The sequence below is a fragment of the Strix uralensis genome, unplaced genomic scaffold, assembly GCF_047716275.1.
Source record: "Strix uralensis isolate ZFMK-TIS-50842 unplaced genomic scaffold, bStrUra1 scaffold_133, whole genome shotgun sequence".
NCBI lineage: Eukaryota > Metazoa > Chordata > Aves > Strigiformes > Strigidae > Strix > Strix uralensis.
Genome location: NW_027436772.1, coordinates 59,891 through 204,069, shown reverse-complemented (window position 1 = coordinate 204,069; position 144,179 = coordinate 59,891). Strand labels below are relative to the sequence as shown.

General features: G+C 44.0%; 1 protein-coding gene, 1 long non-coding RNA gene and 1 pseudogene across 3 annotated transcripts; 1 reads left to right on the top strand and 2 right to left on the bottom strand.

The window, feature by feature from the left end:
• Positions 1-47,471: 47,471 nt before the first annotated feature.
• Positions 47,472-75,147, bottom strand: LOC141938552 (kinesin-like protein KIF20B; annotated as a pseudogene).
• A 1,889-nt stretch (positions 75,148-77,036) lies between these two features.
• LOC141938553 (uncharacterized) lies at positions 77,037-85,274 on the top strand. The gene is made up of 4 exons (XR_012627326.1): positions 77,037-77,149; positions 80,809-80,985; positions 84,835-84,929; positions 85,184-85,274. It is a non-coding gene; the product is annotated as an uncharacterized LOC141938553 (long non-coding RNA).
• Positions 85,275-87,171: 1,897 nt separating this feature from the next.
• LOC141938551 (syncytin-2-like) lies at positions 87,172-94,278 on the bottom strand. Of its 2 annotated transcripts, none has more exons than XM_074857428.1 (2): positions 93,836-94,278; positions 87,172-88,696 (listed from the first exon to the last, which is right to left on the bottom strand). In XM_074857428.1, the coding sequence occupies exon 2, from the start codon at positions 88,694-88,696 to the stop codon at positions 87,554-87,556; it is 1,143 nt and encodes a 380-aa protein (XP_074713529.1). In that variant the 5' UTR covers positions 93,836-94,278; the 3' UTR covers positions 87,172-87,553. The 2 variants fall into 2 exon arrangements, with proteins under 2 accessions (XP_074713529.1, XP_074713528.1); XM_074857427.1 differs by lacking the exon at positions 93,836-94,278 and adding an exon at positions 91,511-91,899.
• Between the last annotated feature and the right edge of the window lie 49,901 nt (positions 94,279-144,179).

The following is a 144,179-nucleotide window of genomic DNA, read 5'->3' as shown; positions in this document are numbered from 1 at the left end:
TCTATGGGGGCAATGTCACAGTGGGCAGCAGGTCAGTGGTGCCCATGTCACTATGGGGGCCATGTCACAGTGGGTAGCAGGTCAGTGGTGGCCAGGTCACTGTGGGGCTATGTCACAGTGGCCAGCGGATCAGTGGTGGCCATGTCACTGTGGGGGCCATGTCACTGTGGGGACCATTTCACAGTGGGCAGCAGGTCAGTTGTGGCCATGTCACTATGGGTCCATGTCACAGTGTGCAGCAGGTCAGTGGTGACCATGTCACACTGAGCAACAGGCCACTGGTTGCCATGTCACTGTGGGGGCTATGTCACATGGGCACCAGGTCAGTGGTGGTATGTCACTGTGGGGCCCATGTCACAGTGGGCAGCAGGTCAGAGGTGGCCATGTCACTGTGGTGGCCAGTCACAGTGGGCAGCAGGTCAGTGGTGGCCATGTCACTGTGGTGGCCAGTCACAGTGGGCAGCAGTTTAGTGGTGGACATGTCACTATGGGGGCATGTCACAGTGGGCAGCGGGTCAGTTGTGGCCATGTCACTATGGGGGCCATGTCACAGTGGGCAGCAGGTCAGTGGTGGCCATGTCACTATGGGGGCCATGTCACAGTGGGCAGCAGGTCAGTAGTGGCCACGTCACTGTGGGGCCATGTCACAGTGTGCAGCAGGTCAGTGATGGCCATGTCACAGTGAGCAACAGGCCACTGATTGCCATGTCACTGTGGGGGCTATGTCACAGTGGGCAGCAGGTCAGTGGTGTCCATGTCACTGTGAGGTCATGTCACAGTGTGCAACAGGTCAGTGGTGGCCATGTCACAGTGAGAAACAGGCCACTGGTTGCCATGTCACTGTGGGGGCTATGTCACAGTGGGCAGCAGGTCAGTTGTGGCCAAGTCTCTTTGGGGGCCATGTCACAGTGGGTAGCAGGTCAGTGGTGGCCATGTCACTATGGGGGCTATGTCACATTGGGCAGCAGGTCAGTGGTGTCCATGTCACTGTGAGGTCATGTCACAGTGTGCAACAGGTCAGTGGTGGCCATGTCACAGTGAGAAACAGGCCACTGGTTGCCATGTCACTGTGGCGTCTATGTCACAGTGGGCAGCGGGTCAGTGTTGGCCATGTCACTATGGGGGCCATGTCATAGTGGGCAGCAGGTCAGTGATGGCCATGTCACAGTGAGTAAGAGGCCACTGGTTGCCATGTCACAGTGGGGGCTATGTCACAGTGGGGAGAAAGTCAGTGCTGGCCATGTCACTATGGGGGCCATATCACAGTGGGCAGCAGGTCAGTGGTGGCCATGTCACTATCGGGGCTATGTCACATTGGGCAGCAGGTCAGTGGTGGCCATGACACTGTGAGGTCATGTCACAGTGTGCAGCAGGTCAGTGGTGGCCATGTCACAGTGAGAAACAGGCCATTGGTTGCCATGTCACTGTGGGGCTATGTCACAGTGGGCAGCAGGTCAGTGATGGCCATGTCACTGTGGGGGCTATGTCACAGTGGGCAGCAGATCAGTGGTGGCCATGTTCCTGTGCGGCCATGTCACAGTGAGCAGTAGGTCAGTTGTGGCCATGTCACTATGGGGGCTATGTCACAGTGGGCAGCAGGTCAGTGGTGGCCATGTCACTGTGGTGGCCAGTCACAGTGGGCAGCAGGTCAGTGGTGCCTATGTCACTGTGGTGGCCAGTCACAGTGTGCAGCAGGTCAGTGGTGGCCATGTCACTGTGGTGGCCAGTCACAGAGGGCAGCAGGTCACTGGTGGCCATGTCACTGTGGGGGCATGTCACAGTGGGCAGCGGATCAGTGGTGGCCATGTCACTGTGGGGCCATGTTACAGGGGGCAGCAGGACAGTGGTGGCCATGTCACTGTGGGGGCCATGTCACAGTGGGCTGCGTGTCAGTTGTTGGCATGTCACTTCAGGTCATGCCACAGTGTGCAGCATGCCAGTGGTGGCCATGTCACAGTGAGCAACAGGCCACTGGTTGCCATGTCACTGTGCGGCTATGTCACAGTGGGCAGCGGATTACTGGTGGCCATGTCACTGTGGGGGCCATGTCACAGTGGGCGGCAGGTCAGTAGTGGCCGTGTCACTGTGGGGGCCATGTCACAGTGTGCAGCAGGTCAGTGGTGGCAATGTCACTGTGGGGCCATGTCACAGTGGTCAGCGGGTCAGTGGTGCCCATGTCACTGTGAGTTCATGTCACAGTGGGCAGCAGGTCATTGGTGACCATTTCACAATCAGCAACAGTCCACTGGTGGCCATGTCACTGTGGTGGCCAGTCACAGTGTGTAGCAGGTCAGTGGTGGCCACCTCACTGTGGGGCCATGTGACAGTTGGCAGCATGTCAGTAGTAATCATGTTACTGTATGGGACATGTCACAGTGGGGAGCAGGTCAGTGGTGGCCATGTCACTATGGGGGCCATGTCACAGTGGGAAGCAGGTCAGTGGTGGCCATGTCACTGTGGGGGCCATGTCACAGTGGGCAGCAGGTCAGTGGTAGCCATGTCACTGTGGGGGCCATGTCACAGTGGTCAGCGGGTCAGTGGTGGCCATGTCACTGTGGGGGCCATGTCACAGTGGGCAGCAGGTCAGTTGTGGCCATGTCACAATCAGCAACCATCCACTGGTGGCCATGTCACTGAGGTAGGCAGTCACAGTGGGCAGCAGGTCAGTGGTGGCCACGTCACTGTGGGGCCATGTGACAGTGGGCAGCATGCCAGTAGTGGTCATGTTACTGTATGGGACATGTCTCAATTGGGAGCAGGTCAGTGGTGGCCATGTCAGTATGGGGGCCATGTCACAGTGGTCAGCGGGTCAGTGGTGGCCATGTCACTGTGGGGGCCATGTCACAGTGGGCAGCAGGTCAGTTGTGGCCAAGTCTCTATGGGGGCCATGTCATAGTGGGCAGCAGGTCAGTGGTGCGCATATCACTAAGGGGGGCCATGTCACAGTGGGTAGCAGGTCAGTGGTGGCCAGGTCACTGTGGGGCTATGTCACAGTGGTCAGCGGATCAGTGGTGGCCATGTCACTGTGGGCACCATGTCACAGTGGGCAGCAGGTCAGTTGTGGCCATGTCACTGTAGGTGATATATCACAGTGGGCAGCGGGTCAGTGGTGGCCATGTCACTGTAGGTGATATATCACAGTGGGCAGCGGGTCAGTGGTGGCCATGTCACTGTGTGTCATATATCACAGTGGGCAGCGGGTCAGTGGTGGCCATGTCACTGTGGCTCATATAGCACAGTGGGCAGCGGGTCAGTGGTGGCCATGTCACAGTGAGCAACAGGCCACTGGTTGCCATGTCACTGTGGGGGCTATGTCACAGTGGGCAGCAGGTCAGTTGTGGCCATGTCACTATGGGGGCCATGTCACCGTGGGCAGCATGTCAGTTGTTGCCATGTCACAGTGGGGGACATGTCACAGTGGTCAGCGTGTCAGTGGTGGCCATGTCACTGTGGGGGCCATGTCACAGCGGGCAGCAAGTCAGTGGTGGCCATGTCACAGTGAGCAACAGGCCACTGGTTGCCATGTCACTGTGGGGGCTATGTCACAGTGGGCAGCAGGTCAGTTGTGGCCATGTCACTATGGGGGCCATGTCACAGTGGGAAGCAAGTCAGTGCTGGCCATGTCACTATGAGGGCCATGTCACAGTGGGCAGAAGGTCATAGGTGGCGATTTCACTATGAGGGCTATGTCACAGTGGGTAGCAGGCCAGAGGTGGCCATGTCACTATGGGGGCTATGTCACAGTGGGCAGTGCGTCAGTGGTGGCCATGTTACTTGGGGCCATGTCACAGTGAGCAGCATGTCAGTGGTGGCCACGTCACTGTTGGGCCATGTCACAGTGGGCAGCAGGTCAGTGGTGGCATGTCACTGTGGGACCATGTCACAGTGGGCAGCATGTCAGTTGTGGCCATGTCACGGTGAGGTCATGTCACAGTGTGCAGCAGGTCAATGGTGGGCATGTCACAGTGAGCAACAGGCCACTGGTTGCCATGTCACTGTGGGGGCTATGTCACATTGGGCAGCAGGTCAGTTGTGGCCATGTCACTATGGGGGCCATGTCACCGTGGGCAGCAGGTCAGTGGAGGCCATGTCAATGTGGGGGCCATGTCAGAGTGGTCAGCGGGTCAGTGGTGGCCATGTCACTGTGGGGGCCATGTCACAGTGGTCAGCTGGTCAGTGGTGGCCATGTCACTGTGGGGGCCATGTCACAGTTGTCAGCGTGTCAGTGGTGGACATGTCACTGTGAGGTCATGTCACAGTGGGCCGCAGATCAGTTGTGGCCATGTCACATTGGGCAGCAGGCCACTGATGGTCATGTCACTGTGGGGCCATGTCACAGTGGGCAGCACGTCAGTGGTTGCCCTGTCACTGTGGGGGCCATGTCACAGTCGGCAGCAGGTCAGTGGTGGCCATGTCACTGTGCGGCCATGTCACAGTGAGCAGCAGGTAAGTTGTGGCCATGTCACTTTTGGGGCTATGTCACAGTGGGCAGCAGGTCACTGGTGGTATGTCACTGTGGGTCCCATGTCACAGTGGGCAGAAGGTCAGTGGTGGCCATGTCACTGTGGGGGCCATGTCACATTGGGCAGTAGGTCAGCAGTGGCCACGTCACTGTGGGGCCATGTCACAGAGGGCAGCATATCAGTGGTGATCATGTTACTGTTTGGGACATGTCACAGTGGGGAGCGAGTCACTGGTGGCCATGTCACTGTGGGTGCTACATCACAGTTGGCAGCGGTTCAGAGATGGCCATGTCACTGTGGGGGCTATGTCACAGTGGGCAGCAGCTCACTTGTGGCCATGTCACTATGGGGGCTATGTCACATTGGACAGCAGGTCAGTGGTGGCCATGTCACTGTGGGGGCCATGTCACAGTGGTCAGCGGGTCAGTGGTGGCCATGTCACGGTGAGGTCATGTCACATTGGGCAGCAGATCAGTGGTGGCCATGTCACTGTGGGGGCTATGTCACAGTGGATAGCAAATCAGTGGTGGCTATGTCACTGTTGGGCCATGTCACAGTGCGCAGCAGGTTAGTGGTGGCCATGTCACTGTGGGGGCCATGTCACAGTGGGCAGCGTGTCAGTGGTGGCCATGTCACTTCAGGTCATGTCACAGTGGGCAGCAGGTCAGTTGTGGCCACGTCACAGTGAGCAACAGGCCACTGGTTGCCATGTCACTGTGGGGGCTATGTCACAGTGGGCAGCAGGTCAGTGGTGGCATGTCACTGTGCGGCCATGTCACAGTGGGCAGCAGGTCAGTGGAGGCCATGTCACTGTTGGGACCATGTCACAGTGGGCATCAGGTCAGTGTTGGCCATGTCACTGTGGGGCCATGTCACAGTGGGCATCAGGTCAGTGATGGCCATGTCACTGTGCGGCTATGTCACAGTGGTCAGTGGGTCAGTGGTGGCCATGTCACTATGGGTGCCATGTCACAGTGGGCAGCAGGTCAGTGGTGGCCACGTCACTGTCGGGACATGACACAGTGGGCAGCGGGTCAGTGGTGGCCATGTCATTGTGGGTGATATATCACAGTGGGCAGCGGGTCAGTGGTGGCCATGTCACTGTGGGTGCTACATCACAGTGTGCAGCAGGTCAGTGATGGCCATGTCACACTGAGCAACAGGCCACTGGTGGCCATGTCACTGTGGGGGGTATATCACAGTGGGCAGCAGGTCAGTGGTGGCATGTCACTGTGGGGGGTATATCACAGTGGGCAGCAGGTCAGTGGTGGCATGTCACTGTGGGGCCATGTCACAGTGTGTAGCAGGTCAGAGGTGGCCATGTCACTGTGCGGCTATGTCACAGTGGGCAGCGCGTCAGTGGTGATCATGTTATTGTTTGGGACATGTCACAGTGGGCAGCGAGTCAGTGGTGGCCATGTCACTTGGGGCCATGTCACAGTGAGCAGCAGGTCAGTTGTGGCCATGTCACAGTGGGGGACATGTCACAGTGGTCAGCGTGTCAGTGGTGGCCATGTCACTGTGGGGGCCATGTCACATCGGGCAGCAGGTCAGTGGTGGCCATGTCACTGTGGGAGCCATGTCACAGTGGGCAGCGTGTCAGTTGTGGCCATGTCACTGTGAGGTCATGTCACAGTGTGCGGCAGGTCAGTGGTGGCCACGTCACAGTGAGTAACAGGCCTCTGGTTGCCATGTCACTGTGGGACTATGTCACAGTTGGCAGCAGGTCAGTGGTGGCCATGTCACAGTGAGCAATAGGCCACTGGTTGCCATGTCACTGTGGGGGCTATGTCACAGTGGGCAGCAGGTCGGTGGTAGTCAGGTCACTATGGGGCCATGTCACAGTGGGCAGCAGGTCATAGGTGGCCATGTCACTATGAGGGCTATGTCACAGTGGTAGCAGGTCAGTGGTGGCCATGTCACTATGGGGGCTATGTCACAGTGGGCAGCGGATAAGTGGTGGCCATGTCACTGTGGGGCCATGTCACAGTGAGCAGCAGGTCAGTTGTGGCCATGTCACTGTGGGGGCTATGTCACAGTGGGCAGCAGGTCAGTTGTGGCCATGCCTCTGTGGGGGCCATGTCACAGTGGGGAGCAGGTCAGTGGTGGCCATGTCACTATGGCGGCTATGTCACAGTGGGCAGCAGGTCAGTGGTGGCCATGTCACTGTGTGGGATATGTCACAGTGGGCAGCAGGTCAGTGGTGGCCATGTCTCTGTGGGGGACATGTCACAGTGGGTATCAGGTCAGTGGTAGCCATGTCACTGTGGGGGCCATGTCACAGTGGGCAGCAGGTCAGTGGTGGCCATGTCACTGTGGGGCCATATCACAGTGGGCAGCATGTCAGTGGTGATCATGTTACTCTATGGGACATGTCACAGTGGCGAGCAGGTCAGTGGTGGCCATGTCACTGTGAGGTCATTTCACAGTGTGCAGCAGGTCAGTGGCGGCCATGTCACTATGGGGGCCATGTCACAGTGGGCAGCGTGTCAGTTGTGGCCATGTCAATGTTGTGATAGACATTAAACTGTTTGTTCTTCAAATTCCATAGAAGATACTGGGAGCTCGTGACATGTTATTCCATAAACTATTTAGGCCTAAGCTTAATCTTAACTATTACACTGTGTAACGACTAACAGACTGTAAGTGCTTATCTAAGTTGAAATGCTGAAGCAAGGACTCCTACTAGGCAAAAGACTGAAAAGAGGGAGAAAGGGGAGAAGGACAAAGGGGAGAACAAGAAGAAAAAAAAAGAGGGGTAGTGCTTATATTCTGTAAGATATAAACAAAAGCTTTGTGAGCCACTCTCAGGAAAGCAGGAAATACGAGGAGCTGGTGACGTGAGGAAGACCCGGATGGAGCGACCCCCTAGCTGCAAAGTGCGCAGACGCAGGGTACACCTCTCAGAGAGACCCGATAACGGAAGGCGGAGGATATAAAAAAGACGGACCCTCGGGGAGTGATTGCGCGCCGTTGGTGGAGCAGGGACTCCCCGGCCGCCCAGCGCTGTTTTGCTTATTGCCGCTTGCTAAATAAACAATTTAAATTTAATTAGTCCTAACTTGCATCATTTTGGCACGATAGTCTATAACAAAATTGGTGCCGTGACTCGGATAGAGGCAATCTGGTGGGAAGTCCCATACGGGGAGGCGCGCCCACTGAGTTCAGCGGCCCCGGCTGAGTGCTATCACATCACGCCCTCTACCGACGAACTCCAAAACTCGGCAACAAGCAAAAAAATACCGGTAACCCCGTAATCTTTGTGCACGAAGCCCCGGACGAAGACGCAGGGTTGGGTGAGTATAGGCCGGTTACCGTTCGGTTGGGGTTGAGTTTCCCGGAGCGTGGTGTGTGAGACGCCCAGCAGGGCGAAGCGAGTGCTGACCCCTCGGTAGTGCAGTTCCCATATCCCGCGAGGGACTGGGTCATGAAAAGGGGGAAGCGAATTGTGTGAGTGTGTGAAGGCGCTCCGGAAGATGGGACAGAAGAAGAGCAAGCTTTCTGATCCCATGGGTGATTTGGGACCCGAGGTGAGGTACCCCCAAATACCACCAGATAGCCCTTTAGGCTTGATGTTAAACCATTGGGAAGATTACCCCTCTAGGCGGGGTAAGGACAAAGCAAAAATTATTTATTATTGTATGGAAGTTTGGGGAGGGAAACAAATCAGAGGCGACCATCTCTATTGGCCTGGTTTTGGGTCCTTTGAAGAATGGGTCTGCCAAGCCCTAAACATTTATGTCAACTCAAGGGAACCCTTTAATTTAGAGGAGAGTGAATATGCACAGGTATGGATAGCATCAGATACCCGAATAAATCTATATCCTCTAAAGGAAAAAGTTAAGAAAAAGAAGGTACGTGATGAGGACGAACCTCCCACCTCTCCTCCTCCTTACATACCTCCACCCCCACCTCCGGCGCCTTCACCTCCTCCAACTGCGCCGGAGGACCCAGAGAATTCAGACTCTCCACCTGAATCCCCGAAAGAACCAAGACGAATAACCCGTAGTCAAACTAGAATGGGGGGGGGGTGACAGTAGCTTGTACCCCCTAAGGGAGGTTGCGATGGGAGGACCCGAGCCTGGCATGGGATATGTGACTGTCCCTCTTAATTCAGGGGACGTCAGAGAATTTAAAAAAGAGATGGGGAATCTATTGGAGGATCCTTTAGGTGTGGCAGAGCGGGTGGATCAGTTTTTAGGACCAAACATCTATACCTGGGATGAAATACAAGCCATAATGGCTATACTATTCACTGTTGAAGAAAGGGATATGATCAGGAGAGCAGGAATGAGAATTTGGGATCAACAGCATCAGCAAGGTCCGGCAGCAGATGTAAAATGGCCTCTAAATCGACCTAATTGGAATAATCAAAATGAAATCAATAGAGGTCATATGCAAGACCTGAGGACGATTGTAATCCAGGGTATAAGAGAATCAGTCCCTAGAGGACAAAATATAAACAAAGCTTTTAGTGAACATCAGAAAAAAGATGAAACCCCTACCAAGTGGTTAGAGAGACTGAGAAAAAATCTTCAGCTTTACTCAGGACTGGACCCTAATACCCCAGTGGGACAGGCATTGTTAAAGACACAATTTGTGGCAAAAGCATGGATAGATATTAGAAAGAAGATAGAAAAAATAGAAGATTGGCAGGATCGGGGGTTGGATGAATTACTGAGGGAAGCACAGAAAGTCTATGTCCGAAGGGAGGACGAGACTCAAAAGAAACATACCAGAATGATGGTAGCTGCGATAAGGGAAGGACAGAGAGTGAACAGTGCTGGGAGAAAACAAGAAGGTCAAAGAACAGGCTATAGATCAAAGGAACCGGAGAGAGAGAGAGAAAAAGGGGGTATTGTCTGCTTTTATTGCGGAAGAAAAGGTCACACAAAGAAGAGCTGCAGAAGGAGAATGATGGATGAGAGAATGTTTAAAGAAGATTAGGGGTGTCAGGGGCTCTATTTGCTGGGGACCCGAGAACGAACTGAGCCCTTGATAAAGTTAAAAGTAGGTCCTCAGCAACAGGAGGTAGAATTTTTAGTAGATTCAGGAGCGGAGAGATCTACTGTTCAATCATTGCCCCAAGGATGTAAGATTTCATCAGAAAAAGTACAAGTAGTCGGGGCAAAAGGAGAACCATTCGGAGTACCGGTAATTAAAGATGTACTCCTTGAAACAGATTCTAAAGTGGGGGTGGGATCCTTATTGTTAGTACCTGAGGCAGATTATAACCTACTGGGGAGGGATCTAATGATTGAATTAGGAATTAGTTTGGAAGTAACAGAACACAAACTTGAAATCAAAATATGCCCCTTACGGGTTGAAGATGAGGCTAAAATCAACCCTGAAGTATGGTACACTCCAGATACGGTGGGAAAACTGAATGTTGAACCTTTTATGGTAACCATCCGGGATCCTGAGGTACCGGTGAGGATTAAGCAATATCCCATACCTCTGGAGGGAAGGCAAGGATTAAAACCAGAAATTCAGAGATTAATAAAGCAGGGATTATTGGAACCCTGCATGTCCCCTTTTAATACTCCCATTTTACCTGTCAAGAAGGCAGATGGGGGGTATAGATTAGTCCATGACCTAAGGGAAATTAACAAAAGGACTGTAACTAGATTCCCTGTAGTAGCTAACCCACACACTCTCTTAAGTCAATTAGGCCCGAATGACCGGTGGTACAGTGTAATAGACTTGAAGGACGCTTTCTGGGCCTGTCCCTTAAAAGAGGAATGCAGAAACTATTTTGCTTTTGAGTGGGAGGACCCAGATACCCACAGGAAAACTCAACTCCGGTGGACAGTCCTACCCCAAGGTTTCACTGAATCCCCAAACCTGTTTGGGCAAGCCTTAGAACAAATTTTACAGGATTACCAGATAGGAGATACCCTTACCCTAGTCCAGTATGTAGATGATCTTTTAATAGCAGGGGAGGATGAGGAAAGGGTTCGGGAAGAAAGTATCAAATTGTTAAACTTCCTGAGCTTAAAGGAATTGAAGGTGTCAAAATCCAAATTGCAATTTGTTGAAAAGGAAGTTAAATACTTAGGGCATCGATTAAGTCAAGGAACTAAGAAATTAGATCCAGAAAGAGTTAAAGGGATACTTTCCCTACCAAGTCCAAAAACTGAAAAACAAGTCCGACAACTATTAGGGCTATTTGGATATTGTAAGCAGTGGATCAAAGGGTATAGTGGAAAGGTGAAGTTTTTATACACCAAAATAACTAAAAATGGATTATTAAAATGGACTCAGGAAGATGATCAACGGTTAAAAGAATTAAAAACTGAATTGGTAAATGCTCCTGTTCTGAGCTTGCCCGACCTAAAAAGACCATTTTTCTTATTTGTCAACACAGAGGAAGGAACTGCATTTGGAGTATTAGCCCAAGAATGGGCAGGAAAAAAGAAATCAGTAGCATATATCTCAAAATTACTGGACCCCGTAAGTCGGGGATGGCCTACATGCCTACAAGTTGTGGTGGCAGCTGCTTTGTTAGTTGAGGAAGCGCATAAAATAACTTTTGGTAGTGAATTAAGGGTACTATCACCCCATAATATTAGAGGTGTGTTACAGCAAAAAGCAGAAAAATGGATAACCGATGCTAGACTGGTAAAATATGAGGCAATCCTCATTACATCCCCCTACCTGACCCTTGAAACAACATCGTTACAAAATCCAGCCCAATTTTTGTATGGAGAACCTAGTCAAGATCTTTTTCATGATTGCCTCCGTAACATCGAGGAGCAGACTAAGATAAGACCAGATTTGGAAGAAGAGGAATTGGGGAAAGGAGAAAAATTATTTGTAGATGGATCCTCTCGAGTGGTAGAAGGAAAAAGAAAATCAGGGTATTCCATAATTGATGGAAAAACTTTTAAGGTAATAGAATCAGGACCCTTGAATCCCAGCTGGTCAGCACAGGCATGTGAATTATATGCAGTATTAAAGGCTTTACAATTACTAAATGGAAAAGTGGGAACTATATACACTGATTCTAGATATGCCTTTGGAGTAGTACATACCTTTGGGAAAATATGGGAAGAAAGAGGTTTAATCAATTCTCGGGGGAAGAGCCTAGTACATCAGGAGTTAATATCACAAATTTTGCAAGCTATGCGAGGGCCCAGTGAAATTGCGGTAGTACACCTAAAGGGACACCAGAGGGGGCTAAATCCTTTAGTACGGGGGAATAACCTTGCTGATCAAGAGGCAAAGAGAGCAGCGCTATTAGCACTGCACTTGGATGATCCGATAGAGGACAGAAAGCGGTGTGTTAATTGTGGAGATAATTACCTCCCCTGTTATGGTTGCTGGAAAGAATACGGAGTAGATGGCATAGAATGTGTATGTGAAAGACCAGGGTTTAAGTGGTGCTTTTTTCATGGAAAATCCTATGAACTTTTAAGTTTTACTGTTCAAGAACAAGCAAAATTAAATCAAATGGGGATTCAACAGAAAGCTAATGGAAAATGGGAACTCCCGGACGGCCGAGAAGTTCTCCCAAAACCCATAGCTACCAAAATAATGCAACAATTCCATAAAAACACTCATTGGGGAACTCAGGCATTAGTGGATCAATTTGCAACTAAATACATGTGCATTGGGATATATGATATAGCCAAACGAGTGATAGGAGAATGTCTCGTTTGTCAAAAAGTAAATAAACATCAAATAAGAAAACGAATATATGGGGGGCGAGAATTGGCTCATAGACCTTTTGCAAGAATACAAATAGACTTTACTGAATTACCAAAGGTGGGGAGGTATAAATACTTATTAGTAATTATAGATCATTTAACTCAATTCGTAGAAGCCTTTTCCACAGCCCGAGCCACAGCTCACACAGTAACAAGGATACTACTTGAAGAAATTATACCTCGGTATGGAGCAATAGAAACAATAGATTCAGATAGGGGTCCACACTTTGTATCCAGAGTAGCCAAAGAGACTTTGGCTGCACTGGGTACACAGTGGCAGTACCACACTCCGTGGCACCCGCAGAGCTCAGGGAAAGTTGAACGTATGAACGGAGAAATAAAAAAACAACTTACCAAACTAATGTTAGAAACTAAAATGTCATGGGTAAAGTGTCTCCCTTTAGCATTGTTAAATATCAGAACTCAGCCCCGAACTGATGTAGGCATTTCTCCCTTTGAAATGCTATATGGGATGCCCTATGATTTAGAAATACCACCGGATCACCCCCAACTTGAAGAATTAAAGATAAAATCCTACCTGATACAGCTAATGGCAAGGAGAAAACAACTACAGACCCAGGGGATGGTAGTACAAAGGCCTCCATTGGATGTGGCCATGCATCAAATCCAACCAGGAGATAAAGTACTAATCAAATCATGGAAAGAATCTTCTTTGAGCCCCCGTTGGGAAGGACCCTATGTTGCTCTTATCACTACAGAAACTGCTGTTCGGACTGCTGAGAAGGGGTGGACACACGCAAGCCGAGTAAAGGGACCTATACAGGATCCAGCCTGGAAAGTGACCAGCCCTCCTGAGGATCTACGAGTCACCCTTCGGAAAACCTGAAAGAGCTCTCTACACATTGTGAGAAAAGAACCTACGAAGGACTCGATGAGTGAGACCCTAATATTTTGTCCAATTGAAACTTGTATTTGTTTTTCTTTTATATGCATAAAGTGTAATGTATGTAAAGAAGGCTGGGGGATTCATAATGCACATGGAATAAATCTCCGGTCTAGTTGTAATTAGTGTTATTAACGAGAACAGAGATTAACTAATCAGGCCCTAAAAATTGGAGTAAAAACAGGAAAATAATTGAAGATTCTAAAATTTGACAGAAAATATTTACTAAAAGGATAAATCTTGAAAGAGAGTGCACTCACCCTAATTGGCCTACTGAATAACACCCTCAGAACCTAAGGGTGATCTGTAGAAAGCACATCTCCTGGGTCCCCTATCGTGAACCCGAGGTCAAAGATAAAAACTGGGAAACCTATGTGTCCCGGGAATAGAGGCAAACGTACCCCTGAAGAATACGGCTGCTGCCAAGAAGATGGAACACCCTGCTGCTCTAAGCAACAGAGTAGGCAGAGGAGGCAGAGACGTACCAAAGTGGGGAAAACTTTACTGCCCTACTCTGAAGAAAAAAAGGCCTCTGAGGGAAAAGGGTCAGACGAGAGTGCCAGACACCCTCATACAAAAGAGACTAAGAAAAAATATGCTAATCAATAGAATCCCGCCAGTCTTCTATTGGAGCTATTGGATAGTCTGGCTAGGTGTATTAGCCACAATGAATACACTACCAGGATGGGCTAGAACGACTAACCAATCCCACCAACCTTTTGAACATACCCTAACTAATCAAATTATATGGCCTTGGACAGATGCTTATTATGGACATACAGGAAGTATGGATGCAGATTTGTATGGGACAGAGTTAGCAACTGCCATACTAAGCAATAACCTAACACTCCAAACACATAAATGGGAGAATTCATCCCATACCTGGACAGCTAAAAAAGGAGATGAGATACAGATAGGCTGCAGAGTATTCAATGTAAATGTGATAATAAGTCGGCACCCTTTAATTCAAACCGTCCGTCAGCCCCCTTTTACTCAAATCGTTATCAGAGACAAAACGGAATCTAAAATAGCTCAAACCCATTGTGAGTCAGAGGTCTGTTGGTATGCATTTACTGCAACCCAACCGGTGCCCATAATTTGTTTGGGAGGAACCAGGTCAAGAGATCAAGCTATATCTTTCCGATTTCCATTGAATATACAGGAGAAAATTACAACAACCACAACCCACGCTTCCAAAGAGACTACTCGGACTACTCATACTGTTCCAACACAACCAACAGTCGTGCTTAGCCCAAGAATTTTTGAAATTGGACCATATGCAATTAGGAATACAGGTCAACAACAAATGCTGTTTAACCCGGCGTGGTCTCTCAAACAAGTTAAATTGCTGATGCAAAATAATGTTTCAAATATTCAGCCAGCCTGTTCACCTTTCCTAAAGACTTCTTACGAGGGATGGACAACCTGGCTGCAAAAACAAATTCCTCACGCAAAAAGAACGCAGAGAGACTTAACCGGTGCTTTGGGAACAGGATTGGGAGTTTTAAATAGTATTGATTCGGAGGTGATAATGAACAAATTGGCTACCTCAATTAGTGATTTAACTAATATACAAAGGCCTTTGCAATCTTCCTTATTGGCTTTGGGGGCTAACCAGTGGTTGTTGTCAAATGTATTACCAAAAGGGGAAAAGGTAAATATAAAGGATCATGAATTGATTACAGATGCACTCAGTGTGCTCCAAAATAACCTCTCTTTAGCTCTCAGCTGCATCCAGGCTCAAATATGGATGCAGTCGATAGCTGCCTCAATTATAAGAGAAGGTGAAGAAGGTATTCTTCCTACTGAAATTCGGAGAATAATTTGGAACAGTGCTACTAATTTTGAAAAGGAACTCCAATCCTGGTGGAACCTGGTAAACTTTACCTATGATCCCATCACAAACACAGCTACTACCTTTATACTCACTATTTACAATGCCACCATATACCAAATTTATCCTATCATTGCATTAGGGCTGAATCACAACGGGACCATACTCTATCCTTTTGAGCATAGAGCATGGGCCCGAAAGGTAAACGAAAAATGGCAAACTGTCAATCTAGAGTCCTGCATTGTACGGGAACAACAAGGATTCATTTGTGAAGGCAATGCAATTGAGGCACAAGATATTTGTCTAGATACTGAACAAAATATTTGTCACTTTGAGGTCCATCCCAATGAAAATCCTAAAACAGTACTTATATATATTGGCAAAGGTTGTGTATGTTTGAGGACGGTTTGTGAATTCTTAACCGTAGACAAGATCATAGTAGAAACAAAAAAATTATTCAAATCTCTGTGTTTGCAATTTCACAAAGATAATTGGATGTGACTTTTCCTATTTAGCCCCGGTCGTGTCTTATGAATTCCTGCAATCCAATTATACATTAATACATAATTTACAACCTACACCCATTGGAATGAATCTCACTTTGGTTAGGCAGTTACTTCAACATAAAGACTTAATTAGAATTTTAGAGAAAATTAGAGAAAACGGACAGAAAACCTTAATAACTGTTCATCACAATGTGGAAGAAATACACCGAGTCTTGGAAAGAGCAAAAAAGAATGCAGAACATAACTGGTGGGACACCCTTTTTGGATGGTCACCTACTGCTACAGGCATCTTGAACAAGTTGTGTCACCCCATTGTGGTTCTCTTGATATTAATCTTAATCAGTTTGACTTTGTCAATAATATTATATGTCATAACTTGGAGAATGATGCAACGGGTAACATATCTGATATCTGTCACCCGTCCAATACTCATTAAAGCCAAAAACGACCAATTAGATGATGACTTTAGATTGAAAAAAACTCTCCTATTAAGTCAACAAGAATTGCAACGATTTGATGAACAAAATGATAAAAAGAAAAAGGGGGGATTGTGATAGACAGTAAACTGTTTGTTCTTCAAATTCCATAGAAGATACTGGGAGCTCGTGACATGTTATTCCATAAACTATGTAGGCCTAAGCTTAATCTTAACTATTACACTGTGTAACGACTAACAGACTGTAAGTGCTTATCTAAGTTGAAATGCTGAAGCAAGGACTCCTACTAGGCAAAAGACTGAAAAGAGGGAGAAAGGGGAGAAGGACAAAGGGGAGAACAAGAAGAAAAAAAAAGAGGGGTAGTGCTTATATTCTGTAAGATATAAACAAAAGCTTTGTGAGCCACTCTCAGGAAAGCAGGAAATACGAGGAGCTGGTGACGTGAGGAAGACCCGGATGGAGCGACCCCCTAGCTGCAAAGTGCGCAGACGCAGGGTACACCTCTCAGAGAGACCCGATAACGGAAGGCGGAGGATATAAAAAAGACGGACCCTCGGGGAGTGATTGCGCGCCGTTGGTGGAGCAGGGACTCCCCGGCCGCCCAGCGCTGTTTTGCTTATTGCCGCTTGCTAAATAAACAATTTAAATTTAATTAGTCCTAACTTGCATCATTTTGGCACGATAGTCTATAACAAATGTGACGTCATGTCACACTGTGCAGCAGGTCAGTGGTGGCCATGTCACAGTGAGCAACAGGTCACTGGTAGCCATGTCACTGTGGGGCCAATGTCACAGTGGGCAGCAGGTCAGTGGTGGCCATGTCACTGTGGGGGCCATGTCACAGTGGGCAGCGGGTCAGTGGTGGCCATGTCACTTGGGGCCATATCACAGTGAGCAGCAGGTCAGTTGTGGCCATGTCACTGTGGGGCCTATGTCACAGTGGATAGCAGGTCAGTGCTGGCCATGTCACTGTTGGGCCATGTCAAAGTGCGCAGCAGGTTAGTGGTGGCCATGTCACTGTGGGGGCCATGTCACAGTGGGCAGCGTGTCACTGGTGGCCATGTCACTTCTGGTCATGTCACAGTGTGCACCAGGTCAGTGGTGGCCACGTCACAGTGAGCAACAGGCCACTGGTTGCCATGTCACTGTGGGGGCTATGTCACAGTGGGCAGCAGGTCAGTGGTGGCCATGTCACTGTGGGGACATGACACAGTGGGCAGCGGGTCAGTGGTGATCATGTTACTGTTTGGGACATGTCACAGTGGTCAGCAGGTCAGTGGTGGCCATGTCACTGTGGGTGATATATCACAGTGGGCAGCAGGTCAGTGGTGGTCATGTCACTGTGGTGGCCAGTAACAGTGGGCAGCAGGTCAGTAGTGGCCACGTCACTGTGGGGCCATGTCACACTGGGGAGCATGTCAGTGGTGATCATGTTACTCTATGGGACATATCACAGTGGGGAGCAGGTCAGTGGTGGCCATGTCACTGTGAGGTCATGTCACAGTGTGCAGCAGGTCAGTGGTGGCCATGTCATAGTGAGCAACAGGCCACTGGTTGCCATGTCACTGTGGGGGCTATGTCACAGTGGGCAGCAGGTCAGTGGAGGCCATGTTACTGTGGGGCCCATGTCACAGTGGGCAGCAGGTCAGTTGTGGCCATGTCACGGTGGGGGCCATGTCACAGTGGGTAGCAGGTCAGTGGTGGCCATGTCACTATGGGGGCCATGTCACAGTGGGCAGCAGGTCAGTGCTGGCCATATCACTGTGGCGGTCATGTCACAGCGGGCAGCGCGTCAATGGTGACCATGTCACTGTGGGTGCTAGGTCACAGTGGGCAGCAGGTGTAGTGGTGGTCATGTCACTGTGGAGGCCATGTCACAGAGGGCATCATGTCAGTGGTGGCCATGTGTAAGAGTCGGTCAGAAGATCAGCATTGTCTCAACGTTGTTATCTGGGACATGGACATTGAGGGACCCGACAACGACCTTTTTGGAACACAGTTGTCGATCTCTGGAGTGGAATGTGGTGCAAAGTCTCCTGAATGCAGAACTGTGTGGCACAGCCAGTGTTGTGCTGTTCTCCTGAGCACTGACCCGTGTGGTGCAGGCAGTGCCATGCTGTTCTTTGGTGCCTGAGCCGTGTAATACAAAGAGTGTTGTGCTATTGTTCGGTACCTGGGCCTAGCCGGAGCTGTTAGAGTTAATTGCACAGCCCTTGTCAAAAAAGATGGATCGCGACTGTTGCCATAACATCGATGAAGAAATCATGAACCTTAGACTAACTTTGTTTCATTATAATACCAAAACACAACACCTGGTTGAAGGTTACCCACCTCCAAGACTGACCACGCCTCAGACACTCCTCCCCGTGCATGCGTGGTAGCCTCACTCAAGAAGGGCGGAGACCCCTGAGGCAGAGGTGGAGCAAGGTGTGTTCCTGAGCATAAAAGATGACTTCTGGACAACGAAAATGAGAAGCTTCCCCACCAAGGACCACGACGATCGACGACGCAGCCTCAGCTGGACCCGGGACCGTTAGGACGTCGTGAGATCAGCGGTGGTAGCTATAACCTCTCTCTCCCCTCTCTCTAACCTTAACTTTACTTTTCTCCTTTCTTTCACCCATCTCAAACTATCACGTGCCGCTTCACAGGCAACACAATAAAGTTTCACTGTTTGATTACTGCTATCCCCTTTGGTGTTGGTCACCTTAATTTTGCACTTTCGAGATCGTAGCAAACGAACCATCACGAGTCCAACGAGTGGACCGTGGCAGATGGTGGATGGTGGAGGGTGGATTGTGGAATGGTTGATGGTGAATGTTGGATTGTAGGACCGTGGATGGTGGATGGTTGGAGGGTGGATGGTGGATGGTGGGAAGGTGGATGGGGGATGTGGTGTCGTTGGAAGGAGGATGGTGATCTATTGTGAGATGGTGTATGTTCAATGGTGGATGTTGGGAAGTTGGATGGTGGATGCTGGATTTTGAGACGGTGGATGGTGGATGGTGTAAAGGTGGTTGGAGGATGGTGGATGGTTGATTGTGGGAAGGTGGATGGTGGATAGTCTGAAGGTTGTTGGTGGGTGGTGGATGGTGGATTGTGGTATGCTGGATGGTGGATGTTGGAAGCTGGATGTTCAATTGTGGATTGCGTGATGGCAGATGGTGGATTGTGGGAAGGTGGATGGTAGGAGGTTGGGTGGTGGATGGTGGATTGTGGGATGGTTGAGGTTGGGAAGGTGGATGGTGGATGTTGGACTGTGGTATGGTTGATTGTGGGAAGATGAATGGTGGATGTTGGATCGTAGGATGGTTGATGGTGGATTGTGGATGGTGAATGGTGGAAGGTGGGATGTTGCATGGTAGATTGTGGATTTTGGGATGGTGGATGGTGTGAAAGTTGTTGGTGGATGGTGGATTGTGAGAATGTGGATGGTGGATGGTGGATGTTCGATTCAGGGAAAAAGGATGGTGGATTGTGGATGGTGTATTTTGGGATGGGAAATGGTGGAAGGTGTGAAGGTGGTTGGATGATGGTAGATGGTGAATTGTGGGAAGGTGGATGATAAATTGTGGATTGTGGGATGGTGGATGGTTGGATGGTGGGTGGTGGATGGAAGAAAGTGGGATGGTGGATTGTGAATAATGAGCAGGTTGATGACTGACTGTGGATGGTGGGCAGTGGGATGGTGGATGGTGTGAAGGTGTTTGGAGGATGGGGGGTGGTGGAAGTTGGAAGGAGGATGGTTGATGGTGTATGGTGGGAACGTGGATGGTTGCCGATGCGGAAGTCTCGGACACAACTTAGATGACCAATTTGATCAAGCTGATGTCACTTTATTAAAGGCTACACAGCAATTTATACTCTATCACAAGCTTCACGCGCCGCTATCTTATTGCTAATAGGCTAAAGCTACTTGTTCACGCGCCCTTTTGCCCCCTATGATTGGTCCCAGTGTGGCGTCCACGCACTGCTCTCCCCCCAGGTAGACCCCCTGTTTTCGACATTCCAACATCTTTATCTCTTGGGCAGGAATGTAGTTTCTCAGGCCATCTCGGCCTTGTTTATGTCCTTGAACACAGCTGCAGCTTGCTGTTACAGTGAGGCCCCTTGGTCTGGATCGCTCACAACATGTCCGTTGTTCTCCAGCGATGCCACAAATCCCCCTTTTTGTTTTTGAGCAATCCAGACCCCTCTGTGGTCCTGTGCTAAAAACATTGCACCGACAGTCCTCTGCAAGCCCCTTTGCAGAAGGCCTATAAGGCAAGGCAGCATTAAGAGCACAGTCACTACAATCAAAAGGACTACTCCGACAGTTTTGACTCATGTTATCAATCAACCAGATAATCCCCAACCTTTAAACATCCTTGTCAGCCAGTCCAAGCCATCATCTTCTGTTAAGCGTTTGAGTCCATCCTTCAATTGCTGAATGCTTTTAAAAATAGATTCTGAATGATCAGATAGATTCATACAGCACATTCCTTCAAATTCAGCACAACCATGTCCTTGCACTAGAAGCAAAAGTCAATCGCAGCTCTATTTTATAACGTAGCATGTCTGACACTATCAGCATCAGTTAAAAGACCACTTAAAGCCAAAGAAGTAGCATTAGTTTGTTTGCTAAGCCAAAACTGCAGTGGATTCGGCCATGTATCCACAGGTATTTCTACCAAGCACGTAGAGAACGGATTTTCAGGGCTTCCGGTGGCGTTTGGTTGTGAGACCACCCATCCTTCACCCTGAGACAGGTTCCAACACAGGCCAAACACCAAGCAGGAACCCAGCGAGAGCTGGCATCTGTGAAAACACAAACATAACCCTCGCTCCAAGTTAATATCTCATTCGGTTTCTGTTTCATCTTTCTTAACCCTTTTTCCAGGGTCGCACCCATCGACTCGGAACCCATCTAGTGCCAGTATCGGTAATAACGCAGGCATAGCCTTGACCCGTCATTTTTAGTTCCACAGGTCCTTTCCACTCTCCTATAGTAACATCTTTGTACTGAGCAAAAGCACCATCTCCACACCGGCTTATATCAGATTTCAGATCCATGCTATGTATTACTACTGGTGGTTCCTCCCTATCACCTGTGAGCCGTAAGTACTTTAACACATACACCGCTTTTGCAAATGGTTCTGCAGCAGCCAAGACCTCTCCCCCATTTTGTTTTTGCAAAAGCACTTTTAAAGTTTGATGCGCTCTCTCCACTATGGCTTGCCCCGTGGGGGAATGTGGTATACCTGTGATGTGACGTATACCCCAGAGTTGACAAAAAAGAGCAAATTTTTGAGAGGTATAGGCTGGTCCGTTATCAGTTTCACGGATCAATTGAACTAATTTCCCATATTCTCTGGCGCATTCTGCCCTACCACGATGGTAACTTCTCACAGCTTAGTACTTTTTCACAGTTCAGTGTTGCAGCTGTCCGCTGGTTTTGCCTGCTACCTTGACACATCTCAGCAGTTTCTTATCTATCTTCCAAGGCCTGTTCTTCATCAACCCTAGCTATTGCTTAGAGGCTGTGTAAGGCTGACAGGCCAATGCCTCCCACAACTCCCCTTTCTTTGTTTTGCAGCAGCACCTGCAAGACTTATTTCGAGACTTTATCAATTAAGGGTTAGGCAAACTTCAAAAAAAACCAGCATACTTAAAACAGCTTCACAGAATGCTAGAGACAATACAGCAGTTACAGTTATTAGGTAAAAAAGAGTAGGCTAATTTCAGTACCCATAACTAAGGGATATGACTAAATACTACAAAAATAAACAGTAAGGAAAATACGAAATAACACGCTTGCTTAATGGGGTGCTAACATTCAGATCCGCAATTGCTGGGGAACCCTGGATGCATCGAGAATTTAGAGTGCCCTTCCTCACAAACCAGAAATCCTACGCGATGCGTCCATCTGTAGGTGAGGCATCCAAAGTCGCTGCAAGCAGGTCCAGCCTCATATATCCAAATCAACAGGCCAAAATAACTGGCAATTTTCTTTGAGCGGAAATATCTGATTTCATCCTCCTGTTGGGTTCCACCCAGAGCCTGGCCACCACTCAAGGGGGAAAACCAAGGGAGTTTCTAATAAGGTTAAACACTTAAGTTCCTAATTCTTAATATTGCTAAAGAAAGAAAGTCAAATACACACATTCTTACAGCATTTCATCCTTATTAATAGCTACATTCTGTCTAAGCTACATCTTTCACTAGTGACTAGTAAGCCTATAAATTTCATCAAGGAGTTGCAATTACTGTTAGCATTTTCTCTTAAAAGAGTTGGCAACTGCAGTGTGATTAAGGACAGAGATAGTGTATTTTGTCCTATTGCAGCAGCAAGCATTACCCATACATTCTGCTTAAATGATCAGTTGAAGAGACCACAAACTGTCAACACAGGGGCATCCACAGCACACACAGCTGGCTCCTGAGTGTCCACCAAAAGCTGCCTCTCACACCTCAGGTGTAGTTGCACACAGCTTGCTGGTAACCACCGGGACTGTAACCTGTGAAAACACAAGCATAACCTCTTCCCCAGGTTATTAAAGGATATGGTCCTTCCCAGTTACATTTTCCAGGACTTGAGCCTTGCCCTGGATTTCTTGTTGATCTGATATCTGTGATGAGAAGTGCTGCAATATTGACGGCACCTATTTTAACGATCCAAATGCAGCAAAGGGAGTGATGTCAGATTGCCATAATTCTGAGGAGTGAGTCCCCGAGGGTTGACACCACTAGCTGTTGAAGAGAAGGAGTCCTTCTGGCATTCAGGGCAAGTCGCAATGATGTCTTCAGCCTGATGCCTTGATAAAGAAAACTGGTTTTGTATTGCCCTGGCATTTTGGTGGAAAAATTGCATGTGAAAGCCGTGCTTACCGTGTTTCTGAGATGGCATTAGCTGCACGGTGGAGATCTTGTTTTTGCTTTCTCTGTAAGTACTCTGGGTGATGTCAGTGAAGGATCTCTTCTCAAAATATAAAGCAAGCTATGCACATCATCATTAGTTAGGCCCAACAACAGCTGTATCCAATTTATGGCTCCCAACAGTTTTTGTAAATCATTTAAAGTCTTAACATCAGTTTTAAGTTTAACCTGTTGCAGGACAATGGTCTGTCCACAAATTCTCCACCCCAGGTACTGTCACGGTGATGATATCTGTACCTTTTCAGGCACTATTTGCAACCCCACTTGAGATACTGAGTCTTTGGTTAAAGCAAGAGCCTTTTCCATGATCTCCTGTGTTTCTGCTGCTATAAGGATGTCACCCATATAATGATATATAACAGCCTGGGAGACCTGCATTGTGGCAGTATTCTTTATGCCTTATGGTAAAACAACCCAGTGGTACCGTGTTGCAGGTTCACTGACATTAATACTGGGAACAAAAAAGGGAAATTTAGATGCATCATCCAGATGCAAGGGAATGGAGAAAAAATCAATCTTTCAGATCATTTATTACAAGATGCCAGTTTAGGGGAATCAATGTGTTGGAGATCATGTAAAAGTCACCATTTACCACTTTTCTTTAAAATAACAAACACCAGGGGGTTCCAAGGACTGGTGGTAGGTACGATATGTCCTGCACTTAACTGTTCATGAATTAAATCATTCAGGTGGAACAACTTTTCCATTGGCAAGGGCCACTGACTCACCCACACAGATGATTCTGTTTTCCAGGTTAGTTTCAGGGTGGGTTTAGGGGTGGGTTGTGCTGCAGTGGCCCTTAAGACAAATTTCATGCAATTTGAGTTCCCCATGGAGCCATACAGTCACGACCCCATGATGTAATAGGTGTTTCCAATATAAATGGATGAATATTTGCTACCCAGTTTTCTGGGCCCCTTACATGGATGAGATCTCTGCTTTGAAACGTTACAACATGACCACCAACCCCGAAAAGCACTCGAGTTACCCGAGCCAACGGCCAATCTGCTCGCAGATATTACAGTCACATCCGCACCAGAATATAAAATGCCTGTCAGTGCAACAGATTCTTCTGCTTTAGTGAGGTTACATTTTATCAGAGGTCGACTTTGTCTTCCTGTCTGAGCTGAAAATACTTCGGGAGTACTTGCTGATCCAAATCCTGAGTCACCCCAGCCTCTCGGCATACTATTAGGAGGAGCTGTAGTAAAATAACAAGCTGAGTAATTTTTGACCCTTTTGTTACTGAACATGCGTCTATGACCTCTGGTAAAACGAACAACCCCTGTAAGGTTGTTGATGATTTTTATGACAATACCCTTCTCAGATAGATGGTACAAAGGTGCACTCTCCCCACAGAGTATGCACCTGAATTCAAGACAACAATTAATACAGAATTACTGCCTCCTGCTAGAGGAGTTATTTCAGCTATGACACTTCAAACACTGAGCCCAAACAAACAGGCAGCACCGATGACCCAGCGGGTACTATGGCACTCTGTCAAAGAAGTCTGCAGTCCGCAGCTGCCGCTGGGCTGCATCTCGCACACGCAAAGCAATCACACAAAGAGGCCTCTTACACTTATTACTCACACAACATAAAATGATAAACGCTGCAAACATCAAAACACTGTTAAGAATATATAAAGCCATTGCTTATTGATTATGTGGGGTGCTGCATGCCAGTGTCAGCAGCTTCTGTAAAAACTGCTGCTTTTGGCGGGGGGGGGGGGGGGGCGGGGGCGAGAGCGAGAGCGCAGTGCCGGTCTCGGCCACAGGCGGTTAAGACTGAAGACTCTTTCAGCCCTCCCATCAGCACCATCATAAGTAATGATAGTGATAAAACTAAGAAAGTCCCAAGCCCCCCAAGCATCATCATGTAACTCAGGATTAACATCAATAGCGGCATGTAGTCAGGCAATAAATTTTGGATAGGGCTCCGTGGGCCCCTGTCTTATTCCTGTAAATGCTGGTGCTGCTTTTTCATTGTTTTTAAGGCCAATTCTTCGGTTAACGGTAATGCTTCTGGTTGAAATCCGACTTCCCAGTTGGAGCTAGCAAAAGGGCCTGCACCTGTAAGCGTTTGAGCTTGCACCTCATATAGAGGATCTCCTTGCTGATGGGGTGTGGCTGCAGCAGCGTCACAGGCCACTTGCCAACGTTGGAAAAATTGCAATTGTTGGGAAGCTGTTAGTAAGATTTGTACAATCATGCGCACATCAAACGGAGTTAATAAATGTGCTGTAAAGATATGCGGAATTACTGAATTTGTATATGGTGATTTCAACCCATATTGTGTTACAGCTAATTTTGCCTCCTTAATCACTTTCCAGTCTAAGGCTTCCCACTCCTTGCCTTGTGGGGTTACTGTTACCGGGAACGTCATTGGGCCAAGTTCGTTAAACTGCCCCTCTATTACAGAATCCCGAATAACTCCCAGCCATCGGCTTGCTGGATTATCATTACCACTCGCGCGTTCCAGTGCCCCCGCTCCCATTTGAGCCAGTGGCCCCCCTCCCATGTGGGCCGACGATGGCAGCGACCCGATAGCCACCATTTCCCTCTGACCATCCCCCCCCCCACCCGTGTCACGGAGGAAGGGGTTAATAGGAAGAGGGGGAGGTGGCGGTGCTGTAGGGGTGGGCTGAGCCGCTTGCTGCATTCGGATTTCAAATTGCTCTAATTTTCTCGTGAGTTCTTGCAAGTGCTGATCTTGTAAATCATAACGAGATTGTTTCTGCACCGGGGTATCGGGGGCGAGGGCGGGGGCAGGGCTGGGTCAGCGCCGTCCTCTGGCGAGGTGGCGGCGGCGGCGGGGGGGTCGGGCGGGGGGCGGCAGGAGAGGGGCGGGGCCGTGCGCTCCGGTGATTGATCTTTTGGGCTTGAGGGGAGGGGGAGTCGATCTGGAGTAAATCTGTTGATTTTTGCTCTTGATTTTCCTGCCGCACGGGTGCTGCGCGTGAAGCGTCCCCGTCCCTCCTTTTAGGAGCCGCCTTGGGGAACAGGGATCCCACAAACGTCCCAGCAGTGACGGAATCCTGAGAGCCAGCGCGTTCTGCCTCTGCTGACCGGGCAGTGAAAGCAGAGGCGGGGGTCTGCAGTTCCGCTTTCAGTTCTTTCAGAGTGTCTAAGACCAATCTCCACACAGTGGAGAGTTTCCTACTGTCTTTAGAGCCTGAGCTAATGTCATCCCACAGCGCCGCAATGATCTTTTTCCAAGTAGCAGGTTCAAAGGCTGCGGTCACTGAGGGGATTAGTCCGCGCTGCCGAGCCCACAACAGCACCCTCCTCAGGTTCCCCTGATAAGATAATCCTCTCTTAGAGAGTATATGTTGGAGGAGCTTAACCACTGCTGCTTCTTCTTTACCCAGCGTGGACCCCATCTCCTCCCCAGCCGCTCACCTGATCAGGGCGAGATTCCCGACGATTGCGCGCGCGTCTTCCCAGGTGCCGGGGCAGCACCTGCTACGGCTGCTTCCGCCCCCTCCGGACCGTCTTCTCTTGCTCGGGCGAGCACCAACGGGAGGATCCCGATTCCCCAGGGCTTGAGTCCCGCGTATCTTCAATGAGGCTCCCTCGGGTCCCTGTTCGGGCGCCAGTTGCTGACGCGGAAGTCTCGGACACAACTTAGATGACCAATTTGATCAAGCTGATGTCACTTTATTAAAGGCTACACAGCAATTTATACTCTATCACAAGCTTCACGCGCCGCTATCTTATTGCTAATAGGCTAAAGCTACATGTTCACGTGCCTTTCTGCCCTCTATGATTGGTCCCAGTGTGGTGTCCACGCGCTGCTCTCCCCCCAGGTAGACCCTCTGTTTTCCACATTCCAACATCTTTATCTCTTGGGCAGGAATGTAGTTTCTCAGGCCGTCTCGGCCTTGTTTTTGTCCTTGAACACAGCTGCAGCTTGCTGTTACAGTGAGGCCCCTTGGTCTGGACCACTCACAACATGTCCGTTGTTCTCCAGCAATGCCACAGTCCCCCAGGCTGCTATATATCATTATATGGATGACATCCTTATAGCAGCAGAAACACAGGAGATCATGGAAAAGGCTCTTGCTTTAACCAAAGACTCAGTATCTCAAGTGGGGTTGCAAATAGCGCCTGAAAAGGTACAGATATCATCACTGTGGCTGTACCTGGGGTGGAGAATTTGTGAACAGACCATTGTCCTGCAACAGGTTAAACTTAAAACTGATGTTAAGACTTTAAATGATTTACAAAAACTGTTGGGAGCCATAAATTGGATACAGCTGTTGTTGGGCCTAACTAATGATGATGTGCATAGCTTGTTTTATATTTTGCGAGGAGATCCTTCACTGACATCACTCAGAGTACTTACAGAATCCAAGATTCATCTAGGTTGGAAAGGACCTTGAAGATCATCTAGTCCAACCGTTAACCTAGCACTGACAGATCCCAACTACACCATATCCCTAAGTGCTATGTCGACCCGCCTCTTGAACACCTCCAGGGATGGGGACTCCACCACCTCCCTGGGCAGCCCATTCCAACGCCTAACTACCCGTTCTGTAAATACTTCCTAATATCTAGTCTAAACCTTCCCTGGTGCAACTTGAGGCCATTACCTCTTGTCCTATCACTTATTACTTGGTTAAAGAGACTCATCCCCAGCTCTCTGCACCCTCCTTTCAGGTAGTTGTAGAGGGCGATGAGGTCTCCCCTCAGCCTCCTCTTCTCCAAACTAAACAACCCCAGTTCCCTCAGCCGCTTCTCGTACGACATGTGCTCCAGACCCTTCACCAGCTTCGTTGCCCTTCTCTGGACATACTCGAATAATTCAATGTCCTTTTTGTAGTGAGGGGCCCAAAACTGAACACAGTAATCGAGGTGCGGCCTTACCAGTGCCAAGTACAGGGGCAAGATCACTTCCCTGGCCCTGCTGGCCACGCTATTTCTGATACAAGCCAGGATACCATTGGCCTTCTTGGCCACCTGGGCACACTGCTGGCTCATGTTTATCCGGCTGTCAATCAACACCCCCAGGTCCCTCTCTGACTGGCAGCTCTCCAGCCACTCCTCCCCAAGCCTGTAGCGTTGCTGGGGGTTGTTGTGACCCAAGTGCAGCACCCGGCATTTGGCCTTATTGAAGCTCATAGAGTTGGCCTTAGCCCATCGCTCCAGCCTGTCCAGATCTCTCTGCAGAGCCTCTCTACCCTTGAGCAGATCAACACTCCCACCCAACTTGGTGTCATCTGCAAACTTACTGAGGGTGCACTCGATCCCCTCGTCTAGATCACCAATAAAGTTCTTAAACAGTAGTGGCCCCAAAACCGAGCCCTGCGGGGCACCACTCGTGACCAGCCGCCAAGTGGATTTAACTCCATGTACCACAACTCTTTGGGCCCGGCCATCCAGCCAGTTTTTTACCCAGCAAAATGTGTGCCCATCCAAGCCGTGAGCATCCAGTTTTGCCAGGAGAATGCTGTGGGAAACGGTGTCAAAGGCCTTACTGAAGTCAGGTAAACTACATCCACAGCCTTTCCCTCATCCAATAAGCAGGTCTCCCTGTCGTAGAAGGAGATCAGGTTTGTCAAGCAGGACCTGCCTTTCATAAACCCATGCTGACTGGGCCTGATCATCTGGTTGTCCCGCACGTGTTGTGTGATGGTACTCTGGATGAGGTGCTCCATCAGCTTCCCGGGCACTGAAGTCAAGCTGACAGGCCTGTAATTTCCCGGATCATCCTTCTAACCCTTCTTATATATGGGTGTCACATGGGAATGGTGTATGGTGGGAAGTTGGATGGTGGATGGTGGGGAGATGGATGGTGGATTGTGTGATGGTGATTGTTGGATGGTGGATGTAAGAATGTGGGATGGTGTGTGGTGGAAGAGTGATGGTTGATGGTGGGATGGTGGATGTTGGGAAGGTGGATGGTGGAAAGTGGGATCGTGGACGGTGTATGGTGGATGTTGTATTGCGGGATGGTGCATGGTGGATGGTGGGTTGTGGGAAGTTCATTGTCGATGGTGGATGGTGTATTGTGGGATGGTGGATGGGGGATTCTGGATGGTGGATGGTGGGAAGGTGGTGGGAGGGTGGATGGTTGGAAAGAAGAATTTGAATGGTGGATGGTGTATTGTGGGATGGTTGACGGTGGGAAAATGGATGGTTGATGCTGGATTGCGGGATGGTTGATGGTGGATTGTGGATAGAGGATGGTTGATGGTGAGATGTTGGATGGTAGATTGTGGGATGGTGGATGGTGTATGCTTGATGATTGATGGTAGATGGTGGATGGTGGATGTTGTATGGAGAATTGCGGGATGGTGGATTGTGGATGTTGGTAGGTTGATGATGGATGGTGGACTGGGCGATGGTGTATGGTGGAGGGTGGGAAAAAGATGGTGCATGGCCATGGTTGGATTGTGGTATTGTAGATGGTGGATTGTGGGATGGTGAAAGTTGGATGGTTGGAAGGTGGATGGTGCATTTTGGGATAGTGGATGGTGCACGGTGAACGGTGGGAAGGTGGATGATGGATGGTGGACTGTGGGATGGTGGACGATGTATGGTGCATGGTGTATGTTGTATTGTGTTTTGGGTAGAAGGAGGACGGTGTATGGTGAATTGTGGGATGGTGAATGGTGGAATGTGAATGTTAGACTGTGGAATGGTGGGTGGTGGGTGGGTGACAGTGGATGGTGGGAAGGTGGCTGGTCGATCTTGTATTGTGTGATGGTGGATGGTGTATTGTGGGATATTGGGTCGTGGATGGTCAGAAGGTAAATGGTGGATGGTGGGTTGGTGTAAGATGTATGGTGGAAGCTGTATTGCGTGATGGTGCATGGTGGATGGTGGGTGGTGGGAAGTTGCATTGTAGATGGTGGATGATGTAATGTGGGAAGGTGGATGGTGGGTGGTAGACAGTATTGTGGGATGGTTGATGGTGGGAAGTTGGATGGTGGATGTTGGATTCTAGTATGGTTGTTGGTGGGAAGATGGATGGTGGGTGTTGGATGGTGGGATGGAGGATCGTGCATGGTGTATAGTGGATGGTGTATGGTTTATGGTGCATGGTGGATATTGGATGGTGGGAAGGTGGATGGTGGGTTGTGGATGGTGGGTGGTGCATTGTGGATGGCTGATGGTGTGTCGCTGTTGAGACGGACACGACAAACACCAAATTGTGCAAAATGGCTACTTTATTGTTCTAACAAGCTTTTTTATAACTTTATTAAGAGTATGTATCCATATATGATTGGTTTAATTAGAGACTAACAGTTCATGATTGGATGACCTCTTCTCTGTTGCACCCTCAATAACCTTCCTTTCCTTGCGGTCAGGCAGTTCCGGTCTGGTAGTTCCTTACTCTTGTTTACTCAGCTCTTCTTGGGACTTTCAAGCCTCTTAAGGGTACACGTTTATCTGCTCAAGGTCAATATCAAACTTACATTCTGATCCCTCGGACCAGCCGAGGTCTCGCAAAGGTATTTTTTTTTTAAAAAGTGCTTCTGTGATGTAATAGCATATTATAAAATATTTGGTACAGGTGAAAGCTCTGTTAACGTCTCTTGTTCCAAGTTGTTCACTCTCACCCCTTCTGTGACTTTGCCTCTAATGTCACATGATCAATAACTTGAAGATTCCTTGAATGGAAATATTTGCTCAAGTAATTTGCAGATTGCAGTTAATCGGAGTCAGCTTCAATGGGCTCACCGACCATTTCAAGCTATAGTGTTTCATTTTTGCAATCTGACCCCGAGGCATTCTGCTGTCTACTGGAAGCATTTGCCCAGGTCTCATTAATACTGGAAGGAGATAACGGTTTTTATCTGATTGGATTCCTTTTTTCTAGGTACTTTTGCCTCCCGTGTTAATATTTTTTTGTCCTTTCCAATGCTATCCTAAAACCCAAACCAAAATAAGTAATACGGGATAGAAGTAATGTACACATTTCCCTGTGGAGTAAGACATTGCATGCATCTCCTTAGAGTAAGTCAAATAATACTTTTAAAACTAGTTTCTGCCAAACTTCAAACAATGTTATCTTGTAAATGTTATGTGTGGAACAGGTTAGCAAATTGTAAGAACAATCATTTCAAATGCATCTACTTCTATAACTTCCTTGTTTAGGTACTTGTGTAGTAGCTGTCTTGCCTGGGAGTCACGAATGCTGCGTTCCTCTTGAGATTGGCCCTAACCTCCTCATCCAATAAGCAGGTCTCCCTGTCGTAGAAGGAGATCAGGTTTGTCAAGCAGGACCTGCCTTTCATAAACCCATGCTGACTGGGCCTGATCATCTGGTTGTCCCGCACGTGTTGTGTGATGGTACTCTGGATGAGGTGCTCCATCAGCTTCCCGGGCACTGAAGTCAAGCTGACAGGCCTGTAATTTCCCGGATCATCCTTCTAACCCTTCTTATATATGGGTGTCACATGGGAATGGTGTATGGTGGGAAGTTGGATGGTGGATGGTGGGGAGATGGATGGTGGATTGTGTGATGGTGATTGTTGGATGGTGGATGTAAGAATGTGGGATGGTGTGTGGTGGAAGAGTGATGGTTGATGGTGGGATGGTGGATGTTGGGAAGGTGGATGGTGGAAAGTGGGATCGTGGACGGTGTATGGTGGATGTTGTATTGCGGGATGGTGCATGGTGGATGGTGGGTTGTGGGAAGTTCATTGTCAATGGTGGATGGTGTATTGTGGGATGGTGGATGGGGGATTCTGGATGGTGGATGGTGGGAAGGTGGGAAGGAAGCACAAGTTATTTGAAACTATGAAATATTGTATTTGATACGGGGAGCTATCAATCAGTAATTTCAGAGATGTCAAATGGCTGAAGATATTTCTATTACTTCCACACATTTGAATCAATAAAGAAATCCTACACGCAACAATCAAGTAATTCAGCATTCTTCCAATCCTGCGCTTATGTTGCAGATGTTTTTTGGTGAAATAAGAGCTATAAGGCCATTTGATGATTTAATAAGCAACCACGTGCAGATGCATCTGGCTAACACCAAGAAGTTAAACTTCCACAGCTGAAGTTTTTAATAAGGTAATTAAATATAAATACATATTTTATGTGGGTTTTTTCACCAATCATTTTCTCCAGAACACAAACCTGGATATCACAAGTCTACAAGCAAGGAAAAAGCTTATTTGTGCAGCAACAAATACTGTAATTCTGTCTTCTTCAGAAAATATAACCGTTCATTCTATTGCCAGCTGCTTTTAAGGCAATTCACTCCTGTCAAACACTCTCAAGTACTCACTCATGTCAGCTTCCTCCCATACTTCTATCCTTTGAGCAACTGAATCCATAGGAGATTGCATGGGGACATATTGCCAGCCAAGAACCTTTCAGCTGGCTCATCTGACTACACCCGAAGTTTGAAAGGTCACTCAGGGGAAGATTAGTCTTTGGGGTTTTGCACAGAGCCTGTGCAATCATTTTTGGTGCTGCTTTGAGGCAATAACACATGTCAGAGCAGAAGTACTATTTAAGGGTTATTGACCACAGATGACAAGAAAAGAACATCTAAATCTACCCTGGTCCGTCATGCACACAGGAGCATAGGTGGATAGTTTTCTCCATATGCAGTCAGAATTATCCACTTGACATGGGGTCTCCAAGACGAAGTATACCTGCTCGTAAGGTATGATACCTTCAGGAGATCTAAAATAGACATGCTGTTTAAGGTACTGAGTTATTTCATCTACACATGCTGCCTCTCCTTTATCCACTTCATTTATTTAGCCAGAACTTTCTATTCTTTCTAATCTGACATGAAACAGCACTGAAGCATCACATTAGCAATTAGTCTATGATTCAAAGGGACTCCTTGTTAAAAGCAAATCACACTTTAAACAGTTGAAAACGAAGTGAAAGAGGTGCAAGCTCATTTTACCCAAATCTAATTATTTAATGAATTGAAAAAGCTGATCTTTCAGTTAAACTCCCAAAAACTGTCTTTGTCCCCAGACAAGAGTTTCAGAACTCATTTTTCAGCAGCAATCAGTGAGCACATGGAGGCTTCAAGTGCCCAGCAGGGAAGGTACAATTTGCCATTATGTTCTGAAATAAGCCAAAACTTGCTTCTCAGAATAATCCTTATTCTCATAGATAATTCAAAGATAAAACAATGTTATAGCACCTACATGAAATGCACCCCTATAGCAGAATACTGCTTTTGTTTAGTGTCAACATCTCTAGGCAGAAAAAAAAAAAAAGAGTCCAACTTTATCCATCAATACAAAGACCTATAAATATTGAATCCAGGAACTCTGGAAACAAACTCTCCCTTAATGAATCTGATCTCATCCTTTTTCTCAAGCCTAGGAGGACCTCTAGTTCTGCCCAATGAATTTTACAACGGAAGTACCTTTTGTCTTTGTTAAAAGAGAGTATATAAACTCCTGTGAAACGTTCATGTGCAGCAATGGATGAACAGGTTACAGTAGGCATCAGTGTATATAAACCAACACTTCGTCTCAGAATCCTGACCCAAGAAACAAAACCCTGTCCCAGGGCTATATATTCTAATCGCTTGTGTGCACGGGTAGTGTCAAGTGAATTTAGTCCAGCAGGGTCCCGTTCTGCACTTTTTATGCAGCTTGGCTAAACAGGCTGCAAAGTGCGTTAATTTAAAACAAAGCAAAACATTTCCACCCCCCTGCACCTCCCAGATAAAATTCCTGGTGTGGAGACCGGCTATCTCAAGCAGTGCCTCGGCGCCATGTCCTGGGGATTTTGCTGTCGTACGTGAGACATGGTAACCGACTGCAGAGACCCAAGTAAGCATGTTTTACTAAAAATATTTTCTTTTTCCTCTCTCACAGCCCTAATCAAGTTTCATTAACGTTCAAGTACTTACATTATCTTATCTATGGAAAGCTATTACTGAAAAATCACCCCAAAAATATTCCACTCCCTTGTCTCACTCTCAACTCCAGAAACAGTTCCCCTCACTTTATGAGCTGTCTGATCAAATGGTGCCACTGTTCCTCCTTGTTTTCTCAAAGAGAAAAGTTTGACCTATATGAAGTAGTGTCCTCATATTTTCCTTCCAGAAAACTTCATTATGTGTGTAATTGGAGTGCCATGAGCATGGCAAAAGAGAAAGTGTTCACCCCAAACAAGCTGAAGTTGAGTAAGGAATAGTCTTTTCAAAATGAGGCTTAACCACTGGAAAAGTTGGAGCAGCTTGACACTAGTATAGGCTATTTTCTAAGAATTATCCCCAGCGTGACGTGCTCAAAAGGAACTCTTCAAAGACAGCGGTGTTGCTGTACCAGGCACTTTGCAGGATTCAGGTGTTACATACTACAGAAGACTTTCCTTCCTTGTGTGGGAAAACAAAACACCAAAGAAGTGAGGCCAAGTCTTAAGAGACTGTTATTAAAGTTATAAGGTTATAAGCTTATTCTGTTGGGAAACAGAAACTTTAAGTATCAAAAGTTTTCAGTGCATAGAAGAGATTGATACTGAACGAGGTTGTCCTATTGCAGATAGTTTCAGGAACTAGATTTACCCAAATGGGGGTGGGGGGCGGGGAGAGCAAACCAGTGGAAGTCACTGTTGGTACCCCAGGAGACTTTCCTTTGTGGGATTTGAGTTCTCTCAGCACACCAGCAGTGCATGACCAAAATCCATACACAGAAGCTTGTATTCCCCTCGTCAGCCAACGCTGCAGAGATACACGCATCACACAACACTGCTGGAGTACAACCTTCCTGCGGCCAAGGGAGTTCTGAAGAGAACAAGAAAAGTTTCAGTATTACCATGTGAAAACATAGACCAAATTTCCATGAAATGGTGCTTGCCTTTGGTCTTTGCTAGGTAAAGAATTGAGCTCTCCTCCATTAATAGACTAACACTAATTCTCTGTGCTCTGCAAGCTGATTGATGAATCTTACACTAAGGTAAGACTAAATTAAAGAGTAGGCCTATTCATGCTCAGCTTTTAATCAGTTACAGCACTTATGAGAAAAAGTCAGAAGGCAAAAGGCAAATGATGTCCTAAAACACCTTTTTGCTTCGCTGTCCAGAGGAGCTGAAAGAATGACAATACCCAGCCAGTCTCAGTATTGACCAGGAAAAAAATTATTTCCCATTACTGCCAAAGAACTGAAAGTGACACCTTTATATGTGACAGTACCAAAAAAACCTGCTTGCTTGAATTCTTTTTTTTCCTTCCTATCACACCTGTGCTCTTCCTGCTCAGGAAATAATTGATAATCCTGACATAGACAAAGGTGGTACACAAAGTCTGACCCATTTTCTAGGCTTCCAACACACAGGCTCAAACTCCAAGAGCTGTAGGAAGTACAGAAATCACCATCCCTTGACCAAAGCAAAGGGAGCATGCTTTATTTCTGTATATATTCAAAATCAGTAACCATGGAGTTTGATAACCAAGTCTCCACCTGTGAAGGAAGTTAATTCAGTGCAATTCTTGCAAAGGCTACCTTAGGGACAGAAAAACAGGGTAAGGGAAACAGACAACATTTTTGTACATGTGTATATAGCTACTCTAATGCCCAGATTATATTGAAAACACCCATTCAAATGACTTCCAGAAAAAACAGGTTGTCATACAGCCTCCAGATAGCTCAGCAACACTGATAGAATTTTAGTAAATACAAGAACTTAGAAAAACTGGCAACACAGGTGGAAATACAGGGGCATCCCCGAGTGTCACAGTGGCTTGACTAATTTGAGATTCTTCTTCCTAGTTAGTTGCAGATAACTAAACTAAAATTTACCAGAGTCATTGAAATAAACTGTTAAATGTTTTGACACTTGTTATTTACCAACAAAATCAGAAAGAAGCACAAGTTATTTGAAACTATGAAATACTGTATTTGATACGGGGAGCTATCAACCAGTAATTTCAGAGATGTCAAATGGCTGAAGATATTTCTATTACTTCCACACATTTGAATCAATAAAGAAATCCTACACGCAACAATCAAGTAATTCAGCATTCTTCCAATCCTGCGCTTATGTTGCAGATGTTTTTTGGTGAAATAAGAGCTATAAGGCCATTTGATGATTTAATAAGCAATCAAACTGCCATTCAAGACAACACGATGACATATGAATTTCACTGCAGGCAAGTGTCAGGTTATACACAATGGAAGGAACAATCCAGCTAAACAGGCACATGCTGATGGGTTCTAAAATTAACTGAAACTGTTCAGAGAAAGCAACAAGGGTCAAGATGAACAGCTGACTGAGAACATCTGCTAAAAATGGAGAAAACCAGACAAAATGTTAAGAGAAAGACAAAGAATAACTATTCCAAGTACTGTCCTATTGTTTAAGACTGTTATATGACTTCACCTTGTATATTTACTGTCTCCAGCTACGAGACTTCTGTAAAATGAGCAACTAGCACCTACATGAGGCAAGAATCTTCACTGCTGTGCTCTTCTATAGCCCTGAAAGATCAATCCAGGTATCTGGACATGGATAGCAGAAAATGGAAGATCTCAGGAAGGACAAAGGGGCTCAAAGTATAAAATCCTGCCTGTAAAGAGATACTGCATTTATTTTTATTTAGAATTATCTGATCATCACCTGAATTTTACATCTTTCTTTTACAGAACGAAAAGAGGGAAGAAAGAAGATGTCAAGAGCAAGCTTGACAAGGAAATCTAAGTTCTCATTCACACAGACAGATGAAGACAAAAAGTTGAAGCAATGGAAGAACTGAATGATTGGTGGATCAGGCTCACTTTGTCACTTTCAAGTTAGAAAGAATAAAATATCAATCTTTCTTTGTTGAAGAGTATAGGGGTACAACTCCATTTTACAGCCATGAAACTAGAGAAAAGACAGTATGAGAATCTGATCTTACAAGTCAGGATCTACAGAACTGAACTATGCATTATCCTTATGAAAAGACATTTCATGCTCAGACAATCTACTGGATAACAGCAGAGAAAACCATGTCAGAATTTGTTGCCACTGAACTGACTCACAGCACATTTAAGTTACAGTCACATAAAGAGGAAAGGAAAACTACTTCTACTAAAGAAATACTAATGACCATTTTTACGTTGATTTGCATTTTTAAAGGTATCACATTTGTTAAAACAAAACTGCAACAGGTATTCAAAGTCCCTTTTTTTCCTCTCAAGAAAAACAACTTTAATCTCATGTTCAAGTCAATCTGATTCTTTTTGTCTTCAATCAAACAAAAGACAACAGAGAGCAGCAGTCCAAGAAAACAAACAGAAAACCCCACTTATAACTTAAATCATGGAATCATTTCAAAAGGACAGTAAAGTTGCAGCTGTACTATCAAAAATAAGCAGCACTTATCTGGCTGTATGAGCAAACTATCACTGCCTCTACAGACCAACTGGTTGTTGCTGATGAACCAGTATGGCTTGGAAGGAGGGAACAAAAAAAAAAATAAATCTCAGACTCAATGTTGACAGAGAATTTCTGAAAAATTTTTGTGGTCAAGACAATACCAAACCTCAAAATGCAATCCTGTAGACAAGATATTCTTCCTGTGGTGCTATACACGTGCAAAACAGACTGATAAGGAGTTCTTTAAACAAAGGCATCATAGAATCATATAGATGATGGGTGACAGACCAAAATGCAGTAATAATCAAAATAATCCAATAGTCCACGTAAAAACAGTGTTGTATGGTTGGCATTAATTCAAGAAAATAAAAATAAGAAAGCTGCATGAGCAACAAGTTAGAGTACCTGATCACTTACTGGGATTGTCTTGTTCCATCCATGCCAACAGCAGGTCCTTGTCAATGTAATTTCAGCTCTTTCTGAAAGGTGATCAGGACTGTTCCTCAAACAGTGCAAAATCCTACGAAATACAGTCACTGCCCGTGACTTAGGTAAATGCTACATTGGTGAAACCAAAAGGGTTTTAAATGTTTACTCAGTCACTGATTATAAGCTGAAACCTTACTACATATAGCTGTTCTAGTTGAGCAGAACTGGATGGTTGGAATAAAACGTCAAATGTCTGAGAGTGGGTCACTTTAATAGCAGATTATAATTATCTATGGATATTATAATCCCCAAAGAAATAATATTGTGCTTATAAATTCCTTTAGAAGAGTAAATAAAAGACAGTTAAACCACACCAGTGATAAAAAGCATATTTCTCCACATAGTGCCAATTCCTTTTTTTGTCACTTCACAGAATTTATTGCATACTCATATTTTTTTCATTAAAAGTTATGGTTGGTATATTGGCCAGCTGAAAAAAACAACTTAAACCATTCCACACAGGCATAGTTCTTACTGCACAATGGATAAATTATGAACACTTCCAGAGACACCATTCCTAAAAAAAAAATATTCAGACACAAACTTCTTGAACAGTATTTCAACTTTAATGGAATCAGAACAGTAACCCATCAGAACAATTCTATACATCTCTATAAACACTTTGGAGCATGACTAAGTACCTATTACTTCCTATATACAATCACCTGAAACAATACACTGTAAATATGCCTTAACTAAGAAAATACAAACATGCTTCTGCAAGATTATTTAGCTCTTTTTGAGCGTAGCTGTCGCTTGATGATTAGCTGATCGCTTTCCTTCTCTTTTTTTCTATAAAGACCTGAAAAAGATGATATTTCAAGAGTTACTCAGCATTTCTTCAGTGACGAATGACATGTACTTCTAGACCCATGTAACCAACAACATGTTTTTTCCCAGAAGCTGTTTTCAGAATGAATTTTGCCTATTATCTTCTAGTCAGAGGTCTCCAGAACAGAGACACCATTTTAGTGCATCATAATAAGCAAAAAATACTGGGAACATATGAAATCCCTTTTTTTGCTGAAACAAATATCAAAGTCCAAAGAAAACAGTGATCTGAAAGCAGCTCTCACTTCTTATCTCTAATACTCATTTTGTGAAACAAGAAGCGTTCAGAAAACATATTTTTAGCTTAAATTTCTTTAGCTTTCTGACTTTCCCAGGATTCAGTCTTTAACTTTTTCTTCCACTTCCAAGCTCCTTAGCTTCTTTTGCCCTGCCTTCCTGTCATTTCCTTCAGCCTCCTGTGGACAGCATTTTGGTTACTGCTGCATCTATTCATACAGTTTACAGAAAAGTCAACAGAATAACTCAGTATGGGCAAATGCTCACCAGAGCGAATGAAAAAGGACTGAACAGAATGAAGAGATGTACTTCTAACAGCCAGAGCACGCTCAGCACTTTAGTTACTGACAAAACCATAAAGCTGGATTTCAGAAACAGTCCATCAAGCCCTGGCCTATAAGACTCTCTATAGGCTGGTTTAGACAGGGCAACGCAATTTAAGCACACGCAGAAGACTACTGAAACTGTGCTTTGAAAAGCATGGGTGTATCCAAATCCTAAAGTAACCCTAATAGCAGCTGGGCAGAAAAGGAATCGGAAATTACCTCAGATGCTCACTTGCCCTGCAAAGTTAATCGTACATGCAGACCTTTCTCTTCAGTGTTTCAATCATGCTATTCCAAATCTATGGATTCCTTAATGGTCTCTATTTCTGTTATCCCTTCATGCTACTCTTAAATGAACACCAACTACTGGAAAAACAAATTAAGACTCAACTGCTGTACTAGAGGAAAAAGTAACACTCCACATACCACAGCTAAGGTATCTAAGACTCCAAATGTGAAGATATCGCCATGACTGCTATATAGGTGATACAACAAGTCAGCAGTCACACACAGAGAAGATAAGCGAGAAAACAGAGAAAATTAAAGTAACACATCAGGAAGAAAAGACCAAAAGAAATAAGTCAGTACTTTCAAACCTCTTCTGCAACTTGACTCAATCAGGTTTGTTCTGTCCCCCCAATATCTTATTTTAAGCCCAGATTACAGAAATAGATTACAGCGGACAGAACACTAACCCGTAATCACTTACCGAAGAATCAGGGATATCTAGAGGGCAAGAACTGTCCGTTGAACACAGCTTTCTCTTAGATCGTTTTGGCTTGAGCTCCTTTCCTTTGACATTTTCTGGTTCTGCAGACTTGGGAGAGCTTATTGTTGCCATCAGCTTCTTTGCTACAAGAAAAAATTTATTGTAAATCAATGTCTTATTGGTTTTATGAGCCTCAAAATTAATGAATAAAGGTTTAATGAATAAAGGTTTATTAAAATCAGTTTAAAAATGAAACAGATGTAGTCTGAAATTTAAACATAAAAATTCAGAAGTGGTATGTATTTGACTACCACAGTCTTCTATATCCTGAAACAGTTTTCTATAGCTTCAAATGCAAAAGCTTAAAGGACACATTTAAATAGCACCAAAAAAATCAATTGGGATTCAGATTTCACTGGATGTTAAATACAACAGGAATTGAAAACCAGGCTTAACTTCTTTGTACTGACAGAAGCACAAGGTTGAGTCAATTTTCTCTATGTACTTGTATAGTTTTATCAAACTAGTACCAGCTCTATGAAGAGATGAGTGTGTGCATCTTATGAGCTAGAAGGAAAGAAGAGATCCCAATCAATACTAAGTTATGCAAAGGAGGGAAAAAATACAGGACATGGTAATAAAGGTTACAAATTAGACCTCATTTGCTCAAATAAAGTATTTCCAGGGTGAAATTTTGATTACTCTGAATTTGGCTTCCATTGATAATGACATGTTGTCCTCATGGAACCACTCTGACAAATGTGAAAAATGTTAGAAATCCCACTATCTTAACTGTGCATCGTGAATAATGACTAACCTTGTTTTAACCAGCCAAATAGTAGTGTCTTTTAGAATTTAACACTGGTGATTCTTTGTGCCCTCTGCTAATTTTAATCTTTTTTTTAAAAAAAAACCCAGTAACTCAGAAATCATGTCTTACTGTAGGAAAGAATAAAAATATATTCTTCAATGGAAGGTCCTAGCAGTTAATTTTCCCAAGGCTATACTTAAACTTGAAATCCATTAACTGCTTCAGAGCTAGTTTATTGAACTCTTCCACATATTTTCTGGAGATACTGGCTTTCAGATTCTGTAGAACTAATCTTCCTCTCCTACATACATACTTCAAAAAACATTAATACAATTTCCACAGAAACAAAACAGGAAGTGGGGGGGAGATTGCTTATAGAACAAGGTCAGATCTGGGTTTGAATTCAACTCTTGATTTTTTTAGATCAACAGGTCAAGTTTCTGAAATTGCCTTTAACTGTTTTACTGTAAGCAAGAACAAAGTAACTCAGACATTTTGAGCTTATCATTGCTTTTATGATAAATTTATATGCACATAGTCCACACTGCATCCTTTCGCTCTACCTGGCTTACCTTTCACACTTAACCTAAACTTTAGAACCATGTGGTCCTTGTAATCCAGTCGGCCTCTTCTACTCTGCAAGATTCAGCAGAGCAGGCCCCAGCTCAGACTCCATTGTTTCATAAATGAAAGAACAACTGGATGCAGCAGACGTGGCCTTTAACAGCACATACATTAACAGATTACAGTAGAAAAAAGCTATTCTACAATACCCAGATAACATGGAATAAGCCTTATTTATTCTGTACAAACCTTTAGAGTGAAAAATAACAGGAGAACTTTGGAAAAAATCTCCAACTTTTTGTAGTGTTCCATCTTTCTTTTTAGCTGACTTTTTACGTGAAGTAGATTCTTGCTTTCTTAAGGGGTATTCTTTTCTTTTCTTCTGTGTAGAAGACATCTGTACAGAAATACACAGTCATTGTTTAAGTCAAAAAGTTGACTTATCTTCAAGTTTAATTCCATTTTGTTTGGCTTCAATGTTATTTTCAAGCTGACATTTTGAGCTTTGCTACCGAAACCTCTGCTCATTAATGATACTGCCGCAGCAAGCAATGTAGACAACCTTATTTTATACCCAAAAGAAAAAAAATTGTCAGTTTCACAGAATACATCTAAGGGCATGAGTAATATAGGAAACAAATAGTTTCTTTTAAAAAAGTAGATTCAAAGTTTTAGAGTATTTCATTAGACTAGCTGTTCTAGTTATAAAACAGAAGAAAACTGATGGTGAAAATAAATCTACTGTCCACCCTTTGAGCCTGCCCAGGTTACTACTAAGGCCTAAAATCATATTTTTATAGTTGTCATGCATATAGATGACACAAACCTTAGTTTTACTTCAAAAGGAATTGCCTATAACATGACATATGCTAAGAGTATGCTCAAACTAGTCTTCATAACTACTCAGCATGCAACATCCTTCCCTGGGAATCCCTGTACGCTGCAGCCAGTACACGTTCTGGGCAAATACAGACTGACTCTCCTTGGTTAGCTTAGAAAGTTTAGTAGGAAGACAACGTACGTGTTTAAGAATCCTATTAAAATACATAGATAAGGATTAAGATACTGCTGCATAAGAATGTTTGCTCCTTTCACAAGTCCACCTTTACAGAAAAGGTGGACTTATGAAAGGAGAAACTAACTTCAAAATTGAACAAAACCAAACTATTTTCTTGTTGCTTGTAGAAGGTGAATTAGTCATAGCAGGTTTTGCATTTTCTTGTTCTCACTTTTCACAAAATCCTAAGAAAATAAACATGACAAATTTTAACTAGGATTCTTCCGGAAAGAATAATGATTACCTATATTACAGAAGCAGCCACTATTTAAATGCTATGACTAACAGTAGGGAGGCATTGACTACTGCTGGATAGAGGTAACTATTCAAACGTGAAATAAACACTAAACAAACTTGTGGAAGGGAACTAGAAATGCCTGTAGTCAAACCATTCTGACATTTACTATTTTCTTCTCTCTGTTATTTCCTATACTTTTGACTTTAAGAGATTTGACAAGCCAACACCCAAATTGAAATTAATAAATCTAAGTGTAAATTTGGATTTATGGTGACAAGTATATAAAAAACAGGTTGGTAGCACAGTGCCATTGTTAAGCTGTCTTTTAATGACATCTTCTATCTTGTGAAGTGGTGCTGAGAGATTTCAGATAACCGACAGCCATACCAACTGATAACAGCATCAGAAAATGGAAAGAGGATTTTGTTCTTTAATTAGAAGGGAGCCTCTGAAAAAGATTTGGTTTTGTTTGTTTCTAAAACACCAGGGAGTTTGTTTCATTTTTAAAAAAATTTGACATGAGCAGTATGTGGTTATTTTAGCACTACAGGTTTCCCCTCAGTTTTAGTTTTCACAATGCTTTTCAGTTTTAGGAAATTTAAAAAAACAAACTGTGTCTTCAGTAGACTTGTAACAGTTAAAGTTACTGAATCATTTTATAATCTGTTTGGCATATGTAACATGAAGATAAATATTTAAATATTTAAATATGGGTACAGAAGGCCCCATATGCAGACCGGACCCGCTTCATAGGGAAGTCTGCTGCCTCCCTGGGGGCCGCGTCAATGACCTCAAGGCAAAACTCCCCACTCTAGTGAGACCCAAGGACTACTACCCTCTCCTGGTTTTTCAGGTAGGTAGTGACGACATTACTAGGAGAAGTCCTAAAGCAATGAAGAGAGATTTCAGGTCCTTGGGGAAAGTGATTAAGGGGTCGGGGGCACAAATTGTGTTCTCCTCCATCCCTTCAGTTGGAGGGATGGATGAAGAAGAACACAGGAGAACTCAACAGATGAGCTTGTGGCTCCAAGACTGGTGTTACAGTCAGGGCTTTGGATTTTTCAATCATGGGTTGGTATACAGGGCGCCAGACCTTTTGGCATTAGATGGAATGCACCTGTCCCAGAGGGGGAAGAGGATCATGGGACAGGAGTTAGCTGGGCTCATTGACAGAGCTTTAAACTAGATTTGAAGGGGGAAGGGGGAAAACATCAGCCCATCTGAAGTACATGTATACCAATGCACACAGTATGGGTAACAAACAGGAGGAGCTTGAAGCCATGATGAAACAGGAAAATTATGATGTTGTGGCTATTACAGAAACATGGTGGGATGTCTCCCATGACTGGAGTGCGCCTGTTGATGGCTACAAGCTCTTTAGAAGGGACAGACAAGGAAGGAGAGGTGGTGGGGTGGCGCTGTATGTTAGGGACTGTTATGATTGCCTTGAGCACAAGTGTAGCGAAGACAGGGTAGAGTGTCTTTGCGTTAGAATCAGGGGGAAGGCCAACAGGGCAGATGTTGTAGTAGGAGTCTACTAGAGGCCACCCACCCAGGACAGAGAGGTGGATGAAATATTCTATAAGTATTTAGAAGAAATCTCATGATCGCTTGCCCTTGTTCTTGTGGGAGACTTCAACTTCCCAGACATCTGCTGGAAGTACAGTACAGCAGAGCGAGACAGTCCCGGAGATTCCTGGAATGTGTGGGAGACAACTTCCTGACGCAACTGGTGAGAGAACCAACCAGAGAAGGTGCCCTGCTGGATCTCCTCTTTGTGAACAGAGAAGGACTGGTGGACAATGTGGCAGCTGGAGGCCAACTAGGGCACAGTGATCATGAAATAATAGAGTTCTCTATTCTTAGAGAGGCCAGGAGAGGGCTAAGCAGAACTGACATCCTGGACTTCAAAAGGGCTGACTTTGTATTGATTAGGCACCTGCTTGAAAGGATCCCTTGGGAGACAATCCTGAACAGTATAGGGGTCCAGGAAGGCTGGGCACTCTTTAAGAAGGAAGTGTTAATGGCTCAGGAACAGGCAGTCCCCAGGTGCTGTAAGAGAAGCCAGCGACAGAGAAGACCAACCTGGCTGAACAGGGAGCTTTGGCTGCAACTCAGGGAGAAAAGGAAAGTTTACAGCCTTTGGATGAAGGGACTAGCCACTCACAGTGATTACAAAGACACAGTGAGGCTATGCAGGGCAGAAATCAGGAGGTCTAAAGCCCAGCTGGAAATTACCCTGGCTTCAGCAATCAAGGATAACAAGAAATGTTTCTATAAGTATGTCAACAGCAAAAGAAAGACCAGGGAGAGTCTCCATCCCCTGCTGGATGCGGGGGGAAACATGGTAACAAGTGATGAGGAGAAGGCTGAGGTCCTTAATGCCTTCTTTGCCTCAGTCTTTAATAACAAGACTAGTTGGACTGAGGGAATCCAGCCTCCTCAGCCAGAGGACAGAGACTGGGAGAACGACCCCCCTGCAATCCAGGAGACAGTCAGTGACCTACTGCATCACATAGACACACACAAGTCTATGGGACCTGATGGGATACACCCGAGGGTGCTGAAGGAGCTGGCTGGGGTGCTCGCCAAGCCACTTTCCATCATTATCAGCAGTCCTGGCTGACCGGGGAGGTCCCGACAGATTGGAAACTGGCCAATGTGACGCCCATCTATAAGAAGAGTCGGAAGGATGATCCAGGAAATTACAGGCCTGTCAGCTTGACTTCAGTGCCCGGGAAGCTGATGGAGCACCTCATCCAGAGTACCATCACACAACACATGCAGGACAACCAGATGATCAGGCCCAGTCAGCATGGGTTTATGAAAGGCAGGTCCTGCTTGACAAACCTGATCTCCTTCTATGACAGGGTTGACCTGCTTATTGGATGAGGGAAAGGCTGTGGATGTAGTTTACCTCGACTTGAGTAGGGTCTTTGACACCGTTTCCCACAGCATTCTCCTGGCGAAATTGGCTGCTCGAGGCTTGGATGGTCGCACATGCTTTGCTGGGTAAAAAACTGGCTGGATGGCCAGGCCCAAAGAGTTGTGGTGCATGGAGTTAAATCCACTTGGTGGCTGGTCACGAGTGGTGTCCCCCAGGGCTCGGTTTTGGGGCCACTACTGTTTAAGATCTTTATTGATGATCTAGACGAGGGGATCGAGTGCACCCTCAGTAAGTTTGCAGATGACACCAAGTTGGGTGGGAGTGTTGATCTGCTCAAGGGTAGGGAGGCTCTGCAGAGAGATCTGGACAGGCTGGAGCGATGGGCTAAGGCCAACTGTATGAGCTTCAATAAGGCCAAATGCCGGGTGCTGCACTTGGGTCACAACAACCCCCAGCAACGCTACAGGCTTGGGGAGGAGTGGCTGGAGAGCTGCCAGTCAGAGAGGGACCTGGGGGTGTTGATTGACAGCCGGATAAACATGAGCCAGCAGTGTGCCCAGGTGGCCAAGAAGGCCAATGGTATCCTGGCTTGTATCAGAAATAGCGTGGCCAGCAGGGCCAGGGAAGTGATCTTGCCCCTGTACTTGGCACTGGTAAGGCCGCACCTCGATTACTGTGTTCAGTTTTGGGCCCCTCACTACAAAAAGGACATTGAATTATTCGAGTATGTCCAGAGAAGGGCAACGAAGCTGGTGAAGGGTCTGGAGCACATGTCGTACGAGAAGCGGCTGAGGGAACTGGGGTTGTTTAGTTTGGAGAAGAGGAGGCTGAGGGGAGACCTCATCGCCCTCTACAACTACCTGAAAGGAGGGTGCAGAGAGCTGGGGATGAGTCTCTTTAACCAAGTAATGAGCGATAAGACAAGAGGTAATGGCCTCAAGTTGCACCAGGGAAGGTTTAGACTGGATATTAGGAAGTATTTCTTTCCAGAACGGGTTGTTGGGCATTGGAATGGGCTGCCCAGGGAAGTGGTGGAGTCCCCATCCCTGGAGGTGTTTAAGAGTAGGTTCGACATAGCGCTGGGGGATACGGTGTAGTTGGAAACTGCCAGTGCTAGGTTAACGGTTGGACTAGATGATCTTCAAGGTCCTTTCCAACCTAGATGATTCTGTGATTTAAGAGTAACATTCAGGTGAATAAAACAGCAATAAGATACTTCTAAAATTAGTTCCATGTTATTGAAAAATTACTTAGCTAAATGTTATCCCATCAGGATATGAACATCTACGCTATGAAAGGATTTATAAATGGATTGGTAAAACAGTCTTCTCAAAACATGGATAACTATGTTAGATGAAATATATTCATCTGTAGATAAGGTTCAGTACTTTTCCAGTGCCTTCAGAAGGATGGTTATTTTTACACTTACTTTTCCAGCAGCCTAAGAGAATACTCCTCTCAAAGAAAATTGGTTCAAGACATAGGAAGTTTAAATCAAATCTGGACATTATTCCAGAATGAAGCGTTCAATTCCAGATGAATTAACTTACACAACTTTTAACAGTTACTTTTGCAATCCAAGTTTAACAAAATGAGTTTATTGAAGTACTGTTGAACACTAATCACTGAAGTGACCGTTTCTCTTAACTATTTTACTAAGAGATTAAAAAAACATCACTTGAGAACACTTGAATGAGAATGCTAGAAAACCATCAGACACTTCACTCTCCAGCTGAGACAAACTCAGAGTGATCACTTGCCACTTATGCAAATGACCCACAGGTCATCTCCCTATACTCACCTGTCAGCTTCAGAAGTCCTTAGAAGTACAGAGATTCATAAGCCCCACAAGTAGGATTACAAGTAAGTACCACCACAATGAGGTATTAGGGTTTCATAGTCTTTGTGTCTTAGAAATAGCTCTGTTCATGCTAATGTTGATAAAAGTCAGAGGAAAGAAATGTGCGGTTCAAGTAGGAGCAGTGAAGATTTTTACCACCCTGAACTGCTGTGAAGCCTTAGTCTCGCACATAAACACCACAGCACACTAAGAACGCTGGCACATATAACCTAGCACAACTGAAGGAATTAAAGAGGAATTAAGTTCTACAGAAAACAGGGAGGTTCAGGTGCTCGTGCAATTAGTTCTGTATATTCCCTTTAAATACAAAAAGATCAAAGAAAACACAGACTGGACAAAAAGTCAAAGGAAGTGGTCTTGAAACTCTGAAATGCAATGATTAAGCCCAGAGGCTTAACTTTTAATTGCCTATTAGAAGAGGTTATAGTTGATACCAATGATTGCTTAAACCAAAAGAAGCAGTTCTATTGAACTGGTCTCTAATCCTGCAGATCACAGCTACAGACAGAAGCAAATAGTAAGAGCAAGGAGAGAGAAATGTAAAAGGTGAAGAGGAAGTACATATCAGGGACAAGCGTCCAGAGTCTGGATAAATTGAAATCTATGACTTTATTCAACATAGGCCAGAGATCCACACCTTGGCAGGAGGTGGGGGGTGGGGGGGAAAGAGGTTTAAATATTCTCTGTATATATCCTTAGGATCTCAGTGAGAATCAAAAGGATAGGATTTTAACAAATGATCAGAGTAATAAATTGAAAGACTACACAACACATTTTGTCAGTTGGTCTAGGTCATACCTCATCCCTCTCTTCACTTGTCCTTTTCTTTCTTGGCTTGAGCACTTTAACTGTAGCTGGTAAGGTGCTGCCCTGGTGTTTCACCTCCATCTTATCGGGTTCCAGAGGTGTGAACTGAATTTCCATCTCTGGTTTTGGGAACCAACTAGTATTTCCACTTTCTGTGGACACTTCTGAAGAGTCAAGGACAATTTCTGAATGCTCCTGCAAATACATGGAAATTTTAAGAACACAAGTTTTAAAATAACTGAGTTAAAAAACCCATAATACACATCTTTCCCCAATGGATTGCAAAGTAAGCATTCCATTTCCCAGCTTTCACTTTCAGAACACTTCTAATTGAAGGAATCTACTTCAACCATAGCAGAGTTTAACCCTTACTTTCTAAAACTTTTTTGTTACATTTTAAAAAGTTAACGTTTCTATCTACAGTGACAGAACTTGAACTCAGCCTGATACTTTGTTTCCAAGTCATTTTGCTCAAGGGCAGAGGCAGTCACAGTTTTCACAAGTAGCAGTAGTAGAATGGACATGACTTTCATCTTAACTCTGCTGCTCCTTAGGAGCTAGGCAGTGATAGCAGCTTTTGAGAGAAAAGTATAACCTTTCTCTAGCCTATCTTTAAGGAATTTTCCCTTCCCCTTCTACACCAGAGAAGTTGTGTAAGTAACAAGGTCCAACTAGCAAGCTACAAGCCAAATTCAACCTATGAGAGGCTTCTACATCACTACCTGTTCTCTGGAGGAAGAGCAGGCATTAAGGCAGCCCGCAGCCCACAAGCTGAAAACCTTGTCTTGTACCTGCTTACAGCCAAACTGCAAGAACTGCACAGTGAGGGTGGGATGGAAAAATCAGTTTGACAATTCTTCTTCCTCAGCAGCACTTACCTTCCACCATCCACCCAACCTGTTTTTCTTAGCAAAACCAGCAAGTGAGAGCTGTGGTCCTCCCAGCTCCTGCATCTCTGTGGCAGCAGTTCAGCTGCTGGCTAGCATACAGGAATGGATTCAGCAGCTGTTTGAATGAAACCTGAAAGACAGGCTGCTGGGGTGGTTGGTGCTTAGAAACTGCAGGTGGCTGCTACTACTGCTGCTGGTGGGGTCCCAAACAGAGCAGCTGCTGTGGCTTCTCGAAGGGCACTCTCCTCCTCTCAAAAAGGAAAGTGATCAAAGCTCATGGAAAGCCCAGAGATAGTCACATTCTGCAACAGGCTCTGCTGGGATTCTGAGTAAGAATACAAGCACCACTGCATTCCCAAGAATGGAGTCGGCTAATAGAAACATTTTTCTTTATAACTGCTATTTCATGAGAGTTAGCCATCAAAAAGTTACACAGGAATGGCTAGTGTCATTAGCTAACACAGCTACACACAGGAATCCTGTAGTGGAAGAAAGCAAATCCAATTTGCCCTGCTACTGCTCATCCATTTAAAAGGGTTTATATATTTGTTTCAAGTGACTTATCTAATAATCAGCCACTTCATAAGCATTGGTGAGAGGTAGGATTTCAAGAGCATGCAGCTGAAGTCAGATATAGCTATTCACATGATTATGTTATACATCTTTTATTTCTACCAAAAGCCACTAAAATGAGGTGATCTGATCACCAAGAAAGGTATTTGCAGAATAAAACTTTAGAATTATTCAGACAACAGGATACATTTTCTTCCCTATTCTGCATTTAGCAAAACCCATACAACTGCATAAAATTTTTAAATTTCAGTTTTGTACCAACCTCACTTAATGAAGAGGCACTGCCAGGACATTGAGATAATGAATAATTCCCTTTAACTGCGTCATATCTAACTGAAATACTTGACAAAGTATAGGATTAGTCCTGCTTTGTTTTTCTATAAACTGTAAATATTTAGAACGAGAAGAGATTATGCTAAACTGTAAACCTCAAAATATTTTGATTTTTCTAAAGCTACAATATAAAAGCTCAAGTGCAGACAGCTAATGAACACCTGGGCTGAGAGACAACACAAGTTTAAGGCAGTAACCTCTACTCATGATGCCATCATGAGATGTGCCCTGCTGGGTCTCACCAACAGTCCGTCTAGTTCAATATTCTGCCCCCAGAGTGGCAAAGGGAGATGCTATTTAAGGATAAGATAGTGATCCTGGTCACCTTGTCATCTGTCCTCTCCATACTCTCCCAGCATTCTTAGCTGTGCATTACAATTGTCAGAGTCTACACCACTGTCTAACCCTCAGAGTATCCATTTAAAAATATATTGATGGATTTCTACTACAAAATTTTTCTAATCCCTGCTGACAGTAACTGTTTCCACCACCTCCAGAAAATTACTAGCTGCTTCATATAGGAATATGTTATTTTAGCTGTCTTAAAATTATTTCCTATTAGTTTCACGAAGTGCTGCCCAGTTCTTGCAGGATTTTAACAAGGACAGTTCTGCCTTCTGTTTACCCACCGCAACCATGATTTTGTAAACCTCAGCCCCACAACCCTCTGGTGGCCTTAACCTCTCCTAATCACAGTGCCAGCTTCTTAGCCTCTCCTCACAAGGCAGGAGACACACATCGTCTTGATCACCTTAGATTTTCTTCTTTATCTCCACTATATCTTTCCTGAGAATTATTTGACTTCCCCCCAAAACTCTACCCCATTCACTTCACACCATAACAGTTTATCACATGATAATCCTGGTAGTAGCCTCTCCTTATTCATAACATCAAGTACTGTGGCTACTGGCTTGAGGTAAATACTTCAGCACCAACTGTTCACAACAATTCTTCTCTGTAACTAATTTTATAGCAAAAATAACTAACTTTATGGTGCTCTCTTAGCTGCCATTACAAAGCTGTATAAAGCAATAACCATTCTGAGAGCTCCTCTCTACTCCCTCATACATCACAAGCTTTATCTATACGGCACCAGCTGAATTGATGAAGTAGCAAGAAACTGGCCAGTCTTATTTGGCAGTAGACAGGAGAGAGATGAAGAGATGCATTTCATCATTCAGTCCAGTTCTGCCACAAGAGGAGAATCGCATCTTCTAGCAGCCAGGGGAGGGTCTGCTAGGAAATCCATGTTCAGCTCTCTTCATTACTAGTTAGCAATGGAGTCACGGAGCATTAATTCAGTTTGGGAGGAAAACTACCTCACTGAATACTGCTCACGTAGCACACAGGGATTTGGTCATAATCAGAAGGCTCAGTACAGGTGCAAGCCTTTCAATTTTTGTTCAGGAAATATGCAAAGTCGATCTTTTCTTTGTGTAAACTTCAAATATTGTTTTGTTTTTAAGTAAGATGCAAGATACCGTTCTGTTCTTGTGAACCCCATACGGGCTGGCAGCTCTAATTACAGAACCATCTCTACTACCACACTATAGGTGGTATCAGGAAAGTTGTCTGAGCTGAAATCCCCTTAGCACTGACATAACCAAACAGAGGTGACATCACAAATATTATGTCTTCAAATCTCTAGAATCTGGATTAGTTAACTAGTTTTTCCCTCAGGTACAGAAGTTTTATAGTGTATAGAGAGGTGGTATTCTCTTAACTAAAGTACTTCTTTTTCTGAGAGGGAACTTGAAAGAGGGAGAGAGAAGAATAAACAAGAACTCAGAATTAATGATATAGTTAAAGTACGAAGAACTACAGAAAGTAACTTCTGGGAGATTCCCCACATTGCTGAAATATATACTGAGAAAACAACAAAAAAAAGATGTTACTAACAACATATCATTAGTACATACTTTCTATAAATATAACAAACATACCTCTTTGTTTACAGACTGATCTATTTTATCTTGTCCTTCAGGTAAAGGTACTTCTGCCAAAGACTGAAGACTTTTATGGTTAACGCCTTGTTTCAATTCCTTTATAAAGTCATCTTTCTCAGTCAGCTGTTTTCTTAGTTCTTCTGTATCAGTTCCCTCATCCTAATAAACATAGCAAAAATTGCCACAAATTGCAGGATTGGCAAAAGAAATTAACATGTGCATGAGCATCATTACAATTACTCAGTAGCATCAGTTTTAGAATTGCAGGCTCAAACAGCCAGCTGTCCAACAAAAAGCCAACAACTTCATGTATGAGTGGCCTCTACTTAAAGCCAAGAAAGGTCATACAACAGCCTGGGAAGATGCAATGCAAAATTTTTATTTTAATCTACTTATGTAGGGTTATAAATTTCACCTCCCATTGTTTGTGAAGTTCTTGGTTCTGTGCAAAAGGCAGCTGATGTGATAGTTGTTTCAGATTTCCAGTCTAATCAAATTGCAATCAAATGATCAAATAGACTTGAGTGTTTATTTGAACTACTAAGTTTTTTGAAACTTCAGTTACTGTTACAAATTCAGTTTCAGAAAAGCATAAAGCTTTTTTTTTTTTGTATTAGCTGCAAACAATTTCAATATGTTTGGAATAGAGCCAAAACATAGTGTTTTGCAGAGTTAGTGAATAACAAAAGAAAAATCACAAAAACAACTAAAAAAAAAATCCCACAGAAACAACAGAAAGAATGAGAGAGGACCTTTCCTGAATCATTTACTGCAGCTTCTTTCAGTTCTGCTATTTCTTTATCTTTTTGTATGGTGATAGAAGCCAAAGTCTTGAGCTGTACTTCCAAAGCTTCTATTAATTTATTTCTTTCTTCACGCCACTTTTGAAGATTGTTGTCCTTTTCTACCAGCTGTGCAGCAAGTCTTTCCTGAATGGGGGAAAAAATAGGTTAGAATTGAACACCACTTCTACAAACCATCTGAACTGTTCTGACAGCTTAGTTTGGCATAGTCAGTACTATTTTATGGCCTCAGTAGACTTGAGAGCCTATGTAGATCTTAAAAAGCTCACACAGAACTAGTTTCACTACAAATATACAAAAGCAAACCATGCTTCAAATGAGAAAAAACTGTATCTATATTTATACTGTTTGTGAAGAGAATTTTTGTCAAGAACCACCACTCCTGCTTGCCCACTTACTGATTTTATTACTGGAAAGTCTCAGGCAAGCAAAGTCACAGACAAAGTGAAAGTAGTCCCAAGCTCCTAACATCCCCCTGTACTGATTGCAGGTCCAGAAGGTCATTGCTAACTACTTCTAGATGCAAGTACAGTTTTAGATTGCACAGATTCATACAATAATTTCATATGCTTAAGAAATTACAACCTTGATACAGCCCAGTGACCAGGCAAGGTATCCACCTTGTTATTAACTATCAGTCACCCTACTTTGAAAGTGGTATGGGAGCAAAACCACTAGCATTTTGACCAAGTATTTTTACTGGAAAGATCTGGAAAGAGGCTTTTTTTGTCAACTACTGCTTGCTTCTTCTCTTCCTTCTAAAGCCTCATAGGCTTCTCCCCCCCCCCCCCCCCCCTTTTTTTTTTTCAGAAAAGCCAAGCAACAAATCTTGTTTTTCAAAGTATGTTTTCTTAGCTTCATTAAGTAGCAATTCATTTAAGCATAGGTTACTTATTGGTGTTTTACACACAAGATGAAGTTTGAAGAAGGTGGTGGTGGTGACAGGATAGAAAGGAACAGGCACACTAACTTCCATTACGTATCACGCTTTTTCATTTTGTGACACTCCTATTCTTCCCTTTCACATTGAGATGATCTCATGTAGGCTTTGTCATGTGATAAATGAGGGGACTTTGACAAAGGCCAGCTCCCCTCAAGCACCCACACTGTTAACACTTGACACGAGATCTGCTCTGTACTAACGACTTACGCTAGAGGACTCTGACGAGACCTCCAGTCACTTACAATTTCTGCTTGCTGCTCTACATAACGTTCTCTGTCATCCGCAAATTTTCTCATTTCTCTGTTGTGATGGCTCTCAGCTTCTTTCACTTCACTCATGAGTCTCATTTTTTCCTCCAGCCAATTCTTTTTATCAGTTTGATACTTTGTCTCACTTTCCTATTTTAGTGGAACCAGAAATAAAGCCATAGGCAGAGATTAAGCAACAAAAAAAAGAAGTCTTAAAATCCAGATTACCATTAAACTCATTAATTTCAAAAAGATAACAGAAATACTAGCACAGTTTTACTCCAGCATATTCCCAAGTGCAAGTATTATATTCTCATTTGTTCCTTTCCAGTTAAAAAAATTGTTCAGCAGTTCTCAGAACTTATTATTCGGACTGGCACATCTTCAGGGAACAGACTTTTTTCCCTCTAAAAAATGCTCTGGGTAGGTCACAAACACTATTAAAGTTACACCAAAGGTAATGGCAAAAAGACCCTTTTTACTTACAAATTCCCAATCTTTTATACTTGCAGAACATGTTAAAAAACCTACTTCAAGACTGAAAGGCAAAAAATGCAGCAAAATTTGAATGGTAAACAGAGAGAGTGTGTAACTAAGAATGTCGCTTCAATCACAGCAACTTTGCCTCCTTCTCTGCCACAATCAAACCTCTTGTCAGACATTCTCCCACATAGGACCTGAAAAGCTGCTTGAGAAAAAAGTCTACTTTCTAATCCAAGGAGAATTAAGAGGTAAATCCTTAGTCTAACAGGAAGGACTTACAGGTCACACAGCAAGCACAAGATCTTTAAACAGTCTGATTTATTTGCCCAAGCAACTGACGGGAAAAAGGCTTGAAACAATCCAACTCTTGACATCTGTTCAAGACAATTTTAAGAGGAGCCCAGCTAGAGAAGCACCGTCCATGGTAGCATAACATAGTGAAGGGTGCACTCCATTATGGAGCATCAGTGATGCTGTATATTACAAAGACACCACATCCAGACTTTGCTGCACTGATGCACGGCAGTTTTTAGAGGAGGTTTCCTTTACCAGAACTTGCCACATTGTGCCCTAGTTCTTGAAGATAGCAACACAAAAAAAATTTAGACTCCTAAATGAAAGTTATGGCTTTAAACCTAAGTATGAATTACATCACCATGTTTTACCTTCAGTTCTTTTCGCAGCTTTATTAATTCCTCATTTTCATCTATGTTTTTTTCTGTGGTTTTGCTCATCTTTTGCTGCCAGTCACTATTGCTCTGGTTATCCAGCTCTCTATATCTCTGCTTCCATGCTTCCAGTTCTAGTCAGCACACAAAATGAGGTTATATAACATAGTCTTAAATGCATATTTGACCACATTCACATCCTTCTACTAAAGTTACTTGGATTTATCAGCCATGACCACAGAGGGACAACAGAAGCCTTTAACTGTTAGAAGTTTGTTATGTACTATATAAAATTAATGCCTAAATAACACTCAGCAAATCAAAACAGAGATTTAAAGCAGCTATCACAATACATCCAAAACAATTTTGTCTCCTTGCTCCCTTTCCATGGAGAGATTACCCCAAACTAATCTGTTGGTCTCTTCTAATTTGGTTTCAATCACTTGATCTTGTTTAATATGAGTCTGTTCTTGTTCTTCTAATGTCATCCGCATATCTTCAATTATTTTTTCCTTTGCACACAGATCTGAAAATATATTTACAGATGAGCCCCCATCCTAGTTCCCACCATTCTCTCCCAAAGTGCCTTCATCACAAGTAATTTCCCCCATTTCCTGAGATCTAAAGCTCTATTAGAAAGAAATAGAGTATCTCTACTAAACTTTCCAAATCCAAAATTCTGAAGTGATTCTCATCAACTTGATTTAGGTGAGCATTTCATTGTTAATGTCAGACTAAGGCTTGTATTATACGAAAACCTAACTATTGTTCCACTGCTAAATGTTTATCAAACCTGCAAAAACTGTTATTGTGCTAGTTCATGTTTCAGGGTTTGACTTTTTCCACAATAGGCTTACTTTCAGAGCAACGTTTTCTTCCCACTTTCAATAGAGTCTCCTCACAATCCCTGAATTGGCTGCTTTCAATCAGTTCATTAGAGTTCTTTTCTGCCAATTTTCTTTTAATGGTAGTTACAGTGTTGTCCTGTGTTAAAATAAGATAAATTACTTTGAAGTTTTACAAAGTGAGCACTTAATAGGCTTAGTAATCTTTTAGATGCAAATATTTTTACAAATCTATCTGGGTAACCTGTATATGGGTTGTCAGAAGAACAAGTCAGTTACAGATCAGTTGCTTAAACAAAAAGCAGGTACACCTTCAGACAGTAATAAGCACAATGCTTTGCACTGTACAGAAAGTAGAGCAAGAGACTAGGAAACTACGAAATGCAAAAGGAGTTTACCACCTGAAGTATCCAGTGTCAAAAGAGTTGAGGAAATCCATGATTTGCTCAAAGGGCCAATGGTCAGCTCTACAAGTTCATCACTTTCTTGTCATAGTTGGTAGAGCTGGGAGTCTTAACCACCTTCAGCAAAGCCACAGATCATTTTTATCATGAAAGATCTGATGCAATTTGAAAGCCTAGTCAGTTCTGTCATACATACTTTAGACTATGTATTTGACCAAGAATAAAGTTTCTTTACTCACAAGATGACACAAGTGGCAAGCCATGCCGGTTGCCAAGGACCAATCACTCATCTAAGTAATTCATTAAAAAAAATAATGATCTATAGAACAGACTTGAGGTTTGTTGTCACATTTTAAGTTTCATCCCACACAGTCTCATAGAAACACTGGACAGAGCTAGAGCCTGTCTCTTGGAAGGAGCAGTGATAGGAAGCAGTCATCACAACTGTTACCACTCTGAGCATTAATACTATTGAAAAGCTAAGTTGCTCAGAGGCAGAGAGGGAATAGAAGATTAAGTATGGTCAAAGCTTTAAGTTCACAGTGGAAGAGAAAAATGGATCAGAGCGCTGCCTAAGTTTAACTTAAAATGTTCTCAGAACTACATTTCAGGTTACAGGGCATCAGGCTCAAAAAAACACCTAACCGCATGTTTTGATTTTTTTTTTTTTAACCTGTGTACATGTAGCCAAGCCAGCCTTTTGGCATTCAGCAGCCAGCAGCAGACTAGCCAGCTGCAAATTTTATTGATCGCATCAAAAGCAGAGATACCCTGGCCATCCACTCTTAGATCAAACTCTGCTCAATACATTCATATTATTGCTCTGCCTTAGAAAGTTTGTGTGCATCATGGTAGTAGGTGGGACACACTGATTTTTGTTGCCAATTTACACAACCACTGTCCTTCTCACACTAACTTCTAACTTCAATTAAATTTGAGCTTTTGCTGCAGCAAAACCTCCTTTCCTTCCTCTTCCATTCAGGCAAAAATAAAAAAGACAGTGACATAATCCCTCTCTTCCCACAGCTGGAGTCCTCCCAGTTTGAGTGTTGTTTTTTTCTTTAGAGTGGCTCTTCATAGTCTCATCGACAGTCCTCCAATAGTAACTCCAGATCACTGCTTCCAGAAATCCTATTTTCCACACACACCTCTGCACACATTTTGCCGTAACTTCAGTTGTAATGCCAACTTCGCCTGCTACCATTTCAAGAAAGTAGCAATTACTTACAGAAAAATTCAATTTTCCAAAATAGTCAAGTCCGTTATAAGCACAGATTTAATTTTTTTGTAAACAGAAAATTGAGATGTCTAAGACTTACATAGTCTTTTATGGTTTCTTCTAAACAGGATATCAAATCTTGCAGTCTCGTGATAGCATCATCTTTTTGCTCTGCGATGTCCATTAGTTCTTGAATCCTTTTATTCTGCGTATTCATTTTCTTAGAAAAGAAAGTAGTTCAGTCAATGCTAAATTCTTGAACTATACAATGCATTTAGAAGCAAGATCAGTTAAGCTAAGCTTGATATAAAAAAAGCTAGAAACATACTACAATAGCATTTTAAGCTACTGAAATTTTGTACTAAAGCAAGTAATTTTGCACAAGTTTTTTTTGAGAAAGTTACCTCAGTTGCTTCTTTAAGCTGCTCAGCAGCCTCATCCGATTTAATCATCTGCATTTCAAAGTCTGTAACAGGAAGAGAAGCCTGCATCAAATAAGTGGCTATTACATGGTTTACTCAGTAATCCATTTTTCCAGATCTTCTGGTACTTCAGTAGCTTTTGAATAGACTCATTTATTTTTGTGTTGGCTTCTACTTACAGGACACATTTCAAAAGTTCAGGTTTTTTTGAACAGAATTGGGCCCTGTAACCCGTATAAAATATAGATCATGTCAAGAGACTTCTGCTGAAATCATATTATGAGGTATTGATACTTTTATCTATGAATGTTCCACAGAATACCTGAAAACACTGCATCAGCAAAATGTGAAGTGCTGGGATCACAATATAACCATGAAATCAAGAATAAATAATGTTGACATGTTACCCCCACAATTCAGAAGTCTTCAACTGACAGTTCTAAGTTTTGTCTTAAAAATGAAATAATCAAGGCCTGTGGAATTGTTCAACCCAAACATACACAAAACAATTGATTACCACCTATAGAGGTAACATACGATTTGGTTCCAAAATCCTGCTCAACTGGATTATTTCTATTTTACAGTGTCATTTCTTTTTTCTTTCACATCACACACACACCCAGCTCACCTTTGGTTTTCTGTGTCAGCTGTTCTTCAATTTTGATTAGTTCATTGGTTTTCTCTGTCAGCTTTTCTTTGGTCTGAGTTAGTTCAGTGCTAGTTTTTCCCAGTTGCTTTTCAAGCCAACCTATAGCTTCCTGTGGGTCCTCCAGAGACACAATGTATCTGTATGTTTCTTCCGCCTGCTTTTTGGTATCAACGACATCATTCTGCAGAGAATCAATAACATCCTCAAGATCAATGTAGGTGCCTGGCCCTATGCCATGTTCTCCATCCTGAAAGATAATTTATATCCATTTAGAAGTAGCAAATAGTTACACAATATCCATTATTTCTACTGAAAATTTCAAAGAACGTTATGTACTCAAACATCTAAGTACAGTTAATTCTGACTTCAAAGCCATCTTGTAGGTTCACAGGCAATTTGATTGCCAGTTTCTCTCTACCTTCACACAGAATTCTCCAGCATCAAGTAACAGCTACTTTATTTTTAAAGCATTTAACGGCCCACCATCACATTCCCTTTTATACCACCACAAAAGCATCCCCTCCAAATTTAATATAAAAGCTAGCATTTTTACCCGATGAGAACACTGAATGAACACAGCAAGCAAACAGTTTTAGAAGGAATACATCTGAAATTTTCAAATATCAGTAAAAGTTTGTGAGGTCAAATAAGTTTGTGGTAACTTATCAAATTAAGCTGTACTTAAAACACTGACTTTCTTTCCTCCTTGTTTTTTTAAAAACAAAGGGTTCGAAACTCACAAGAACCAGCCTCAACTTCAGAGTTTAGTTATGCTTAAGTGTATATACAATTCTCATTGCTTCAGTTGTAGCCACAATAGCCTTAAGAGGAAAGAAGTCTCTGGGACCACTCCAGTACCATCCATATATGGGGTCTTAGAAGTCAGCTTCAAATACCTTAAACAGGCACTCAATGCAACAGTTTATAGCATAATTGCAGCTTTTCCCCCAGTTTCTTTGTACACAGTAATTCTCACTTTGTGTTGCAGAAATGCAGAAAACCCCAGATTCCTAAATGCATATCCGAGGCACAGCAACTACTCCTATTGAACATGATAAATATATCTTGCTGAGGATACAGTTAGGCAGCATGCAATTCCTTGAAACCATTCTTCTAATTCTTGAGACGTACCATCACCATAACAGGTAGTTAGTGAAAGGGATGTTATCAGGGGCATAATACCAGAGGTCCAGCTTGTTCACTGCGACGCTTATCCTTTAGTTCATTTTCTTCATCCATGTCTTCAAGATCACCATTTACAAGTTCCTTGAAGATTTCCAGGCGTCTGTCAGAATCTTCTTGAAGCCGTTCTCGTTCATAAGAAAGGAACTCACTATAGTAGGAAAAATAAGTCAGATAAAAGCTAGCTAGTATGAGCTGCTACAAAGTTATTAGTACAGCTGCCTATAAACAAAGATGTTTTTTTCTTTATTTTGGCACAATAAAACAATACACAAAATGGTGTTGCTACACCAGAGTACGCACACTCCTGAAGAATGAGGGGGAGACATATATACACAGATATGGCTAACACTTGACTACAAGCATTTTTTCTAAGCTTCTTGAGCCAGAATACCCATCTGAAGTATCACTAAGACTGCAGTAACCAAAGAATTTGCAAGTGTCACTCTTTCTACAGACATCCTATCAAAGCTCTTCTGTTAGGGAGAGCTCTACAGGAACACTGCTGACAGATTACACACACACACACACACACCCTATGTGCCCCAAATCAAAGCCTTTCCTACACAGTATTTTTCCTGAACTCATAGTCCAAACAGAAACTGATCTATTAACAGAGGCAGTAAGTCTAGCAGAAGAGTGTGGTCTCTTATAGCCAAGAGACAGATTTAAGAAATAAATGAATGGAATTTAATTTTTTTTAATCATTAACTTTAAAAACCACTTAAAGCTAACTTACTTGAAATATATTTCCTGCTCAGCAAAATATTGGGCAAATTCCTGCATCACCTCTTCACGAATCTTTAGTTCCAGCAGTAACTTATTCTTCTTTTCAGCAATAAGTTTGTTCTTCAACTCTTCTATGAGATTCAGCAGCATCTAGAATTACCATTAGTATTAAGTTTTTCATAACGACATGGTTTCCCATAAGTGAGATTTTTCTCATTCCTCAAACACTACAACACCACTTTACCCTTCCACCTGACAAAATTTCTTCCAGTTCTTTTATTAGCTTATTCATAAACAGGAAGATTTATGAGTAGATCAGAAGATCTCTTTGGTACTAACACAGCAGTTTATAAGTTTGCACAGAGCAGGCATTTGTAAAGAACATCCATTTTATTACAAGAATTCTTGAAGTTGTCTTAAACAGGCTTAAGCTCCACAGGATTTGGCTCTTGTTTTCCAGGTGCTCATTTTTGGGACAATATTAATGAAACCTCCACAAAACAGTTTCTAGTCCTCAGTTCCCTCCTCATCTTCCCTAGAAGTGACTAAATTTGCTGTTCCTTAAGGAACAGTTTTCAGCATTTTCTTGTACACAGAATACAGAGAAACAGTCTTCTGTATTGCTAAAAGCAGGTAATACTTGCTGTGCATTGACCACAGGCTACCAAAAGGAGAGAAAGCCAAATCTGCAATTCTTACTGCTTGGTCTATATTCAGACACATTATAGAGTTTTCCCACAACAGGCATCATCACATCATGAGTAATCCCACTTTTAGTTCTTAATGCTGGATTTAGATAAAATAAGGGTGATCAGAAAAAAAGGTGAGAGGGGGGAAAACCAGAATAATACCTTGCTTCAAGACTCCATGCTACGCTAATTCTTAACATACCCCTGGCACATACCATGTACTCTTTTTTTCCCATAATAACTTTATTATCTTCATGTTTCTGCACTGCTTCTTCTCCTGACATATGCTGTTCCTCCATCTCATTATCATCTTCAATCACATCTTCTAAGCTCCTGTCCCATAGGACAGTAACTCTTTTCCTTGAAATTGGCATTTTAATGTGACTAAGTAGTGATGATGTTGTTGATTTCTGGTCAAATGACTGATCTTGGACAAAAACAGATGTGTCCATAGCTAAAACCTACCCAGAAAACAAAGAATAAAGTCTTCAGTATTTTTTAATCCTCTACTGGCACTTCCAAGATATACCCGCTGCACTTCCCTATAGGTCTCCTGAGCACAGTACTCCCCCAGTCTATCGTCTGTTCAGAGTCACTACTTCAACTGGTTTCCAGCTAGAGTATAAAGGAGTCACTTTAGAGTCTAACCCTTCTTTTGATTGCAGGAACACCAAGTTTCACTAGCTTGACAACGTACAAGAGGGTTGCCACCTCATGCACCTTCAGATTTCTGTATTTCCTATACTTTGAGTTTCTAGTTGCATTACACAAATGCCATCCAACAAATTCTGTTTGTTTTAGTGTTGTACTTAACCCATTTAGATGAGCCCACATTCTAATGGCCTGGATCTCTTGTCCTTTGAACATATTTAACTGTCAACAGAAGTTTTCCATGGTTTCCATTAAGGCTGCAGCACTGATCCCCAATACTTTTGTCTTCCAACTCCACCAGGGTTCTATCCCTGCACTTACTCCTACTCATTCTGCTTAACCTCCACCTTCCCACTGAAGCTCCTGAGGACATAAAGACAACCTTTCAAATTCTCTTTGGTGCTCAACCTACATACCTCAGGTGAGCAATATTCCACATTAAGATAGCAGTAGTATATGGGGCAGCTAGACTTGCTACTAGGTGAGAGCATGCTATGACTACAGAAGAAAAATTCACCCAGATCTCATGGAATTTCTTCCAAATATAGCAAGTGTCTTGTCAGGCTGGATATTTTATGGGAATTACGGATTTTTAATAGGAAATATATGTCCCAACAAAGCCTTTTTAAAAGCTTTACAAGGAAATAAAGCCTGACTAGGAGCAATCAGAAAATACGATTGCAACATGAGACAGAAAAACCCAGTCACTAAATTCATATTCTTAGGAGTGAGGGAACCTGCTCTTTAAAGGCAAATCAGAAGTACTGATCAAGATAAACTGCAACACACTTACTTTTTGTGCAATGGCCGAGAACTTTAACACATGGAGTGTTTCATCATACGTTGAAACACATTGGCTTATGTTTACTATCATGTATACACTCCCCTTTCCACTGAAGAATCCTTGAAGGAAATGAGTTAGTTTACTTTCCCGAAAGGGTATGTGCTGCTGCGACCTTTAAAGACAAAAGAACAGATGACCAGATGTTTAATAATTTCCAGTCAGTGTAAAAGCTACCCAGCATGAAGACTTAAAAATATTTATTAAAGTAGTAGTCATTAAATAAATTAAAATTGTTTTGGACTAGATGCAGCTGTTTGTAGAGAGACCATGTGGCTGTTGTGACTGTGGCTTTAGCCATTATCTTAGATAGGCTATAGCAATATAACCAATGGGAGCACTTAAACTGAAAGTGTTCAACGTTTAGCCTTGGGCAGGTCACACAGCCTCATGCTACACCAAACTATACCCCAACCTCTCTCTTCCCTTCCACATTAATGAAGAGAACATATCTAGTTCTAGGCATGCAGTATCCAACATCATCAGAGATCTCTCTCACTCAGTATCCGGCCTCTGAGAATGGACAAGAGCAAGTGCCTAGGCAAGAAAATGAGCATACACCAAACACATGGAGATACTTTTCAGAACTTTCTTCCTAATCTCCCAGCAGTTTGGCACTTCCTAAAAAAAAAAAAAAAATCACAATTTGTGCCCTTGAATTTAACAGCTGGGGATGTAGTTTTTGATGCTTATAGGAAATTTTATGAGAATTCCTAAAACATGACTGAACGCACACTTGCCACCAAATAGGTTGCCTGCATTTTGGACACATAACAGCTATTCAGTTACATGGACAGTGCTACAGAACTCAGGAAGGCAGCGACACTCCTACCAGAGTACATAGACAGCTCATAAATAGCTTTGCTGCAGGACTGGTAGTCCAAAATAATTTTAAGAAAGTTTCTATTTCCTATTCAACTTGCAAAGGGCATGTATTAACACTTTAACAATATAGAAGAAATGCTCTGAAGCATGATCTCTTAAAATTCCAAGTTATTGGGATCAGAAGAAGTCATTCTGAATACATTAACAGCCCTCTAAGCAGCCGCTAGTTTTAATGCATCCTTCCTATCTGGAAAGAACAGAAAAATAAGACAGACTGTAAATTCACAGAACATAATCAGGAACACACGCTAGCAAAGCTTCTTCATCTTAAGGTGTTACAGACTTTGAACAGGCTGTCAGGAAGAGTGCTACGGGGTAAGTGAATTTGGCAAAGCACATCCATCAGCAGACTGGGTTCATTTAACTTCTGGGACAGAAATAGAGCTGCAAATGAGAACATGTGGAGAAAGCAGTTCCTGGACAGTTATATCCAGCTGTGACTATATATTGTACTGTTTTTTAGACAACTAGCTTCTTGTATTATTTCACTCTTATTTAGATCCCCAAGGTAGGGCATAAATAGCAGGAAGGCTTTCTTTTGTCTGCATATGGTTAGCTGGATCAGGAGGAGAGTGTTAAAAGTTATGTCAGTATTTATTAAAAAACAGACAAATTTTGTCAAATGGTGCACAGTTATGATAGCACAGCAATGTTCTGCTGATGAAAAAATGTTACACTAGAAGTATTAGACAGTTGAGTTAGTTCGTAAGGAGTAATAAAAGGCTAAAAATTTGACACTTACTATGACACTGGTGAAAAGGGGGGTTTAAACTTATTCCAAAGTTTGATTTTTTGATAAACCAAGCTCAGAGGAGTAAAGTTAAATTGCTAAAATATACAATAGCATGCTTAAAGGAGATTAGAATTGATGATTTAAAGAGCAGAACAAGGCAAGTTTAAGATGACTTTGGTAGATCAACAAGTCTATACATCATTTCCACCAAAAACTTAGTATTAGCATTGCATATTTTAAACATTGTAGGTAATACCTAAAAGCCACAACCAGTTTGCAATTCGTACAAGGACTTACTTTGACTGTTGAGAATTCTTGAGTGCGTTAATACACTTGCCTAGAATCAGAAGAGAGGTGTTTATATTTCCACTCTCTTTCAATCTATGACCTTCATTGTGGGTCTTGGCATATCTTTCTCAACCAGCAAGATCACACAGTGACAATCTGAAAACAGATAAGGAAAACTCCCTTTATTTACCTTAGAACATGCACAAATTATTCACTTTTTAAAATGATCACTGTTTTTAGAGGAAGAATTTCTTGATCTTCATCTGCACAAACACTTCCATTCTTTTCAGTGTTGCTTTCCCAATCAAATTTTACATTACCTCCTGACAAATCTTTTCCCAACACACTTCTTATTTCCCCTCCCCCCCACCACCATCCTCTTCCTTTTGAGGACTTAGACGAGTTCAGGTATATAGCAGGCTAACAGAAACTTGTGCTGAACAGAGGGGACAAGATATAGAACAGCACTGCAACCTGATGGCTGGAGATAGAGGGCCAAGTACTGCATGATTGTAGAAAGTGGGGAAAAGGAGTGGGAAGTGGGTAGAAAGTGCATGAGCTTCTACCAGGAAGCACTGGGTATATAGTCAGTACCAGTACACCAACACAGAAGATAACTGACAACTTCATCACAAAAGAAGAGAGGGTCTCTGCTCTGAACTTACTCATTGACTCGGGTGACTTGTGGGGCTCCTGAATCTTCAATTTTTAGTATCTTAACTGTGAACATGCTGTGACTAAAAGGAAAAGTTTAAATCAGCAGAGAAGATAAAGTAGACTAATACCTTCAAAATATTTTTAGCCTCCACAACATCTGTTCAAAACACTGTTGAATCTGTCAACTTGTCTCAGCATATACTCTATCAGATACAAACTTTTAAAGAGATGCTGGTGTAGCCTTTATTTTGCTTTTTCCTCAGACATTTAGATGGAATAAAGCTAAGTGCTTTTGCTTGAAGGACAGTATTTGATAAATCTGTTAGCTTTTGTACAGGTTCATCTTACTGACGGATTGAATCCTTTTGACTAAAAACATTGGGTCACACAGTGCTAAAGGATGCCAAACCTAGATATCTAGACCCTGTTAAAGCCTCTTCCCCTCCTAAAAGCCACAATCCATATTTTAGTTCCCCCTTCCTCCCAGACACCATCCTATGCCCAGTGCTATTCAAAAAGTTTCTCACCTTCTGCTGGCGAAAGTATTTAGCTTCGTGCTTGCGATACTCTGGTGTTTCAACCCCAGTTTTAGAAGTCTAAAAGCTTCTTTAGAATCAGAAATCTGAACCCACTGCAGACCTTTAGGAAGAACAAACACAGTAATCTTGTAAATATCATTATCAAAAAGAAAGAAGGGATTAGGGGATAACGTATGCACACCAAGAATAATACGTTTATTTGAGACAAAAACATTTTACTAAGCATGCTTCAGACAGAAATTATGTGACGACAAAATCAAGATTCTTCCTTCCATGGGAAAGGAAGGGCACATATCTCTCATCATTTCATCCTATTAGCACACAGAAATATGCTCCATCCAAATTAAGTGAGCAACCTTAGCCTCCACTCTGAAAAGCCAAAGCACAGGGTCTAATATGAGCATGAACGCCCTATGTTCATACTCATCAAGGCAGAATTCTACCTGGACAGCTTCTCTGGTTTAGCCTACGATTTTGAGGGTGCGGGGGGAAAATCACCTAGACATCTTTCAGGGCCATCAAGTTAAAAAAAAAAAAAAAAAAAAAAAAGAAAATCAGTGAAGAATTTTGTCTGCAATATGATGACTGTATATCACCTTGGTATGGGCTAGAGTAAATACCTACAACCCTACTAATGGAACTTAGAATATGAACATTATGGCCTCTGTTAAACTAGAGGTCACCAAAATTGTACTAGCAAAAATACCAGCTGTGAGGAAGAAAAATAAGAAAATCATCAGCTGGTTTTCCTCTAGAACATCAGGAACAGCCTTATACCTCCAAATGTTATAAAAAGAGATTATGCTGAAGCATAGCTCAAAGCAGACTATTTCCTACTTCACACCTCTTCTAGTCTTTGAAGAAATGAAGGAGTTGGGTTTATCATCTGATTCAGCTTTTTGAATTATAATTTGGCATATAAAAGATAAAAGGAGCAGGCCAAACACCTCCAAAAAAGCCTTTAATCTAGAATTGGTGTCTTGATTTTCCAAAGAACCTATAAATCAAATAGGATTTGAAACCTGTTATTTCCATGGCCAGAAACAAACACTGAACTGTTAGAGTTCTGCTAACCCCCCGCCTCCCCCAACCCACAACAAATCACATCACAGGCTTCATTAGAGTACTGTAAAATGTAATTTGCAGTCAGACTGAACTTTCTCACATATTCTCTGAAAATACTAACAAAATAGAACTGTTGAGCCAATTATAACTATAGGTAAGAATTTGGAGTCTTTTTTAAGAAAATGGAAAAAATCAAAACACTAAAAAATTTGTCAATTGTTCTCAATATTTCTCCCATTTCAGAGAAATATCAAGTCAGTGGAGTGCACGCAGGCTTTTAAGAGTTACAGTTAACAACAGAGAGAAAACACTATTAAAGGTACAGATACTTCTGTGTATGTAGATTGTTGCCTTTCATACCCAAGGCAGACATTTCTAGTGCCACAGTGAATACAGTTAGGAGTTTTCTAATCTAGAAATAAATATTATTACAGGAAGACTGACTTCTCAAATTACACGTTTGGCAATTTGCAATGTATTCTAATCACCTTTTACATAAGAACATCCCTTGATGTCTTGAGCAAGGCGTAGTGTTTTTCTTTTCTTGTCATTTGACATAGGAATCAGTAGATCATAAAAACATTCATTGTAAATCTCACAAAATGAAACCCAAAGAGAAAATTTCACGTGATTTTTCGCAGTTGTGCTAGATTGTTCTGAGCCTTTTAAGAGTTCTTCCAAATCTGTCAAGTACAAAATATTACAAGTCAGTATAGACCTTGTAAAATAAACTTTATTCAAAAAATTAGTAAGTGAAGACTGATATTACAGCAGCCTTCTAAAAAGCACTTACCCCAGACAAAAATCCCTTGAAACTTTTCTCCCCTTTCTTAAATATCTGGAAGTCACATGCTTACCCTACATATCTGCCAGACACCTCATCTACCACTTCCTTTCCCACTTGCAAATTCTATCAAAAACATGCAGCTTTGTTAGAATTATTCAAGTCTCTTCAATGTCTTTAAAAGAATCAAACTGACAAGTACATATCATTCTAACATTTTAAAGCAAACCTAGTATTTAGGTAGTTTTTAAATGCTAGAATTAGGTTTATCTAATTACATACAGGGTCAGGATACCACTAGAGACCATAGCATAAGTAGTACTATTTTTCCTTGCCATAGTTTCATCTCATTTAATGTCTGTTCAGGTAAACTTCTAACCATTTTATCCTTGTGTTTTCTGGCCAGATAAATTGATCACTATCCAATTCACAGGCATATAAAAATGCCAAGCAGTCATTTTATTATTAACATAGGCCAGAAGTCAGTTGTTGACTTTAAGAAAGCTTCTTTGCCTGCTTTAATTGCAATTCTTTAATATAAAACATACCCTTACAACCAACTGGTGCTTTGCTGTTAGTGCTATCTTGATGGTCTACCTACAAAAGAGAACAGAGGCTTTAAGATACATCGTTGACAGTAGATCACCAGTTCCTTTTGTAACAGCTCCTACTAGACAGTAATACAGTGTAGTTGCAATATGCCAATACAAAGATCCTGACTAGGCATCATGTCTAGTTCAATGCACCTGTTCACTCCTATTGAAAGGATTGTTCTTACCTTAATACTCATCCCTGACACTTCCCTTACATCAGGCCCTATCACAGTACAGAGCACTTCAGCTCCCTGAGCCAGAGGAAAACTAGCCACAGAAAAATAGAGGGGTGGGACCCCACAGAGAAACAGGGTGATTTAACAGGATGATTTGCGGAACTCCAGTTGCAGTTTACACATTATTCTTAACCTGGTGAATCTAGAGAGTCTGGAAATTTTTTAGTATTGGTATTTTGCTAATTCAGGATTCCGTATCTTACAGCTTCCTAGGTCAACTCTCAGAAATAGAGGTAAATGTAGAACACTTGTTCACTTAAGAAATTAAGTGAACAACTTACTACTACATGATACAGGCTGTATCACAGTTGAAATAAAGCCCAGGTTTTAGAAAGAGAAGGAAAACTTCCTTCTGCTGAATTCTTAAAAAAAAAAAAAACAAAAAAAAACCAAAGTAAAACAAATCCCTACAGATAGAGGTTAATACACACACACTCCATTCCCACTCTTAGTTTTGGTTGTTTGGTTTTTTTAGGCACAGAACTGCAAAGAAGTGCAACTCGTCTACCAAAACCAGTATGCTTAAGAGAAGAAACATGGATTAAAAAACAGGTGTGATTTGGGTTGGGTTTTTTTAATGTTTTGTCAAGAGCATATGTCATATAAAGCTGGGATTCCATAAAGCAATTCCTGAAATAGTTAAATACGTGTGTAATCAAAACTTTCAGGTTTAAGCTTTACACATATAAAACACCCACCCAAACCTCTCTCTGTTGAAGTAGGTGCAAACTTTGAAAACTGTTGTTATAAGAACAGCTTAGAGATTTAGTGGCAAAACTACAGGGGACACATACATGATCGTTTTTTCTGAAGCCCTTAAAGACTGCTAGAGCTAGATAGAACATACGCCTGTGCTTTTGAAGTGAAGTCTTGAAGAACTCTGCTGCCACCTGCCTTCCACACTGGAGAATTCTAGTTAAGTAACTCGGATAAAAATCAAGGTAACAGATAGATTCCATCCCACAACAGCCACACCACTGTATTATAACCCAGCATACCACTAGGCAGATAATTCTTTTCACTAAAAATAAAAAATGCACTGCAATCCATTTCTAGTTCCAATTCCTAGCATATGCTCAGTTTTCTTACATTATTGCATTCATTTCAGAGTTAAAGACACCAGGAAAAAGGTATGCTTATACAAAATACAAATCCCCACAACTGTAATTGGACTAAACAGCTTTAGAGTTCCAAGCAATTCATGAAACTGAAGTGTATTTCTGGACTACTCAATAGTGAACTGTTTAAGAATAAAGTCCAGCAGAAACCTGTTTGAATTCAAATCTTTAGAAATCCAACAGCTTTATAGCTCTGCTGTTCCAAAAAACCCTTTGCTTCCTTTGAGGTTATTGGCATAGACTGGAAGAGGGGAACAACCTCAAAATCATTCATTTCTTTCAAGTATCCTGGAAGAGAGTAAATTGTTTAAAGGAGCAGACCTACTAGCATCCCCGCAGATGGCGAGACTATTTGCATTCCATCCTTATTAAGCACCAGTAACCCCAGAGGATAAATTATCAGATGCTCAAACTATAGAAAAAAACCTTAGTGTTTACATTGTATAAAGTATTCAGCCACAAGGCAGAAATTCACAGAACAGGGTTCATCAGCAATATTGCTCACTTTGCTGCTCATCTGAAGAGCTACCTGACAGCAAAGACACGTCCATACTTAAATACAGAGAGTTGCTTCCCATTGAAAAATGAACATGGTAACATTGAGCTATCTAAAGATGCACGTACTCGTCAGTACAGAAAGAAGTGCTCCTCTACCTCTTTTGTTAGGCGAAGTATTGAATTTTTAATAGCAGTTTCTTCTTTCACTTGGTCTCTAGTCAGCCTTATATAATCTCTGCACCGATGGGGTTTGAAATCCATTGCTGTGTATAGCCTCCCTTGAATACTTTTAAACAACATATCCATAGTCCTTGGCAGAATACCGATGTCATCTTCTGTCCCTGAAAGCAACATACCAAAGAAAGACCCTAATTATTACTGTGAACAAGATATACAAATAAACAAAGACAGAAAGATAAGCAACTCTAATCTCAAGGCATACATGATGGATTTGGAGGCCACTTACAGCACGAAGCAGTGGGTTTTTTATTCTCAAGGTAATAGCAATGTCATTAGTGTTCTGAAAGGTATTTGGCTTTCAGCAACAGCTCATGCTCTACCCCTTAGACAGTAAGGGGCAGAACATAAAAACTGATGGGGTGTTCTGCATAAACTTAGCCTTAAGGAAAAAAAACAAAAAACAAACCAACCACAACCAACGCACATTCAATAGAGATTTGCAGTTTTTCAATTGCATTTCATAGGCTGCCTTCACTCTCTCTCTCAAGGAAGTAATCTGCAAATACAACTGATGACTCCTCTCTCAGCTGCAGTCCTGTACTAATTCCACAGACCCTACCAAAAAAGTTCTAGAAGCCTTGTGAAGACTCACTCCTTTCCCTGTCCCAGACCCTTTCCTACCAAAGCATCCTACTTTTGCACATGAAAGGCAAAAAGGAGTCAGATAAAAGCCTCAGTGAACACTTGATCTTTCTGAATCCAGATGCAAGTTTAAAAAGGGTTCACTTAACTTTGATTTCTAAACCAGAGAGGAGAGGAAAGAGGGGAGAATGGAAGAGAAACAACTATCCTGTCTCAGACTGACAGCATTATCTTCCAGCCTCTGATAACTCCTACCGCTCCTGAGACAGATGGGCTTTCACCAGTTACAGCACTAGCTGTGTTGCCCAAGTCAGAACCTATGTAAAATCTAGCTGGCACTCAAACACCAAGCTAGGAACCAAATAACATACTAAAGTACTGTTGGATTACATTTGTTTCTCCTCATCTACTCGTAATTTTTTGTTTCTCGTAATGCCACTTGTAATTCAACCTCACATGAACAAAGTAGCAGTCACTGGCAAACAACAAACAGTCCTAAAAAACTGTTGCATCTTTCACTTAAGTCCCTTGCCATTGACTGAATACAGACTGCCATGTACTGCCACAAAGGAAAGGCTATATTGACAATACTGGGAATAACAGAAGAGGAAATCATGGCACCCCGTAGGCAACATTCTGCCCTGACAGTTCTTATCACAAGTTGATAGTTAAGTCCTAGAAAAATATAATAGCATGAAAAAGTCTGCAGAGTCTGAAAAGACATGAATCAAAAAGTCTTGAAAACCCACACAATATAGCCCAAACTAGCCAAGCATGCGGGACTGTACACTTTAGGAATTTTGGGGGGTTGTTATTTACCTATTATTTATTAGGACAGAGCATGCCATCATTGCCCCAGATTAATGATAACTGAAAATACTGGCAGTAGTCTTTAGTTATAATCTACCTAACAGAAGATCACTTAGAAGACAATGTCACTTCAATAAAGATCAATTTCATATGGCATAAGACATATTGTCCTTCTACTACTTCTGTGTATAAAATAAGCATTATAGAATCTAGAACTGCCATTTTATTACAGGAGAAATTGTTTCCATCTAAATCAAGCCACCTTATTTGTTAAAATGTTTTGAAAAATAATTAAAGAATGACATCTTCCAACCAGAAAGGATATTGAGCTTTAACAGTACAGAAACAGTACATCAGGAGACAAGGTCTCCTAGGATATTATTGATAAACTCAGAAACTCGAGACAAGACAGAAATACTTGGAAGTACTCAAATATGTTTCAAACCATTTATGCTCTGCCTGTAATAATTGAAACGGACTCAAATACTATTCCTTATTTGGAGACAATGCATATAAGATGCATATGACCTTTATAATAATGATTAAGAAAATATGAGTCTGGACTTACACACTTTTCACATTCTGATATACAGAACACATATTTTCTTAACTCCCCCCTCCACCCTCTAGATACTTGGAGGAAAAAAGAAGTCACGTACACCTGGTTGAAATTATTACAGCCTTACAAAGCAATACCACTGTATGTCTACGTAAACTCTGGCAGTGACTGTCAGTTGGCAGTTTAGTGATATTGGTTATGGAAGGAGACTTTCAAAGGCTATTTATTATTATTATTATTCAAGAGAAGCCAATGTACAGGGCCTACAGCTTAAATAAAGGAAAGAGTTATAATATTTCTGCTAGAAGTAATCCTCTCAAAAAAAAAAAAAAAAAAAGGAATTTCATTCAAGAACACATTTCTACTTATACCTTGGAATGTGTAGGTTTTCCCAGCATTTGTAACGCCATATGTAAAAATAAGACGATTATATCCATCTAAGAAGTCTTGCACTGGTTGCTTCATGGTGCCTTCAAAAAATTCTTCTTGAGTTGTTTCAGGGGCAAACACCTGAGCATTACCAAGAAACATCTTTATTTTGTTTCAGCAATCATTAGAGACTTTTAAAGAATCCTTTAAATTCTGTATGTTTATAATCTTAAAGACTATTGACAGTTTAAAAATCTAGTTGGATTGCTATTTAATAATATAAAGTTAAACAAATTTTTCCAGGAAAAGATTAAAAATTTTTAAAGACAATTCATTTACTTGTGAAAAAGTGAACTTCTGTCCAACAGTTTTTTCACTCAGTCGACTCAAAGAATATTGGGGTGGCTTCAGTATGACACTTGTTGAATCTTCAATCGAAACACAGCTCTATTAAAAGGAACCAGAAACAATGCAGGCATGAAAAGTGTATGAAAAGCTCAGCTTAGAGGAAAAAACAAACCAAAAACCCCAAGCATACATTTAAGGTATTTTCAAGTTATATAAATGTCACACCTGCAATTCATTTTCTCTCTCCAACGATGTAAATGGCCTAATACGCAGGCAAACTTGTATGTGTCCCTTAGGCTCCAAAACGTTCCTCTTAAATAAAAAAAAAATAAGGAAGTTAGAAATTTGACTAGCTTCTTTGTTGGATAGCTAGCATCTTAAGGCAGTTTTATTTTCACCAGGCTACTTTGAACAGACTTATTTGATGACAAGAGAAGCAAAAGTAATTCACTACATCAGTTTTCACAAGTGCTTAGGCCTCTGCAGAAGTTCGCTGTGATAACTTAAGAGTTCATAATCTTGCAGCATATATATATACACACACACACGACACTAAGGCAATGAGAAATCAAGAATGAAACCCACAAAAACATTCTATGATTAAGCTGCTCCAAGACTGATGCGCCCAATAAGGTATCAATGCAGTGCCACACAACTTAGTCTAATCCTATCTATCTCCTCCAAATTAAAAACATACTAAAGATGCTTTTCATCTTCTCTGTAAAATTCTGATTATTCGTATTGATGAAAAGACTAAGCTTATTAAAAAATATCCAAACAATGCAAACGTTAAAGCTTTCTTACCTGGCTTGTGTCCGAGTCTGAAGAAACCAAAGAAAAATCACCAGAGAGATCTGTTTTAAGGTCTTCCACACTTACTGGCCCTGTTCTTTGAAGTGGCTCAGCACTAGCAATATAGGATGGTCTGAAAAATTCCTCTTTATCCAAATTTGGTTCCATCCTGCGAGATAAAATAAAATCCTTCTTTTGTTTTCTGATCACATAACATAGAGCTTCTGAAGTCTCTTATATAAGACAAGCCAATTTGAAACTGATAGCTGCAGTTTCTTTAAGGAGAAAGCTTTCTTTATCCTATTCAAAATTTACACAGCAAGTTTCTGATAGCTGGGGAGAGGGTCTGCAATGGAGTTCACATCACGATGAAACAAGACCAGCCATTCTTCTTTCAATGCAAAGCAACTGTTTACGAGGGAAAAAGCCTTACACATATACCACAACCTTGCTAAAACCCATGTTTGACAAGGAAGATAGAATTAAAAAATAAAAACACCAAACAATCATATTGTTCCACATCCGTTTCTCCATCATCCCATTATTGTGTCCATTTAGAATAAAAGTTCATTGCAAGAGTAACCCAGACTTCATGGTTATCTCTGCAGGACCTGATAAATAATTGGTATTATAAATATAACACAATGTAGCTTAATGCATGACAGAGTTCAGAAAAATTCTGAAGACTAGCATATAGTTTTAGCTATTAAGGGGACACTAGAAAATTAGACCTCATGCCAGAGGGCAAGTTACAGAATTGCTTTTTAGTAACTTTTTCAGTCATTTTATAGATCAGCAATTCATCTATTAATCCAAAATTTAATGATTTTTGTGCATCTCAGAATCTGGGCAGTGAAAATTTGCTATAGAAAATGAAAGTAAATTGATTCAGCGTTGATAGTAGACAGGTAGATTTCAAAATAATCTTTAAAAAGTGCATTTTATTTCAAAATATTAGCGTATTTTGTCTGCCCTTCACTCTCCAGTTGCTTTTTCCTGTGATGTTACAGACGTGGCTTGGCAGCTTTTGTTATGAATTAAGTTTAACTCATTGGGCTCACAGACTATGACAGCAACTCACTGGGCTCATAGACTATGGCAGCAAGCATTCCAGCAATTAGACATCTACCACATGGTCTCCTACAGTTTTGAAGCTTTGGACATGATGAGTCAATAGTCTAATACTACATTCCCATGTCTATGCTACAGCCACGTATATATATTTTATCTCTAAATACTAATGGAGAACACACAGCATTCATTAAAACAGTGGACAGACCAGGGCTGGTTCAGAAAAGGTGTTGCCTATTAAGCAGTCGTAATATTTTTGTTCCGCCCAGCAAAAAACCTGAAATATGCCAGCACTTTGGTGTCAAAACATTTAACAGTTCAGCCTGACTATCTAGCTTGTAAAAGGCAGATACAAGGCTTCATGAAGCCAGACAAACTTCACCAAGAGGCAAATGAGGTAAAGCTATACATAAACTAAGCAGCAATGTTTAGTTTAATCTACAGTTCTTATTTTGTCAGACAACTATATGAAAACCAGGAAAAACTTGGCCTGAAATACTGACAAAGCTTGAACAAACACCAAGTTGGGAATAAGCTACTACTGGAAAGAAACATACCTGTGCTGTCCCGATCTAGAAGTCTTCCTCATCAGCTACACAAAGTCACAGGGCAAAACTCTTACCAGACCTTGACAGGAAACATAGTTGTTAGGTAACTGACAGTTTAGTTGTTTTAAATATAAGCTTATTTTAAAGTGTGATTTGTCGAGATTATGCTCTCACTCTGTGCTTTTTTACCTAAGGGGCAAAATACAAACATTAAGCTATGTATGTAAAGCTGGAATTCAAAGCATTCATATGAGCCCAGCATTCAGATAAGTCAGGTTGAACCACTAATAGCATGTAAAACACAAGATGCAAACTGTCCATCTGTCTGCACATTGTGTCATACAGCACTGTAATTACCTTAGATGTTCTGGGGTAAACAGGTATACTGCCCGGCTGTAGCCTCTAAAATGTACTTGTATACTGGGATACGTTATTGTAATTCTGCTTATCGTGACAACAGAGTTTAGAGCTGCAGACACCTTAAGAGAAGGGTATCCAGAATGGCACACAAAGCAAAACCTGGTCACGGTACACACACAACCTGTAGCACTGTCAGACAGCACAAGGGTTGAAAAGGCTCCAAACCTCACAGCTGGCAGCTTATAAAGAAACATAACGCATCCGTACTTACACTTTAAAAAATTTAAAAGAAAAGTTTTCCTCCGCAATTACCAATCTCTCACTGCAAGGCTTCGCAGTGTTGTCCCGTTCTTACGGGACACTGTCGCATGGCCTGGTCATAGCCCTGGACGCTACCCGTGACTTGCACGCCCCTCAGCAGTACCTAAAAGTTTTCACACACACATCCCCCGCTCCACAAGTTTTCACCCACCGTAGTGCCAGGGGAGAAGCGAGGGGAAGACCCCCCAGCACCGCTTCCCAGCTCCGCGACCCCGAGGTCGAAACCGCGGCCTCCTTCCCTCCTCTAGCGAGCGGCCGGCAGCCCGACAGCCCCACAACCCCTTACCGGAGAGCGCACGGCAGGCTGAGCGAGCCCAGCCACCGACCTCCGCCAGGCGAGAGCCGCTCGGCTCTGCCGAGCGGCCCTAGCAACCGTTGCGACTCACCAACAAAACTAAGGCACGGCCGCGATTCTTTTCAAATCTGACCAATGGCAGAGCTCGGCGCCGTCACGCGACCGCCGGCGAGGGAGGGCGGACGTTGCCGCGGCGAAAGGCTCGGCGGGAAATGTAGTCTGGGGGGGGCACGCGGCGGGGCCGGGCCGGGCCGGGCCGGGCAGCCCGGCTGGCGGTGCGGGGGGGAGGTTTCCTCTGAGGCGGCGGCTGGGCTTCGCAGTGGGGGCGCGCTGCGCTGCGAGGGGTGTTCTCTGAGGCTTCTGTGTTGCAGGCACCCAGAGTATGGAAATGTACGGATTTAGGTAACAAAAATCACCATAAGTTTCTCTTTAGACTCAGACAGGAATTCTTTGAACTTTAATAAAGAATGTCTGCCTGTTTTAAATTGAAATAAAAGGAAAAGTAACTTGAAAGTAGTCAATAACTACCAAAACCAAACGTTTGTCTTTCATTTGAAGAAAATGCCAGCTAGTGCAAGCAATTCTGTAAAAGAATAATTCTACACAGATCCTGTATCAGCTGCTTTGATGAGGTTGTCTTTAAGATTATATCCCATCTTTCGTTAAACAGAGGTTGTGTCGTATCAGTAAAAGATGTGTGCTTGATTTCAGTTCAGATGCAGACCATGTTGCAAGAGTCGGTGTGTTTTAACAGCAGAAAGTGATGCGATTTTGGATTTGAAATTGCTTGCCAAACAAAACCGAAAAGCTCTTGTAGACATTCTTTAAGACTTAGGCTAACTTTTTTAAAAGTATTTTAGTTTCTATCCTGAACAGAACAGTGAATTCAAACTACTGAACTAACCTAATGCCAAACCACCTTTTTCATACCAGGAAGGGACTGAGAATGGTTCTCAAATAAAGGGGAAAATTAGCTCCTGCGAGCAAACCTGAAAGTTGTTCTCTTCTACTTGTTGAAAAGGAAAACTGAAGATCTTCTCGGAATATTTTTCAAGGTATATTCCTAAAAATGTTGGGTGCTGTTTTCTGCAGAACTTGGGGCATAACAAAGCTCATAGTACAAGCAGTATTTTGGTTTTGTTTGAATATTAGATTTCTGAAACTGATTTTAAAATACTGCACATGCTGCGTAATTTAAACTAGTATCTCAAAGGACTACCATCAACATACTAAAAGAGCAAAACACAATCTAACATGTGCTCCTAGCCTCACACAAACCATGATAAAGAAAACATTACATCAGCATAACCAACCCAGCCTGTTTTGGAGTGGGAGATGATGAAACTCTATCTATGTAAATAACCTATATGGCTTTTCACCAATATATTCTCCTTAAAGTAGTTTATGCAAGGACAGCCAGTTGCAACAAAAATATCTGCTGCCAAAAGTGTTAACTCATTAGCTCCTGAAATTTGATTATGTTTCTTTTTAAGTCCTCTATAACTTGTGGAGCAAGGTTGCCACTCTGCAAGGGGAAAAGATTTTTTTTATGAATTACTTGTTACAGCTCTCATCATTACCCTTAGAAACTTATGCTCCTTATATTTGGGACAGGATTGAAAAGTTGTGGATAGTCTCCTCATCAGAGTGATGAGATGATGCCCTCTGAGACAGCGTATCTCGGGTAGCTTTTACACTGCTGTCAGAAGAAATTAGAGACACAGTCAACACTTCTGGGACTTGGCCCAGCATCCTTCAGCACATCTGAGCAGCAGCCAAACCAGAACTGGCTTCAGCGTCTTTGTACTCAACTCATCTTCCCCGGGGAACTGACAAAGCACTTCAGTTTCCCCTCAGCACTCCTGGTTCTGCTGCGCTTCCCTGTGCCCTGACAGCGCTGCCTTCCCATCCTGGTTGGAGGAGAGTCCTTCTTCTGCAGGGCTTGTTTGGAGCTGACTGGCAGGAAAGCTCCCGTTCCTTGTCACAGAGGTGCCTTGGAGGAAAATGGTGTGCTGCGTTACCTTCTTGGTAGTCTGCCATATCAGCCCCTTTTCACCTGTCTTTCAGGGCAGTGCGTGTCATTGATCTTGTGATTTGCACAGTCCTGTGGGTGCATTTCACACTGCCTTTAATTTGAACCTATATAGTGGTACCCTCGTTGGCCCAGTGCCATCAATTGCCTTCAGGTGACATTATTTCTAAGTCATATACAGCTGATTTTGTGAACTCATGACTTTGCAGGCTGTTGATTTGTGCATTCTTCTTTACTGATATAGGTATATTTTCCTTTATGTCTTTTAAGCAATAAGCTGCTTCTTCAGTGTCACATTTCCCAGTTCATCCAATATATTTTTTCCACAGCTGACTTTCAATTCTTCAACTATTTGCTTGTTTCCTGCTCAAGATTAGCTTTAAAGGCACAAACTTAAGAGAAAAATGACTTGAGTTTGTCCGTGTAATTGTTGTGCATCAGCGTGCATACGTTCAAGCCTTCCCTTGAACCGAGGGGCGCAGAGGCAGTCACTGGCAAGCAGACGATATTCACGTTGCGGTCCGGTGTCAGTCGGCCAGCACAGCGTCTCTTCCTTCAAAGGGACCTGAACTTACGTCAAATTAACGACGGGAGACAAGGTGACGGGGCCCGGAGCGCGAGGCCCGCCGTAACGTCCAGCCGTAGCACCTCGGCCCCACCGTCAAGGCCCCACCGGCCCCACTGGCCCGGCAGCGCTGGCGGAAGCCGCCTCGGCGCGAAGCGAGGCCACAGACCACCCGCCGCCGCCCCGACCCCGCCGGGCCCTCGCACCCAGCCCCGGCAGAAGGCGCCCGGCCTGGGGGCTGCCGCGGGCGCTCCCCAGCTCGGGAGGCGTCACCCCGGGGGCAGGTGACGGCGTCGAGGCCCAGGAGATCCGAGCGGGGCTGGGCGTCCCCGGCCGGGAGCAGGCGGGGTCCAGCCCTGCAGGGTGGGGGGCGGCTGGCTGGAGCCCCACGGCGGTGTGGGGCCGGAGCCGCAGCCGTCCCCGGCGGTATCTGTAGTCGGGGCCCTTTCCCCAGGGGCAGGGGCTTTCTGCCAGCCGCCGGCCTCCAAATGCTGCGGCTGTTTCGTGGGTAATTTGGTTAACTGAGTAATTGCGGGAGTTCGGGCAGGGTGGGAGGAAGGAGTTGGCGGATGGTCATGAGGCCGCTCCCTTGAGGTGCTCTGGAAGCATAAAATACAGTCTGGAAAATGAATCCCAGACCCACCGGCAAAGAGGGGGCTTGAGCAGCACATGGCAGTGTGAAATAGCCAGCTGGGGGCCTGGGGAGGAAGGAGGGGATCGCTGATGGGCTGCTGGAGGCAAGCCATAGCACCTGGTGCTGGACTCGGGCCTTGACACTTGGCCTCTGGCGGCTTCCCAGCGCCAGGGCTGGCTGCTGTGGCAAGTAAGGTGTTGGGGTTGCCTGTTGCCCTGTGGTCGTTTAAAGTCATTCACTGAGAAGAGAAGAGACAGGGAGCTCACAGCTGGAGGCATGGTTGTGTTAAGGCATGTTTAGGTACTGCTGCATGTGTGCTTTTCATAGATGCATTGAGGCCACCTGGTCCCATGACAGGGTTTTGTGTTATAAAAATGTGCTACATGTGCTCAGCATATAATTTTCAAATCTTCATAGCTTCATTTGAAAGCATGTACATGGCAAACATAGTATTACTCCTTGAGCAGGAGCTGTATTGTTTTGTATTGTATAGAAGAACTATATTTACTAAGATGTATGTTGTTCAATTTGAATAACTCAAGACTTAGTCCTTGGAAAGAGTGCAACTGAGACAAAAAAGCTATTGCTGTTTCTCCCTCCACCCTGGTTATTCATTCTACCCTTTGATTTATTGCATAATTCTCTGATGAGCTAAAGAGATCATTTCAGCTTTAACCAACCTTTTAATCTTGTAATTAAACCAAATAGTTTCAAAATCGATTATTCTCTGCAATACGGTAATATAAATGATTACTGTTTTGAAGGTCAGATCTAGCATTTTGAAATCAGAAACTTCTATCTCTCATCAACAGGCTTAAAAATGTACCTGAAAACATAATTGTGTGTCTTGGATCATTACGCTTACCAAGTGTATGAGTGTACTTAGGTTCTCAGGTCACTTTAATTCGAACAGCTCTTAAAGAAGCGTGTGTAACCAAGTGCCTCACAGTAATAGTGTTCTATACTGGCTCTAGCAACTAAAATAAGTGAATGGCTTGGATATTTTGAGGAATTAGTAATGCAGTTTTTTTCAGTATTAGTGTGCTGTATATTTTTTACATACATACATCCATCCATCCATCCATCCATCCATCCATCCATCCATCCATCCATTTAAATCTTTTGTTACTATGATTAGGAAGCTTTTCAAGGCAGGATCATTAGGGCCTTCCATTAGTGCAGTTGTACTCATGTTTGCCTAATACAGTGCATTCTTAACCTCACAGGAGCTTTTTAACATCATCACAGCATAAATGATGATAAAGTATGTTTCTTAAATGTTTCTGTGACATACCCTACTCATTTAAACTGCCAATCTGGAGTAAAATTTAATAGACTCTCAAGATGAATAATAATTGAGAAATATTTTGTGTATGTATGTGCGTATATATATATTTATATGTTTTACTACCAAAGGAAACTGAAGCTTTACTAACTGGAGGGGAAAAAAACCCAACTTTTATTTTTCTTCTGCGTTTTCTAGGGTCTTTCTGTAACTCTGGCACAGATGCTGTAAGACCACCAGTGATGGCTAAGTATTTTACTTCTTTATTGCTGAAAGGGGCTGAAGCATTTAGACAGGAGTTGGCTGATCAGGCCAAACAACACAGTATCACAGTAGTCAATGTAACAGCAAAAGTGGCCTCCGTTGGAGAAAATGGTAAGAACTGTTTTCACATTGTGACACAAGTATTTGTCCTGTAAATGTTTTGTCTGTTTGATTCATTTTGTTTGTCAGTGTCAATGTCTGATGCAATTTGTTGTCAAATGTCAAAACATTCAGTCTGTTTTGTCTGACTGATTCATAGTCATGTAGCAAATAGCTTAGCTATCAGGTATTTAAGATACATGTTGTGAATAGTAAAACTATTGTTTAAAAAATATACGGTCAAAGGTTTTTTTGTGAAAGTGTATTTATACAAGAAAAGATGACTGCTCTTAAATTGCGTGCTGTCTTATTTTTAAGAAAAGTCTGCATAGATGGCTTTTCCGTAGAACTGGTTGCTAAATATAGTTTCTGGGGCATTTGTGATGTGCCCCAGAAAATTAACTCCATCCCAGCCAGAGCCGGTACACTGTCTCACTTTGGGTTGTGATCATGCTGAATCATGTAAACCAGGCATTTTTGAGTTACTGGTAATCACATAACTGAAAACCTTGCCATAGAAAGCACAAGCAGAAAGAGTGACGGTTGGTATCAACTAGGTGTGTAATATTCTTCTCTCCTAGCCGACATTCTACTGATGTCTCAGGACATACTGTTAGAAATAGCTATACAGCTGGAATAATAAATCGAATCCTGTACTTAGAGAAGTCAGTATGAGCTTTGCCGCTGTTTTCACACAGCCATCTTAGTTTTCCTATGGGTTTCAAGGTTACATCCTTTGGACATAAAAATAGAGTGGTATGGTTAATGCAGAAGGACAGATACAGTACAGGAACACTGGCTACTTCAGAAAATGTTTTTTATATGTGCTGCTTATATTTCATGAAGGGTGTTTGAACTGTGTATCCAAATATTGTTTGGTTCCCTAAAATGTCCCCTTTTTTCTTTTTCTTTTTCTTTTTTTTTTTTTTAATTTCTAAACCTATGCCTATGTTCTGCAAATATTTGCATAATGTCTTTTTATCTCTAAGTCTGGGACTAGGCCTGTTTTGCACTTTTTGCCATACATGATGTTAATTATTTTTTTTTGCAGACAGTATGTTAGCTTGAAACCTCCAGGTTAAGGGCTGGGCATGAATTCCAAATCTTACTAGTAAAACTATTTCTCTCCATGTGTTGTTGATTCTTTTTCAATCATCCACAGAGCTGTGTAAATACCAACATGGGTAACCATTATTTAAAGGTAAAAATCTCAGGATTGACTTTCCTGAAATGAAACATATGTTTGAATTTTATTTCAACTGAGGTTTCAGAAGTTTTATTTCAGTTCCGGGCTGCTTATGGAAATTCTTCATGGTGTAAGAAATTCAAGCTTTAATCCTTAGGATTACTTTTTTGAGAATACTGTTTCTTCTTTTGTAGTGTTATATAAAACAGAGGCTGTAAATAGCTGTCTAATGGTCCCAGAGCCCTCAGAACAGCCCAGAAAACTTTACCAAAGGCATTCTGTTGCTCGTTACATTCTCAACTGTTGCTGTCCTCTTACTAGAAGCTTAACAAGATAAATAAATTGGAACATGAAGTCAATACATATCTAGAGTCATGCCATTCTGAAATGGGGAAACTGGCCAAGATACCAAGATATATCTAAATAAATATCAGATATTTATCTGATAGCTGAAGAAACTGAAAGATCTCCACTAAAGGGGGGTGTGTGTGTACATATATATATATATATATAGTTCTGTGTAGAAGCCAGAAGACTGGACACTTCTGTGTCTCAAAAATATAAGGTGCCTCAAAAAGATGTGGTTCAAGAGTAAGAAGCTTACTGCTCATGTAACATGGGCTAAATCCAAGGAGCAGGATATGTTACAGTGCAGCCATTACAGTATTTCAGTGTAGTATTACTCATCTTTCTGGCTCTGACACCCAAGACAGAGCTTCTTTTATCCTTGGCAAGTGTCAACTGTCTGTCTTGACCTCAGAAACTAGTGCCATTCTCTGATGTTATGTACCATTCCTCGGAATGTCATCATGGTTTTGGGCACTCAGGGCTTCTCCTTGAACTTAAGTGAAGATGTGACTGGAGTGGGATAGTCATGCCACTGACCTTCAGATGTTTTAACTTGGGCTTCCTGTAGAGCCAGTGGTGAGAAATGCTCAGAATAGTTTCAGGCCTAAGTTAAACTCTTGTTCTTTCCAGTTATGCTACATGGTACAGCTAAGCAATATAACCATAACCTGAATTGCCCCCTGGAGGAACCTTGCTTTCTAGCCGCTTAGTTTAGATGTTAAATTTAATGTCTAATATTGGGTAACACAGTTATCCTAAAGCATGATAAAAGGGCAAGGAATTAACATTTAGAAAACAAATTTCTTAACCAGTCACATCTTTAAAGGACTTGAAAATAATGGCTCTTTGACAATAACAAATGGCCCAGGGCATTTCCTGTTTTGGTCTGAGCTCATCTTCCTTTTTTTTTCTTTTGTAAGCTTATGTTTTAGTAGTATTTCAGGCTGGCCATTGCCCATCCTGTAGGAAAAACAGAAGGCAGGGAGCTTAATACACACTAGACATCTGCCCTGCATAGAATGAAGTCATACTCCTGAAAAGAAGAGCCTGTATTTGTGCCATGCGATGGGACTACAGTGTTCTTTGCAGTCCTTGAAGAGAAGCACAGTCTTCTTCCCTGAAAGTGCACCAGCAGATGAAAGATGATGAAAACTCATGAAGTCTCTGTTGCTTCTCAAAGGGTTGATTAATGAGCAGCTAGTTTTTTAAACATGTTTTTATACCATTATTTTCAGCCAAATCAGCAAGTAGATCCATGTGGCCAAACAGGTGCTGGGACAGCAGAAGAGCAGGCAGAAATGCTGGTGGGACAAAAGAGCAGGGCTGCTTCTCATCTATTAGGCAGTCTTAGATTGGCTAAATTGCTTCTGAAGTTGCATCTTTGGCAATTCTTCAGCAAGGAGTCAAATATGCAGGAGGCTGGCTGGATTGCAGCCTTTGGGCATATCCAGACTTGCAGAGTTAGAGAGAGTATTTCCAAATGTTGTTCAGCATAAAGTTCTCCATTTAATGCTGCCCTGATGTTGTCACAACATGCTGCAGCCAAGGATGAGAAGAGTTTTGAAGCAGGCCAGGCTTCCTTACTGAAAGTTTGCTCACAGCTGAAATCTGAAGAAATTGAAAGGTTTCCACTGAAATGATGAGTGTTACCAAGCACTGGCTGATCTGACCCTCTGTAGTCAGAATAAACCCCATTTTGCAAAAACTGAGCTGTAAACAGCAAAATTCTGTTGTTAGTAATTCAGTTTTGTGCATCTGAGTTTCCCTTTGCTGTTTCAACAGATTATAGGATCTGACTGCAGTTCCAGTCAGGTGCTTTTGTATAGTGTTGCCAAGTACTGTCATGTACTGCATCATGTATGGGGGTGCACTGAAGAATACACAGACATTTACAAAGCACCGTAAGATCTTTCTGGGTGAATGGCGTTATAAACCTAAGATAATTATTCCAACAATCCAAAAATTCTGTATAAAGCAGATTTTGGCATTGTGAAAAGAAACAAAACATGCAACAATTTAGGGGTAAGGGAGGAATCCTTTTATTTTAAGGATAATATTAGTATAAAGTTAGAAATGAGTAATTTTCTAACTCATTTCTAACTGGGTGACTCATGCTCTTGGCAAATTAATTATCCAAGACAAATGATTCAGAAATAGATGCTATAGTTTTATTATTTTTTTAATCAGATGGCTATTGCTGTTACAAATAAACATGAGGCTTGATTTCAGGTATAACAAATGTAGCTATACGCTGCAAATTATGCCACAGTGCTGCTTGAGTATGTGTTACACATGCCAATTTTTCTTATCTGATGTTTTGGTTTCAGTTTTAGGTGAATGCTGTAGTAGCTACTGGGTGTCTAAAGCAGCTGTGGCCACCAAGAATCTCAGCAGTGAACTTTGACAAGGGAAGTCTAATGTGGTATGTATTTCTTTCCATACAGGAACTGTGATTTATTAAAGCCTCATCACAGGAACATTCCTATGAACAAACTTTTCACCTCAGAATTCTTAATAAATTGTTTGATGAATATTATTGAGAACATTGACATGGGGATGATAGAAGATCCATGCCATCTTTGCTTGGGATGGATATATTGTATTGTTGGCTGTAACCCCCTGTCTCTGTTCTCTTTCTTTTTTTCTCCCTGCCCTGCCCCTCCTCCTTGGCTGCAGTTTGTAAGGGAATATCACAATGCAGGTCTGATCTGTTGAAACCACAGCTAATGCCCATGCCTGCCTCTGATGGGAAGAGAACACAGACCACAAGTTTGGGATTTCTAGCCTCTTTTTAGGCAAGTCTGTTGCTTATCTTCCCCTTTGCCCCCCAGTTCCCTTTGTTTCTGCCCTTCCTCTGTATCATTAATTCATATCAAAGTTCAGTGTTATTGGTTGCTGGGAACGCAGTTTCATTTGGCTATACGTACACTCTTCCCTAAAAAAAGTCAGATACTACCTCCACATTGCATGTTCATCGTGCAGTGAAAATACGGAGCATGATTTTATTGTAGTAGTTCTGAATGATTTTCAGCTGAAGTAATGAAGAGGAAAGTCAGGCACATTTTTGTGAGGGGTTCATGTTTCTCAACTATGATTCTTAAATTGGAAGTTTTGAGTTTTTAATAACATTAGAAATTATTCATGTTCATTGCAGATACCTATACATCCTTATTCTTAAAAGGTAGGATATTTGCTAGCATAGCTGAAATTATTCCTGTAGTGAGACAGGAGAATGTCTAAGGAAAACTGCATTGAGTAATAGTTTCTATTCTCTTTATTTTGTTCAGTTGTAAATATAGTAGACAACAGATGAAATAGCTATTGACGTAGAGAATAACACAAATTACGTCAAACAAGGACTTCAAACAGCGTGTTTTGAGGTCAGTAACCTGTGTGCCTAGAACTTTGGTCACACTGGTGACAGCCAGCTGACATAACTTATGTGGATGTACATGCAAAGATAAATAGGTAGCTTTTTGCTGAATTTTCCAAGCAGAACAGCAAGATGTCAGTGAAGGTGTATGTTTCTAATAGGCTCAAGGTGCTTCAACAAAGGAAGCTGTTATAGGTAAATTCTCAAATTGATGTGAGACAGGGCCAATAAAAATTCCAATTGTTTATTTAGCAAGCGGCAACAAGCAAAACAGCGCTGGGCGGCCGGGGAGTTCAACTCCACCAATGGCGCCCACTTTCGAAGTTTTTTCGTCTTGCTTATGTGTTACAAAGTGATGTATATTAATGAAACTCTCATATATATTCATAATCTATCCCCGCCTACCCCCGCTTCATATTTTAATGAGGTTTCTCTGCGCAGTAAACTTCAACAGTTCTGGGCGGTGGTCGCAGAGTCCTGAATAGTGGTCGTAGAGATGAAGTATCTCCTCTTCCTCGCCGTTGAACTTTTCACCCCAAGGTTCTGCGCAGCCTCTGTAGTTCTCTGACATGTCTCTGCTTGCCTCTTGTCTCTACATGTCTCTGTTAAAGCTCTGATAAGGACGCACCACTATATCTTCTACCTACCCCCTACACAGCCTTGATTTATTATGTTAGTTAAGCTAAGCGCTTTCTGTTAGTCGGTTAGTTTTATACAATGTAGCAATATTAGCTTTACATAGCTCAGGTGGTGATTTACTTCTCCATTGTTTTAACTGAATTTGATGAATAAATAGTTTACTATCTATCACAGAAGCCAATACTGATGAGTTAACTTGCTGAAACTGCAAGAGGTTTTTTTTGCTTGTTTGTTTGGTTTTTATACCTAAATGGATCCTGTTTTCAATAAACAGCATGAAGGAGGAGTCTTTCCAGGGCTCTGCCATATCAAATAGAAGACAGCATGTTCTGTCTGATGAAATGTAGGTTTGACTGCTAATCGGCCAACGCAAAGCACTGCTAAATTAATAGCCAATTTTGCTGAGAATACAACTTCTCAGGAACTGAAGGTGTTTCCTGAATCTGTGACTGGCTGAGAAAAATGGGAATTCCTTTTAAGAAAATCAGGATATTCTGATTTTTTCAAACAGAAGTCTTTCATATTTCCATGTCAGCACTGATCCTGCCTAGGCAAATGAGTTAAAAATCGGAGAATGACTCTGGAATACTGCAACTGAATTTTCCAGTTGGGTGTCGCAGTTGAGACGGACACGACAAACATCAGATTGTGTGAAAGCGACCAAAATGGCTGCAAAAGCCCCTTTATTGTTTTAACAAGCTTTTTTATAACCTTCTTCAAAGTAGGTGTTCATACAGGATTGGTTTACTTTAGTAACTAACAGTTCACGATTGGGTGATAGTTTCTCGCCTGAATCGTCAGGACAGTTCTTCTTATCTTAGTTCTCTAATCTTGTTTCCATGGCACTTCTCAGGACTTTCTCGCCTCTCATGGATACACTGGAATTTCTTCAAGGTTAAATTCTTCTTCAGTTAGACTAGAGGCAGACCCGCTGCCTCCCCCGACAATTCCCCCTTTTTGTATTTGTGCTAGAAATATTGCAGAAGCAGTCTTCTGCAGGGCCCTTTGCAGAAGACTGACAAGACATGGCAACATCAAAGCACAGTCACAATTACCAAGATCATGACCCCCACAGTTTTGACCAGAGATATCAACCATCCAGAAAGTCCCCATCCTTTAAACATCCTTGTAAGCCAATCCAATCCGTCCTCTTCTGTTAGACGCCTCACACCATCCTTCAGCTGCTGTATACTTTTAAAAATAGATTCTGAGTGGTCAGACAAATTCATGCAACACATTCCTTCAAAATCTTCACATCCATGTCCTTGCGCTAAAAGCAAAAAGTCAATTGCAGCCCTGTTCTGTAAAGTAGCATGTCTAACACTATCAACATCAGTTAAAAGGCCACTTAAAGCTAAAGAAGTAGCGTTAGTCTGTTTGCTAAGCCAACATCCCAACTTATTCAAAGTCGTTAAGGCATTTGCAACACCAACTCCTGGTGCCAATATGGAGGCCGTTATGATCTGGCCTGGATTCCAGAATTCAACGTTATCTCGACAAGAACTTTCAAACCGATGAACGGTCCTTGGGACTCGCTTATGTTTTCGAGTCATATTCAGAATCATTGACACATTTGGTGTTAATAACGTGAGACGTCCGAGGCTACACGGGCCTCCATTCAGTTTAGATGGGACGCCTCCCCAGGCACGATCTCCACAGATTAGAAACACACCAGGAGGTAATGCAAGAGGAACAGCAAAAGATCGTGAGATGTTAGTCGAAGTATAATTGCACCAAGCAGTTGAATTATGATAAGCAGCATTAGTTGCATTCACATTTTGCCCTCTCCGTGTGGTGTTATAGGAGTAATTAAAAAACACACAAGCATCCATTATAACAGAGCCTAGCAACTCTAGCTCTTGGGGTTCTTGCGTAACCTGTGGAAGGTGACTATATACACCATCCCAATTATCTGTACAATTTTTTGAAGAGTTGCAAAGAGAGAAAGCCTGAAGGGTTTGTGGGATTGGCCATGTGTCTACTGGCACTCCCACCAAACAGGTGGAGAATGGATTTTCCGGGTTCGCAGTAGAAAGGCACAAGGTTTCTTGATGTGTCATATTTGCCAAAGTTACCCAGATATTCTGCTTGGGTTGTGGAACTACCCATCCTTCAGCCTGATGCAGGTTCCAGCACAGGCCGAACACACCGAGCAGGAACCCAGCGAGGGCCGGCATCTGTAGAGACACAAGCATAACCCCTGCCCCAGGTTAATAATTCACATGGTCCACTCCACTGGCCAGTAATTAGATCTCTAACATGCACTTTGATGTCTTTTTGCAAATCCTGTTTTGAAAAAAGAGAAGAGAAATGCTGAAAAAGAGGAGGTAAAGAAGAATTATCCCCGTAATGGAGAAAGTTAAGAACATAAACTGCTTTATCTAAACATGCCTGTGGTGGTTCCCCAATCATTCCCCCTTTTTGTTTTTGAAGCTGCCGCTTCAACGTACTATGTGCACGCTCAACAATTGCTTGTCCTGTTGGGGAATGGGGAATTCCTGTAACATGAGTAACACCCCACAAATTAAAAAATGTTTGAACCTTCTGTGAAATGTATGCTGGGCCATTGTCCATTTTTATTTGGTGTGGTACCCCAAGCATAGAGAAAGCCTTTTGGAAGTGTCGAACTACATCTTTTCCTGTCTCCCCGTTATGTGCTGTTGCTACTACGGCATGAGAATAAGTATCAATGGAAACATGAACATACTTCTGTCGGCCAAATTCATTTATGTGAGTAACATCACTTTGCCAAATCTGTAAAGCCTGCATACCTCTGGGGTTAGTACCAAAATATACTGGTGTGTGAGTTCCTTGGCAGTCAGGGCAGGCGGCTACAATAGACCGAGCTTCCGCATGAGACAAGCCGAACTGCCGTCGTAAAGCTCGATATCCTTGGTGAAAAAATTGATGTGATAATACAGCTTGTTGCTTTATGTTAGGAACAGTATTAAGAGCCATAGCGGAAACAAGAGCATCTGCTCTGGCATTACCTTCTGTATAAAATCCTGGTAAAGTGGTATGACTACGGATGTGCATGATAAAATAAGGTTCTGTCCGTAGTTGAATACTTTTCCAGAGTTCTAAAAGTACATCAAATAATAATTGATTGTCTGACATGGTCAAAACCACTTTGTCTAGTCTAGAAACTAAGTTAGCTACATACGCTGAGTCAGTTACAATATTTACAGGAACAGAAAAAATAGAAAAAACAACAGCCATTGCACATAGCTCTACTACTTGTGGAGAACCATTTTGATATACTACTTTGTTGTTCCAGTTGTTGTTTTCATACCATACTACTGCTGCTTTACCTGTTTTTCCTGAGCCATCTGTAAAAACAGTAGGGCCGTTCACTGGTTCTGGGCGGCTTAAATTTTTTTGACCAAATGGTATTTCTCGAGCAAATTTCAGTAGCGGATGTGACGGCAGGTGATATGACACCTGTCCTTGAAAACCCGCCATGGCTGCCTGTAGTTCATAATTATTTGCCAAGCACCATTCAAAATACCAATTCTGAACAGGTAAAACAATCTTAGCTGGGTCACGCCCTGTTAGTTCTGTACATCGTTTTCTGGCTTTTATGATTACATCAGCAATAAGCTCAAACAGTCCAGGAGCAGTTTTTCGTGGTCGGAATGACAGAAACATCCATTCTAGAATGTGCAGTGGGTCATCCCACTCAGAATTCCACTGCACCAAAGCACCAAATGGTACAGTTTTGTCAATTAGTACAAAGAGTTGCACCAATTGAGACAGATCTATTCGAGAAACAAATTTCTCGTGTATAGATCGTTCCACCATGTGAATTACCTTTAATGCTTCCTCAGTTAATACTCTGGGTTCTGTTGGATCATTGGAATTTTTTAATAATTCCAATAAAGGTTGCAGTTGTGAATTGGTCAGTCCGAGATAGGGTCTAATCCAATTCAGAGATCCCATTAACTTCTGTACATCATTAAGGGTTTTAACTTCAAGGTTAAGTTTCACAGGTTGAGGCATTACCTGCCTACCTGTGACTGTTAGTCCTAAATACTTCCAGGGTTCTACTTTCTGCACCTTTTCAGGGGCGATAACTAATCCATAGTGTTGTAATGAATTTCTAGTCACATTCTCCATGTCATTCAACTGCTCCTTGTTGTTTGATGCTAACAGGATGTCATCCATGTAATGGTAACAATAACTGGTAGGGAATCTTTCCCTTACAGGTGACAAAGCTTGTGCCACAAACCATTGACAAATTGTTGGTGAATTTTTCATGCCCTGCGGCAGAACTTTCCATTGATATCTTTTTGCAGGTTCTGCATGATTGACAGAAGGCACAGAGAATGCAAATTTTTCCCTGTCTTGACAAGCTAATGGTATTGTAAAAAAACAATCCTTGAGATCCATGACAATGATTTCCCAATCTTGAGGGATCATGGCCGGTGAAGGCATGCCTGGTTGTAGAGCCCCCATCGTGGCCATGACAGCATTGATCTGCCGCAGGTCATGCAAAAATCGCCATTTTCCTGATTTCTTTTTTATCACAAACACTGGAGTATTCCAGGGGCTCTGAGAGGGTTCAATGTGTCCAGCAGCTAGCTGTTCTGCCACCAATTCTTGCAGGGCCTTTAATTTCTCCATTGGTAGGGGCCACTGATCCACCCACACAGGGTTATTCGTTAACCAAGTTAAAACAAGCGTGGGTTGCCTAACACCCTGCAGCACAGTGGCCCCCGTTAAAAATCCGTAGTAATCTTCACCCCCCACTGTGACAAGCAATCTCTCCCCCATAGATTGAGGGGAGCTGCTGTCACATATGGTTTAACGACTGCTTGTTGGCCCTCAGGATTGGTGATCAGAATTGCCGTAGCTGCTGTTCTTGCTCGTGCGGAGCCTCCCAGCCCCACTACCCCTGTGTCCACATCCTCTGTTGGCCAGGTGGATGGCCACAGATAGTTAGAAATAATAGTCACATCGGCGCCCGTATCTAGGAGCCCCGCAAGCCTTACTGTAGTCGGTGAATGTCCATGATTTGACAGCGTGCACGTCATATGTGGTCGAGATGATGAGACAGTCTGAGACCAGCACACTTGAGGGGGTCCTGTAGAACCGAAGCCTCCATCGCCTCGCAGTCGCTGTTCTGCTTTTGGGACACAACTCAAAAAAGGAACAAGTTGAGCAAGACGAGTACCTTTTGGAATCGTAACAGGTGGATAAAGGGTCGAAACTAATGCACAAATTTGACCCGTAAAGTCAGCATCAATGACTCCCACATGCACGATTAATCCGTTTAAGGTGCTACTTGATCTTCCTATAAGTAACGCACTCAGTCCTCGTCCTATGGGACCCCTCGCCTCAAGAGGGACCTTAACAATGTCTTTTGTAACTATAGTTATTGTGTCGGCAGTGGATACATCCAACCCTGCTGAGCCAGTAGTTGCGGCTGATAGCTGCTCACAGAGGGGATTTGACCTGCTGTCTGGAGGGGATTTGATGTCCTCGCGTGCCCTCTCGCACTCCTCTTGTGGTTTCCCTGTATCGGTTGCCCGTTAGCATGAAACTTGGAACGACATTGTTTCGCGAAATGTCCCGATTTCCCACATTTATTGCAATTAGTTCCTGGTGGGACAGTCATGGGCTGCTTGCCTGCCGACCTTCTGTTCGGGCAATTTACTTTCATATGACCGTCTTTACCACATCCAAAGCATTTTCCTGTATTTCGCATGTTCATGGCAGTAGCTAAAGCCGCCATTTTATGTTCCACTGTACCAACCTTTGAACATGCGGCCACCATGTCAGGAATAGAAGGATCTCCTGGTAAAGACTGTATTATCTTTTGGCAGTCCTCATTAGCATTATCCTTTGCTAGCTGTTTGCATAACATTTGTCTTAACGTTTCATCTTCTACCTGTTTCTCCAATGCAGCAGATATTTTTTCTACAAATTGCAAAAAGGGTTCTTTAGGACCTTGCCGGATAGCAATATACTTCTGTTTTGGAGCTGCCATTTCCATGGTTCGCTTTAATGCTGTAATCCCTATGTGTTGTGCCTGTTCAAGGACAATCGGAGGCCACGTAGCTTGCAGCTGAGGGTTACTAAATGGTCCCTCGCCAAGCAAGGCGTCTTCTCCGAGTCCTAACCTCGGATCGTCTTGTGGCAGTCGAGCATTATTTTGTGCAGCTGCTCGTGCCATCTGCCTCCAAGTAGATTGAAACACTTGTAATTGTACTGGCTGAAACAGCACTTGTGCGAGATGTGTAACATCATATGGACACAACAAATCTGTGCTGATTATTCGAATAAGTTGCATCACCTCAGGAGAATTGATTCCAAATTTCTGTGCTTTATTCTGCAAATCCTGCACCACCTTCCAACTGATCGGATTGTGCTCATCATGCTCATTTGTGCCTGCAACAGCTTTATAAACAGGGAATGCACCATAAGCCTCTGCTGCTATATCTACAGGCTTTGGACATGCCGGGGTTGGAGAGTATGGGCTGAGGCGTTCAACCAGATCCCAGTTGCCAGCCTCAGCAGCATACTTTCTAACTCCCTCCCAAAATCGATCAGGGGACCTTGGAATTACAGTTACTGTGGATGGAGGGAGAGTCCATGGCTGGGCTTTCTTCACCATGGGTTTATCTGTGATATGTAGAGTTTGTAAAGCCGTGGTTAAAGCTTCTTCTCCCTCACTTTCATTTTCGCTCTCGCTCTCTGGCTCTGTGTTACCCGCCCTATTTTCCTCCTCGGGGGGGGCTGATGGAATCACCCCTTCTGCTGCTGCGCCGCTAGGGGCCGCCGCTGCACCACTAGGTGGGGGGGGCTCCTCATCGCCCCGCAAAATATTTAATGGTGGAGGAGGAGGAGGTGGGCGAGGGCGCGATCTGCTTTTGCCCGTGAGGGGTTTCCTGCCTGCTATTCCTGAGGCTGAGGTATCCACTGCCTTTGTCCCTTTGCCACAGTCCTCCCCGTCATTGTCTTCAGGTCGAATGTCTGTTAGTTTCCCATCAGAGGCCTCACGCTCTATCTTCCATTCCTTTAAGGTTTCACTCAATAAGCGCCATGTGGTTGCCAACTCACATGCCTCTTTTTGTCCTTTAGAGACCTCATCCAATATTTTCAATCCTACTGCTTGCCATGCACTCACACTGAATGCAGTAACTGTTGTGGCTTCAAAGCCTTGCATCTTACTCCATAGCAAAATCTTTTTCAGGCTTTGTTCTGAGGTTTTAACCCCCTTTCTTTTTAATAGGGCTTTCCAGGTAGACAAAATTGTCTCCTCTTCCTTTGTTAATGACTGCCCCGTAATTACAGTCCCGTTCCCGGTGGCTCACCTTTTTAGGTGTCGAAGTTCAGGTCCGGACCAGGCAGATTCCCTCTGCTCTCAGCTACACCGGGCTCCGTCTCCGCGGCTCTTCCCGCCGCCGTTATACTTCTCCTTTAAATGACCACTTCGCTCTAATCACGTCGCTCTAATTTATCACGTCGCTCTAATTTATCACGTCGCTCTAATTTATCACGTCGGGGTCACCATTTGTCGCAGTTGAGACGGACACGACAAACATCAGATTGTGTGAAAGCGACCAAAATGGCTGCAAAAGCCCCTTTATTGTTTTAACAAGCTTTTTTATAACCTTCTTCAAAGTAGGTGTTCATACAGGATTGGTTTACTTTAGTAACTAACAGTTCACGATTGGGTGATAGTTTCTCGCCTGAATCGTCAGGACAGTTCTTCTTATCTTAGTTCTCTAATCTTGTTTCCATGGCACTTCTCAGGACTTTCTCGCCTCTCATGGATACACTGGAATTTCTTCAAGGTTAAATTCTTCTTCAGTTAGACTAGAGGCAGACCCGCTGCCTCCCCCGACAGTTGGGGGGCATGGATATTTTAATTTTCATTTGGGGTCAAACTGATCCAAATACGTGTTTCGGTTTGGAGGTGAGACCTGTCTGCAAGTCCTTTCTCAGCTCTCTCACTACTTTTTGTTTTAGCATTGTTGCTTTTGTTTCTTTAAATGGGAGATGAGAAGAGCAGTTATTCACACTTTATGAAGTGTCTGAAGACCTGTGGGTACAGAGCACTCCATTAGTGCAAAGTATTTAAATGTAGAACTATGTCTTCTTCCTTTTTCCTTATGCCAGTCTGTGCTGTGACTGAAATCAGTCTGCTTACAATCAAATTTAATAGGGGCAGAGAATATTTTTTTTATGTTTTAACCACAGACTTTCTCATTCAGTGAAAGTAGGGTTCCAGCCTATTTCTCTCTGCAGGAAATTCATATATATATATTTTTTTAATGTTTTAATTGATTAGGTAGTTTTTGCTACTCCTATGAAAACAGTCATGATGTGTCTATCCAGTGCTGTTTGCATTTCCTTCAAAATGTGGGAATTAATCCATGCTAAAAATTACTTGGTTTATGTGTGCGTTGTTTAGTTTATATGTTCTGGGAGGATCTAAGGACTGAAAACTGTAATAAAACATATATGGTATTTGTTATTCAAATCTCAAGGGGAAAAAGAAGTTGTAGTCAGGATGTTGTGGCCGAACAGTTTTGTAATTCTCTTACGTAAATAAGAAATAAGATATGTGTATATAGTTTCTATTGTTAAAATCAGTTGTTAGAAGGGAGCTAAAATGGCCCCCATCTCCAAGCCACTACAAAATCACTTGTGCTGAGTCATCCCCCCCTTCTGTGACGGAAACCTGAGACAAGCCCACCGAAACCTGAGAAAAGCCCGCGAAAACCTGAGAAAAGCCCGGGAAAACTTGTTTACACCTTTGCAGACCCCTCAGGGTACGCCCATCATGAATATGGATGAAGCCTACACTATAAAGGGACTCGGTTCTGCCGGGTCAGGTGTGTGTCCTGGTAGAGCAGAGACTCCCGGCACACCCAGCGCTGTTTTGCTCACTCGCCGCTTGCTAATAAAATTTTATTGATCACTAAAAATTGAGAAGTGGTTATTTCCCACTAAATTACAATTAATCAATAACAAATTTGGTGCCGTGACTCGGATCCAGATCTTTTGGTGCGAAACCCCAGATAGGGGAGGCGCCCTATCTTCGGATAGCCCCAGTCTGAGGATCTCGTGGCCAAAACGCTGGATATCCGAACCCCTTTTAATTCGAACTCGGGAGTGAGCAAAAGAATCTGCAGAACCCCTTAAATTTTGTGCACGAAGACCGATCGAAGACTCCGGGGAGGAGTAAGTATTTGCGTTTGTGCAGTTATCCGTTCGGTTGGGGTTGGTAATCCCAGAGTGCGAATGAGTGAGAGGTCTCAAAGAGATCACCCGAGTGCGGACCCTTTAGTAGTGCAGTTCTCATAGCCTGCGAAGGAGCGAGTCACGAATAAGGGAAGCGTGTGTGTGTGTGAAAGAAGGCACTCTGGAAGATGGGACAGAGGGAAAGCAAGCCCTCTGGATCCATGGGTGGGGGCAAGGAAGAATTGCCGGATATCCCACTAGGAGGTTGATAATCCCAGAGTGCGAGTGAGTGGCACTCTGGAAGATGGGACAGAGGGAAAGCAAGCCCTCTGGATCCATGGGAGGGGGCAGCTGAACTCCTCCCGCTGCTGGCTCCAGCTGGGACAGGGCTTGTTCCCGGGGCGCCACCGCCCGACTCGAGCAGCGTGCCCAAGCCGAGCCCTGGAGCAGTGTCGCGGAGCCTGGCCCAGCGTGGGGGAGGGGGGGGGCAGAGCTGCCCACTCCCCAGCCGGGAGGGCCTGTCCCGAGCACCCAGCTGCCCCGGGGTGGGGGTTGGGGCTGGAGCAGGGGGCACCGAGCGGCCCCAAATTAGCGTTTAGGCTTCTGCTCAGAGACAGGCTGCAGTAAACTGTCTCGAGGGGGCTCTGTGCTGAGAACCCCCCCCCTCCTTCTAACCCGCTCATACTTGTAACCAATGATTCTGACCCTGAATCTCCCGGACCCCCTCAGCGGGTTACCCGAAGCAAAGTTAAGGAAGGAAGATTATACCCCCTTAGAGAAATGCTTGTGCCAGGAGTGGGGGCACAAGGGGAACCGGGAACGGGGTATGTCACTGTTCCCCTCAACACTGGAGATATTTTTAAAAAAGAAATGGGGAACTTATTAGAGGACCCGCTTGGCGTAGCCAAACAGGTGGACCAGTTTCTTGGCCCAAATTTATATACCTGGGATGAATTACAATCTATCCTAGGAATTCTATTTACTATGGAGGAATGAGATATGATCAGGAGGGCAGGTATAAGACTTTGGGACCAGCAACATCAAGTGGGTCCCACAGCAGATCAGAAGTGGCTGTTGGTAAAACCCAACTGGAATAATCAAGACCCAGGCCACCAAACCCACATGGCAGATTTAAGAATGATCATAATTCAAGGAATTAGAGAGTCAGTTCCCCGAGGGCAGAATATTAATAACAGTTGTACTCGGGAGTAGATCCTGCCATCCCTGTGGGGCAGGCATTATTAAAGACTCAGTTTGTGGCTAAGTCTTGGGCAAATATTAGGAAGAAGCTAGAAAAGATAGAAGATTGGCAAGGGAGAGGAATTGCTGAGAGAAGCTCAGAAAGTTTAGGTGGATTCCTACTTGAAGTGGTGGTATTGTTCTCGTTATCAGTTTGGATACCCAGATAATGATCTATTTAAATGTTGTTTCACCTCTTCATAACTCGTTTATTATTCAGTATACCTTTGCCTGCTTGACTTGGTGATCAGAAGGTGACAGCTTAGAACTTTCTATCCTCTTGGTATTTTAAGGACTGTAGACAAGGATCAAAAGATACTGTGATAGATACAAGCCCTTGGCTAGCTTCAGCAGCTTTTTTTTTTTTTTCTTAACAGTGATGAATCAATTTAAATAAGAAAATCGGAGTAAAACATTATCAGAGTGAAAGCAATAGTCCAAGAGGGGAAAAAGTGAGCAGATCTGCAGCTTAATCTGGCTGCCTGTTCTTCAAGCAGGCAGCTCTCTTACATCATTGGCAGGAGTTGGAAAAAAAAAAAAAAAAGAATCAGGGTTCTAGCATACAGGCAGGTATATGGGCTGGGGAGCCAAGTTCAAGCTAATTTGCCCCCAGACCACATTCTTTTGGAGCTGCTAATCTGGTTTGTACTTCTTAGCCAAAAGACGGGGAACTGACATAATTGTAGCACACTGACTAGACAGCTCATAAATGTTGTGTCTTTTCCAAAGAAGGAGGATGCTGCTGTGCCCTTTGCAGACTTTCTCCTCACAGGCCATGGCCTAGAGCTTACCAGTTTTGTAATTTGTGATGTGCTATGTAAACACCGCGCAGCGCGAGTGTGGTATAGCTGCCCAGATGCTTTATTTGATTGCATCTGGAAGTACATGGGCAACAGTCTTGGTAGATTTAAACTGCCCTTGCTCTAAATGTCTAGACCCAGGAGTAGGAGTTTCAGGTTGAGAGGAGGCAATGCAGAGTGTGTAACAACTCAAACATGCAGCAAACTACATTATTTTAGCCTGAAAACTGTTCTGTGCATTCCCCAGTACCTGCATGTAATAAAGCTGTGCAGAACATGGATGTTTTATGTGATGATTACCTGGAGACTATGGTTTCTTTGGGATCAGAGATTTTCATTCATTGAATGGTTCTGCCTGCTTTAATATGAAGGAAGTGGAATGTTTTTATTGCAAAAGGAAGGGGCATGTGAAGAAGGTTTGCTGGAGGAGAATCCAAGATGAGAAAATGTTTTCTGAAGACTAGTGGGGTCAGGGGCTCTATGTGCTGGGAACCCAAAGAACAAAGAGCCCTTGATAAAACTTAAAGTGGGTCCTCAGCGACAAGAGGTAGAGTTCCTTGTGGACTCAGGAGCCGAAAGATCTACCATTCAGGCTCTGCCTCCAGGCTGTAAAGTATCATCAGAAAAAATCAGTGTAATAGGGGCTAAAGGTGAACCGTTTGAGGCCCCGGTTCTTCATGATGTGATTGTTGAATCAAAATGCAAATATGTGATTGGAACATTTTTATTATTACCAGAAGCAGATTATAATTTACTTGGACGGGATCTGATTATAGAATTGGGAATTAATCTGGAAGTAGAAGAAAGAGAACTCAAAGTCAGATTATGCCCCCTCACAGTGGCGGATGAAGAAAAGATTAACCCAGAAGTATGGTATACCCCAGAGACAGTGGGTAGATTGGATATCACCCCCTTTGAAGTCACCATTAGAAACCCAGAGATCCCGACTAGAATCAAACAGTATCACTTGCCACAAGAAGGCAGGAGAGGCTTAAAGCCTGAAATAGAGAGACTCCTTAATCAGGGGCTATTAGAACCTTGTATGTCACCTTTTAATACTCCAATATTGCCCGTTAAGAAGGCAGATGGGAGTTATAGATTAGTGCATGACTTAAGAGAAATCAACAAAAGAACTGTAACCAGATTTCCTGTAGTGGTGAACCCCCATACTTTACTTAGTCAATTGAATCCTGAAAATCAGTGGTATAGCGTAATAGACTTGAAAGATGCTTTTTGGGCATGTCCTCTAGAAGAGGAGTGTAGAAATTATTTTGCTTTTGAATGGGAAGACCCAGATACCTTTAGGAAACAACAGCTGAGGTGGACAGTTTTGCCTCAGGGTTTTACTGAGTCCCCTAACCTCTTTGGACAAGCCCTCGAACACATCTTAAAAGATTATAACTTGGGGGAAGGTGTTACTTTAGTACAATATGTAGATGACCTTCTGTTAGCAGGAGGCAACCCAGAGATGGTACGAAAGGAAAGCATTAAGTTGTTAAATTTCTTAAGCCTCCAAGGATTAAAAGTATCCAAATCTAAATTGCAATTTGTAGAAGAAGAGGTGAAGTATTTAGGTCACTGGATTAGTAAAGGGAGCAAGAAATTAGACCCAGAGAGGGTAAATGGAATTCTTTCTCTCCAGGCTCCCAAAAACAAACGACAGGTTAGGCAGCTCCTTGGACTACTGGGGTACTGTAGACAATGGATTGAAAATTATAGTACAAAAGTTAAATTTTTATACCAGAAATTAACAAAAGACAGGTTGCTTAAATGGATCCCAGACGATGAGGAAAAATTAGAAAAATTAAAAACTGACTAAGTCAACGCTCCAGTATTGAGTTTACCAGATATAAGAAGGCCCTTTTATTTATTTGCCAATACTGAAGACGGCATGGCATTTGGGTTATTAACCCAAGAATGGGCTGGGAAAAGGAATCAGGTTATGCAATTATTAGTGGAACCACCCTAGAGGTAGTAGAATCAGGACCACTGAGTCCTAGCTGGTCAGTTCAAGCTTGTGAACTATATGCAGTACTAAGAGCGTTACAGATTTTAAAAGGATTTCCATACTAAAACTCACTGGGGAGTACAAGCATTGGTAGACCAGTTTGCTATTAAATACATGTGCATAGGAATTTATAATGTTGCTAAGGGAATAATAAAAAGCTGTTTAACTTGCCAGAAAATTAATAAGTACCAATTAAGAGAAAAGATTCAAGGGGGACGGGATTTGGCATACAGACCATTTGGAAGAATTCAAATCGATTTTACAGAACTACCAAAAGTAGGACGGTACAAATACCTCCTAGTATTGGTAGATCATCTCACTCATTATGTGGAGGCCTTTCCCACTGCTCGAGCTACAGCAAGTAATTGATTCGGACAGGGGTCCCCACTTTGTGTCTAAAGTAATCAAAGAGACATTGACTTCCCTGGGGACCAAGTGGGAATTCCACACTCCCTGGCATCCACAAAGCTCAGGAAAGAATGAATGGAGAAATCAAGAAACAACTTACCAAATTAATGTCAGAAGTTTACCCCTAGCACTTCTGAATATCTGGACCCAGCCCCGAACTGATACTGGAATATCCCCGTTTGAAATGCTATATGGTATGCCCTATGATACGGAATTTCCCACTGATCACCCAGTATTGGAAAAAGACAATTTGCAACCATACTTAATAAACCTCATGAATAGGAGAAAAGAACTACGCAAAAAAGGGATGGTAGTACAGAGACCTCCATTAGAAATTTGTATGCACTCCATAAGACCTGGAGACAAGGTGTTAATAAAAACTTGGAAAGAATCCTCTCTTACCCCTCGTTGGGAGGGACCGTTTCTTGTTATACTCACAACAGAGACTGCTGTCCGGACTGCTGAAAAGGGATGGACTCATGCTACCAGAGTGAAAGGACCCTTAACGCCTGATCACTGGGAAGTAGCTGAAACATCAGGAGATCTGAAGCTAGTGTTGCGAAGGAAGAAGGACTAAATTAATTTTGTAAAACCCCTAACTGTGTTTGTTATCCTTTTGTGCGTTTTAAATGCACTACTTGTGAGGAAAGTTGGTGGGCGCACTGCGTCCACGGCTATTCCCCAAAGGAATACTGTGACCAGTGCTATAAAAGAGAAAGAAAATTAACCAGTCATCAACAGGAAAAATTGTGTGCATACCAATGAACCTAAGCCCCATAACGTGAATATAGTACAAACTCTTTGCAAATTCCAAATACTCCAAGTGCCCTGTACGATCCCACAAGTGAAAGCCTGGAACTGGGAGGCGTTTAGGTGTCGACAACGAGACCCTAACCCCAAAGAATACGACTGCTGCCGAGAAGATGGAAAGCCCCGCTGCTCTAAGGAATGAATGGAGTAGGCGGAGGAGGCAGAGACGTATGGAGAGGGGAAAATAAGAAAGGCCTTGAAGCAACCAGTTCAGGTGATTGTTGTGGCAAGGAGAACTGGAAAGTATGGGGAAGGAAAAGATCTGAGCATGCAAATCCTGTCGCAAGACAGAAAGGGGACACGTTTGTACAATGAGCTAGTAATTGGAAGATGAACCCACGAACTCTCCTCACTATAGTGGTCATTTGGGCTATGGGAGGAATCGCAATTTTGATGTTAAACCTCCATTTTATGAAACCCCTAGTGTTATTATTAATTGGGTTAACTTTCGGACCATGTATATTTAACAAGTCTGTGATGTGTTAAGGAGATTTGAAAAACAAAATTAGTTAAAAGAAAAGGGGGGAATTGTAATAAAACATATATGGTATTTGTTATTCAAATCTCAAGGGGAAAAAGAAGTTGTAGTCAGGATGTTGTGGCCGAACAGTTTTGTAATTCTCTTACGTAAATAAGAAATAAGATATGTGTATATAGTTTCTATTGTTAAAATCAGTTGTTAGAAGGGAGCTAAAATGGCCCCCATCTCCAAGCCACTACAAAAACACTTGTGCTGAGTCATCCCCCCCTTCTGTGACGGAAACCTGAGACAAGCCCACCGAAACCTGAGAAAAGCCCGCGAAAACCTGAGAAAAGCCCGGGAAAACTTGTTTACACCTTTGCAGACCCCTCAGGGTACGCCCATCATGAATATGGATGAAGCCTACACTATAAAGGGACTCGGTTCTGCCGGGTCAGGTGTGTGTCCTGGTAGAGCAGAGACTCCCGGCACACCCAGCGCTGTTTTGCTCACTCGCCGCTTGCTAATAAAATTTTATTGATCACTAAAAATTGAGAAGTGGTTATTTCCCACTAAATTACAATTAATCAATAACAAAAACTGGCAATAATAAGGAGGTCATAAATCAGGCAGCTTTTCTTGGTTTAGGATTTTAGGTCAGGCGTATCAATTCCAGCTTATGCTAGATTGCAGCTGTGCTTGTGAATGGAGACTAGATCATGTCATGTAACTTGTGGGGATTTTCTCACTTGCAATCCATGACCACTGATGCCTCATAACCACTGCAGCAGGGGTAGCTGTACCTTCCTGTCTGGTTTGTGTGCTTGTTCTCTTTCTTTTTTTTCTTTCTTTCTTTTTTTTTTTTTTTTTTTTCCCCCTTCTAAGAGGAAATGAAATTAAGATAGATGTCTCCTTTGGTATTTTAAGTAAATTTTATAAAGGGAGGAAACGCAAATCAGTTGGTGCTTGCCACATATAGAGCAGTCAGACAAAAAGTATGAGGGGTTGATGTCTTAGCACTATCAGTTCTGTTTTCAGTGGATATACAGAGGTTTTGTAAACAAAAAAGGTATCTCTGTCTCCTGTTGTACAGGAGTTACACAATGCTTTTGTTTTCTTTTCCCGTGTGTGAAATGTCTGGCACCAAAGTAACTCCGAGGCTTCTTTATCTGACTTCTCTGTCAAAATTAAGGATAAATACAGCAAATTTGATTAGCAGTGTTCATGAGATCAAGGAGTCTGTTTTACCATTCTGGGTTAAAAAGAATGATAAATGTGTATAATTAGGACTTTATGTGTGTCAAAATAATGCTTTGGTCCCAAGGTGTTCAGTCATACGTTGTGAGATAATAGAACATCATCTATGCTCTGTGGTACTTGGCATATATGTTTCTTAGACCCTTTCAGGTTAATCATTGATTCAAAGAACTTGTTTCAATGACCCAGATGGTCTCTTTGAGTCTTAAATTCCCATTAGACCAAGTGTGTGTATTAGTTATGTTTTATTGCAAGAAAACAAAGATTTTGGTGACACTAAGGTTCTTGCAGTGAAATGCAAGTTGCCTTCTGTGTGGGAGAGATCCTGGAAGTTCCTTTCTATTGTTTTGGGTTTTTTTCACAGTGTATCTAATGAAAAGACAGAAGTCTGTGTAGTTCTGTTTTTCTTTTTTTGTGTGTACATAGATTGTATTGACCTTGTGAAAACCTGAAAGCACTAAATTGGCCTCTTGAACAAAATGAAATGCATTTCACAGAACAGACTATTCCCTGTAGTATTTATTCTGAAAGGTCACCAGTCACAGAAACATCAGAGGATGTAACTATGGCAAACCAACCCAATGTTAGCATAATGTTTGGTTATTTCCCTTCTTTGTTACTAGGTAATCGGAGCCTTTAGGAACACATTTGTCATTTATAGCACAGCCCCTTCCTACACAAGACTCTGATTCTTTGCAAACATGGATAAAAAAGGTATTTTTAAAAAGATTAGCATTTGAGTTTTATTGTCTGTGGTTTCAGCTTAATTTCACAAGGACATATTAAATGTTGTTCAGCATCAAAAACCTAAGCAAATGTTTGTTTTATCTATCAGAAAGCAAAGTCATGTTGTTCAAGTACTAAAGTCTTAACTCTAGATTAGTTGTGGTGTTTGGACTTAACTCTGTGCTTAAATGCTCTTTCAGACATACACTTCCCTGCTACTGAAGGTGATTGAGGAGCAAAACCAAAGGTGTGGTGTGTTTCTGTTTTGCACCGATTCCCATCCGTGGACTAGTTTGGAAGAAGGAAAATAGAAGCTCTGTGACCTTTCTAGCCTCTGATGGACACTGTGTGTTCCCTCCTGGGTTAGAGGAGTAAGCCAGTTTTGTCTGGTTTGGAGGTATGTATGTCTAGCTAGAATAGTTCAGAGAGATGCTTTTTTTCCCTCTTCCACATACAGACATAGAAAGTCTGGTTCCCTGTTGTAATAAAACATATATGGTATTTGTTATTCAAATCTCAAGGGGAAAAAGAAGTTGTAGTCAGGATGTTGTGGCCGAACAGTTTTGTAATTCTCTTATGTAAATAAGAAATAAGATATATGTATATAGTTTCTATTGTTAAAATCAGTTGTTAGAAGGGAGCTAAAATGGCCCCCATCTCCAAGCCACTACAAAAACACTTGTGCTGAGTCATCCCCCCTTCTGTGACGGAAACCTGAGAAAAGCCCGCGAAAACAGGAGAAAAGCCCGGGAAACTTGTTTACAACTTTGCAGACCCCTCAGGGTACGCCCATCATGAATATGGATGAAGCCTACACTATAAAGGGACTCAGTGCTGTCCTGTAAGGTGTGTGTCTTGGTAGAGCAGAGACTCCCGGCACACCCAGCGCTGTTTTGCTCACTCGCCGCTTGCTAATAAAATTTTATTCATCACTAAAAATTGAGAAGTGGTTATTTCCCACTAAATTACAATTAATCAATAACACCTGTTCTTATCTGATTCATAATCATTAATATCCATGGGAATTTCGTGTCAGCATTTAAACTCTGGGAATACAGACCAACGCAAGTGAAAAACCTCCATGCAGCTGAGTACTAATAGGAGAACCAGTTTCTCCTCCTCTTCAGATGTGGTAGTGCTGAATAAGGAAGAGCGAGTCTTTTGTAATTGTCAGCCATTCTGTTACTGTCTTTCAAAGTGCTTGTTTTGAAGCTGTTACTTCCCTCCTGATGGCATTATGAAGGTCCATATAAAAATGCTGAGTTGGAAAAAAAGTGAAGACATTCAGCCGAGCAAAACCAGTAGTTTACATACATGAGGGTAATTGTCTGTGGGGGAGCAGTCAGGAACAAAGGCTTTTCTCTACCAAGTTCTCTCTACCAAATGCTCTGTCACTTGTTACAATCATTTTTATGATGATGAACAGTAATTCTCAATCTCTGGGTTGTTAACTTGCCTGTTTTTCAATTACATTTTGTATATTTAAGTTTGATAGTTAAAGATAAGCAGCAGTACACTGAGCCAAATACTTAGGTACAAGGTAGACTGGATGGGAGCAAAGGACAGTGTATTTGAAATGAGATTTTTAGCTTTTTTACATACCTAATAGTTTGAATCAATTACCTGGCTTTTCCTTTTTTACAAACTCTCTGCAGAATAGAACTTATGGCATGGAAAAAAGATGATTCACCTCTTAACACCTACTTTATCTTCACTGGCTTGTAATCCTAAGCAATAATCAAGGACTAGATTCTAAATGTTTACTAATTTGTGGAGTTTATTTGAAATGTCTGAACTAAGGCACTGAAGGTTTTTGTTTCCTACCAAAGATGGGCAACCAACAGCTCTGCCAGGGATCAGTTAAAGTTGTGGAGAGTAAATGCACCTGCAAATTAAGTTGTGATTGTCTAGTTGGACACAGAGAAACAGAGGTATCGGCAGGAAAAGCTTTAGAAGGAAAAGGTTCTTGCTGTTTTGTGACTGCTGCATGCTTTTTTTCAGTTGGGATGAAAGACGGCAACCACAATCTCTAACCACATCTCAGCACTGCCAGAGAATAACTGTAGAAACCACTTGGGCCACGACAAAGTCTGGCCGCAGGGATGGGCAGGCTGGTGAGACCAGGATACACCTGTGTACTCTTCTGACTGTTATTCCCTAGTCTTGGCTATTGTTGTTATGTTCTAGTCCAGACAGCTTTTTCCAGGTAGCGTTCATACCGCCTTTCCTGGACATTCAGCTTGGCACTTGGGCCAGGAGATCTATCTATGCCCTATTTGTCATCAGTGAAGTGAAAGAACATGCCTCCTGAGGGCTGTTCAGACTGCCAAAGCTAAACTCCCGCTTAGACAGGAGTGCCTTTCTCCATCTTTCTCATCCTTGATGAAAGTGAAGGGGAGATGAGCTTCAACTCTGTGCAGGGGAACCGGGCTTTTTATTAAATCAACAGGTTTTGTTTAAGTGTCACAGAAGGCATAATTGAAAGGAGCCTGCACTGGGAGGTGGGTGGGGAGAAAAGGAAAGGAACTGATGGTCTCAATATAATCTTTCTTGGCCTCAATCTGGCAAAGATTTAGGCATATGACTAAATTTATGCCCTTCACTTCCTCTATCATCTGCAATCAGTTTCCCCTCTCAGATGCGTTAGTGTTGGGGGAAAGCAGAATTCTCGTGCTAGCTAGCTGTTGTCATAGTAAGGCTTAGCTTTCCTGTGATGGCACTGATAATACTAGAGCACTTTGGGTCCCTTTCTAAGTACTTTGTCATTGCATTTTCCAGATAAGAATTCTACACAGTTTTAGAGCTGGTTTTGTCCCGTTTGATTTACACATTTATCATATGTCATTATATAGTTATGTTTGACTGTTAGTCTTCTAGTCCTGCAATTTAAAGGGAGAAAGAGCATTAAAACATATTTCAAACAGGTGTCTACCTAAGGCTAGTTGTTTTTAGTACGTTTTTTTCCCAGTTCTGAAAAGAAATTAGGAAGAAATACTGAACTCCTAGATGTGGTTCTTTCCTTTTGATACATGTGATATGTGAATATACCTAAGCCAACAGTATCTGATTTTTTGCAAGAAATGCTATTAATATTTTCATGTTACTTTATTAAGCTGTACTGTATTTGCTTTATTTTCAAAGGGGAAAAAATGAATAAGAACTAGTATGACTTTCCTGTAATATAGAAACAGGGTAAACATAGAATAGAAATATAAACAGAAATGGCAGAGTGCCAGCAACCCCTTGAACATAAATCTGCCAGCAGCTGTGCCAGAAGTCTGTTTCATTACACTCTTGGCATTGGTTAATAGAGTTTGTGTAAATTGAGAAGATGTGTACATGCTCCTCATTGCTACTTCTCTCCAAAATACGACCAAAGCTTTGTATCTGCATGGCTTTGAATTAGAATAACACCACTGGTGCTCTGTAAGATTTTTTTTTTGGTTCTTGGGTAATGGATTTACCTGTGGACTGCACCTGTTTGGTGCTTATTTTAGCTTAGTCTCAGACCAGGGACATAGGAGGTCCACAGAATGAGGGAGGACGAGCCTAAAAATTTCAGGCCAGGATGCCTGTGATAACATGCCTGAAAGGGTGTTTTGGTTTGGTTTGGGTTTTGGGGTTTTTTTTTCAGTTCCATTGGTTTTGAAACTGTAAGGGCTGGAGCACAGCATATTTGATCCTGTGGCAGAGTATCTTAACCCCAGGGTAGTCATTAGTTTGCTGAAGCTGACTTGTAGAGTTAGAGAATTGCAGCCTGGCTCTCTGTGTTTATAAACAAATAAATAGAGGTGACAAAAAGCTGGGAGTCTGAAGTGCAGGCGGGGATGGAATAATCCAGGAAGTGTTTGCTCTGCAAATGTGTAATATGCAGTGAGTCAGTGTAGCAGACTTGTTCACTGTTCTGAGTCCATTTGTGTCCTGGATTTCTTCAGCGTACTACGTGTTTGTAGTCCTCTTCCCACCAGATTGCTAGTGAAATATATAGGAAAATATTTTAAAATAAGCAAGTAGTTTCCACCTACTCCTGTTCAGAAAAGAAAACAGAAATCCTGAGTAAACGTTAATATTGAAAGAACTGTAAGCATCCTCAATTTTGTTTGCCAATATTGCATCTCTACCTGGATTGTTGTCTTGCAGGTTAGACTGAAAACTGAAGTGGCTCACAGGGTTTATTTATAAAGTTAGGATAAAAGGAAGAGGAAAACTTCACTTTGGTTGCACCAAAGGGTTAGAAATTCAACCTGTAATACATGCCATGACTTCATTGACGGGTGTTGTAGTTCTACCTAGTTCTTGATTTGCAACAACTTATATATATATAAAATATACAGAAATTAATATAAAGGGATGTAGAGTAGACATTAATATACTGAATGTGTATCTGTGGTATAAAGGCAAGAGAGTGCAGTACCTCTTAAAAACAATACCTGCTTTCAGCCAGTTGTGCTGTGATGCATCATCTCATAAATAGTATGGATAAAAAACCAGCAGACAGCAGGTCTGGAGCCAATGGCTCAACTGTGAGAGTAGCAGGATAGTTTATTTCTGCTTTTTGTCCTGTTTTGAAGAGGTGACATTATCACTTCCATCATATTTCTTCTGGATTGTGTTTTCTAAGACATTCCAGATTTTCAAACACTAAGTATAATGTGAGACCTTCACATCACCAATTTAGCTCCAGTGCAGAATATGAGAAGAGCACAGGCTGCCTGCATCAGGAGTGAGTTCATGATGTACTGTGGTTCTACCTGTGGCTCACAGCTGATGCAGAATAGGGTGAACAATTCATCTGCTCCCAGTTTCAACTTTATTAATGCAAAAGGCTCAGGTCTTTTTGCCCTGAATGCCAAATGGATTGCACTGTAGTTTGCTTGTGCCCAGAACAAGCAATGCTATATACACCTGAGAACATGAGATTACTTCATTTTAAACCCTTACAGATGATCCCGTAATACATCAAACACTCTAGTTTTATTCCCGTTGTCTTAGTTTACATTGCAGAAGAGCTGAAGAATTCTGAAATCAGAACTGAAGAGGGTATGTAAAACCTTTCATTCCAAAATTCAACAAGTGTAAACAAAAATTATATGTAAAAGGTGATACTTTGCAGTGCAGAAATCAGTTCATGTGATATTCACCAGTACAAGAGTCTGAAACTGTTTTGATAAAGCAGCACCTTGGTCTGAAACTTGATATTTCCACAACAATACAAAATGTTAGGAAAGTGTTTTCTTCCATTCGTGCTGGAGAGCTTACAAGATCAGGGAAACTTGCTCACTTAGAGGACTCACTCTCAAGGACTCATCTGTCCTTGTACATAAAACCTGTCAACTGATTTGGACCGTCTTTAATGTTGCTCTGTTTCTTATTTTCTCCAGCATTATTTGATGTGACATTTGTTGTTGTTATGTGCCATTGGTCTACACTGCCCCTGAACTTTTCAGTGACCTGAGCATAATTGTGCAATATTTACAGCAAAATATTAGGGAAATATTTAATTAGAAATAAAAGATTGGAAAGAACCTCAGTAAGGTGTCTAGGCCATGCCTTTTCCTTGCTTTAAGTCAGGATCAGCTCGACCTAGACTGTTCCTCACAGATATTTAATTTTTCCTAAAAATTTGCGGCAATGGACAGTTGAGTCTTCCGGTGCAGTCTAATGCTTGTCTAACTTCATTCTAGGAAATGCCTGAAGTCTAAAGTGAATTTCCCTTACTGCAGTTACTGCTTAGGAATTCCTTCTAGTTTCTCAGCAACTGTGATATATCTCCTTTGCTGTTAGCTGTTCCAGATTTGAATATCTCTTCAAATCTTTCATTTCCTAGACTAAAACTTGATGTTTTCATTTAATCCTTTGTTAGTTATTCCAGAAGTTTACTGCCTGAAATTGAGCACAGCACTTGAAACAGGTACTGTATTCCATTGCAGAGCCAGTGGGCTGCTATCCTACCACGAGGGAATGTAAGCGTGCAGTTAAAGGTGACTTCCTTTTGTTGCACTAAGGTAAAAAGTTGCCACCCTTCAGCTGAGATACAGTAACTGCCTATCTGTCTGCTCTGCAGTTGCAGAGAAAAACAGATTTGCAGGAATGATCCCCTGTTCTGCATCGGGTGGGTTGGTTGTGGAGTCAGTTTCTGTGTCAGACATAGAGAAAGGGGCAACCGTTACCAGCTGGGGACAGAGCAGCAAGGATTCCTCATGCCCTGAGAGGTCTGAATTAACAAGGAAAGTTCGCAAAGCGTAACCAGCCAGCTGCCTAGAACTGCTAACAAGTGGTATGAAGGTCCCTGCCAGTCAAGGCAGCGGCCGCCTTGTTTTTGGTTTAAACATAATTCAGTAAGTTAGGGAGTTCTCAAAGAATTTCACAGGTTTGGAAGCACTACAGCTCCTTCTAGCAGTAAACATACATAGCATGCTTGCCTTCCTGCCCTCTTCAGGGCAATCGCGTTTGGGCTAGCAATTACAACAGTTGCTTATGCATTAGGATATGAGGAAAAGGAAAATTTGGAGTGTTTTAATCATCAGAACACTAGTTACTGGTTTTTAGGGAGAAAATTCTACTTGTTCTTTGTTCTCAAACGTGCTTTCTTTGTTTCCCCAGCTTCATGCGCCTGTTTTTCTGTGGCTTGCTCCCAGTTACCTGAATATAATGTTGTGTCCCTAGCCCAGAAGGGGAGAGAATGTCACATTACCTCTTAGGAAGCAGTTGCTTAATACAATGTCCCTTTCTGGAGGCAATTAGAATAGCTCTTCATTCTTCGTAGGTGTTTTTCAGGGGAGGGCCTGTGTCCTGTACTAATTTTAGGTGTAAGGAGGAGAGACGATGTGACCTGGTTTTAGTTTAAGAACAATCATCCATGTAGGGACTGGCAGTTTGTGTGAAGAAATGACCTTCATGTGCAGGGCCAGAATTCAATTACCGCTTCTTTTCAAGTACACGCATGGCACCGCAGCACAGCTCACCCGGTTTTATGTCCACTTGATATTTAATATATTTCATTCAGAAAATGGTGTTTTTACACTTGGCTGTCTCAAGGGTCAGAGAGTAAATCAGTGTCACAGGATTACCAGTGCTGCACAGGGAAAGCCAAGATACTAAAAAAGCACGAGGTCAGACGCATTCAAGGTCACACTAGCCCCACTAAGCTGTTGAGGAAACAACGTGACTACGCAGACAAAAACTTGAATGTTGATGCTGATGCCCAAGTAACTTTTTGTGCGGGGTACAAGGCACACCTCGAGTCACAGGAGCGCGCGGGTGGGTGCCCTGAAGCGAAAATGACCCCGCAGCCGGTTACTGGGGCCAGGGGTGCCGGCTGCCGGGGGGACCGTGCGAGTGGGGGCCGCCCCAGCGCCCCCCGCCCCGGCGCGCTCCCGGAGCCCCGCAGGTGCCGGCGGCGGCCGGGAACGCGCATGTTAGCCGGGCGTTGGGGAGGCGGGGGGTCGCCGCCGTGTCCCCGGCGGAGGACGGCGGCCGCCCCTCTGCAGCGCGCTGCGAGCAGGACGCCTGCGCCGTGCGCTGCCGGCGGCGGGGGGCGGGCGCCGCATCCCCAGCGCTCGGAGCTGCGGGCACGGGCGCCGGCATGAGCGGAGGCTCCACCGCGCCCAGCCGGAGCTGAGCCGGGAGACAAAGGGGAGAGGTCTGCCGCCATGGGGGAGCCGTTCCGTGCCCAGCCCGCCGCCCCGGCGGGGCCGCCATCGCCCGCCGCCTCCTGCTCGCTGCTCGGCGGGCTGCTGCAGAACGGCTTCCACCCCCCGAGCCAGCCGCTGAGCCACGGCGGCTGCGGGGAGGCGCCGCACCCGCTGCTGCTCCGCCCGGAGCTGCCGCCGCTCAGCCACGGCTCCGCGGCCAAGAAATGCCGGCTGCGCCGGAGGGTGGACTCGGGCCGGCGGCACAGGCCACGTAAGTGACGAGCGCGGCGGGCTCAGCGCGGCAGCACTGCGGGGCGGCCCCCTCCGTGCGGCGCTGCCGCGGCCCGGCCGGGCCGGCGTCGCCATCGGCCCCGCTGTCAGGCGGCCGCGGGTCCTGCCCTGCAGATCGCCGCCCGGCCGGGGCTGGCGGCCACCCGGCTCCCGCGCCGCGGGCGTTCCCCCCCGCCGGTGGCGGCCCGGGCGGGCGGAGCGAGGGCCCCCGGTGCCGGCCAATGCGGCGGCGGCGCCCGGGCACAGCCCCGCTGCCGCGTGGGCCGGGCCCGCCCTGCGCCAATGGGGCGGCGGCGGGCGGGGAGCGGCGGCCCGGCACAAACGCGGGCGGGCGGCGGGCGGCATCTTCGTGCCGTGCTGTGCCGTGTCCCGCGTCGGGCGGCGCCCAGGGTCCTGCCGGCCTCCGCCGCCTCCTGGACGCGCCCATGAAGCTCATAGAGCCCAAGCAGCGCTGTGAGTAGCGCCTGGGCGGGCGGGGGTCGGCCTGGGTGCCGCTGTGCGGCGGGAGGGCGCAGCGGTCTTGGTACATGCGCCTTCTCCTTCCCCAGAGGCTGGCAGAATTAAGAAAAAAGTAGACCTGGGAGCTGAGTGCAAATCATTCGGACTGAGGCGGGGGGGGGGGAGGGGAGTATATTGCAAGCACGATAAATTTGTAATACACTCCTTACGGTCATTGCTTGTGGCTTTGGTTGGTTTGGGAGATGTTCATGAACTGGCTGCTCATGTTTTGTTGCAAGGCTGTGAGTCTCAGACATCCATATTTGTAATGTACTTAATTGTATAAAGTTTGTTGATTAATGGTATGTTTTACTTACTTGATTACAGCTGACTTCTTACATTTAGGTATGGAGCTATTCAATAATTTCATGGTGAAACTCTACAAGTAAAGCAATCCCATGGAATTGGAGTACTCTGTTTCTTTACAGTCTCACTTTGCTAGCCCTTCAAATAAAGCAAACGAATGTTTTCTTCTTTGTTAAAAGTTCAGCATGTTCCAAAAGGGTAATCAAGGATAGTCAGGATCGCAGCTACCTGCTGCCAAAACTTAAAGATGTTTCTTACTCAGTAGGAAGCAGTGTGCATTCAGCTAGTCTGGATTACTACTTTTTTCTTTCTTTTGAAATGAATACTTAAAAAACTTTTCTGTATAAGTCAGAAGAATAGTCAGAAGGAGCCTTGAAGAGCTGCAGCTTTCACAAGGCTACTTATTAGCCAGTGCCTTCTCTGGCGTTTTTAAATGTTTTGCTGAGCTACACATGCTATTTTACCTTAGAATGTTCTCAGTATTGATTAATCATACATAGTATTTGTAGATATTTAATTTAGTCTTCTACCAAATTTAGCGTATTGGTGACAAAATCATTCTCTGACACAAACTGGTTTTGTAGTCTTTGTCTAGCTTCACACTTTCATTCAGGAACAAAAACTGCAGAACTTGGACTAACTTATGTTTTGATTTGGTGTAACTAAGAAGGGTCAGCACTTGCATATCAAACTCTTCATAATGTTAAAAACTATTTTGAAACAAAGAACGAGGCTTTTATGTATTCATGTAATCACTTGAATAAGAAAGAATGGGGAATTTGGTATTTCCCTCATGTTACCGAAAAACTCGGAATAAAACTTATCAACACCAATTTGATGCAGATAAGCAGACACTTCTTTATTAACGGCCGGGTGCACGGGTGAATCCTTTCACCAACGACGCACACCATGCACCAAAATCATACATCTTATGTGGAACGTACTCATACATATTCATTAAGTATTCATGCATAAACATAACAATTCCTGGAAATCATTATCATACTCTCCTCCTATTTCCGATTCTGCACAGTAGAGTCCAGAAGCACCTGGAAATGGGTCTGGGGTGTAATGTGAGTCGGTGGGTAATGAGTCGGTGGTCGCGATCTCCCCCTGTCGGAGTTACCTATTGCCTGAGGACACTTTCTTGGCTTAAACTTACATGTTGCTTCAGCCGATTTCCCTATTTTCCCATTAATTTGGATTCTGACATCTCTCTGCATTCTTTCAGGTTATTAAATACCTTATAAGTAAAATTATCTTGAATCTTAAGCCTGTTAGCTATAGTTCTAAATGTTCCTACTAGGTGATTCTGACCAATTCTTTCAGCCTTGGTACAGGGCTGTACAGGGGAGTTCGTAGTAGCCTCGGTTCCTGTATAGAGTGCAAATGCAGCATAGGATTTTTACTAAATATCTCTTATAATTCTATAGACCTATTAAAATTAAACAAATTAATACTAATCTATATTAAATCAATAACATATCAAATCAGTAACATTGGTATACTGCTGTTGGATTGGGGTGTATTTATTTATTTAAAGTCTCATGAACAGCAGCTTGTAGTTGGCACCACCTGTCAGCTTTTCAGTGACCAGTATAAAAGGAGCTGATGGTTTGTTTCTTTGGGTGGAGGTAAGCCTGGGGTGTTTGTCATCTCTGCTGGAATCTGCTCTTAATACCTGTTTAACAGAGCATCTTGTCTCAGGGACTTCTTTTCTAATGCATATTAGGTGATGATTGCTGGGAGTTCTGTGTTGTTACTTCATATCAAACTAGTTGTCAACAAAATCCCTTTGAATATTGGAGCATTTTTAAGAAAGAAAAGAATGTGGTAGAATTTTCTTCAAGCAATTGCAGTAGAAGCCCTAAAAGCATAGATCTAGAACAAAAAAAAAATAATAATTTTGAAAAACATGGCAAAAAATGAAAGGCGAAGCATTGAAGAAGTGGTCATAGGACTCGGAACTGACCTTGTTTTGGTTCTGTTGTTCTGACTTACCAAAAATATTCTGAAAATAAGAATTCAAAACAGTAAGTGGAAACATGCATATACTGATTATCCTTAAAGATTCTGTAAAATGTAGGGAAATTTTATTACAGCTGTGCTCATAGAACAGGAAGAGGAAGATGTATCCTCAGGATATTTTCCTGCAATTTTGGAGCGTTTTTGCCAGACTTCCAACAGTGATGTGATAAAAGCTTCCAGACCTCTCTGTTTGGAAGAGCTCTGCCTTGGGTAATTTTCCTGCCATCCTCAGCATGGGCCAAGGGGAGCTGGGGGGGCTGAAGCTTTGGCAAGAGCATGTTTTTTTTTTTTTCCCCCTGCAACTTTCTCTGTCAAATGGCCCTCAAGAAAAATAGCCTTCGCTTGTGCCTTAGACCCAGAGCCAGCACATGGTTCATCAAATGCATCTGTTATCTAAGTGCAGTGAAAGGTGGGGAAGGAGGGAAGAAAACAGGTGAAAAAAAACAGAGTTTGTTTTTTGTGGGTTTTTTGTTTGTTTGTTTGTGGTGATGTGGGTGTGTTTGGGTTTTTTTTAATAACTAATTAAGTTCTCTGATTTGATTTCTTCTATGCCCAGGTAGCACCCATGCCAGCAGGAAAGGGTGAGGGGGCGATGAGGCCCCTGGGTGGGAGAGGAGGCCAGAGCCCACCTGGGGAGGCAGGAGGGGTTGAAGTGTCTCACAACTGTTGGCTGGGGGATTTGGCAGGCCTGACAGCAAACAAAAAGGAAAATCAATATTGTGTTTTGTTTCTACCCTTAAGAAAGGAAATATTTTAAAAGGAAAAAAAAAAAATCAAGAAAAACGATGAATGTATTTCTTTCAGTACTGAAAACAAGAACCAGATTCATACTGCCAGATTTGGTCTGCAATCACCCTTCCTTTACTTTTTGAATATTATTGAGGTACACACATTTATGACTGATGAGCTTTCTTAATGGAAAGCAGCATGTCTGGCAGCAGTGTGACAGCCGCAGGGATTTCCAGCTGGTGCCCTGGCTGAGTAGGTAAATGGCTTAGGACGCAGGTTGCACCCCCCTGCAGATGTTGTTCTGAGCCCTCTGCAGTTCCAGACTGCACTGCACTCTTCGTGCTGGTCTTAGAGCCCTTCCCTCAGCTGGCCTCATGTGAAGGATTGCAGCAGAGGAGTGGGAGGCTCCATGGGAATTTCCTTTGCTGAGCCATCAGGGCTGGTCTGACCTGTGCTGTTGTGTTTTAGGGCACTGCCAAGCACAGGAGTGTTCTTCTGCCTGGCTGGGGCATTCCTGCCACGTAGCATTCCCATTTCTTAGTCTGAAGGACTCTGTTTCAACAACCCAGTGAAGTTGTGTAAGATGTATTTAACACTTAGTAAACAAGCCCTTGAGCTGGCTCATGTGTTTTTGCAGTTAATTTAGTACTTTACTAAGCGCAGCTACACTGTTGGTTTCTAAATCTGGTGCATTCGGTGTCTTTTTTTGTCCATACAGCACATTTAAGAAGGGTTTTACTAATTGCAGTTCAGTAGTTCAGACCTGTTGTATGTTGAGATCACTCTAATTGCATTCTCAGAGTATGCATAGAGCTTGATGGTGACGCTTATGACTTTATTTCGTTGAAATTGCTACTCCCATCTCATCCATAGAAATGCTTTCTGTCTGAAACACAGCTGCATTATGATTTGCTGTGATAAATGTTAATTGATAAATGAGAGTCATCGTCTCTTGTTTGAACCTTATTACAGATTCCAAATTAAAACTCAGAAAGCATTTTTCTGGATGCATGAATGGTAAAAGGTATGGGGAAGAATAGGTTTTGGAAAATATGTAGAAGATCCCACAACTGGACAGGCATCATGTTTTTAGCACGGACTGATTCTTGCATTAATCATTAAAGCGAACACTAAAGTGACTCCCGTGCTAATGGATTAAAGCAATGCACTTAACAATATGTATTCCCTGCTCATTGATGTGTGAAAAATCTTTGTTTCCAGCTTTTGTGAATATATTTAGGAAGGAGGTGATTGATGCTCCTGCTACATGCAGTTTTATTGCAACTCAGAGCTGCAGCTGCCTCAAGTTCAGCAAACAGAATCTCCAAGTAAAGATTAAAAGCAGTTTCCATCTGTGGGAATACAGTAATTCCTGAACTGGGAGAGGTCTGGGGCCCAGTGCTGGTGACCAGATCTCAAAATCATTGCACTTCAGCCAGCAGTGGGAGCTCTCTGGAGCAGATTTCTATTTGTGTTCATTTATTAGCTAATGTGTGCAGCTTCATTTTGCATGGATGATGTAGCTGATGCATGTGAGGTCCACAGTGCCTCACAGTCAGGTCTTCACATGTTTATCCGCATTAGGAACCTTGTGGTGGGAGTACAAATGCACCATGATCACTTGGAAGACTTACAAAATGACACAGCAGCTCTGATCTGTCAGTCCAGTTCATGATTTCAGTCATTGTCAGTGCAAGATCTGCTGGATTCATACAAAGGTGTATTTCAACACCAGGTTTGTTTAGAAAGGGTAGGAGAGTGAATTTGTACTGATGTATATTCAAACTGTCCTGGCACCAGACTCTTCTGTTGATTTAACTCACCTTAATGCCATAATTCATTAGAACCAACTCCATGGATACGTGTACAGTAAGTGATGCTTTGTACTGAGCAGTGGCAAAGAGCAAGGGTTGTTTTCTGTTTAACACGTGTACAGCACACACAGGTTTGCTAGTCTAATTCTACGTACGTATGGATCTATCTTAAGGTTAATTTTTTTTTTAGATGAACACCTGTAGTTCTGCATAGTGGAGCCTGTTGACTTCAGAAAGTATAATTGCATGTGAAATTGTCACACAACCCTTTCCACTTAGTTCTGTTTAAGAATTTTGCAGTAAGCAGGGTGCTTTATCCCAGCCTGTGAGATAGCGATGTTGGTTTGAGTTTAATAGGAGTGTGTTTAGTGTATGTGTTCAGAATGTAATATGTGTGTTTTTGTGGATGTTGACAGTGCTTACGTATTGTATAATGAGCGTTGTCTGTTTTAAAGATTGGATAGAGGATTGCTAGGTTTTAAGAATGAGGGGGAATTGTTTCTGTTACTATTTGGTGCATCAACGTCCCTTCCTTATGCCTCTGCATTGTCTATGTTTCTCTGTTTTTCCTCTCTTCATTTATTGTAGAATGTGCTTCTTCCAAAAATTGTGTTCAGAAGACCGCTTAGAATATGGAATTTAATGGCATAGGAATGAAAGACTAATTAAAATGAATGGATTGTGAGGATGTGGGCTTGGGCTGGAGGAGAAGGAATGGGCGTACGTGGCAGGTGAACAAGGAGGCGGTGGGTGATACGGAGCTGTGGATGAGGTTGTGCTGTTCTGATAATGCCTTCTGTGTCCTTACCATTGATCAAACTGCTGTGGATTTTAGAAGGTGACTCAGGCTTTGTTTCTGTGGTCTAGTCTGTACAGATGTACAAGTGCAGTGCTTGGTTAAATTTGTGCCAGCTCCATGTAGGTGCTGGGATCTGTCCATGGGCAGCTGACAGGAGGTGGATTGGAGATACCTGAGCTTCAAACATAGAGTGAGGAAAACAGAATTCTGCCTCTGCACTGCTCTGCTAGCAGTAAGGCTTTTGCTTTTTCTCTCTCTCAAATGGTTTCTTCTAATATTCCTCACTCTCCTCTCTGTAAGATCACTTTTGTCTATAAAACTTACTTTGCCTTATCATCATCTTTTTTCCTCTTTTTTTTCCCTCAATCCTCTTCTTTTCCTCAGGATTCTTGTAGGATTCTTAGCTGTAACCTTTCCTGCTGCCTCTGCTGGTTTGGCTTGCAGTCTCGTGATTGAAGACTGTGCTTCTGACCTTACTCTTTAATTTCTACAAACCTGTGTGGCACCCCTCAGAAGTGCCTTTGAGTGGCTGGAGCTGAAACCTGGATGAACAGTTCTTACTGAACCTGTTTGCCTTCGGGTGGCCATCATGAGACCGTAGTTGGTGGAACTTGGTCAAGAAACTCTGGTTTTCATTGTAATATCCCTAAATAATTAAGTGTGCACACCAATCTGTGTGGACTAGAAACGCAGCACCATAATTTTCCATACCCTGTTGCTTCATTTATTTATACATTTTTAATTATATTTAAATTTAAAGCTCTGCTTTCTAGGAATACTTTTTCCATGACTTTTTTTTTATATTCCAACTACACTAATTTATTTCTTCATACGCTGTCCCGTTCTGCTTAATTCTGTAGTAAAACCTATGACAGACAACTTGCTTAAGAGCAGTACAGGTAAGGCCGTGTAGTTCAAAAGTAGTTACTTGTTTGAAAAGAATTTGTAACTTGAATGAGTATCATCTGACAGTATGTACAGTAAAACTTTAAGGTGGTTTGCTCTTTCTCTTGTTTGAAGTAGAATAAGATTTTGCTTTAGGAAATTGGCTTCTTTAGAGCAGTTGAGTACTTTCAGAAGTATTCAGTGTGCACATCTATATATTACTGAGAGTGAAGCAGCAATAGGAGATTTATCAGCTGACTGATGCTGATTACAGACATCTCGTTCTGCAAATAATTTGTTTTCTTTCAGGTAAAAAATGAGGATACAGTAATTTTTCACCCAGTTAAATCCACAGTGTATTAACTTTCTTTGCCAGTATGGATTTTCTGTATCAATAGCGATTTTGAGAAGAGAGACCTTTTATTTGCTCGTGGAAGAGGCCACGCAGCACACACTGACCCATTCCCTCATTCAGACTGCAGCTGGAATTGGGTAGTGAGGCTTGTAATGGACTAAATGAGCTGTCGGAACTTTGCACTCCCTGAATAAGATTCAGCAAGCTTTTTCCTAGTTTTTAGAAGAAAGAAGATACTGAAAATTGAGATCTTCATGTACTTTGTACAAGAAGTAAATTTAACTTAGGAGATCCACACATAGAGACGTACACGCAGTTGCTGAAGTTTTATTCTTTAACAATGAATGAGTCTGATTCTGAAAATTCCCAAGTTTGTGGGAAATCCCAAATTCTGAAGTTGGAAATGGCTTTAAACTCTGACGCTGTTCTGGTGTTTGACCATCAGCGAGAACCTTGTATAACTTTGTCTGAAGTTACCCTTCTGTAATGTCATTGTCTGTAGGGTGGGTGTGTGGCTCCGGTAACACCTACAAACCACCCAGGGCATTTGGATGAAAAAATTCTGAGAAGTCTTTGGATGATGATGATTTTACAAGGTAGTTTTTAAAATAGCACTTTGAGGTTTGAGTGGTGTGGGTGTTTTTGTTTGTTTGCTTTTTCTTTGTCTCCTCTTGAAACATTGTTTAAAATGGTGATAAAATGCGTTCCTCTGGCCTTGTGCAGTTTTTCTAAGTGTATGGGGTTTGGGGGGTTTTTTTGGTAATGGTCTTTACTGGAGGTTCTTTGTTGCTTGCAAAGTTCATTCTGTATGTCAGTTGAATCTGAATTTAGTTGTAAAACATGAGGCCTTGGTTTGTTCCTGTAAATTGCTGGGTCATCTTGGTTGACTATACTATGAAATCTAGTATTTGGTGAACTCTGTAAGATAACTCTGCGTTAGAACAATTAGAGACAGTGTGGTGCCACTGGCTCCTTGTGGACAAGCCCTTTGGAAGCTGCACTTCTGCTTTAGTTCAGGGGGTGGTTAAAGTGCTGCAGAGGCTCAGACAAGGCAAAGGCCTCCCAGGTTCTGCCACACAGTTCACACGATCTGCTACGCGCGGGGTTCTCCATCGTGCAGTGATGCAGTAGGATATTCACATCAACAAGGCTTTATTAAAATACTTGTCATTTGAATCCAAAGGTAACAGACAGACAACCTTCAGTTTTTTCAGGAAAAATATGTGTGGTCGTTTTATTATCAATTTAACATTGTCTTCTAAACCCAGACTCTGTTGTGGATTTAATTTTAAGTTGATCTCTGCTCAGTAAAATACTTAAACCTATGGTAGATTTTTGCTGCAAACAATGGCTTAGGTGAGACTTTTCTTTTTCATAGTTGTTTTCTGTTATGAGAAAGTAGAGATGTAAAGAAAACCAGGGGTGTTCTATGTATTAAAGCATCCCTAACTGTCACACCACCCGGTGGTTCCCTTGTCTGCCTCCTGCAGTTCCAGGTTCTGAGCAGTACCAGGAATTTGGATGTTCAGATCGTCTGACGTGGTAGGAAGGAGTACTTGAGTGTGTGTTTTATCTTTACCACTTACCTGGAGTAAAACAATAAATTTTTTTTTTTTTTGCTTGTTTGGGTTTATTTGAAGGAATAATGTAATTCTAGTAGTGAATCAAAGGCAATTTTTTTACCCATTTCCTGAAGCCATAGTTATAGGCAAATAATAGTGTTTTTATCTGCAGTGAGAACATGTGTACATTGTGAGTGGTCCTGGTACAATGAAGTGTTGATTTCAACTATTTCACTTGTTCTGATTTCTGCTGTCATTTAGCTTGTGCCTTAAGTACTTAGTGAGCAGCCTTTTATTTATTTATTTTCTAAAAAAGGTACTGTAATACTCTTAAAGACGAAGCATTGCAAGTATTAAGTGATTGTGAATGTAGTGTCAGAGGATTAAAGCCCGGAGCTCACTTTCCCTGTGCAGATACAGTGGTTCCTTGTTCTGGTCAGTGTGATGCCGTGGAAGAGACTGATCACTGCAATATCTCCCTGCACAAACTGCCCTGAGATCCTGCTGATGGCCAGGCTGCAGCATCAGGCTTCAAGTCTCTTGATGTGAGTCCTTCTGTTTGAAACCCTCAGGGAAGAAGTGTACCTGTGATAGTGCCTGGAAGAGTTAACTTGTTCAGTTTTGAAATTAGGGCAATTTTTCTAATTGTGCTACTTCCAAGAGCTGTTCTGTTGTTGGTTTACCTTTCATATATGGGAGGTTCTGCTTTTGAGAGGCAAAAAAGTTCTGTAGGATTTAAAAAGATCAGTTTTTATAACACCGATTTCTGATCAGGTGTACATAGGGAGGTGGCCAAAGGTAATACCAGCAGTGGTGACTCTGAAAATCTTGGAGTAAAAAGCCTTGTTCACATTTTTTAATATTTGATTAAACAGCTTAGAAGGATTTCCTGGTACAGTTATTTGGGCACTAACAAATGGTCAGGCTATTGTAATATGTATGTTAAGCTCTCTCCAACGTTCAGGTGTAATCAGGATCCTGAACCTGGTATTAGCCCTCTCACTGATCATATGGGCCGGGTATATTGATGGAGTGACACTGAATGTCTGCAGGTGCCTGACTTGTCACACGCACGGCATCTCTGGGCATGTGAAGCAGGTGGAGTCTGCAGGTGTGCAAGGGTCAGCAGGTGTGTGTTGTATGAAAAAGGACCTGTCAGTCACACAGTGTGTTCCCTGGGTTTCGGTGAGAGCATTTCATGGGTAGAGCATTACACCAATGATCCTTCTCCCAGAGGCAGGGAAGGCGAATCACCGGGACACTGGTACCTGCCTAAAGTCACCAGAGAGTCCGCTGGCAGGAGCTGCCTCTGCATCTCATAAATCTCTTGTCCATTTTATGTCCACACAACCACAAGAAGACATTCGTATTGAATTATTTTCTTAAAAACTCTGGAAGTGCTGCTCTATTGTTACAGGCATTGTATTTCAGAATGCTTTCAGGTGTTTTCAAGCGTTATAATTCTCCATATTCAGAGAAAAGAGGAAAAACGCAGACCCCTTTTTTTTTCTTGCACCGAAAAAGGGTTTCACACCCAGATGCAAAATCCCCTCCCAAAGCAGATTTTACAGCTCAGTTATTAACCCCTGGAAAAGAATTCACACTGGGAGTGCTGACAGTTCCCTAATTACAGTGATTCTAATAGAACCCGTAATAATAAGGTAGCACCCAAGTTCGCTGAGCTGCTGTGTCAGCTGTCGAACCCAAGCTCACAGAAATCTCTTTCTGAGTGGAAATGTGGGGTGGTCCCATTCAGGGCTGGTTTGCATCTGCTGTTCTCGGTGAGCATGCTGGCTGATGTATGAAATGGTGTTTTCCTGCCGTTAGGGCTGCCTGGCCTGCTGCTGGAGGTGTGTCTGAACACAGCTGAGGTTATCTCTGCGCCTTTGAAATGAAACCCAGTGCATTCTTAGACTAGATAAACACCAGTGTTATTCTGGGCAATTGAGGAAGGATTAGCAGTGTTAAAAATGTTAATTTTTCTTTTTCGTTAAAAAGATCCTTAAGGCTAACTTCACTTTGAAGCAGCGGTATTTCAGTTACAGTGCAATAGTCTCCACAGCAACACTTGCCCACACGGGGTGGGAAACTGATACACCAGTGACCCAATTTTTCAAGGTCTGTCCACTTTCCATTCTGCTGTGTCATAAGCTAAAGATTTTTCCAACTTACTTTAGACTATAGAAACTAGTTAATGGAGTTGGACTTGGTGAGAGCAAGGGCCTTGAAGGGGCATTGCATGTGCAGTGCTGGAAGTTCCCCTGCGGAACAAATCCTGTCCCAGGTGAGCTGCCGTCCAGAAGTGAGCACTGGGTCACGCTGGGTGCTGTAGGCAGACCACAGTCTCTAGGAGCAGCTGATACTTGGACTTTTTTTCTGGGCTGTGAACACACTGCCAACACAACACCTGGTAGTGTCAAACCAAACATCTGAGCCTGGGTCCTTCTAAGAATTGACCTGATTGAGCTGTAACTGGTAGTCGGTGTGCTGCGAGACTTCTGGAGTAGGAGAAAGATAGAAAGGGTTGCTGCTAAAAACAAACATCTTCTGTGCTTGATTTTTAAAACATACTTTCAATATGGGATGAAAAAGTACATTTTTAGAGTAATTTTGTGTAGTAAACAGGGCATTTGAGATAACGGTGATGATAGTGTTGATGTGTCTTCAGGAGCTAATCTTTAACATAACGGCTTCTCTGATGGCTGCTCAGACAATCACATTGATCACTGAGTGCTGCTGAGACACAGACTGTGCTTCCAGCATTGATCCATGACAGCATGAGAATACTTTGGGTAAGTAGTCATGTATAAAATTAACTGCAGTTTTATTTTTCAAGTGATGTAATGTCAGGAAAATTAAAGAAGTCTTCACCCATATCCAAAAAATCAGTTTTATTTCATATTTATTGATTATAGTGTTTTAATTAGCATGACTTCATTTCTAAAAAATTAGCAAAATTGTATTGTTTTCCTGAAAGTAAGCAGTTAAGTACTAACTGAAACATAGTTAAATTTCTTTGGCTCTTAGAGCTGGAAGGAACAAGTTGTTTTTGCAGGTGGATTCATAAACATGGCTGTAATATCCAATAATGCAAAGTCTCTTTTCTTTTATGTTATAAATTAAGACAAATGCCAGGATCTGGTTTTGGTGCTACTGGATGTCCTCTCCTGCTAACATTCATTTGGGGGAAAAACGACTGGAAAATGCTGAATAAAGCTTGAAGGCCTGAAGCCATAGGCTGGGGCTCTCCCAGACAGCTGCTGCTTCAGCTGCAGCCATTGAGAACCCTCCGCAGAGCTGCCTCGGAAGGGCCAGGCGCTGCCTTGGGCTGGCAGCCGTTTTTAGGCTGTTCTAAAAGCCGGTGGGAGAGCAGTGCTTACCCTGGAGTCCAGGCTGGGAGCACTGTGTGCAGGTCATTGCTGCTGACCTAAATCCCAGCCCTGGGGTTCAGTGCTGTGCAGTGTGTGTGCTGCACAGCTCAGGGGGCAGCAGGCAGTCACTGCTAGTGCTTTGGGACTGGTACCACCAAAACTGCAGGTCAGGGGGAGACACGAAGGGAAAAGCTCTGCTGTGCCCTGCAGCCACTTACAGCTGCTGTACAGTTTTCTTACTGTTTCTGTTTGCCATGTCCTGATGGCTGTGGTAGTATGGTGTGTGCTATTTAAAGCTGACTGATAAACCAGAGCCAACCCAAGGTGTTGCAGGATCCCACTTCTCTTGTCCCTTAATCAGCAGACAAGCCATTGCCGTAATGTGGTGGGACAAAATTTCTTGTCCTTTCATGTTGCATCACAGCGAGAACAATGCAAGAATAGATCTCTGTCAATTTTTTCAGTACTTCAAGCTAAAATATCTCAGTTATTTTAAAATGTTCATTTTGAGATGTCAGTGATGATCCATGAGGCTGGGAAGATTCTTAATTTATGAAACCAGTTTGGCTGTCACATCTCACTTTTCAAACTTAATGGATTCAAATTCCAAGTTATTTTTCCCTTGCATTCTGAGTCGCTCATTTTATTTTGTTGATCTGTGATAGAGAAGGTGGCTGAAATAAAACTAGAAGAAAAAAAGCAAAAATTATTAATGTCCAGGTGATAAGGATATGTTCTTGCCCTTATCTCTTCTTCTCGACACCCCTCACCACCTTTAGCCTCACTTTTTTCTGCTTTCCATGCTTCCAGTTTGAAACTGGGTTTTTTATCTTTTTGGTCTGCATTTTCTTCCTGTTGCTCTTTGCTGTGCTCAGATCCTGGTTCTAAAGAGATGGTGAGTCTTATTTTCAGCACTCGATGACTGACAGTGGAATTTCTTTGATGAGGCAGACTGTGCCTGTAGAGTCTGTTCTTTGGCTCTGGCACCAGTACAAGCTTTCCGGAGGGCTCGCTGCTGAATGTGATGCTCATCTCTAGTCTAGACAAAACCTTGGCAACTTTGTTTCATTTACTGTCTCTTTTACATTTCCTTCCCTGTATATCCAAACACTGATATTGCTTGGAGTCATGTTTAGAATATTTAGTACAAGCAATTAGAGAGCTTTTTGGCTACTGTCTTTTTATTTTTAGAATCTCTGTGAGGCAGAGTGAGGGAGTTACCTCTGGGGAGTGCAGCCGTCAGCATGTGTTTTAGATTCCATCTGTGGCAGAACTGAATTTCTGCATGGCTCACCAGACCAACCTGCAGCCAGAGGACTGGCTCTAAAGAAATCCATGCTTTTGGTTCCTGAGGTCTTTGACTCAGTCCTGAGTATTCTGGCAGTCATAGCCAGAACACTTCAGTGTTTTGTGGTGGGTCTTTTTGGTTTGTTTTGCCTTTTTTTCCGCACCAGGAGTGGGACAAATAAAAATGCTATTAAAGAAAAAGTACAAAAAACTTCAGTGCTGGTAGTGGGTCATTACCACAGGTAGTTACAAACTGTACAACAGAAAGAAATTTGCTTGCTTTTGAAATGTGAACCATCTTCTAAATGTAATAAGGGCACAGAGAAGTACGCTGTGTTGAGAAGTGACCCTACTTGTTTGGAGAGCAAAGCACGGAAAGGCAGCCCTGCAGCTGGGGGTCAGCTGGGACCCACTGAAGCCAGGAGCAGGCTGTTGGGTGCCCGCCGCGGGGGCTGCAGGAGCCGGTGGTGCTGGGGCCAATCCTCCAGCCCAGGGGGGCTCTTGCCAGAGCCAGCAGGTTCTGCGGAGGGCAGCGTGCCTGGGCAGCGAGCTCTGGCCCAGCACTGCTCTGCTCTGGGCAAGGGCAGCTGCTTTTGTAGGACAGTGTCACTGGCACAGAGACTCAGACGGGGCAGATGGCACTTGCTGGATGTTTTCCTGAGATTTCTGGCACAGCAGAAGTTGTCTCCAAGAGTCTGACAAAGTTGCCCGTGTAATCCGTTTGTGTTTGTCAGTGCAAGGAAAACAGATTTTTCAGTGTTTTTAATTTGCCTTTAAATAGAGAATAGGAAAAAAAGATCCTAACTCTGTATTTTTTTGTCAGACAACAGCTTAGAACCAGAGAAGAGATACTTATGAGTAAAATAAAACATTCAAATTACCTTAGTGGATCATTGGCAGCAAATTATGTTTCTGTGTTTAAAAACAATGACATATTTTGATTTTTAATTGGAACTGGGCACGCAACTCCTTGAGGTTTTTTGAAAGCTTCACCATTCCCAAGTGCCACCTTCAGAGATGTACACATTACAGAACAGGTTAAACTGCCCCTTCAGTTTTCTGCTTGAAATGTGTCATAACAGTTCAGTTTATTTTGTTCAAAACCTGTAAATATAAAGGTTGTGATGGTAAGTAACAGAGCTTTGTCTCTCTGCCAAAAAGGCACTCAGTAGCATCTTGCATTGTCACTACAGATTTTGGACATAATAAAAAAGTAAGCAGTACTAATAATGACCATAGCAAAAACTGATCAATAACACCACTCTATAGATATCCTAATAGCAATTAAAGTGGGAAGTTCATGGTAGTTTTTAATTTTGCAAGGGAAAAAGACTCACTGAGTAAATGCTCGCTATTCCTCTGTGAAACTTCTTGTGAAGGGAGAGCAGCACGAGCCAGAACTGTGGCCTGATTTCACATGTACATCCAACTTCCATCGTGGCTTCGAAGTGTAGAACGGAGAGTCACATGCAGCTGGTTTCTCCATAGCTAGAAAAGTTAGAAACAGAGGGATTTCTGTATTTTCAGAATGACCTCTTGTACTAAGCTACACATTTTCCCCAAAGCATTGTTTAATAAATCTGACACACTAATGGAGTAACTTAAGGTCTGCAGGGAAATGAAATAAAACTTGTCATCTTTTAAACTCTTTTAACCCTGATCTACAGCTTCTGAAAGAGCACTGGGGACGGGGGAAACGGATTTTTGTGGGCTTTGCAGTGAAAGAATAGGTAGCATTATCAAATGAAAAGAGCGTGTTTGTGTTGGTCAAAAATAACCATTGCATGCTTGTGGCTAGGCGTGTTCTTAGGAGGATTGATGCTTAAGTCACTGAAAGGAAGGAGAAGAAGAAGTAATGACTAGAGAAGAAGTTAGTATTAAATTGGAATGAAACTAAACAGAAATCATAGGCTACTATAAAGTTAGTCCTCCAGCATTCTGGAAAAGTCCTACTAAACTGAGAGTCCGAGTCCTGTTTCTGTTCTGTTATTTATGTAAGTGAATGGTGTATCTTAATCCAATTTTAAATGAGGGAAGAAACCTCCAGAACTGCTACCAATTTAACTTTATCTTGAAAGTCTTAGTGTGTTTTACCTGAAAAGTTGAGTTGCGAAGGAGCCTGCCTGGTGAGCTGCAGGAGGCGTGTAACACTAGCTTCTGGCTGTGCGTCCTTCAGAACGTGTTTAAAACGTGTCTGAGATACAGATGATTGGCCCGTGCTGTGTATTCTCAGTGGGTCAAGGAAAATACTGTTTCCTGAGCAAATTAGTATTTTTGGCTCTTTTTTTGGTGTGAAGAGAGGTGAAGGACTGCTATGTTCCAATGCTGGGTATAAGTTAGATTCCTTTCTGGCTGACACAGATTTTATTAATGACACGTACTTGTAAATCCTGTTCGGGTAAATGGAGCAGTTAGAAGATCAGCATCACAGAACATCACAGCCATCATTTAGATGCCAAGAGGTTTTTCCTTCATAAATAGACAAGAAGGGCAAAAGAGCAGTCCGGGGTCATGAAAGAATACTTGGAGTGATACGCGTTCATATGGTTATCATGGAGCAGTTAGGATCACAGTCTGTATCTCAGTTTCCTGCTCTTTCATAATTACAGTGTGACGTTTAGTTACAAATCCTTATTCATATTGGTATGCTCAGCCATCGTTTACTGAAAGAACCAGGACAGTAATTAAATCAGGCACACTGCCTTTCTTTTCTCCTTTGATTTTATACGTACATTGAAATGAAATGTCTTTTTTAATAATAATATCTGCAAGCAGAAAATAAATGTAATCATAATCATTGTGACAAATCAAAGCATACCATCCTATTTAAAGCAATTCTGCATTTTTAGATGGCAAGGGTTAAGTAGGGTGCCAAGTGCTGCTTTTCTGTCCTGCTTTGTGAGTGTACCGGGTCTGGCTGAGCCAGAATTGGTTTTCCCCTGTAGCAGCCCTCATGGTGCTGTGTTTTATGTTGGGAGCTGGCAGGGTGTTGATAGCACACTGGTGTTGTGGCTACTGCTGAGTGGTGCTTACACAGCACCAAGGCTCTTTCTGACATTTCCCCCCTCCCCACAGTGGGACGGGGTGGGCAAGATCTTGGGAGGGGACACAACCAGGACAGCTGACCCGAACTGACCAAAGGGATATTCCATACCATATGACGTCTGCTCAGTATAAAGCTGGGAGAAAGGAGGAAGGGGGTGGGGTCACCCTTCGTCCTCCAAGGCAACCACTACGCGTATCGGAGCCCTGCTTCCTGAGAAGGCTCGACATCGCCTGTTAATGGGAAGTAGAGAATAAATCTGTTTTCCTTTTTTTGCTTCCGCACGCGGACCTTTGCTTCGCTTTGCTTATATTAAAACTGCTGTTGTTTTACCCACAAGGGTTGGGTTTTTTTTTTCCTTTCTTATTTTCTTTCCCGTCTTTGCCCTGTTGAGAAAAAAAGGGGAAGGGGGGGGGGAAGTGATAGAGCGACTTGGTGGGTACCTGGCATTTAGCCAAGGTCAAACCACCAGAGTCTTTTTTGGCGCCCAACGTGGGGCGGGACAACGGCAGTTTATATTAATTGTGCTATAGCTATAGCAGTTAGTAAGCGACAAGCTCTTGTGCTGGTCACGGGTTTGTTTATTGCTCTGCTTTTCTTTATTTTGCTAAGCTCGGGAACATGCTGGAAGAAATTGGGAACATCATGAGTGGTTTTATTCTGCAAGCTCCCGAAGTACTTATTAATTCTTATGTTAGCTCTTTGATACTGTTCATTGATGCTATTTGCCTATTGTGGGCTGTGTGGAGCTCATTAGGTTTTTGGTGTAAGAGAAGGCAAATTTTGGGTGAGAGAATACCAAAATGTGCCCTGAGGCGGCCTGTCCCTGGGTGGCAGGGGGAGTGGAAGGATTTGGGCAGATTCCTAGGACGGTTATCACCTCCTGTAGCCTGGGATCTTACCCCTGAACAGGCAAGCAACCCCGCAAAATTGACACAACACCTGATAGAAGGGTGCCTTGTCTATCCCGATGAAAATCAGCAACTCCTAGCGCTGTACTGGGGCCTGGCCTGTGCTTATCAAGCTGCAGTTCAGTGCTCTCAAAGGACTGTGGTGGAGATGGGGACTCAAACAAAAACAATAACAGCAGAGATTGCCCCAGTAGTAAAAAAGAAACAGTGGACAAGGAGAACAACAGGTCCATACCCTCAATTAATAAGGGACGAAAAAGAAGAGGAAGAAGCGGGTCCTTCAGCAAAGGGGTCAGAAGAGGGAATAACAGAGCTCAAACAGGAGGCAGAAACTACCCGGTCCCTGACATCATCAGAACTGCGAGATCTGCGGAAAGACTATAGCCGCCAGCCGGGTGAGCGGATTGCTGCCTGGCTGCTTCAATGCTGGGATAATGGGGCTGATGCTCAGCAGCTGGAAGGTAAGGAAGCCCAACAGCTGGGTTCCCTTGCTAGAGATCGAGGAATTGAAAGGGGAATTGGAAAAGAAACAGGAATTTGCAGTCTGTTGAACGGTTCCTTTCAAGTGTTAAAGTAAGATATCCCTTCAAGGAAGATCTTACGGACAACTCCCCAGGGAAGTGGACTACTGCAGATGAAGGTGTGCAGTACCTGAGAGAATTAGCAGTGCTGGAAGTCATCTATGGTGATCCAGATAATGATGAAGCCCCTAAAAATCCAGAGGATGTCCTGTGCACACGGGCCATGTGGAGGAAGGTGATTAAAGGTGCACCATCCTCGTATTCTGCTGGCTTGGCTGCGATGTACTATCCAGAAATGGATGTGGGAGAAGGACTAAGATGTACGCCAACTGTGGAGGCAGTCTCTTCCTGGCTTCAGAACTTTGAAGAGAGTCTTGGTACCTCCTCATCTCTACGGGCGAGTGCCTTAAATGTCAGGAGCACCCCAAGAAATCAGTTCTCTTCCACCCCAGTCAGAGGGAAAGGGAAACCTAGGCGCATGACACGTGGCGAACTTTGGTTCTTCCTGCGTGACCAGGGGGAGGACATGAGGAAGTGGGATGGTCAACTCACCTTCAAGTTGGAAGCTCGTGTACATGAATTGCGAGGAAAGACCCCTGCCAAGAAGACATCCAAGAAGGTTGTTAATGTAGCTGGTGTGAAACCTCAAGAAAGTAATCAGCGATCTCCCAGATACAGGAAGACTGAGATCACCTCCCTTGGCCCTGATGAAGGAGTCTCCGGCCTGGCACGGCAAGGGTCAGACAGTGAATACTCTGACCAAGAACAGGAATAGAGGGCCCCTGCCTCCAGCCAGGAGGAGGAAAGGGATGATCGGGTGTATTGGACAGTGTGGATTCGATGGCCTGGCACATCAAATCCACAGAAGTACCAGGCTTTAATCGACACCAGGGCAAAGTGTACATTAATGCCATCAGGTTATAGAGGGGCAGAACCTATCTGGATCTCAGGAGTGACAGGTGGATATCAAGAACTGTCAGTACTGGAAGCCGAGGTTAGCTTGACCGGGGACGAGTGGGAAAAACGTCCCATTGTAACTGGCCCAGAAGCCCCTTGTATCTTGGGCATTGACTACCTCAAGAGGGGGTATTTCAAAGACCCAAAAGGATACCGATGGGCTTTTGGTGTGGCCAGTGTGAACACAGAGAAAGTCAAACAGTTGTCTAATCTGCCTGGCCTCTCGGAAGATCCTTTTGTTGTAGGACTGTTGCGAGTTGAAGAACAACAGGTGCCAATTGCTATGAGGACCATGCACCGACGGCAGTATCGCACGAACCGAGACTCTCTGGCTCCCATCCAAGAACTGATCCGTCAACTGGAGACCCAAGGTGTCATCAGTAAGACACATTCGCCTTTTAATAGCCCAATATGGCCAGTGCGAAAGTCTGACGGAGGGTGGAGGTTGACAGCAGACTATCGTGGCCTGAACGAAGTGACGCCACCACTGAGTGCTGCTGTACCAGATATGTTAGAGCTCCAATATGAACTGGAGTCAAAGGCAGCCAAGTGGTACACCACAATCGACATCGCCAATGCATTCTTTTCAATTCCTTTGGCAGAAGAGTGCAGGCCACAGTTTGCTTTCACGTGGAGGGGTGTCCAATATACCTGGAATCGACTGCCCCAGGGGTGGAAGCACAGCCCCACTATTTGTCATGGACTAATTCAAACTGCACTGGAAAAGGGTGATGCCCCTGAACATCTACAGTACATCGATGACATCATTGTGTGGGGCAACAAGGCAGAAGAAGTGTTCAAGAAAGGACGAAAAGTAATTGAGATTCTTCTGAGAGCTGGGTTTGCCATAAAGAAAAGCAAGATCAAGGGACCAGCACAGGAGATTCAGTTCTTGGGAATAAAATGGCAAGATGGACGCCACAGGGTTAATTCTACTCAAAATTATGCCTCCTCAGAGTGCTATGAGTGATAGTTTCTTGGTGCTTGAGGCTATAGCCAGAAAACTTGAGGTGTAGCAGGTAAGTCTCCCTTTGTTTGTAAGTGGGAATGGTGTCGGGCTGTCATTGTCACTTGATGTATTTTCTTTCTTGGTAACAGGCAGATGCTGGAATAAGCCCGCATGTTTTCCCCTCAGCTCGTCCAGGCTCAGCCACTAAAGATGCTGGAGCAGGGATGAGGCGGTCAGGCTCCTGTGAACGGTGACTGCTTCCAGTCCTTGTGTGGTACCATGTCTGCTGCCTCCCGCCATGGTTCCCAAGGGACACACGGCTCATTCTGTAGTGCTGTTACTTCCTTTAAGGATCTGTTCCTAAGATAATTCTTCAGTTCCCTTTCTCTTATTTTTCAGTTGTTATTCCTTATTCTCATTGTTCTTTTACAGGGCTGTGTCAAACTATACAAAACCCATTACTGTTGTATGGTTTTACAAAATATTTTTTCAGCTACATTTGAATTTTATTCTTTCCTTCTACCATTTGTTTGTGGTCTAATTTTTTTTAATGGCAGGGTAATATTTCTTGATGTATTAACAGTCCTCCTCTAACCAGTCAGAGTAGCGCATATTCATTTTGTTGTAACGCTTTTGCTCTGCTTCCTTAATTTTTTTGTTTTTGATTGTATTTTAATCCCTTTCCCTTTGTCCCGCTTTTGATCTTATTTAAATTTTGAGCTGTCCGTTGTAAACAGTTGTCTATTATGTTGTTAGTCTTTTGTTTTTGAGGAGCTGTAATGGATTATTTATGCCTCCTATGTATCTCTGGGACTCTCTGCTTCTACTTTTTCCACAGAAGTAGATTTGAATTCTGTTTTCACTTATTTCTGAATTATTTTCCCCACATGTACTTGAAATCCAAGAGGCTCAAAGTCTTCTGTTGTATGGGTTCAATGACAGTACAGTATCTCTTGGTCAGCAACCTTTGTTACTTTTCAATTCCATACCTTTCTCTATTAGTAAGAGGTTATTTAGAATTTATTTTCCTTTTTATGGATTTACCATACTTATATTCTGCAACTCCCCCTTCAGCCATAGATTCTTTCAGTATTAGCCTTTTTATTAAAGAAACTGAAAGCTTAGAATTCAGCTAGCGATTGTGAACATGTAAACTCTGATTTGAATTTTTGGTTCTTCTGTAGGTTTGTGAAATCTTGGATCAAATTGCTAAACTTGTCAGAGGGTGCTATGCAAGTTGAGCACAAACTAAAGCACTTTGAATTCAGACGATCTTTCTTAGTCTCAATTCCTCACCTGTAAAATAGGGTGAGTATTTCTAAACTTTGTAGTCAGACTTTATGGCTTTTAAGCAAGAATTCTTCTAGGAATTTATACTAAATTTATACATCTGTTGTGTCCTCTAAAACCAATTCAGGGATTTTTGATTTGCTGATTTTCCCTTTTTTTTTAATGATTGTGCATGTAAATCTGCTAACAGGACTTCTAAATGATTTTTTTATTTGCCTTGTAAAATGTAGGGCTTAATCCGTTATCAAGCGTTCAGTACATATTTGTAAACTACAGGCTAGAACTAAAATACTGTATTTGTATCACTACTTTTTTTTTAACTGTTGTAAATTCACAGGGAATTGTGAAGAGAGGTGAAGTTGTGTTCGAGGCTGCCAGAAGCCGCAGAATCCCAATCCTGATGGGAACACCTGGAGGTGACCAGAAGAGGACAGTGAGGATTGTTGCCGATTCCATCCCTGACTTGCCTGACCTGGGGCTTATTGACAAGGAGCTGGCAACCAGTGGAGCTGGAAATCCCAAGGTAGAACAGATGATTAGAGACTCTACTAAAGCCTTAAGCAACTTGTCACTGCAATGACAACTTACTGCATTTTAGGAAGCAGCTTCCTGGTTTAGGAGCAGGAAGTCTCCATATCATTATCAGGGTTAATATAACATATTTAAAAAGGACTCAACGTGCCAGTAAAATAACAGAGTAGAGATAATATGCAGTCACAGAATAATTGTGTCTAATTTCTGAAGCTATCTTGAGCAAAGGCAACAAGTCCTTCTAAGGTATTTGAGACATACACTCAGGGGTACTGTCTTTCAGTTTATAATACTACTGTAGAAAACTCTGATTGCTTCTCTTATTGTTATGGGTTGTCTGTTATGTTGAAAGAACTACGTAGCTGGTATCCAAAGACTGTCCCAGACCTATTTCAGATGATGCAGTTCAGACTGTGGTGGGAGAAAGGACTAAACTACTGGCATTTTTTTTAGATACTGCATTTTATTGATTGCTTTTTTTATTGCAATATTTTTATAAAATGGGTTCTGTGCGGGCTTCAACTGTCAGTTCAATACTAAAGTTCAGTGCAATACTATAAAAAACAGTTCAGTTGGTAGCTTTTTAAGCCATAGCCTATTAGAATGAAAGTTCATTAATTTATACTTTATTCCTGTTGTTGATAGTGACTTAAATCCTGCTTATAAACACCTTGAGAAATAAAATATGAACTGCCTTTGGCTCCATATGCAAATGAGCCATAAGGGCTCAGCATTAGCAGTCTAGTTTTTGCCTCCTGCATATAAAAGGCAATAGTTACTTGTAAATCACAGAGTAAAGAAACTACAATAAAATGAAAACTGGTTTTAGAGTTCTGCAAATTCCCGCAGAAAACCTGTAGAACTATAGGGTATCTTTTATTATTGCCAGCTTGTCATGTATAAAACAGGGAAGAGTAAATCTTGATTTTTTTTTTTTTTTTTTCCCCCCCAACTAGTGCTGTGTTTTTCACTTGCCTGAAGAGTAACGGTACTCATAGTTGCAGTCATAGTTTGTAACCAAATTGTTCATATTTACAGATAAAAATACAGTGAAATTTCTACATTAAGTTAATGTGCTAACTTTATATGGGAGCTTCTAGGAGGACTTCGGAACAAAATAGTGTATTCAAAAGCAAATTCAGTACACTAACTGTAAAGTTTGGGTTTATTTAAGCTGGTATATTTTGCATTAGGTACTGTTTGTAGCATTGGGTTGTAAACATACTAAACTGTATATTTTTCAAGAGCTTTTTTAAATTCCAAGTATTCACTGGTTTGTAGTGTAAGTTTCACGTCATATTTAGGTTTGAGCCTTTCTATGAAGGAGCACCAGTATTTTCCTTGCAGTAGAATTGGTGTGTAAGCTGTTTAAGGAATGTTTAATTCTAATTAGAATACTTACCTCACTTAGTGTTAATTTTTAGATTGGGCTTTGTTGATTGTAAGAACTTGCATAATTGCTATAAATATCTGCTTTAAAACAGATTTGACATATTGCACGAATCTTGAGTTGTAACACTGTTATTGAAAAGCACTTTTAAATTTCTTACTAGAAGGACCATCAGAGTACAACTAATGTTGAGATTTATTTTTTCTATACTGTCTGATGTTACTGAAAGATGTTATTCTTTCATATATTTTTTATAAAATTATAAATTACATTTCTATAAACTAAAACCCTGTCATAGTACCATATGGTCTTTTCCAAAACATTTTCTGTTTGTGTTAACATGTTTATATTATTTTCCCTTGGTGGAGATTAAAATGATGTTGAACAATGCTGACTGACTTTCACTTTCTTTTCACTTCCCGTGTATCTTGGCTGTCAAAAACTTCAAATGGAACAGTTTATTGGAAAGACAAGGAGATGTGTTTTTCATAGTTAATGTAACTGATACTGCAGTGAGTCTTAAGGGTGAGTAGTACAAGGTTTGTCAACGGCGAATGACTTCTCTAAGAGTTAATGTGTTGACCTCTTAAGGTGAGCTTGGAAGTTCTGTATCCAAATACTTTTTAAGATGTCATCGTAGGGGGTTAAAGTCACTTTATAATTCCAAGTTATGTGCCATTACCTATGTTGTTGAAAGTCCTGTTTTAATTATTTCATTGTTACAGGTGTTAAACTGTAAACTAAGTGTCTGTTAAGCTGCGGTAGTTTGTTAGAGGTCTTTTATAGATCAGCATCTCAGAGAACCAAACATTTGCAGCAGAGCCTGCTAGTTTTCAGACTCACCGGTAAAATTTGTGATTGTTAAGCAACAGCCACACTGACTGCATTTTCAGTGTTCATTGTAAAGTTAGAATTGGTGAACAGGTAACTCCTTCGTACTTTTCAAAAATTTTGATTTAGTGTCATATTTGACTTGGTTGTTAAAACCAAAATATTAATTTCTACACATTAACAAACTGGTCCAAGATAAATGTGTACTATGTTTCAAAAAGAAGTGGTGAAACCATTTCTAAGTTGAATTTAGACCACAGATACTGTACGATTCACAGCTCAGCTTTATTGAGATTGCCTGGCTGTAAAAGGAAGGAAATTGATGTAACATGTCCTTGGATCCATTTATGTTTAAGGGGAAAAAACCCCAGTTATTCTTTCTGAAGATGGAATAAATCAGTGATCATTAGGCAAAGTTCACTGAAAATTTCATCATGGAAACCTTGCCTTGACCTACCACCATCAAAATTTTTAGCTTTGACAAGAACTTTTGTGGAACACGAAGACCTATGAAAGTCTCCTAGGAGAATGCCATATAGCCACAAACTTTATGGGGGAAAAGGGTTTTGTTGGGTTTTTTTTAATTGCAGTGGTAACTATAAAATCCTCCCATAATAGGAAGGAGTGTTTCAGAACTGATGCCCTAACTTACAACCAAAAAATTATCTCGAGGAAAGATCTAGTAGGTCTTGTCTTTCATAATAAGGCATTAGTTTGACTCAAATTACTTAGAAAACAGAGAGGATTGTTCAATAGCTTATAGTTAATGTATGAACATGCATTTCTTGCTAGTCATCCATGAGTGAAATTTATTTAAAAAATAAACTGAAAAGTTGGTGTTTTCGTCTATTTGATTTGACAGTTGGCGCATCGAGCTCCAGCCCCCCTTGCCTCTCTGACAGCTGACACGCAGTGTAGAGCTTGGCACTGGAAACACTGGGTGTTGTGCTTACACTGGCTAAATCCTAGCTTTAGATGGTAATAGCAATCTCTTTCATGCTGAAGGTATGATTTTTTTTTGTTTGTTTGTTTGACTTTGGTGTTTTCATTGTGAAGTCCCAGACTTGTATCATGAATACAAGGAAGAATTTGAGTCACACTTTTAACCGTTGAGCATGCCTTCATTCATCCCCTGATGACATCTGTACTTTGTTGAAATCCCCTTTGCAGTTCCCCTTTGTTATCTCCAAGGTTTCTTTGGTCTCCAAGGCCCGCTCAGGACTCCTCCGCTCCCATTGCCAAGCTCTCGTGAGGGCTCTTTGAGCTCCTTTTTTCCATTTGGAACCCTTCCTGCATCCGCATCTGTTACCCCAGTCGGTCTTTCTGTCCTCCCATCCATTCGGTGCACCTCCATTCAGTTCCCCGGCCCCGTGAGGACATCTCTACTTTGTTTGATTCCCTTTTGAATTCGTTGCATCCCCGAGACTTCTTTGGTCTCTCTAATCCCCGTGACAATGCCTCTCGTTTTGCCAGAACCTTTTCTGAAACCATCTTTGTGCTCCAGAGCCATCTATTTGTTTTCCATCTTATCACATGTCTTATTTGGTATCTGGTATCCCAAAGACGTGTGTCGTCAGCTTAGATCTCTTCCGGAGTTTTTCAGAGAAGAGGATCACCTTCATATGTTATCGATAAATCTCCTGTGGGGGTGTTTGTCATGTTTTGCAATTTATTTTTGTTCTAGCAACTTAGGTGTTAGTTAGGCTGGTTCATACAGTTTCTGATACATGTCATGCAATTCCGTGGTTCTTTATCTATTCTGTCCTTTGGGACTCTTACGGGAGTTAGTCAGAATGTCAAGGTCACTCTGAATTGTTGGCAATGTACAGTAAATAATTTATATTGCAGCCTGTGGTATTTCTGAGAAGGAAATCTTATAGGATCTAATTCTGCTTTGTTCTTTACTCCTATCTAGAACATGGTTTTGTTAGAAGTTAGGTCGTGTGCGTGGTCTTGCTAGAAAAGAAGCGAACCCAGTAGCATTTTTGTTTTTCACAGGAAACTAAAGCACATCATTTAGGATAATGATATCGCTATTGCATGTAGCCAACTACTTCCCGACATCACCCCCCCAAGAGAGATGACAACGACAGCACCGCCACAACACAGACGATGACATGGGCCCACGCCCCCCCCGACAGGCGACGACTTCAGCCCCACCCCCCCCCAAGAGAGGCGACAACCTCACCCCCCCGCCCCCAAAACCAGGCGATTGCACCGCCCCCCCCCCCCACCTAGGGGCGACATCGCCCCCCCCAACACAAGCGACGACTTTGCCCCACCCAAAGACAGGCAACGACCTCGCGCCCCCCCCCCCACAAGAGAGGCGACACCGCGCACCCCCCCCACTCATCAAGACAGAGGACATCACCCCCCCGACCCCACGAAATGCGACGACCTCGCCCATCCCCCCCCCCCCGAAGACAGGCGACCTTGCCCCCCCCCACCTCCGAAGAGAGGCAACGTTGTCCCCCCCCCGCCCGTCCCCCCCCCCCCCCAAGACAGGCGACGACCTCACCCCACCCCCCCTCCCCGCAAAAGACAAACGACATCGGCACCCCCCTCCGCAAGACAGGCGACGACTTCGACCCCCACCCCCACCCCCAAGACAGGCGACGATTTCAACCCCCCACCCCCACCCCCGGATAGACGACGACCTCGCCCCCCCCCCCCCCCCCCCCCACCCAAGACAAGCGACGACCTCGGCACCCCCCCTCCCCGCAAAAGACAAACGACATCGGCACCCCCCTCCGCAAGACAGGCGACGACTTCGACCCCCACCCCCACCCCCAAGACAGGCGACGATTTCAACCCCCCACCCCCACCCCCGGATAGACGACGACCTCGCCCCCCCCCCCCCCCCACCCAAGACAAGCGACGACCTCGGCACCCCCCCCCCCCAAGACAGGCGACATCGGCACCCACCCCCCCCAAGACAGGCGACGACATCGCCCCCCCCACCCCCCCAATACAGGCGACGACTTCAGCCCCCGCCCCCCCCCCCAGGATAGACGACGACCTTGCCCCCCCCCGCCAACACAGGCGACGACTTCCCCCCCCCACCCCAAGACAGGCGACAATTTCAGCCCCCCTCCCCCAGGATAGGTGACGATTTCAGCACCCCCCCACGAAGGATAGACAACGACCTCGCCCCCGCCACCCAAGACAGACGACGACCTCGACCCCCCCCCCCCCCACGACAGACAACGACCTCGACCCCCCCCCCCCAACACAGACGATGACCTCGACCCCCCCCCAAGACATGCAACGACATCGCCCCCCCCACCCCAGACAGACGATGACATCGCCCCCCCCCCCCCCCCAAGACAGGCGACGATTTCAGGCCCCCCCCTGCAGGATAGGCGACGATTTCAGCCCCCCCCCCCAGGATAGACGATGACCTCGCCCCCGCCCCCCAACACAGGCGACGACTTCACCCCCCCCACCCCAAGACAGGAGACAATTTCAGCCCCCCCCCCGAGGACAGGCGACGGTTTCAGCCCCTCCCCCCAACCCCAAGCATAGACGATGACCTTGCCCCTGCCCCCCAAGACACACGACGACATCGGCGCCCCCCCAAGACAGACGCCGACATCGCCCCCCCCAAGACAGGCGACGACCTCGGACCCCCCCCCCCCCCAAGACAGGCGACGACATCGCCCCCCACCCTCCAAGACAGGCGACATCGGCACCCACCCCCCCCCAAAGACAGGCGACGATTTCAACCCCCCACCCCCCCCCCCAGGATAGAGGACGACCTCGCCCCCCCCACCCAAGACAAGCGACAAGCTCGGCACCACCCCCCCTCCAAGACAGGCGACGTCGCCCCCCCCCCCCTCCAAGACAGGCGAGGACTTCGCCCCCCCACCCCCCCCAAGACAGGTGACGACTTCAGCCCCCGCCCCCCCCCCAGGATAGACGACGACCTCGCCCCCCCCCCCCAACACAGGCGACGACTTCACCCCCCCCACCCCCAGGAAAGGCGACGATTTCAGCCCCCCCCCCCAAGGATAGAAAATGACCTCGCCCCCGCCACCCAAGACAGGCGACGACCTCGACGTCCCCCCCCAAGACAGAAGACGACCTCGCCCCTCCCCCCCCAAGACATGCAACGACATCGCCCCCCCCCCCAACCCCAGACAGACGACGACATCGGCGCCCCCGCCCCAAGACAGGCGACGACTTCGCCCCCCCCCCACCCCAAGACAGGCGATGACTTCGATCCGCCCCCCCACGACAGACGACGACCTCGACGCCCCCCCCCAGGACAGGCGACGACGTCGCGCTCCCCCCGCCCACCCCCGAAAGGCGATGACCTCGCCCCCCCCCCAAGACAGGCGACGAAATTGCCCCTCCCCAAAGACAGAATACGACATCGCCCCCCAAGACAGGCGACATCGCCCTCCCCCCCCGCCGAAGACAGGCGACTTTGCCCCCCCCCCAAGACAGGCGACGACATCGCCCCCCCCTTCCAAGACAGGCAACGACATCGACCTCCCCCCCACCCCAGACAGACCACGACATCGGCGCCCCCCCGCAAGACAGGCGACGACCTCGCGCCCCCCCCAACACAGGCGACGACTTCACCCCCCCCACCCCAAGACAGGCGACAATTTCAGCCCCCCCCCCCCAGGATAGGCGACGATTTCAGCGCCCCCCCCCCCCAAGGATAGACAATGACCTCGCCCATGCAACCCAAGACAGGCGACGATCTCGCACCCCACCCCTCCCCCCAAGACAGACGATGACCTCGCCCCCCCCCAAGACAGACGACGACCTCTTCCCCCCCCAGACAGAAGACGACCTCGCCTCTCCCCCCCCAAGACATGCAACGACATCGCCCCCCCCCCACCCCAGACAGACGACGACATCGCCCCCCCTCCCCAAGACAAGCGACGATCTCGCACCCCACCCCTCCCCCCAAGACAGGCGACGACCTCGCCCCCCCCCAAAGACAAGCGACGAACTTGCCCCCCCCACAAGACAGACGACGACATCGCCCCCACCCCCAACACAGGCGACGACATCGCCCCGCCCCCCCCAAGACAGGCGACGACTTCGCCCCCCCCCACCCCAAGACAGGCGACGATTTCAGGCCCCCCCCGCAGGATAGGCGAAAATTTCAGCCCCCCCCACCCCCCCCAGGATAGACGATGACCTCGCCCCCGCCCCCCAAGACAGGCGACGACATCCCCCCCACCCCAAGACAGGCGACGACCTCGACCCCCCCTCCCCAAGACAGGCAATGACATCGATCCGCCCCCCCACGACAGACGACGACCTCGACCCCCCCCCCAAGAGAGACGATGACCTCGACCCCCCCCATGACAGACGACGACCTCGACCCCCCCCCAAGACAGACGATGAACTCGCCCCCCCCCCAAGACAGACGACGACCTCGTCCCCCCCCAAGAAAGGCGACGACCTCGCCCCCACCCCCCCCAAAACAGGCGACCTTGCCCCCCCCCCCCCCCCCAAGACAGGCGACATCGCCCCCGAACCCCCCCCAAGACAGGTGACGTCGCCCCCCCCCCTCCAAGACAGGCGAGGACTTCGCCCCCCCACCCCCCCCAAGACAGGCGACGACTTCAGCCCCCGCCCCCCCCAGGATAGACGACGACCTCGCCCCCCCCCCAACACAGGCGACGACTTCACCCCCCCCACCCCAAGACAGGCGACAATTTCAGCCCCCCCCCCCAGGATAGGCGACGATTTCAGCCCCCCCCCCCCCAGGATAGACAATGACCTCGCCCCCGCCACCCAAGACAGGCGACGACGTCGACCCCCCCCCCACGACAGACGACGACCTCGACCCCCCCCAAGACAGACGATGACCTTGCCCCCCCCAAGACAGACGACGACCTCGTCCCCCCCCAAGACATGCAACGACATCGCCCCCCCCCACCCCAGACAGACGACGACATCGCTCCCCCCCAAAGACAAGCGACGAACTTGCCCCTCCCCCCAAGACAGGCGACGACTTCGCCCCCCCCACCCCAAGACAGGCGACGATTTCAGGCCCCCCCCGCAGGATAGGCGACGATTTCAGCCCACCCCCCCACCCCAGGATAGACGATGACCTCGCCCCCGCCCCCCTAAGACAGGCAACGACATCCCCCCCACCCCAAGACAGGCGATGACTTCGATCCGCCCCCCCACGACAGACGACGAACTCGACGCCCCCCCCCAAGACAGGCGATGACGTCGCGCTCCCCCCGCCCACCCCAAGACAGGCGATGACCTCGCCCCCCCCCCAAGACAGGCGACGACCTTGCCCCTCCCCAAAGACAGAATACGACATCGCCCTCCCCCCCCGCCGAAGACAGGCGACCTTGCCCCCCCTCCCCAAGACAGGCGACGACATCGCCCCCCACCCTCCAAGACAGGCGACATCGGCACCCACCCCCCCCCAAGACAGGCGAGGAATTCGGCCCCCAACCCCCCAAGACAGGCGACGATTTCAACCCCCCACCCCCCACCCCAGGATAGACAACGACCTCGCCCCCCCCCACCCAAGACAAGCGACGACCTCGACCCCCCCTCCCCAAGACAGGCAATGACTTCGATACGCCCCCCCACGACAGACGACGACCTCGACCCCGCCCCCCCAAAGACAGACGACGACCTCGACCCCCCCCCAAGAGAGACGATGACCTCGACCCCCCCCCATGACAGACGACGACCTCGACCCCCCCCCAAGACAGACGATGACCTCGCCCCCCCCCAAGACAGACGACGACCTCGTCCCCCCCCAAGAAAGGCGACGACCTTGCCCCCACCCCCCCAAAACAGGCGACCTTGCCCCCCCCCCCCCCCCCAGACAGGCGACGACATCGCCCCCGACCCCCCCCCCAAGACAGGTGACGTCGCCCCCCCACCCCCCCCAAGACAGGCGACGACATCGCCCCCCTCCCCAACCGCAGACAGACGACGACATCGGCGCCCCCCGCCAAGACAGGCGACGACCTCGCGCCCCCGCCCCAAGACAGGCGACGACATCGCCCCCCCACCCCAAGACAGACGACGACATCGCCCCCCTCCCCAAGACAGGCGAGGAGCTCGCCCCCCCCCCCCCTCCAAGACAGACGATGACCTCGCCCCCCCACAAGACAGGCGACGACTTCACCCCCCCCACCCCAAGACAGGCGACAATTTCAGCCCCCCCCCCCCAGTATAGGCGACGATTTCAGCCCCCCCCCCCCAAGGATAGACAATGACCTCGCCCCCGCCACCCAAGACAGGCGACGATCTCGCACCCCACCCTCCAAGACAGGCGACATCGGCACCCACCCCCCCCAAGACAGGCGAGGAATTCGGCCCCCACCCCCCCCAAGACAGGTGACGATTTCAACCCCCCACCCCCCCCCCCCCAGGATAGATGACGACCTCGCCCCCCCCCCACCCAAGACAAGCGACAACCTCGGCACCACCCCCCCTCCAAGACAGGTGACGTCGCCCCCCCCCCCTCCAAGACAGGCGAGGACATCGCCCCCCCACCCCCCCCAAGACAGGCGACGACTTCAGCCCCCGCCCCCCCCAGGATAGACGACGACCTCGCCCCCCCCCCAACACAGGCGACGACTTCACCCCCCCCACCCCAAGACAGGCGACAATTTCAGCCCCCCCCCCCAGGATAGGCGACGATTTCAGCCCCCCCCCACAAGGATAGACAATGACCTCGCCCCCGCCACCCAAGACAGGCGACGACCTCGCCCCCCCCCAAAGACAAGCGACGAACTTGCCCCCCCCACAAGACAGACGACGACATCGCCCCCACCCCCAACACAGGCGACGACATCGCCCTGCCCCCCCCAAGACAGGCGACGACTTCGCCCCCCCCCACCCCAAGACAGGCGACGATTTCAGGCCCCCCCCGCAGGATAGGCGAAAATTTCAGCCCCCCCCACCCCCCCCAGGATAGACGATGACCTCGCCCCCGCCCCCCAAGACAGGCGACGACATCCCCCCCACCCCAAGACAGGCGACGACCTCGACCCCCCCTCCCCAAGACAGGCAATGACATCGATCCGCCCCCCCACGACAGACGACGACCTCGACCCCCCCCCCAAGAGAGACGATGACCTCGACCCCCCCCATGACAGACGACGACCTCGACCCCCCCCCAAGACAGACGATGAACTCGCCCCCCCCCCAAGACAGGCGACGACCTCGCCCCTCCCCAAATACAAGCGACGAACTTGCCCCCCCCACAAGACAGACGACGACATCGCCCCCCCCCCCCCAATACAGGCGACGACTTCGCCCCCCCCCACCCCAAGACAGGCGATGATTTCAGGCCCCCCCCGCAGGATAGGCGACGATTTCAGCCCCCCCACCCCGCCCCCCCAGGATAGACGATGACCTCGCCCCCGCCCCCCAAGACAGGCGACGACATCCCCCCCACCCCAGGACAGGCGACGACGTCGCGCTCCCCCCGCCCACCCCCGAAAGGCGATGACCTCGCCCCCCCCCAAGACAGGCGACGACCTTGCCCCTCCCCAAAGACAGAATACGACATCGCCCGCCCCCCAAGACAGGCGACATCGCCCTCCCCCCCCGCCGAAGACAGGCGACTTTGCCCCCCCCCCAAGACAGGCGACGACATCGCCCCCCCCTTCCAAGACAGGCAACGACATCGACCCCCCCCCCCACCCCAGACAGACCACGACATCGGCGCCCCCCCGCAAGACAGGCGACGACCTCGCGCCCCCGCCCCAAGACAGGCGACGACATCGCCCCTCACCCTCCAAGACAGGCGACATCGGCACCCACCCCCCC

What these genes read in the sequence shown, in the direction of transcription:
- LOC141938551 (XM_074857427.1), bottom strand. Translation starts at nt 91,552, where the DNA reads ATGACGTGCACGCTGTCAAATCATGGACATTCACCGACTACA. An exon ending in ATGGACATTCACCGACTACA is followed by an intron (nt 88,697 to 91,510) that starts GTAAGGCTTGCG and finishes GTGTCTCTACAG; the next exon opens with ATGCCGGCCCTCGCTGGGTT.